The sequence below is a fragment of the Lathamus discolor genome, chromosome 10 (genome assembly GCF_037157495.1).
Source record: "Lathamus discolor isolate bLatDis1 chromosome 10, bLatDis1.hap1, whole genome shotgun sequence".
Taxonomy (NCBI): Eukaryota; Metazoa; Chordata; class Aves; order Psittaciformes; family Psittacidae; genus Lathamus; species Lathamus discolor.
Genome location: NC_088893.1, coordinates 507,135 through 626,508, shown reverse-complemented (window position 1 = coordinate 626,508; position 119,374 = coordinate 507,135). Strand labels below are relative to the sequence as shown.

The following is a 119,374-nucleotide window of genomic DNA, read 5'->3' as shown; positions in this document are numbered from 1 at the left end:
GGGAAGTAATCAAATGGGCATATTCTCTTTACACAGTTTTGAGATTAATGTTCTTGGTTTCCCAAACAAAAAGTTTAGTGATGCTGAGAGTCACATTTGCAATGTAAATAAAAAAGGGGGGGGTGTGTCTGTGAGTGAGAGAGAGCAAGAATGAGATGGGGTTTACAGGAAACAATATATGGTCAAGACGTTTGTTTCCTTTGTGCATTTGCCACGGGGGATGTTTCCTGATCCCCTTTGGCTCTCTTGCCTGAAAAGCCTTTGAATGGGAAACTCTTCACCAGCACTGGGAGTGTCCATCACCCCCTTTGTGAGCATGTGAGGGCTGTGGAAGATCAAACCTTGCTGACACTGGATGACGAAACTTCTGGTGAAGTTCTATTTGACATGAGGCAGTGAGTGTTAATATATAAGGTGCTTAAGGTATAAGGCTTACAGAAAAAGGGTTGTCTACTACTTTGAGTTGCAGGCAGAAACTTCTTGGAGTCTCCAAGAATTGTTAGCTGTATTTTAAGCTACCTGCATGAGGCTGGGGTACTTAACCGTCAGATTTAAAATCAACTTAACTGATGTAGAGGTTTAGAGCTCTCCAAAAACTTCCTGGAACTTTTAATGTGTGAAGGATTCCTATAGAAACACTGCTTTCATCTGCAACAGCTCATTTGGCTGGACTGGGCTTTGACCTCTGCTGCTGTGGCTCAGAATTCAGTGTGAGCCTACATTTTAAAACAAGCTTTGATAAATATCCTTTAACTGCTTGGCAATTAGTTCTAGCATTAAAATCTGGATTTGTCACAGGGACACTTCACCCTTTCCTTCAAATCTTTCTTCTCTAAATCTTGTCTATTGAAAAGGATTATAATTCATAAATAATATTACAAGAGCTCTTGAGACTTGCCTTATCTGGGTAGGACTTGGGAATCCCTGATATATAAGGGTGGAAAAAGGAAAAGTTACTTTAAAGGTAAGCTCAGGCTGGACCTTGTGTTTGGCTGCGCTCGTGTTCTGTCGGACAAGACCCACAGGCTGGGCCTGCAGCTGCAGCAGCTCTCCATGTTCTTGCTTGCAGTGGTTAGTGCAGTTTGTAGGTGGCTCTCAAGTGCCAACACATCCTCACCTTGTCCAGTGTCCCCCTGCTCTGTGTGAAGAGCAGCTTTGGATAGTGGGAGCTGCTTTTTCTTTCCAGTTACAAGGTGAGCCACAGTTTTGCTTCCTTTGCTGATACTTGCGTTGCGAAAGCAGGCACAGTTTAGAACCATAGAATCATAAAATAATTAGAATTTCTTCCTTATAATTAGAATTTCTTCCTTATATCCAATTTAAACTTCCCCTGTTTATGTTTTAACCCATTACCCCTTGTCCTGTCACTACAGTCCCTGACAAAGAGTCCCTCCCCAGCATCCCTGTAGGCCCCCTTCAGGTACTGGAAGGCTGCTATTAGGTCTCCGCACAGCCTTCTCTTCTCCAGGCTGAACAGCCCCAACTTCCTCAGCCTGTCTTCATACGGGAGGTGCTCCAGTCCCCTGATCGTCCTCGTGGCCCTCCTCTGGACTTGTTCCAGCAGTTCCATGTCCTTTTTATGTTGAGGACACCAGAACTGCACACAATACTCCAGGTGAGGTCTCACAAGAGCAGAGTAGAGGGGCAAGATCACCTCCTTCGACCTGCTGGTCACGCTCCTTTTGATGCAGCCCAGGATACGGTTGGCTTTCTGGGCTGCGAGCGCACACTGCCGGCTCATGTTCATTTTCTCATTGACCAGCACCCCCAAGTCCTTCTCTGCAGGGCCGCTCTGAATCTCTTCTTTGCCCAGTCTGTAGCTGTGCCTGGGATTGCTCCGACCCAGGAATAAGACCTTGCACTTGTCGTGGTTGAACTTCATAAGGTTGGCATCAGCCCACCTCACAAGCGTGTCAAGGTCCCTCTGGATGGCATCCCTTCCCTCCAGCGTATCAACCGGACCACACAGCTTGGTGTCATCGGCAAACTTGCTGAGGGCACACTCAATCCCACTGTCCATGTCAGCAACGAAGATGTTAAACAAGACCGGCCCCAACACTGATCCCTGAGGGACACCACTCGTTACCGGTCTCTAGCCGGACATTGAGCCATTGACCACAACTCTGTGTGTGGCCCTCCAGCCAGTTCTTTATCCACCGAGTAGTCCATCCATCAAATTGATATCTCTCCAATTTAGAGAGAAGGATGTCGTGTGGGACAGTGTCAAACGCTTTGCACAAGTCCAGGTAGATGACGTCAACTGCTTTACCCTTATCCATCAATTCTGTAGCCCCATCATAGAAGGCCACCAAATTGGTCAGGCAGGATTTGCCCTTAGTGAAGCCATGCTGGCTGTCACCAAGCACCTTGTTGTTTTTCATGTGCCTTAGCATGCCTTCCAAGAGAATGTGCTCCAAGATTTTACCAGACACAGAGGTGAGACTGACTGGTCTGTAATTCCCCGGGTCTTCCATTTTCCCCTTCTTGAAAATGAGGGTTATATTTCCCTTTTCCAGTCGTCGGGAACTTCACCTGACTGCCATGATTTTTCAAATATGATGGCCAGTGGCTTAGCAACTTCATTCGCCAGCTCCTTCAGGACCCATGGATGGATTTCATCAGGTCCCATGGACTTGTGCGCGTTCAGATTTTGAAGATGGTGTCGAACCAGATCCTGGCTAGGTTTAATTCTAACTGGGCCTTAGCCTTCCTAACCTGGTCCCTAGCTTCCCGGACAACATCCCTGTACTCTACCCAGGCCACCTGTCCTTGCTTCCATTTTTTGTAAGCCTCTTTTTACCTTTGAATTTTCCTCAGCAGCTCCTTATCCATCCAAGGAGGTCTCCTGGCCCTCCTGCTGCACTTCCTTCTAGTTGGGATGCAGCACTCCTGATCTTGTAGCAGGTGATCCTTGAATATTAACCAACAGTCTTGGGCCCCCCTGCCCTCCAGGGCTATATCCCATGGAACCTTACTAAGCAGGCTCCTGAAGAGGCCAAAGTCTGCTCCTTTGAAGTCCAGGGCAGTGAGCTTGCTACATGCTCTTCTCACTCTCCTGGGGATCGCTGCATCCAAGGCTGCCCTGGAGTACCACATTCTCAACAAGCTCTTCCCTGTTGGTGAGCACAAGGTCAAGCATGGCACCTCTCCTTGTCGGCTCCTCTATTACTTGCAAAAGGAAGTTGTCTTCCACACAATCGAGGAACCTCCTGGATTGCTTGTGCCGTGCAGTGCCATCGTTCCAACAGATGTCAGGGTGTTTGAAATCCCCCATGAGAAAAAGGGCCTGCGAGCGTGAGGCTTTTCCTATCTGTCTGTAGAGTGCTTCATCCACAGATTCTCCTTGATCAGGCGGCCTGTAACAGATTCCCACAGTAATGTCTCCCACAGCTGTTTTCTCTTTAACCCTGACCCACAAACTCTCTGTAAACTGCTCACCTGCCCTCAGACAGAGTTCCATACTCTCCAGCCTATCCTTAACATAAAGGGCAACTCCCCCTCCCCGCCTGCCAGCCTGTCCTTTCTAAAGAGCCTAATTCCCCTAAAGAGCAGTATTCCCCTGTCCTTGTTCATGTGTCAGAGGTGCTCTTCTGACATCCCTCTCTTGCTGTTGGGTTGCAGAGGCTTGGCATGAGATGGGGATTGCATTTTGGTAGGTGCCGTGGATATGCAGATGAGATGCAATCTTTCCAAGAAGCTTTCTCAACAGAAGAGAGTGGCACTAAGAGAACAGAAGTAGCATTCTCTCAGCTCTACAGGAGGTGGATGCTATAACACGGCATTGAACTGTTTCTGTGTTGCATGGAGTACTAACGTGTTCCAAACCATTTGGGTTTTTTCAATGTAATTGTGAAAAACATTTTCTTGTAATAATGCAGTGAAGCTTTTGCACAATGAAATGCTGTTCCTCTTTGCCACTGTCAGAGCCTTTGCCAGTGTCTGGTGGCAGCTTGCGGCTGGATCTGTGCTCCCTGTGTAGGGGTCAGTCCGACCCATCTCAGTTGGGCTGGTCCCAGTGACCCATCAGCAGTGCCCAAACAAGGATGGGTTGGTAGGTTTTAAAGGAAGAGGAGTGTTATGTATCATCTGCTGTGAACAAACATGCAGGAGAAGCCTAGGTGTGAAGCACAAGGCTTTGCTGGTAAAGCAGCTGGTGTGGTTGTGTGCATGGAACTGGGCTGTGTCCCCTGAATTACTCCAGACTTTCTGACCTGTGATTTTGGCAAGTGGGGCTTTGGTTCGCTGCTTAAATCACATTTACCTGAATTTTAGTTCTGGTTACTGTAGCACAGAAGAAGGGAGTAAAAGTGTGACTGTACGGCCCAATTTTCTACTCTAAAGGGGTGACTTTTGGCTGGAGACAGGCACATTGTTAGTTTTCTTTTGTTTCCTTTGGGACTCAATCTTTATTAATTTAAGAAAGTTTCCCAAATCAAACAATCGTTGGCAGAACTGTGCAGCAGATGGAGTTGTGGTTTAATGAGCTGCTGTAAAGTTTTCCCTCCAGCACAGCAGGGATGTTATAGCTCAGGGAAGCAACCTTCAAGCCCTCTGGAGCCCTGCGGATGTATTTTTAGAGTTGTGATCTGGGAATTATTTTATCTATGAGGATTCTGGCTGATGTTGAACTACACGAAAATGGGATGTTGGTAGGATCATTTAGCCACTTGTATTTCACAGATGTGCAGTACCCTCGCAGACTGAGGTGGCTGGATAGCAGCAGAAGTCTTCCCTTATTACGTGTCTGCATGCATTTGGGTTTTCAGATGCTGTTATATATGTCCAAATCCCTCCGCATTGAATTTTCAAAGGATAGAAAGTGCAAGATTCGCCCTGTGGAGGCTGAGCTGCAGGTCTGCTTGAAGAGCATCCTTCCTTTGGCTGGCAGCTAGTACCTGCTGCCTCAGCATAACGCGAGGGACCTTCTGTTACTCTGCCACGCGGGGAGATACGTGTGCATGGAGACTTCCTTCCATCTGATTATGGCATAGTCACAAAGGTTTCTGTACCAGGAATAAAAGTATCACTTCCGAGAGAGCTTCTCTGGGGCCTTCCCCATTTCAGGGCCGCTTCCTGAAAATACACGCCATGAGATTTGCTCTTGATCAGGACACTTCCTCTGGCAGTCCCGGGGGGGATTGCCAAGATCCCCATCTCTCAGCTGTCGTGCTTCAACCGTTGTCTGCTTTTTGCTTCAGGCTTTTGTGCTTAACTGGAGTGGGTATGGAGCGTGTGTTCTGTTGACTCTAGCAGTTACTTCTAACGAGGTTTTCTTGCTGTTGGGGTGTTTGCTTGTTCACAGATTACTCAGTCGAAGGTTCCAGTATTCATCTTTGTGCTCACTTGCAAATGCTCAAAGCTGTTCTCGCTGTGGCTGAGGGAGTACTCTTACTGTGGAGTAAGTACTCTTGCTTAGTGAAGCTATGCTGGCTTGTCATCAAGCACCCTGTTGTTTTTCATGTGCCTTAGTGTGCTTTCCAGGAGAATCTTCTCCAAGATTTTGCCAGCCACACAGGGGAGACTGACTGGTCTGTAATGCCCTGAGTCATTCATTTTCCCATTCTTGAAAATGGGGGTTATATTACCCTTTTTCCAGTTGTCTGGAACTTCACTTGACTGCCATGATTTTTCAAACAACTCCTTCCTTTATTTTGTTTTGGTCAGGAACAATGTATAAGAATGGAAAACCTGGATTTGAATATTCATGTTCAGCTCTTAATATTGGACTTTTTTCATCAAGGAGTACCCTCAAGGTACCCCTTACATTCAAAAGGTAAAACAGAGTTCCTCATGTCTTGAAGCTGGTCTAAAGAAACAATACCAGAGTTAGGGAAAGGGTCTTATCCCTTAATTAAGCATTCGGGACATACTGGTTTGTTTCTTCTGTGCATTGCTTGTTGTAGACCTCTTTGGTAGCTCAGATGTTATATGATAATTTTTCAAGATGAAATAATTTGTTCAGAAGGTCACAGGAAGTAGAAGGAGAAAGGGGGACTGTGAGTTTACTGGAAAGACAAACCTTGTCTTCCCTTGTGTGTGTTATATATGGGATCAAAGATTCCTGACTAATATTCACCTAACCTGGTTCTTAAAGAGGTTTTAAGATATATTTTCTGCTAATATATTTGGCAAATTATTCCAAAGTTTGGCTGTATTTACTGCTACATCTCACCTTAATTGTTAAACTAAGGGCTGTGGTAGATTTGCCTCAGCAGAAAAATCAAATAGATGAAGCTGTTAAAATGCTGAATTGTTTGTCTCTTCCTCTGTCTGTCAATGCAGGGATGCGTGATACCACAAGTAATCAACCTCTGTCTTACCACAGCATTCAGTCCACTATATTAAGGTAAATGGAAATTAGATGTCTGATTTTAATCTTCTGCCATGCACCTGTCAGACTTCTAAATACCATTTGCTGCAAAGCAAATAAGACTGTTTCTTCTTCTGTTGGTGTCCTCAACATAAAAAGGACATGGAACTGCTGGAACAAGTCCAGAGGAGGGCCACGAGGACGATCGGGGACTGGAGCACCTCCCGTATGAAGACAGGTTGAGGAAGTTGGGGCTGTTCAGCCTGGAGAAGAGAAGGCTGTGCGGAGACCTCATAGCAGCCTTCCAGTATCTGAAGGGGGCCTACAGGGATGCTGGGGAGGGTCTCTTCATCAGGGACTGTAGTGACAGGACAAGGGGTAATGGGTTCAAACTTAAACAGGGGAAGTTTAGACTGGATATAAGGAGGAAATTCTTTCCTGTGAGGGTGGTGAGACACTGGAATCTGTTGCCTGATTGGAAGGTTGTGAGTGCTCCATCCCTGGCAGTGTTCAAGTACAGGCTGGATGAAGCCTTGTGTGGGATGGTTTAGTGTGATGTGTCCCTGCCCATGGCAGGGGGGTTGGAACTAGATGGTCTCAAGGTCCTTTCCAACCCTAACTATTCTATTCTATTCTATTTGTGGAGTCCACTGAGAGGCAGACGCGACAGGTAGCTGACACTTTTTTTGTGTGTGTGTAAAAATGTGTCTTTGGGTTAGACAATTTTAGCATAGATGGTGGATTTTTCCTCACACGATTATCATGAGCCCCTTTAACACAACACCAGATTGTATGATTTGTCTTAGTGATACAACGCTTTTTGAATGAGTCATCTTAGTGCCAGATTTGAAGATATCTTGGTGCTTTTATTATGTCTGACTAGGACACAAGAGAGGCTGGAATATTTACCTAAGGCACAAAGGAGTGCAGTGAGCAAAGCTAGAAATAGAAAAACCTGAGAATAAGGGAAGCTGCAATGCTTGTTTAGCTGTCCTTCCTTAAAAAGTAAAACTACTGAGGAAGAAAGAAAATGATGACAATATATCAGAAACAGAGCTAAATTAGTAAAGGGAAATCAGAGTGGATGTCCATGCCATTTACCTGCTGCACAGCAGTAGGAGGCCATACCAAAGATCTGAGAGAATCTCTCACAATTAAGCATAGCATTTGTCACCTCATAAGTTTGATTTCTCTGAGTTGGCTTTTTCTCACTGTTAATCAGAATGTACTGTTCACTTGGCTATCTCTGTTTTCTAGATTGTTAAGGAAAAGTTTGTTTCAAGAACGTATGTGTTACTGAAAGGCATTCACCATGGATATCAGCCTAAGAAGTGTTGTTTAACTATAATTCACAGGAGGACTATGCAAGCAGAAGCAATGAGTGGGCAGTGTTTGGGGATTTATTAATTCAGAAAAATATAACCTCTTCTGGTAACTGCTATGATATCAGTCATAAATACATATGTTTTGCCTTTTCAGGTACTGCTGTAAATTAGGGATAGAACTAAACCAAGTGTATTTCACAAGTGCATATTGTTTTGTTTGCTGTGCAGCCAGATAGGATGTGGAAGACATTGCGGTCTATGTATGCCTGCAGAGACTAGAAATGGGAAATGGACTAGACCAGAACAGCTCACATCAGTTGCTGTGGGCATATTGTTATGGCTGCTGAGGAGGCCCTAGCTCAGGGTAAGTGGTTGAGCAGAAGGTGGAAATCTGCTGAACAAGACACCAGAAACTTCTGAACGTAACAAGTAGCTGCGTGGGAAGCCAGCAAAAGTTACAGTTGTGAGGGTTGGCTGAATCTCACAGGTGGTTAAGCAGGAGGTGTTTGAGAAAACATCATACTCCACAGATAATTGGAGGGGAGTATTGTGAACCTCTGGGGGAGTAGAATATTGTAAGGCAAACACCACCAGGTAACCATCAGTAATACCATATAATGGCAAAATTGCTTAGGTAACAGGATCAGAAATCACATATTTGGGAATGGGTGAAGCAAAACTAGGAGCAGGTGGGAAAAAAAGTTATGGTTTGAGTTGTTTACATGGGGGGAAATTGGGAGGAGAAAGGTTGATGCCAATGAAGCTTGCAGAATACCCCAATCCACCTTAAATGAGGCACTGAGGATGGAGTTATTGTGCCAAAATGTAGATATTTAGCGTCATTTTAAATGTTAGATGGAGGGGAAACCAGCAGCCTCTAAGGAAACTGCTTTTCCTTAGGGTTCAGGTCTGTGACAGATCACACCTTCTGCTCCCAGACACTTATCCCTGATGTGCTTGCATGCTTCAGATGTTACTAGACAATTCTGAAGCAGCCAATTCCCACTCTTAGTGCCTGGTAAACTCATTTGCGAATGACCTGTAATGGCTAATGATCACTGACTACATTGGGAGCTTAGGAAACCAGTTAACATGTATTATATACAAAAAGACCCTTAAAATATGATGTTTTAGTTTTGAACTGCAACCCAAAGGAAAACCAGATTGGTCCAAAACTGGAATTCAGTTTGTATAAATTCCTTCATTTCGTCTCAGGAACCAAAGCAATCTTCTCCTTTAGCACCTGTGAAAGAGCAGAAAAGTTAAAAAATTGGTATGACTTTTTTGGTTTGGAGCTTACTAATTCCTCTCTAGGCTTATTTTTGCTCACGTAATCTACTCAGAAGTCCTCATTAAGTGATGAAGGATGGAAGACCAGAAAGACTAAAAACAGCAAGCATCTACTACCAACATAAAAAACATCCCAGTGAAAAATCTGACTATGAAGAAGAAAATAGAATTACATTAGGCTGAAGATTTCTTTCCAACACAGGTTTTTATTGTGGTTTACTGAACAGATGAAGCTAAGAGAATTACAGCAGTCATCTGATTTTACTGCTGTCTTGCTCGCCATTAGTCTATTATCATACCTCTTATGCAGGCATAGAAAACCACATTTTTTTGGTCAGGGCTTGACTTGACCGTTATTTTATTTGATTAACTTTGGTAAGCTACAGAGTCCATAAATTCATTTTTAAGATGGCATTTTTTAAATGGGATCACAAATTGCATACTTGTTTTTGTTAGTATACCCCAAAAGACACTTTCAGACAGCTCAGTATTAAATCAGAGTTAGAAAAAAAAAGAAAGATGAGTGGGAAAACATGAGTGTTTGGAGAGGATGAGGAAGAAAAAGACATGTTTCACTGAAGATTTCAGTGTAATGTACTCCAGCTTTTACAGCTTTTCTAGTATTATTGCAGTGTAACAAGTTCCAGAGCCTTCAAAACTTCACTCAGATGGCTAATTTCTGCACAAAGTGTGATATGAAATGGAGTGAATGGCTGTTGTGTTTATTGGGTAATTGCAAAAGGAGAAAAATAGGGGGTTTTTCTTAATAATTAATGCATAAAAATGCATTTTATATTCTTTTTTGCTCGAGAAAGTCACACAGTAATGTTTAATGAGGGCCTGTTTCTTCTCACAACTAAGGAAACCTATTGATTTTCATGCTCAGCAGCAACAGAAACAGACTCATTTGTCTAGGTTCTTCTTCCCCAGAGGAATAACAGATGTGTAGAGACATTAAAAAAAAACAGTTTTTCTGCTAAAGAGAAACTTTTGATTCTTTATTCACAAATATGCACACACTCATCCACGCTCCCAGGAAACTGAGTTTATAATTTACTTATCAATGTCGGGATATGGGAATTTAAATCTTTATCAGAAAAGTCTCATGTAGTAGTTCTGGGCTTTTTTCTTTCCTTAAAAAATTCATTTGCATCTTTTACAACAGCAAAAGGCATAGGAAAATCCTCTTGTCTAAATCAGCAAGTGAACAGAAGCAAGGTTCTGTTCTGACTGGCAGGGTTCAGCCCCAGAGGTGGGGAAGTGATTTGATCTCAGTAGCACCTGAGCAAGCAGGTGCTTGCAAGGGCAGCTACAAGAAAAGATAACTCCTTGTGGTGTTCGATGGTTTTTCTTGGCTGCTCATGTTCACACCTGCCTGCCAGAGCTGTTGTGTTTTGGTTTGGCTTTTTTTTTTTCTCTTCTCTGTTTAAGTCATCTGGCTCACTATATCTCAGTGAGAAGAAAGTAATAGTGCTGTGTTTTAGGCAAATGTAAATTGATCTTAATTGGCATGTGCAGCACAACATTTTTACCTTGTATTTCTAGGTGAAGTTAAGCAGGGCTAGTGTTCAATAGGCTTATAAAGAGATTTAGATACCATATGTTTGAAAGTGTTTGTATACTGAAACCTGGGCATGCAATTACATTGTACCTTAAAAAGAAAAACCCAAGGTGAAGTGAATGTTCCTTTTCTTTTTCTTTTTTTCACTGTACTTTCCCAGTGTAAGTGTTGATTTTCATATGGAAGGGCCAGCTCAGGGAAATAAAAGGTTAGCTAGGGAACCAATCTTGAGACACTGAAGTATTCAGAAAGCAAGAGGTTAAACAGGGGCAGGTTGGTTTAGGCAGCTGGCTCTTCATCTCATTCCTTCTGGTGTATGGTGTTAGAGGATGTGTAGATATGGATTCGAATAGTGCTGAGAAAAAGGGGATTTTATCTAACACAGAGACAGGAACTTTTACAGAACACTAAACCAGCCCTGCTGCAGCTTGATCTGCAGTTCGAACGTGTTATAAAAACTTGCCACAGACGTGAATTTGTCTGATTAATTTTATTTACCATTGATTAGTATTGAGAGGCAATAAGCAAGCAGCGCTGGGTGCGCCGGGGTGTCTCCGCTCCACCTACGACGCACACCTATTCCCAAAGATTCTGTCTTTTTATACTCTTTTGTATCTGGTATACGTGTCCTTTCACATATTGTAAAGTGTCCTTTTATGGTATGATCCGAGTCTGCGCCAGTCTGCTGCTAGAGGTCTTTATCTTCCTTCCTTGAAGATTGCTGAATCGAAGGTCTCAAATCTTCCTGTTTTGTGACTTCTACACAATAGGTGTCAAGCCTTGTTTACATTACCGGATATCTGCAGTTAGCATCAGGCTTAGCATCAGCATATCTATACGTCCGTGCCTGAGGTTACAACCTTGCATAAGCATGTGTTTAAAGTTTATCTTGGTTAATACAGTTAAATGCAAAAATAAATTCAATAGTTTTCTAAGTTACTGACACGAATCACACCCACATTCCTCACAAACGCAGCTAGCAGTCATGCTGGGGAAGGCTTCTTCATTTGCTTAGCCAGATGGGGCATGTCATTCATAAAGTAGTGTGCTTGCACATATTTTAAGGCTACTTACTTGCAAATGATTAACCAACTATAATTCAGAGTCTGATAGCTAGATAGTCTTGATGAATGCCCTTTATTTGTAGCAGAACATGTTAAATGGTTTTGTTATTTACCAAATTCATGGACCATAATATTATATAACATTCTTTATTCCTAGTAACAGTGCAGATTCTCACTTCCCCATGCATTAATAATGCTCATCTCTTTGTTTAGGATTGTTAGCAGTATGTACCAGATTTTTACAGAAATATGAGTACTGGATGGATGTTAGCTATTCAATGCCACTTCCACTGGCATTAGTACGAGCATTTGTTGACAGTCTTGGATTTGCTTATTGCTTTTATTTTTGTAGCAAAATTACAACTTTTAGAAATTATAGCTTTGGAAATTGCACATACACACATTGACACAGAGAAACATCTACATAAAAGATAATAATGAATGGAGGAGGATATGGTATTTTCTAGCAGTCAGGTTTTCAGATGAGGAATGAGTAAAAGTTTGTCCTGACAATAACCAACATTTAGTTGTGTGACTCAGGTTGCCTGAGCCACGTGTCTAGTCAGCAACATGTCAAGTAGCCTATCACGAGATCCCTAACTATAGGTTTACCAGGTATTATGTGCAGTACTGCTGGCAATAACCATGCGGGTAAGAGTTATCATGTCAAAAAACATGGGTTTTAACTAATTTTGCTTTCAGACTTCCATGTGCACGCTTCATCATTAGATGCCTCCTCAGAGTTTTTCCAGCACAAAAATATTGTGCAACAAATCTAAGTAAATAATATTCCAAATAATGGTAGCAAATTCCCTTGGTGATTTTACAGTATGCCGCAACTGGATGTTGTTGCCACTGCTTGCTGGGCAATATTTTGGATTACATTCTGATGATGTGGTGTATCACGGGTCTTGGAGCCTCTACAAGTTTCATTGGTGTGTTCTCATTACTATGACAAATATTAAATGATATGAATATTTTTTTGTATACATGGAAAATACAATCATTAACAGGGGTTCAATGAGTATTTAAAGATTCATCCTGTTTGTTAAAATTCCAGATATGAATTTACCTAATTTTCAGAAATAACTTCCTCTTGCATTGCACGCATTTCTGAACTTCTATCTAACGTCAAGGCTATTCTACTAATTATTTTGAAGACATTACTAATTTCAGGACCAACTCATTGGCTTGAACTCCTAGTAAGAAAAGTAGAAGTGAAGGATGTGTAAAATTGAAATACTCAGAGAAAAAAAATATGGTGACAGGCATAAATATTTTGGTTTAGGCTAGACAGATGACTGATAAATGTAGTATTGTAAGAATATTAACCTGAGTTACAGATTTCTGAATTCAGGATCTGTATTTGACAATTGCTTTTTAGATTCCTGTGACCAGGCTATTTTGAAGTAGATAAATTGAATCTTTGTAATATCATATGTGTGTCAATTGCTTATTCCCAGTCTCTGATAACATAACCTTAAATTTGACAAATTAGCTATGGAGGCATTGTAAAGGGCTACAATAAATAACAGTTAGGAAGAAGAGACCTTGTTCATTAAACAGGCTATTAGCAGTAATGAACAATGAAAGTGATCATAAGAAAACACAGTGTCCTCTGGAAGAGGTCACAGCTATGTCATTTCAATGAGTCATGGGTCATAAATTCAAAGAGGTAAACTTACAGGTCATCTTACATGAGAAAAATATGTCCATTTTATTCTATCTTGCTAGCCAACACAGAAATAACCTCTTATTGCAATAAATAATACTAATAAAAAAGTTAAGCATGACTAGTAAACGCTTTACTTTTAAAACACAGGAAACTGAACAATTTACTATGCTATGCAGCTGAAATACAAACTTTGTATGGAGTCTGGAAACCGTGCATATACAAGTTATATAAAAAAATAATGAGGAAACTTGTACTTTCACTTCATCTAGAACTGAAAATCAAGTATACACAAGAGAGGGGAGGAGAAATATTAGTTTATTTAACCTCTCTAGTATAAGTATTTATTTTGACATACACAGTTCTTTCCTAAACAAAAGGCCAAACTTCAGTTTAAGTTGTCAGCAAAGTGCAACATTATGAAAGAAAAGTCCTTAAAACTCTTAAGAAAAATGTCTAATAAAAAACATGTAAAATATAAAGCATTAATGCAGTCAATTGAGATTTTGCTGTATGAATGAAAAAATATCTTTAGACGCGGGCTAACATTATTTTATGAGGAAATACCTTGAAAGTAAGCTTGATGGACAAGATTTGAAGATGACATCAAAAAAATACTGAAATCTCACTCAAAATGTGCAGAGACACCAGTAAATTCCATTTAATAGTCAAACCCAAGCAGATACCTATTAGTCATGTCAGCATGTTGCATATAACATGATTTATTATGCTTCATCTATGCAGTTACGTTTTTCACTTTATTCAACTTGTTAGGGCATTCCGAGATTTTATAGGAAAGCCTAGGTCAACACAGTATAGATAAAATTGTTATTTACTCTGTTGCATCACATTTGAACTCTACTCCCACATCCAAAGAGCCAGAAGTAAAAGATGTTGCTGGGCATGTTCACCACACAGTGAGCTTTCCAAGGGTGACACGCGCATTGCTGTCACTTCTCACTTTCCAAACTCAAAGCGCTTTTGAATCCAACATCTCCGGTGCCTGGTGCCAGCTGAGTACAGTACAGTAAAGCACGAACATTTGAACTCTGCTCCCACAGGAAAAGAGCTAGGAGTGAATCATTCTGCTGGGCATTTTCAGCACACAGAGAGCTTTCCAAGGCTGACACACACTTTGCTGTCTCTCCTCGCCTAAGAGAGGGTGCGTTTTCCGCTCTCGCGGCAAGGGCAGGAGCCAGGAGAAGCCTCTGCAGCCGTGCCAGGGCTGAGTCACCCTGGCTGGGAGGAGAGGAGTGTGCATGTGTGTGGAATTAAACAGTCAATCATGCTTTCAGGAAGCCTGACATCATGGCTGATATTTTTATTTCCGGATTCCCAGCTTCGACTCTTGTGGCACGCTTGTTCCTGACATCCTGACCGCAGTGACGCCACGCTGGTGCCAGCTCCATCCCACCTCCATCCGAGAGCCCCAGCTCATCCCTGCCCAACATGCGAGGGGGACATTTTGGCAGTTGATTTGCTTTGCAGCCCCTCGATCACCCAGGGGCAGGTGGGTGCCTTGTCCCCTTGGCTGCTGGGTTCCCCTCGTCATCCGTGCACAGGCCCAGTGGCTGCAGTACTGCAGAGGTTCCCAGGAGCAACCTGCCATGGCAGGGAATTGTGTGCAGATAAGAACTGTTGTGTGGGAAAACTCAGGAATGGAGGGAGCCTGCTGGAATGGAGTGACTACATGAGCCTCTGTCCTTGGGCAAGAGAGAAAACGAGAGCAAAGTCGAGCTGCACCTTTATAAAAATGATATGAAAAGAAATAAAAGGAAGCAGATGGCCCATGGTTTGGGAAGGATGAGAAGTGGTGTTTCCCCTTGGTGAACCCTCAGTGGCTTAGCATGAGGTTTGGGGTCAGCGGGGGGGCTGGGCCACTGCCAGCAGAAGTGTCCCCAGCGGTGGTGGCCCTGGCTGGGGACCCAGGAAGGACCCACACAAACATGACTGGGATGTGGCTCGCATTGTGGGAAGCTGGAGAGTCCCCCCTGAGCTCTCCCAGGGTTATCCCAGCTGGGTTCCAGGCACTGAGGGAAAAAGACCATTGCTCAAGATGTTAGTGTACACATCAGGAATGTGTTTGCTCCTGAAGCCCCAGCCCCTGGAGCCACGGGAAGAGGAGAATTGCAAAGGCATGTGGGGGGAGGGGGTGGGGGGTGTGTGCTGTTTGTTTTAGTTTTGCCTCCTTAGCCCCTGGTTTCTGGATCCAAGCCCAGTGACAATGTAACACCTACTAAAGCCACTTGAGAAACCTGGTCTAGTGGAAGGTGTGCCTGCCCATGGCAGGGGCATTCACCAGGGTTTCTGGCTCAGCATCCAAACCGAAAGGAACTGAGCAATTGCACGCGTTCCTCCTTGGTGGAGCCAAGAGCTGTTCCTGTCATGCTTTGTATTTGCTCTCTGATTAATGTAGGATAGATTCTCTTTTCAGGGAAGAGACTCGGAGAAACCAACAGCAGCGGGTGAAGTATTTGGCAAACAATTCCTTCGATGTGGCGCGTAGGTAGCGCTTGATGTATTTGCGAGTTATGCATAGCTAAATACATATATCTCACTCCACGTAATGTTTCCACTCCTTTGCAGGCTACCTGCAAAACACAGACACTAGCAGAAGCTGTAAATACAGTGATGACACCACTGAATGAGCCTATTCTCTAAAGCTTTTTGATGCAAAACATTTTTGTGTTTTCCAGGGAAAGACAATGAGATTTCGGTCCTGGCTGGCCCATCCTGCGGGCAGGGATGTGGTCCACATGGTTTGGGGTATTGATACACCCAGAAGAATAAGGTGTCCTGGCACTGTAGGTGTGTGTTGGTAATTGATGGCAAAGTTTTAGATCTTTGAGGGGGTTTTTGGTGCTGGCATCAAATTGGGAGTTGTGGCTTGGCTGCTTCTTTCAAGACAACAAGATAGAGTGATTCTGGGAAAGAAAGCTACAACAAACAAAACTTTTTGTCATTTTGAGTTCCTCTCTTTCTTAAATGGAACTAAATCCGTCTTTCTTGAAATGGGGATATTCCCTTTTTTCTTGTTTAGGAAGTGTTGGAACAAGAGCCTGGGACTTTTGGAAAGAAAAATCCTGCTGCTTTTTCTGTTCCCCTGTCCCTTCCAGCTTGACTCCCCTGTCAGACCAGTCCCTTTTGTCCTTGGTTGCATTTCTCTTGCTAGAAAAGCCTCAGCAGGGTCACTGCTGTATCCTCCCACTTCACAGAGACATTCCCAACCCAATCCATCCATCCCAACACTGCACAGAAATGTGCTGGGTTCTTCTTCTTTTTTTTTCTCCTGGGCCTCCCTGCCTCAGAGTGGAGGTTTGTGGAGGTTTCTCTAGTTTTCCTTTGCTCAGCGCTCAGGAGAGAGAAAGAGGAAGGAAACCTGCCACTCCTCGGCTCAATGCTCAGTTAAAAATAGCCGGGCCGGCGTTCCCATTCTCACTTCCCCCAGCCCCGATACTCCAAATACGTCACCAACTATCCCTTTTTGGCACATTTCTGTTTGGCCCCTCCCCGTGTTTGGGTGCTCTGGAGCCACCTGGGGAGTCCAGAGCGGATGGGGATCCTCCCCACATCCAAATTGTTTTCCATCTGAGGCCCATCCCCACCCGTTTGGGGTTTACCAGCTCCCAGGAGCTGCGGTGCTGTCTCTCCTGGGGCCATTCAGTGGGAGAGGGGCAGAGGCTGCCAGAGCCAGGGGTCACACACACAGAATCACACACACAGAATCCCAAGGATTGGAAGGGACCTCAAAAGATCATCTAGTCCAACCCCCCTGCAAGAGCAGGGTAACCTACAGTACATCACACAGGAACTTGTCCAGGCGGGCCTTGAATATCTCCAGTGTAGGAGACTCCACAACCCCCTGGGCAACCTGTTCCAGTTCTCTGTCACTCTTACAGTAAAGAAGTTCTTCCTGATGTTAACGTGGAACTTCCTATGCTCCAGTTTACACCCATTGCCCCTTGTCCTATCACTGGATATCACTGAAAAAAGCCTAGCTCCATCATCCTGACACCCACCCTTTACATATTTGTAAACATTGATGAGGTCACCCCCCAGTCTCCTCTTCTCCAAGCTAAAGAGACCCAGCTCCCTCAGCCTCTCCTCATAAGGGAGATGTTCCACTCCCTTAATCGTCTTTGTGGCTCTGCGCTGGACTCCTTCAAGCAATTCCCTGTCCTTCTTGAACAGAGGGGCCCAGAACTGGACGCAGTATTCCAGATGCGGCCTCACCAAGGCTGAGTAGAGGGAGAGGAGAACCTCTCTTGACCTACTAACCACACCCTTTCTAATGCACCCTAAGATGCCATTTGCCTTCTTGGCCGCAAGAGCACATTGCTGGCTCACGGTCATCCTCCTATCTACCAGGACCCCCAGGTCCCTTTCCCCTTCGCTACTTTCCAGCAGGTCACCCCCCAACCTGTACTGGTACATGGGGTTGTTCTTCCCCAGATGCAAGACTCTACACTTGCCCTTGTTAAATTTCATCAAGTTTCTCCCCGCCTAACTCTCCAGCCTGTCCAGGTCTCGCTGAATGGCAGCACAGCCTTCTGGTGTGTCAGCCACTCCTCCCAGTTTTGTGTCATCAGCGAACTTGCTGAGGGTGCACTCAGTTCCCTCATCCAGGTCATTGATGAAAATATGAAACAGCACCGGTCCCAGCACCGACCCCTGAGGGACTCCACTAGTCACAGACCTCCAGCTAGATTCTGCGCCATTGACCACAACTCTCTGCCTTCTTCCTTTCAACCAGTTCTCGATCCACATCACTACTTGATCGTCGAGCCCACACTTCCTTAGCTTATCTATGAGGGTGCTGTGGGAGACAGTATCAAATGCCTTACTGAAATCAAGAAGAAATACATCTACCGCTCTACCATCATCCCTCCACCTAGTCACTTCCTCATAGAAGGCTATAAGGTTGGTCATACATGACTTCCCCCTCATAAAACCATGTTGGCTGTTCTTAATGACCCCCTCATCCTTGATATGCCTAGTGATGGAGTCAAGAATAACTTGTTCCATCACCTTTCCAGGGATGGAGGTAAGGCTGACCGGTCTATAATTACCCGGGTCCTCCTTCTTGCCTTTCTTATAGATTGGTGTGACCTTTGCCATCCGCCAATCCTCAGGCACCTCGCCCGTTTCCCATGACTTACCAAAGATGATGGAGAGTGGCCTAGCAATGACCTCCGCCAGCTCCCTCAGCACCCGTGGGTGCATTCCATCCGGACCCATCGATCTACAGATGTCCAGATTGCATAGCTGATCCCTAACCCAATCCTCATCTACCAAAGCAAACTCCTTTGTCCTGACTCCTTCTGGGGCTATAGAAATCCGGGGCCCTCGGGGAGAGTCTGCAGGAGTAAAGACAGAGGCAAAGAAGGCATTCAGCCCCTCTGCCTTCTTTATATCCTCTGTCTCCAGGGCACCCACTTCGTTCACCAGTGGGCCTATATTGCCTCTTGTGTTAGTTTTAGTTGCTATGTATTTGAAGAAGCCCTTTCTATTGTCTTTAACCCGACTAGCAAGATTGAGTTCCAAGGAGGCCTTAGCTGTCCTAATTGCCTCCCTACATCCTCTAACCACTGTCCTATATTCCTCCCAAGTGGCCAGCCCCTCCTTACATAATCCATAGATTCTCCTTTTCCACTTGAGTTTGCCCAGCAGCTCCTTGTTTAACCACGCCGGTCTCCTAGATCCCTTACTTGATTTCCTACTCATTGGGACGCTCCGATCCTGAGCTTGGAAGAAGCGGTCCTTGAATGCTAACCAACTATCTTGAGCCCCTTTACCGCCTAGTACACTTTCCCATGAGACTTCCCTTAGCAGTTGACTGAAGAGGCCAAAGTTGGCCCTTCGGAAATCCAGAACTGTGGCTTTGCTAGGTATTCTATTCCTCCCACACAGGATCCTAAACTCCACCATCTCATGGTCACTGCAGCCAAGGCTGCCATTGACCGTCACCGCTTCGACCAAACCCTCTTTGTTGGCGAGTACTAAATCTAGCAGCGCTGCTCTCCTAGTTGGTGCGTCCACCATTTGCATTAAGAAATTATCATCAGTGCACTCGAGGAACCTCCTAGACTGTGAATGACTGGCTGTGTGAGTCTTCCAGCAAATATCGAGGTAGTTAAAATCCCCCACGACGACTAAGGCATGTAGTCGCGAGGCTACTTCCAGTTGCCTGTAGAAAGCCTCATCAACTCCTTCGTCCTGATCAGGAGGTCTGTAATAGACCCCCACAACTGTATCACCCGTGCCAGTCTGTCCCTTAATTCGTACCCACAGACATTCCACTTGCTCCTCATCCGACCCCGGACAGAACTCAATACATTCTGGTTGCTCTCTCACGTAAAGCGCAACTCCACCACCTCGCTTCGCTGACCTATCTTTCCTAAAAAGGACATAGACATCCATGACTACATTCCAGTCATGTGAACTGTCCCACCATGTCTCTGTAATTGCCACTAGATCATAACCTTTAGCCCGCACACAGACTTCTAACTCCTCCTGTTTATTCCCCATGCTGCGTGTATTGGTGTACAGGCGTTTCAGGGAGCCAGTCCTAGTAACCTTTTTCCCCTGCGGGACAGGGTCTAAAAAGCTATCCTTTCCCACAAATGGAACAAGAGATTGATAGTCCTCCTTAGCCCGCCATCCTTCAATCCCTAGCATGCTCCTCTTGGGCTTGTCCCCAACAGGCCCAGTTAAATCCCCTCCCCCCTTCATAACTAGTTTAAAGCCCTGTCAATAAGCCCTGCTAACTCCTGCCCCAAAACCCTTTATCTTCTCTGGGACTCTTGTATCCCGCCTGTCACCAGCAAACCAGGTGTCCGATACAGCAGCCCGTGACTGAAAAACCACGAATGTTTGAACTCTGCTCCCTCAGCCAAAGAGCCAGGAGTGAATAATTCTGCTGGGCCTCTTCAGCACCCAGCTTTGAAGGGTGACACACACATTGCTGTCTCTCCTCACTTTCCTACCTCAAAGTGCATTGAATCCAACATCTTTGGTGCCTCCTCTTGGCTGAGCACAGCAGAGTAAAGCACGAACGTTTGAACTCTAATCCCACAGCCAAAGAGCCTGGAGTGAAAGATCTCTCTCGTCATCTTCAGCACACAGTAAGCTTTGCAAGGGTGACACACACTTTGCTGTCTCTCCTCACTTTCCTACCTCAAAGTGCATTTGATTCCAACATCGCCGCCGCCTGCTCTCAGCTGAGCACAGCAGAGTAAAGCACTAATGTTTGAACTCTGCTCCCTCAGGAAAAGAGCCAGGTTTGAAAGTTGTTGCTGGGCATCTTCAGCACACAGTGAGCTTTGAAAGGTGACATGCACATTGCTGTCTCTCCTCACTTTCCTACCTCAAAGTGCATTTGAATCCAACTTCTCCGGTGCCTGCTCTAGGCTGAGCACAGCAGAGTAAAGCACGAACAAAGCTACATATGACACGGACTTCTGGAGTCACCTCTTAAATTCTAGCCCTGCTGCATGCATTCCAGTGGCCTTATCCGAAAAGTGAAGGTTTCCCAGGGATATACACTGGTTTCAGTGCCTGCTTTTACTTTTGCATCTGAAACACGCATCTCAGGCCCCAAGTGTCTCCTTGTAAAGCTGAGATTTGTCTTGGTACCTACTGATTCTAACTAGTAGTGTTTATCAGTGAAGGTGCTTGTGCCTGCCAACTCTAGTATCTCAGTGTAGAAGCTTATTTACCTTGGGTTTGGCTTGAGGAAAGGGTTGTTCAGGGAAGTGTGAGCGAGTTGATGTCTTTCTGTATTTACGTACGGCTGGAAGTTGTTTCCAGTGGTTCCGCCTGCTCAGGGAATGGTTAATTGGGTAATTTGAGTAAATACAAACAGTATGGTTGTGAAGCTGTGGGAGAGTGGGGAGCATTCCCTGTGGCAGCTTCATTTGAGGCTTCAGCACAGTGGTAAATCTAAGGCATTCAGGTGAATCTGCTGTTAAATTTAGTGTGGTCCCAGGCACTGGGATGTAAGGGAGGTCACAACCATCATGTTTGTGAAACACTGTTTTTTCAGCACAAGTTAATTAAAAGTGTTTTTCTTCCAAGAGGTCCAAATGAGGCTTCTATGTCCCATTAGGTCAAGACCTGCCCTCTTCAGCATCTTAAACCTGCAGTGACTATCTGCAAATACATGAAGGTGCCCCGCTATAAACTATGGGCACATTGGAGCAGAGGAAGGCTCTGATTCAGTACTTTGCTTTTTTAATGATGAATGTGGTTTCTTGCAACCAGAAGTGACTTGTGTTGGATATCAGCTGGGGAAACCAGCAGCACAAGCAGCCTACCCCGTTTCCAGGGGACAAACAACAGCCACAGCGATGGGAGCCTATGAAAAGAATGACCTGGACTTTAGGCAAAGCTACTAGAGTGTTGGAAAACAAATTAGTATATGTAAAAGGGGACACTTTTCAATACTTCAGGAGATCAGGCTGGATAATAACTATGAATGTGCATTGGTAAAATGGCCTGGAAAAACAGGAACTGTGCTGAGCTTTGTATGGGAAACAGCAATCTGGCCCACCTCTGAATTTCAAAGAAGTCAATTCTGATTCAAGTGAATAAGAGAGAAACCCACTATGAATAGGGAAGGAATTAAGTAAGAGGTAAAGGAAGTAAGATTAAAGCTCATTCTTTCCGTGATGGTTAGGTCTAATTGAATCGGGTCTATTCTGCAGTAATCGTGCCTGATTTTTACCTCATAAATAATAATCATAAAAAATCATAAAAAGTTGATGCGCAGCTGCAACAGTGTGGTGGGGCTCATAAATGAGTATGCAGTCTAAGGAAGAAGAAACCCCTAAACCCCCCCCCCCCCGAAAAAAAACCCTTATTTCCTCCAAGTGGAAACATCAACAAGCATTGCTGATAAACAGACGGAAATCTCAGGTTTGGAGAGGTCCTTAGCATTTAGAGAGTCATTCTTTTTACATTCAAGGGCCGAGAATGCTTGTTTAGATTTAGGGAAGAGGGGAGAATTGGAGAAAGGAAAACAGGACTGTCTTGGAGACAGAGATCTTTCCACCTAAGTGTTACAGAGTTTGCTGTGGAGTTTCTCCTTACAAATGCTTTCCTGACAATTTTAATTGGTTTTATTCTCTTTTTTTAAAGCTGGTTTCTTGCTTCCATTCCCCACTTCACTGCCTGACTTCCCATAAATATTACTGCATTTTTGTTGTTGTTAACATTTGCAGTGCAAATAACAAATATTTAAGCTTGTCTTGCAGGGAAAAAGTCAATTTTTTAAAACCAAATGAATATCAAATTAAAGTGCTTGCAAATACTTCTCAGCGATACCTTCTCTCAGGCTTATTTCCAAAGCACTTTGTTAGCATCTCTTAGCACCTGTAGCATCAAACATGCTTACTCCAAGCCACTTTGAGACCTGCATTTGCACGTGGGTGACTGCTAGATGAGATGCTTCATTTTGTAGGCACGGTGTGGACCACGTCCGGCAGTGAGTGTCCCTCTCTTCACCATCACTGCTGGGGCTGGGGAGTGTTCTCCATATCTGGAGATAACTGCTCCAGCTACCAGCAGGCTGCTCCGGGCAGCACTTGGCCGGGTCGCGGTGTCCCAGGGACCGGCTGCTTCCCCTGGGGCCGCCGGCGCTGTGGCAGCCACAGAGGCGTTTGCTTGCTGCCATCTCTGAAGCGGGGTTTGCTTTTAGAGGGGAGCAGGGAGCAGGATGGAGCGGTCCCAGCACCCTGTCCAGGTGAATCTTAACAATATCCAGTGCTGGGGAATCCACCATTTCCCTGGGGAGATTATTCCAAAGGCTGACTGTTCTCATTGTGAAAAATTTCCCTCCTGTGTCCAATTGGAACGTCCCCAGGAGTAACTTGTACCCAGCGTGGAGCCTATTTTCCCTAAAGGGCTCTTGCACATAAGCTTTTCCTGGAGGGGAAAAAAAGGTAACAGTAATTGGAGTAAAAAAATAAATTAATTGGAGTCATAAACCAGGGGGTGCCCTTGGGGATGAGCCTCAGTTAACCTCAGCACACCCCTGACTGCAGCTCTGTATGGCTGGGGTTTTTAATGTAGTGCAGGTAAGACAGAGCAATGGTTTGGCTCAGGGCAGCCTGGCTGTGCCTGGGGTCAGGTCCATGGTGAGCTGGGAGAGAGGGACCTTACTCATGCAGTCACTAGCAGCTCGTTTAGGGCTTTTATTTCTTTATTGGTGATTAGTGGTAGTGTTTTTTTTTTTTTCTAATGGAAGGAAATAGGGAGGAAATGGTTCCTTGCCTTCATTTATCAGGGATTTGTTTAAAGGGGTGCTCACGTTCCCTGGAAATAGGTCAGGGTTCTGTATTTTCAGGGACGAGAACCTGGCTGGGCTGGATGTCAGATGTTTGGAGCACTCGCAGACTTCCCTGTGCGAGGCCATTCCTCATCCCCATCCTCTCGGCCCGGTTCCGGGGCTGCCCTGTGTCCTGTTGCTGGTGCCTGGAACGGGATGGTGTCAGGTCCCAGACAAAGCAGCCTCTGGCTGCTCTTCCCAGGCTGTGCATGGGATCGGTGGTCAATGAAGTGGAAATGAATGTTCCTGGCACGTTCCAGGCAGCGTGGGGTTGCGCGAGGAGGGCACGTTCAAGGCCAGGTTGGACGGGGCTTGGAGCAAGCTGCTCTAGTGGAAGGTGTCCCTGGCCGTGGCAGGGGGTTGGAACTGGATGAGCTCTAAGGTTCTTTCTAAGCCATTCCATGATTCTATGATCACCTCTCAGAGATGTGTGCCTCCCACCAAACAGTTTTGGAGCTGGTAGTCATTGGGCACAGAGCTTTTAAGAAAGAAATGCCAGTTTCCAGTGGGGTGATAGTGCTGCCCGCAACAACAAATGAGGACTGGAATGAGGCTGGTTCAGGCTCCCAAAAGCCACAGACCTCCTGTGGATCCTGTGCAGGTGCTATACCTCTTGTACTACTGCAAGCCTGGGGCAGGCAGGGCAACGCAGGAAGCTGCTGGAGCATTTGCCTTGTGCCATGTCTCCTGTGTTGGCATTGCGGTGGGATGAGACGTGAGGGGGTCTAAGGGAGCTTCGCTGCTCGTTGCTGCAGTTGTGTCCAGTGTGGCACTGAAGGAGTGTTTCAGGGGTAAATAGGGATGTCGGGTGTCTGATATATAACAATTTCTGGTGGTTTTGTGCATCGAGGTTGAGATGTTTCTGTGAGTTCAGAGCTCGGGGTGGCTCTTGTCACCATCCCCCAAATTCACAGCAGGCACAGGCTCTGATGTTCTTGAAGCCCAAAGGAGCAAGAAACATTGCTGATACCTGAAATCTGATTCAAAAAATGCCTTTGTGCACTGAAAGGACTCAGCCTCTAGGAAAGTTACTCATCTTCCTCTTCAGCTGAGATAACACCATTCCTCGCGGCTGTCCTTCCCCAGCCCTGTCACACACTCTCAGCTTGGCCAGGCAGCCGGAGCCCGAAAATCCTAGCAACAATGACATTGTTTTCTCTACTTGCACCTCTTCAGGCTGAGCAGAACCGATGACACACCGTGGAGTCGGCAGCAGAACTGGTATTGATGCCATCTGCAGAGCCGCCTCCTCACCGTCTTCAAATGAAATCTACTGAACTGATTGGTTGGTTCTTCTCGGGGTGCAGGGTGCTCGTGGTGGGCACCATGGTGCCCAGGCAGGAGCCCAGGGTCCCCCCAGCCTGGGGGATGCTCTTTGTGTCTCACACCAAGTGTGGGTGAGGAGATAGCACATCTTGTCCCTTTCCTTGGCACATGCTGTGTGCCACAGGCTCCTTCCAGACATCGCGTCCTCCCCATGAGCAGTTTCCAGCAGCAAATGTTCTTGTGACTTCCCTTTTTTTCCACTCTTTTTATCACAGGCTGCTTCTGATGTGGGAGACAAAGGCTCAGCTCTGCTCTGTCTTCAGAGAGATGCAGGCTGGGTGTCTTGCAAACCCTCTTAGGCTTTATGCTCCTTGGGATGCTTGTTTCAAAAGTCAGTTTGGCTCTTTGTATTTAGCTTAAAGTGCTTCTTGGGATTTATGTTCTTGCGTGCCCAGGTTGACCCTGGCGGGGGAGAGAACTTCTGGCCTCATAGGGAAGTTAGAAGATAGGCCAGTGTCATTTTACAGCATGGAAAAAGCAAAGGGAAACACCACAGCTTTTGCTTTCCAGTTTTGGGGGGGTGTTGTTGTGCAGAGCCACAGGGCTTTGGATGCCTGTGGTGAGCAGGGTGGTCTGGTCAGGGGTGATGAAGGAAGCCAAGTCCTACAGCCACATCCCACCGGTAACAGGAAATGCCCTGTGTGGTTCTCCCTCCAGAGCCCTGAGTTTGGGCCTGAGAGCAGTGAATTTGGGCTTTTAAAGTAAATGATGGATTCTAAATGTATAAATTCTGGGGTTTGCATTTGGAAGAGGACTCGCTGCATGTCTACAGCTAGAAACTTGGGGAGTAAAACTAGTGTAAAAGCCAAGATTGGCGTGAGAGACTTCCAGAAGAGGTAGGCAGGCAGGCAGTCACGCAGCACACCAACTCCCATGAAACCACTCGTCCCACACACAGGGGACACAGCACAGCCCCAGAACGCTGTTGGGGTTGTAGCACACTGGTGGGCATCCTGCACTGCCAGCCACAGCACAGGAGGACATGCACAAGGTGACACACGTGGGAAGCATGGTGCCTCTGGCCTCCTCCTGCAGAAACAGCCTTGCAAAATTACAGCTGGGAGGTGGAAATGAAACAGGGGAGGGATGAGTCTGGGGGCAGCTCGGTTTAAGCACAGTGCTGTGCTCAGCAGCCTCGAAGCCAATGACAAAAGGTGAACTTTAGAATCACTGAGTGCTTCTGCTGCTGGGAAGGGAAACTGGGCCAGTTGAAGGGTTATGTTCCCAGCTGTAGTGGGCTACTTTTGCTTAGTAAATGATTAAGACCTGCAAATACTAAAACCAGTTAAAATAAACCAAAAGCAACCCGGCCCAAATGGCCCCATGAGCAGGCAGCTCTGCTTCAAGCCAGCCCCAGAGGAGCCCATTTTCTTCTGAGAGTATTTTTCTAATTCCCTCGTGTGGGATTGATGCTTTCAAATTGTTGGCTCAATTTTCGCATTTGCAGCTTTGCACTTGACTAAAAGAAATGGCTCTAGGAGATGGGTTATCCCAAGGAGCTTATCTTCTTCCCTCAAGCTATGGATTTATTTTCCTCTGCATGCATGGTCCTGCCAAGCACTAAGGCCAGTGCAGGCATGGGCTGATGGGAAGCATGCCCCATGGCCATGGAAGCAGAAGCCATCGCACAGCAGCAGTGCTCTGGCTTGGTAGCATTTTAAGCATCACAGCTTTGGCTTTCCCACCCCAGGAGGTCCCTTGCCTCGTATGCCCAGCATCCTCATCCCTTGGGCTGGTGGTTTGGGGTTCAGCAGCATGCCAGGGCAATGGAGAGTGGTTTCTCAGCAGCGGGTGCCTCTGCTGCCCCGGCTGAGTGTGGGAGAGTGCTTCCAGCTCTGTTTGAGCTGGCAGCAGTCAACCAGCCCTGTGAGTGCTGGCCATGATTATTGCTGCCGCCGCTTAAGAGAGGGTGCGTTTTCCGCTCTCGCGGCAAGGGCAGGAGCCAGGAGAAGCCTCTGCAGCCGTGCCAGGGCTGAGTCACCCTGGCTGGGAGGAGAGGAGTGTGCATGTGTGTGGAATTAAACAGTCAATCATGCTTTCAGGAAGCCTGACATCATGGCTGATATTTTTATTTCCGGATTCCCAGCTTCGACTCTTGTGGCACGCTTGTTCCTGACATCCTGACCGCAGTGACGCCACGCTGGTGCCAGCTCCATCCCACCTCCATCCGAGAGCCCCAGCTCATCCCTGCCCAACATGCGAGGGGGACATTTTGGCAGTTGATTTGCTTTGCAGCCCCTCGATCACCCAGGGGCAGGTGGGTGCCTTGTCCCCTTGGCTGCTGGGTTCCCCTCGTCATCCGTGCACAGGCCCAGTGGCTGCAGTACTGCAGAGGTTCCCAGGAGCAACCTGCCATGGCAGGGAATTGTGTGCAGATAAGAACTGTTGTGTGGGAAAACTCAGGAATGGAGGGAGCCTGCTGGAATGGAGTGACTACATGAGCCTCTGTCCTTGGGCAAGAGAGAAAACGAGAGCAAAGTCGAGCTGCACCTTTATAAAAATGATATGAAAAGAAGTAAAAGGAAGCAGATGGCCCATGGTTTGGGAAGGATGAGAAGTGGTGTTTCCCCTTGGTGAACCCTCAGTGGCTTAGCATGAGGTTTGGGGTCAGCCGGGGGGCTGGGCCACTGCCAGCAGAAGTGTCCCCAGCGGTGGTAGCCCTGGCTGGGGACCCAGGAGGGACCCACACAAACATGACTGGGATGTGGCTCGCATTGTGGGAAGCTGGAGAGTCCCCCCTGAGCTCTCCCAGGGTTATCCCAGCTGGGTTCCAGGCACTGAGGGAAAAAGACCATTGCTCAAGATGTTAGTGTACACATCAGGAATGTGTTTGCTCCTGAAGCCCCAGCCCCTGGAGCCACGGGAAGAGGAGAATTGCAAAGGCATGTGGGGGGAGGGGGTGGGGGGTGTGTGCTGTTTGTTTTAGTTTTGCCTCCTTAGCCCCTGGTTTCTGGATCCAAGCCCAGTGACAATGTAACACCTACTAAAGCCACTTGAGAAACCTGGTCTAGTGGAAGGTGTGCCTGCCCATGGCAGGGGCATTCACCAGGGTTTCTGGCTCAGCATCCAAACCGAAAGGAACTGAGCAATTGCACGCGTTCCTCCTTGGTGGAGCCAAGAGCTGTTCCTGTCATGCTTTGTATTTGCTCTCTGATTAATGTAGGATAGATTCTCTTTTCAGGGAAGAGACTCGGAGAAACCAACAGCAGCGGGTGAAGTATTTGGCAAACAATTCCTTCGATGTGGCGCGTAGGTAGCGCTTGATGTATTTGCGAGTTATGCATAGCTAAATACATATATCTCACTCCACGTAATGTTTCCACTCCTTTGCAGGCTACCTGCAAAACACAGACACTAGCAGAAGCTGTAAATACAGTGATGACACCACTGAATGAGCCTATTCTCTAAAGCTTTTTGATGCAAAACATTTTTGTGTTTTCCAGGGAAAGACAATGAGATTTCGGTCCTGGCTGGCCCATCCTGCGGGCAGGGATGTGGTCCACATGGTTTGGGGTATTGATACACCCAGAAGAATAAGGTGTCCTGGCACTGTAGGTGTGTGTTGGTAATTGATGGCAAAGTTTTAGATCTTTGAGGGGGTTTTTGGTGCTGGCATCAAATTGGGAGTTGTGGCTTGGCTGCTTCTTTCAAGACAACAAGATAGAGTGATTCTGGGAAAGAAAGCTACAACAAACAAAACTTTTTGTCATTTTGAGTTCCTCTCTTTCTTAAATGGAACTAAATCCGTCTTTCTTGAAATGGGGATATTCCCTTTTTTCTTGTTTAGGAAGTGTTGGAACAAGAGCCTGGGACTTTTGGAAAGAAAAATCCTGCTGCTTTTTCTGTTCCCCTGTCCCTTCCAGCTTGACTCCCCTGTCAGACCAGTCCCTTTTGTCCTTGGTTGCATTTCTCTTGCTAGAAAAGCCTCAGCAGGGTCACTGCTGTATCCTCCCACTTCACAGAGACATTCCCAACCCAATCCATCCATCCCAACACTGCACAGAAATGTGCTGGGTTCTTCTTCTTTTTTTTTCTCCTGGGCCTCCCTGCCTCAGAGTGGAGGTTTGTGGAGGTTTCTCTAGTTTTCCTTTGCTCAGCGCTCAGGAGAGAGAAAGAGGAAGGAAACCTGCCACTGCTCGGCTCAATGCTCAGTTAAAAATAGCCGGGCCGGCGTTCCCATCCTCACTTCCCCCAGCCCCGATACTCCAAATACGTCACCAACTATCCCTTTTTGGCACATTTCTGTTTGGCCCCTCCCCGTGTTTGGGTGCTCTGGAGCCACCTGGGGAGTCCAGAGCGGATGGGGATCCTCCCCATATCCAAATTGTTTTCCATCTGAGGCCCATCCCCACCCGTTTGGGGTTTACCAGCTCCCAGGAGCTGCGGTGCTGTCTCTCCTGGGGCCATTCAGTGGGAGAGGGGCAGAGGCTGCCAGAGCCAGGGGTCACACACACAGAATCACACACACAGAATCCCAAGGATTGGAAGGGACCTCAAAAGATCATCTAGTCCAACCCCCCTGCAAGAGCAGGGTAACCTACAGTACATCACACAGGAACTTGTCCAGGCGGGCCTTGAATATCTCCAGTGTAGGAGACTCCACAACCCCCTGGGCAACCTGTTCCAGTTCTCTGTCACTCTTACAGTAAAGAAGTTCTTCCTGATGTTAACGTGGAACTTCCTATGCTCCAGTTTACACCCATTGCCCCTTATCCTATCACTGGATATCACTGAAAAAAAGCCTAGCTCCATCATCCTGACACCCACCCTTTACATATTTGTAAACATTGATGAGGTCACCCCCCAGTCTCCTCTTCTCCAAGCTAAAGAGACCCAGCTCCCTCAGCCTCTCCTCATAAGGGAGATGTTCCACTCCCTTAATCGTCTTTGTGGCTCTGCGCTGGACTCCTTCAAGCAATTCCCTGTCCTTCTTGAACAGAGGGGCCCAGAACTGGACGCAGTATTCCAGATGCGGCCTCACCAAGGCTGAGTAGAGGGAGAGGAGAACCTCTCTTGACCTACTAACCACACCCTTTCTAATGCACCCTAAGATGCCATTTGCCTTCTTGGCCGCAAGAGCACATTGCTGGCTCACGGTCATCCTCCTATCCACCAGGACCCCCAGGTCCCTTTCCCCTTCGCTACTTTCCAGCAGGTCACCCCCCAACCTGTACTGGTACATGGGGTTGTTCTTCCCCAGATGCAAGACTCTACACTTGCCCTTGTTAAATTTCATCAAGTTTCTCCCCGCCTAACTCTCCAGCCTGTCCAGGTCTTGCTGAATGGCAGCACAGCCTTCTGGTGTGTCAGCCACTCCTCCCAGTTTTGTGTCATCAGCGAACTTGCTGAGGGTGCACTCAGTTCCCTCATCCAGGTCATTGATGAAAATATGAAACAGCACCGGTCCCAGCACCGACCCCTGAGGGACTCCACTAGTCACAGACCTCCAGCTAGATTCTGCGCCATTGACCACAACTCTCTGCCTTCTTCCTTTCAACCAGTTCTCGATCCACATCACTACTTGATCGTCGAGCCCACACTTCCTTAGCTTATCTATGAGGGTGCTGTGGGAGACAGTATCAAATGCCTTACTGAAATCAAGAAGAAATACATCTACCGCTCTACCATCATCCCTCCACCTAGTCACTTCCTCATAGAAGGCTATAAGGTTGGTCATACATGACTTCCCCCTCATAAAACCATGTTGGCTGTTCTTAATGACCCCCTCATCCTTGATATGCCTAGTGATGGAGTCAAGAATAACTTGTTCCATCACCTTTCCAGGGATGGAGGTAAGGCTGACCGGTCTATAATTACCCGGGTCCTCCTTCTTGCCTTTCTTATAGACTGGTGTGACCTTTGCCATCCGCCAATCCTCAGGCACCTCGCCCGTTTCCCATGACTTACCAAAGATGATGGAGAGTGGCCTAGCAATGACCTCCGCCAGCTCCCTCAGCACCCGTGGGTGCATTCCATCCGGACCCATCGATCTACAGATGTCCAGATTGCATAGCTGATCCCTAACCCAATCCTCATCTACCAAAGCAAACTCCTTTGTCCTGACTCCTTCTGGGGCTATAGAAATCCGGGGCCCTCGGGGAGAGTCTGCAGGAGTAAAGACAGAGGCAAAGAAGGCATTCAGCACCTCTGCCTTCTTTATATCCTCTGTCTCCAGGGCACCCACTTCGTTCACCAGTGGGCCTATATTGCCTCTTGTGTTAGTTTTAGTTGCTATGTATTTGAAGAAGCCCTTTCTATTGCCTTTAACCCGACTAGCAAGATTGAGTTCCAAGGAGGCCTTAGCTGTCCTAATTGCCTCCCTACATCCTCTAACCACTGTCCTATATTCCTCCCAAGCGGCCAGCCCCTCCTTACATAATCCATAGATTCTCCTTTTCCACTTGAGTTTGCCCAGCAGCTCCTTGTTTAACCACGCCGGTCTCCTAGATCCCTTACTTGATTTCCTACTCATTGGGACGCTCCGATCCTGAGCTTGGAAGAAGCGGTCCTTGAATGCTAACCAACTATCTTGAGCCCCTTTACCGCCTAGTACACTTTCCCATGAGACTTCCCTTAGCAGTTGACTGAAGAGGCCAAAGTTGGCCCTTCGGAAATCCAGAACTGTGGCTTTGCTAGGTATTCTATTCCTCCCACACAGGATCCTAAACTCCACCATCTCATGGTCACTGCAGCCAAGGCTGCCATTGACCGTCACCGCTTCGACCAAACCCTCTTTGTTGGCGAGTACTAAATCTAGCAGCGCTGCTCTCCTAGTTGGTGCGTCCACCATTTGCATTAAGAAATTATCATCAATGCATTCGAAGAACCTCCTAGACTGTGAATGACTGGCTGTGTGAGTCTTCCAGCAAATATCGGGGTAGTTAAAATCCCCCACGACGACTAAGGCATGTAGTCGCGAGGTTACTTCCAGTTGCCTGTAGAAAGCCTCATCAACTCCTTTATCCTGATCAGGAGGTCTGTAATAGACCCCCACAACTGTATCACCCGTGCCAGTCTGTCCCTTAATTCGTACCCACAGACATTCCACTTGCTCCTCATCCGACCCCGGACAGAACTCAATACATTCTGGTTGCTCTCTCACGTAAAGAGCAACTCCACCACCTCGCTTCGCTGACCTATCTTTCCTAAAAAGGACATAGCCATCCATGACCACATTCCAGTCATGTGAACTGTCCCACCATGTCTCTGTAATTGCCACTAGATCATAACCTTTAGCCCGCACACAGACTTCTAACTCCTCCTGTTTATTCCCCATGCTGCGTGCATTGGTGTACAGGCGTTTCAGGGAGCCAGTCCTAGTACCCTTTTTCCCCTGCGGGACAGGGTCTAAAAAGCTATCCTTTCCCACAAATGGAACAAGAGATTGATAGTCCTCCTTAGCCCGCCATCCTTCAATCCCTAGCATGCTCCTCTTGGGCTTGTCCCCAACAGGCCCAGTTAAATCCCCTCCCCCCTTCATAACTAGTTTAAAGCCCTGTCAATAAGCCCTGCTAACTCCTGCCCCAAAACCCTTTATCTTCTCTGGGACTCTTGTATCCCGCCTGTCACCAGCAAACCAGGTGTCCGATACAGCAGCCCGTGACTGAAAAACCACGAATGTTTGAACTCTGCTCCCTCAGCCAAAGAGCCAGGAGTGAATAATTCTGCTGGGCCTCTTCAGCACCCAGCTTTGAAGGGTGACACACACATTGCTGTCTCTCCTCACTTTCCTACCTCAAAGTGCATTGAATCCAACATCTTTGGTGCCTCCTCTTGGCTGAGCACAGCAGAGTAAAGCACGAACGTTTGAACTCTAATCCCACAGCCAAAGAGCCTGGAGTGAAAGATCTCTCTCGTCATCTTCAGCACACAGTAAGCTTTGCAAGGGTGACACACACTTTGCTGTCTCTCCTCACTTTCCTACCTCAAAGTGCATTTGATTCCAACATCGCCGCCGCCTGCTCTCAGCTGAGCACAGCAGAGTAAAGCACTAATGTTTGAACTCTGCTCCCTCAGGAAAAGAGCCAGGTTTGAAAGTTGTTGCTGGGCATCTTCAGCACACAGTGAGCTTTGAAAGGTGACATGCACATTGCTGTCTCTCCTCACTTTCCTACCTCAAAGTGCATTTGAATCCAACTTCTCCGGTGCCTGCTCTAGGCTGAGCACAGCAGAGTAAAGCACGAACAAAGCTACATATGACACGGACTTCTGGAGTCACCTCTTAAATTCTAGCCCTGCTGCATGCATTCCAGTGGCCTTATCCGAAAAGTGAAGGTTTCCCAGGGATATACACTGGTTTCAGTGCCTGCTTTTACTTTTGCATCTGAAACACGCATCTCAGGCCCCAAGTGTCTCCTTGTAAAGCTGAGATTTGTCTTGGTACCTACTGATTCTAACTAGTAGTGTTTATCAGTGAAGGTGCTTGTGCCTGCCAACTCTAGTATCTCAGTGTAGAAGCTTATTTACCTTGGGTTTGGCTTGAGGAAAGGGTTGTTCAGGGAAGTGTGAGCGAGTTGATGTCTTTCTGTATTTACGTACGGCTGGAAGTTGTTTCCAGTGGTTCCGCCTGCTCAGGGAATGGTTAATTGGGTAATTTGAGTAAATACAAACAGTATGGTTGTGAAGCTGTGGGAGAGTGGGGAGCATTCCCTGTGGCAGCTTCATTTGAGGCTTCAGCACAGTGGTAAATCTAAGGCATTCAGGTGAATCTGCTGTTAAATTTAGTGTGGTCCCAGGCACTGGGATGTAAGGGAGGTCACAACCATCATGTTTGTGAAACACTGTTTTTTCAGCACAAGTTAATTAAAAGTGTTTTTCTTCCAAGAGGTCCAAATGAGGCTTCTATGTCCCATTAGGTCAAGACCTGCCCTCTTCAGCATCTTAAACCTGCAGTGACTATCTGCAAATACATGAAGGTGCCCCGCTATAAACTATGGGCACATTGGAGCAGAGGAAGGCTCTGATTCAGTACTTTGCTTTTTTAATGATGAATGTGGTTTCTTGCAACCAGAAGTGACTTGTGTTGGATATCAGCTGGGGAAACCAGCAGCACAAGCAGCCTACCCCGTTTCCAGGGGACAAACAACAGCCACAGCGATGGGAGCCTATGAAAAGAATGACCTGGACTTTAGGCAAAGCTACTAGAGTGTTGGAAAACAAATTAGTATATGTAAAAGGGGACACTTTTCAATACTTCAGGAGATCAGGCTGGATAATAACTATGAATGTGCATTGGTAAAATGGCCTGGAAAAACAGGAACTGTGCTGAGCTTTGTATGGGAAACAGCAATCTGGCCCACCTCTGAATTTCAAAGAAGTCAATTCTGATTCAAGTGAATAAGAGAGAAACCCACTATGAATAGGGAAGGAATTAAGTAAGAGGTAAAGGAAGTAAGATTAAAGCTCATTCTTTCCGTGATGGTTAGGTCTAATTGAATCGGGTCTATTCTGCAGTAATCGTGCCTGATTTTTACCTCATAAATAATAATCATAAAAAATCATAAAAAGTTGATGCGCAGCTGCAACAGTGTGGTGGGGCTCATAAATGAGTATGCAGTCTAAGGAAGAAGAAACCCCTAAACCCCCCCCCCCCCGAAAAAAAACCCTTATTTCCTCCAAGTGGAAACATCAACAAGCATTGCTGATAAACAGACGGAAATCTCAGGTTTGGAGAGGTCCTTAGCATTTAGAGAGTCATTCTTTTTACATTCAAGGGCCGAGAATGCTTGTTTAGATTTAGGGAAGAGGGGAGAATTGGAGAAAGGAAAACAGGACTGTCTTGGAGACAGAGATCTTTCCACCTAAGTGTTACAGAGTTTGCTGTGGAGTTTCTCCTTACAAATGCTTTCCTGACAATTTTAATTGGTTTTATTCTCTTTTTTTAAAGCTGGTTTCTTGCTTCCATTCCCCACTTCACTGCCTGACTTCCCATAAATATTACTGCATTTTTGTTGTTGTTAACATTTGCAGTGCAAATAACAAATATTTAAGCTTGTCTTGCAGGGAAAAAGTCAATTTTTTAAAACCAAATGAATATCAAATTAAAGTGCTTGCAAATACTTCTCAGCGATACCTTCTCTCAGGCTTATTTCCAAAGCACTTTGTTAGCATCTCTTAGCACCTGTAGCATCAAACATGCTTACTCCAAGCCACTTTGAGACCTGCATTTGCACGTGGGTGACTGCTAGATGAGATGCTTCATTTTGTAGGCACGGTGTGGACCACGTCCGGCAGTGAGTGTCCCTCTCTTCACCATCACTGCTGGGGCTGGGGAGTGTTCTCCATATCTGGAGATAACTGCTCCAGCTACCAGCAGGCTGCTCCGGGCAGCACTTGGCCGGGTCGCGGTGTCCCAGGGACCGGCTGCTTCCCCTGGGGCCGCCGGCGCTGTGGCAGCCACAGAGGCGTTTGCTTGCTGCCATCTCTGAAGCGGGGTTTGCTTTTAGAGGGGAGCAGGGAGCAGGATGGAGCGGTCCCAGCACCCTGTCCAGGTGAATCTTAACAATATCCAGTGCTGGGGAATCCACCATTTCCCTGGGGAGATTATTCCAAAGGCTGACTGTTCTCATTGTGAAAAATTTCCCTCCTGTGTCCAATTGGAACGTCCCCAGGAGTAACTTGTACCCAGCGTGGAGCCTATTTTCCCTAAAGGGCTCTTGCACATAAGCTTTTCCTGGAGGGGAAAAAAAGGTAACAGTAATTGGAGTAAAAAAATAAATTAATTGGAGTCATAAACCAGGGGGTGCCCTTGGGGATGAGCCTCAGTTAACCTCAGCACACCCCTGACTGCAGCTCTGTATGGCTGGGGTTTTTAATGTAGTGCAGGTAAGACAGAGCAATGGTTTGGCTCAGGGCAGCCTGGCTGTGCCTGGGGTCAGGTCCATGGTGAGCTGGGAGAGAGGGACCTTACTCATGCAGTCACTAGCAGCTCGTTTAGGGCTTTTATTTCTTTATTGGTGATTAGTGGTAGTGTTTTTTTTTTTTTCTAATGGAAGGAAATAGGGAGGAAATGGTTCCTTGCCTTCATTTATCAGGGATTTGTTTAAAGGGGTGCTCACGTTCCCTGGAAATAGGTCAGGGTTCTGTATTTTCAGGGACGAGAACCTGGCTGGGCTGGATGTCAGATGTTTGGAGCACTCGCAGACTTCCCTGTGCGAGGCCATTCCTCATCCCCATCCTCTCGGCCCGGTTCCGGGGCTGCCCTGTGTCCTGTTGCTGGTGCCTGGAACGGGATGGTGTCAGGTCCCAGACAAAGCAGCCTCTGGCTGCTCTTCCCAGGCTGTGCATGGGATCGGTGGTCAATGAAGTGGAAATGAATGTTCCTGGCACGTTCCAGGCAGCGTGGGGTTGCGCGAGGAGGGCACGTTCAAGGCCAGGTTGGACGGGGCTTGGAGCAAGCTGCTCTAGTGGAAGGTGTCCCTGGCCGTGGCAGGGGGTTGGAACTGGATGAGCTCTAAGGTTCTTTCTAAGCCATTCCATGATTCTATGATCACCTCTCAGAGATGTGTGCCTCCCACCAAACAGTTTTGGAGCTGGTAGTCATTGGGCACAGAGCTTTTAAGAAAGAAATGCCAGTTTCCAGTGGGGTGATAGTGCTGCCCGCAACAACAAATGAGGACTGGAATGAGGCTGGTTCAGGCTCCCAAAAGCCACAGACCTCCTGTGGATCCTGTGCAGGTGCTATACCTCTTGTACTACTGCAAGCCTGGGGCAGGCAGGGCAACGCAGGAAGCTGCTGGAGCATTTGCCTTGTGCCATGTCTCCTGTGTTGGCATTGCGGTGGGATGAGACGTGAGGGGGTCTAAGGGAGCTTCGCTGCTCGTTGCTGCAGTTGTGTCCAGTGTGGCACTGAAGGAGTGTTTCAGGGGTAAATAGGGATGTCGGGTGTCTGATATATAACAATTTCTGGTGGTTTTGTGCATCGAGGTTGAGATGTTTCTGTGAGTTCAGAGCTCGGGGTGGCTCTTGTCACCATCCCCCAAATTCACAGCAGGCACAGGCTCTGATGTTCTTGAAGCCCAAAGGAGCAAGAAACATTGCTGATACCTGAAATCTGATTCAAAAAATGCCTTTGTGCACTGAAAGGACTCAGCCTCTAGGAAAGTTACTCATCTTCCTCTTCAGCTGAGATAACACCATTCCTCGCGGCTGTCCTTCCCCAGCCCTGTCACACACTCTCAGCTTGGCCAGGCAGCCGGAGCCCGAAAATCCTAGCAACAATGACATTGTTTTCTCTACTTGCACCTCTTCAGGCTGAGCAGAACCGATGACACACCGTGGAGTCGGCAGCAGAACTGGTATTGATGCCATCTGCAGAGCCGCCTCCTCACCGTCTTCAAATGAAATCTACTGAACTGATTGGTTGGTTCTTCTCGGGGTGCAGGGTGCTCGTGGTGGGCACCATGGTGCCCAGGCAGGAGCCCAGGGTCCCCCCAGCCTGGGGGATGCTCTTTGTGTCTCACACCAAGTGTGGGTGAGGAGATAGCACATCTTGTCCCTTTCCTTGGCACATGCTGTGTGCCACAGGCTCCTTCCAGACATCGCGTCCTCCCCATGAGCAGTTTCCAGCAGCAAATGTTCTTGTGACTTCCCTTTTTTTCCACTCTTTTTATCACAGGCTGCTTCTGATGTGGGAGACAAAGGCTCAGCTCTGCTCTGTCTTCAGAGAGATGCAGGCTGGGTGTCTTGCAAACCCTCTTAGGCTTTATGCTCCTTGGGATGCTTGTTTCAAAAGTCAGTTTGGCTCTTTGTATTTAGCTTAAAGTGCTTCTTGGGATTTATGTTCTTGCGTGCCCAGGTTGACCCTGGCGGGGGAGAGAACTTCTGGCCTCATAGGGAAGTTAGAAGATAGGCCAGTGTCATTTTACAGCATGGAAAAAGCAAAGGGAAACACCACAGCTTTTGCTTTCCAGTTTTGGGGGGGTGTTGTTGTGCAGAGCCACAGGGCTTTGGATGCCTGTGGTGAGCAGGGTGGTCTGGTCAGGGGTGATGAAGGAAGCCAAGTCCTACAGCCACATCCCACCGGTAACAGGAAATGCCCTGTGTGGTTCTCCCTCCAGAGCCCTGAGTTTGGGCCTGAGAGCAGTGAATTTGGGCTTTTAAAGTAAATGATGGATTCTAAATGTATAAATTCTGGGGTTTGCATTTGGAAGAGGACTCGCTGCATGTCTACAGCTAGAAACTTGGGGAGTAAAACTAGTGTAAAAGCCAAGATTGGCGTGAGAGACTTCCAGAAGAGGTAGGCAGGCAGGCAGTCACGCAGCACACCAACTCCCATGAAACCACTCGTCCCACACACAGGGGACACAGCACAGCCCCAGAACGCTGTTGGGGTTGTAGCACACTGGTGGGCATCCTGCACTGCCAGCCACAGCACAGGAGGACATGCACAAGGTGACACACGTGGGAAGCATGGTGCCTCTGGCCTCCTCCTGCAGAAACAGCCTTGCAAAATTACAGCTGGGAGGTGGAAATGAAACAGGGGAGGGATGAGTCTGGGGGCAGCTCGGTTTAAGCACAGTGCTGTGCTCAGCAGCCTCGAAGCCAATGACAAAAGGTGAACTTTAGAATCACTGAGTGCTTCTGCTGCTGGGAAGGGAAACTGGGCCAGTTGAAGGGTTATGTTCCCAGCTGTAGTGGGCTACTTTTGCTTAGTAAATGATTAAGACCTGCAAATACTAAAACCAGTTAAAATAAACCAAAAGCAACCCGGCCCAAATGGCCCCATGAGCAGGCAGCTCTGCTTCAAGCCAGCCCCAGAGGAGCCCATTTTCTTCTGAGAGTATTTTTCTAATTCCCTCGTGTGGGATTGATGCTTTCAAATTGTTGGCTCAATTTTCGCATTTGCAGCTTTGCACTTGACTAAAAGAAATGGCTCTAGGAGATGGGTTATCCCAAGGAGCTTATCTTCTTCCCTCAAGCTATGGATTTATTTTCCTCTGCATGCATGGTCCTGCCAAGCACTAAGGCCAGTGCAGGCATGGGCTGATGGGAAGCATGCCCCATGGCCATGGAAGCAGAAGCCATCGCACAGCAGCAGTGCTCTGGCTTGGTAGCATTTTAAGCATCACAGCTTTGGCTTTCCCACCCCAGGAGGTCCCTTGCCTCGTATGCCCAGCATCCTCATCCCTTGGGCTGGTGGTTTGGGGTTCAGCAGCATGCCAGGGCAATGGAGAGTGGTTTCTCAGCAGCGGGTGCCTCTGCTGCCCCGGCTGAGTGTGGGAGAGTGCTTCCAGCTCTGTTTGAGCTGGCAGCAGTCAACCAGCCCTGTGAGTGCTGGCCATGATTATTGCTGCCGCCGCTTAAGAGAGGGTGCGTTTTCCGCTCTCGCGGCAAGGGCAGGAGCCAGGAGAAGCCTCTGCAGCCGTGCCAGGGCTGAGTCACCCTGGCTGGGAGGAGAGGAGTGTGCATGTGTGTGGAATTAAACAGTCAATCATGCTTTCAGGAAGCCTGACATCATGGCTGATATTTTTATTTCCGGATTCCCAGCTTCGACTCTTGTGGCACGCTTGTTCCTGACATCCTGACCGCAGTGACGCCACGCTGGTGCCAGCTCCATCCCACCTCCATCCGAGAGCCCCAGCTCATCCCTGCCCAACATGCGAGGGGGACATTTTGGCAGTTGATTTGCTTTGCAGCCCCTCGATCACCCAGGGGCAGGTGGGTGCCTTGTCCCCTTGGCTGCTGGGTTCCCCTCGTCATCCGTGCACAGGCCCAGTGGCTGCAGTACTGCAGAGGTTCCCAGGAGCAACCTGCCATGGCAGGGAATTGTGTGCAGATAAGAACTGTTGTGTGGGAAAACTCAGGAATGGAGGGAGCCTGCTGGAATGGAGTGACTACATGAGCCTCTGTCCTTGGGCAAGAGAGAAAACGAGAGCAAAGTCGAGCTGCACCTTTATAAAAATGATATGAAAAGAAGTAAAAGGAAGCAGATGGCCCATGGTTTGGGAAGGATGAGAAGTGGTGTTTCCCCTTGGTGAACCCTCAGTGGCTTAGCATGAGGTTTGGGGTCAGCCGGGGGGCTGGGCCACTGCCAGCAGAAGTGTCCCCAGCGGTGGTAGCCCTGGCTGGGGACCCAGGAGGGACCCACACAAACATGACTGGGATGTGGCTCGCATTGTGGGAAGCTGGAGAGTCCCCCCTGAGCTCTCCCAGGGTTATCCCAGCTGGGTTCCAGGCACTGAGGGAAAAAGACCATTGCTCAAGATGTTAGTGTACACATCAGGAATGTGTTTGCTCCTGAAGCCCCAGCCCCTGGAGCCACGGGAAGAGGAGAATTGCAAAGGCATGTGGGGGGAGGGGGTGGGGGGTGTGTGCTGTTTGTTTTAGTTTTGCCTCCTTAGCCCCTGGTTTCTGGATCCAAGCCCAGTGACAATGTAACACCTACTAAAGCCACTTGAGAAACCTGGTCTAGTGGAAGGTGTGCCTGCCCATGGCAGGGGCATTCACCAGGGTTTCTGGCTCAGCATCCAAACCGAAAGGAACTGAGCAATTGCACGCGTTCCTCCTTGGTGGAGCCAAGAGCTGTTCCTGTCATGCTTTGTATTTGCTCTCTGATTAATGTAGGATAGATTCTCTTTTCAGGGAAGAGACTCGGAGAAACCAACAGCAGCGGGTGAAGTATTTGGCAAACAATTCCTTCGATGTGGCGCGTAGGTAGCGCTTGATGTATTTGCGAGTTATGCATAGCTAAATACATATATCTCACTCCACGTAATGTTTCCACTCCTTTGCAGGCTACCTGCAAAACACAGACACTAGCAGAAGCTGTAAATACAGTGATGACACCACTGAATGAGCCTATTCTCTAAAGCTTTTTGATGCAAAACATTTTTGTGTTTTCCAGGGAAAGACAATGAGATTTCGGTCCTGGCTGGCCCATCCTGCGGGCAGGGATGTGGTCCACATGGTTTGGGGTATTGATACACCCAGAAGAATAAGGTGTCCTGGCACTGTAGGTGTGTGTTGGTAATTGATGGCAAAGTTTTAGATCTTTGAGGGGGTTTTTGGTGCTGGCATCAAATTGGGAGTTGTGGCTTGGCTGCTTCTTTCAAGACAACAAGATAGAGTGATTCTGGGAAAGAAAGCTACAACAAACAAAACTTTTTGTCATTTTGAGTTCCTCTCTTTCTTAAATGGAACTAAATCCGTCTTTCTTGAAATGGGGATATTCCCTTTTTTCTTGTTTAGGAAGTGTTGGAACAAGAGCCTGGGACTTTTGGAAAGAAAAATCCTGCTGCTTTTTCTGTTCCCCTGTCCCTTCCAGCTTGACTCCCCTGTCAGACCAGTCCCTTTTGTCCTTGGTTGCATTTCTCTTGCTAGAAAAGCCTCAGCAGGGTCACTGCTGTATCCTCCCACTTCACAGAGACATTCCCAACCCAATCCATCCATCCCAACACTGCACAGAAATGTGCTGGGTTCTTCTTCTTTTTTTTTCTCCTGGGCCTCCCTGCCTCAGAGTGGAGGTTTGTGGAGGTTTCTCTAGTTTTCCTTTGCTCAGCGCTCAGGAGAGAGAAAGAGGAAGGAAACCTGCCACTGCTCGGCTCAATGCTCAGTTAAAAATAGCCGGGCCGGCGTTCCCATCCTCACTTCCCCCAGCCCCGATACTCCAAATACGTCACCAACTATCCCTTTTTGGCACATTTCTGTTTGGCCCCTCCCCGTGTTTGGGTGCTCTGGAGCCACCTGGGGAGTCCAGAGCGGATGGGGATCCTCCCCATATCCAAATTGTTTTCCATCTGAGGCCCATCCCCACCCGTTTGGGGTTTACCAGCTCCCAGGAGCTGCGGTGCTGTCTCTCCTGGGGCCATTCAGTGGGAGAGGGGCAGAGGCTGCCAGAGCCAGGGGTCACACACACAGAATCACACACACAGAATCCCAAGGATTGGAAGGGACCTCAAAAGATCATCTAGTCCAACCCCCCTGCAAGAGCAGGGTAACCTACAGTACATCACACAGGAACTTGTCCAGGCGGGCCTTGAATATCTCCAGTGTAGGAGACTCCACAACCCCCTGGGCAACCTGTTCCAGTTCTCTGTCACTCTTACAGTAAAGAAGTTCTTCCTGATGTTAACGTGGAACTTCCTATGCTCCAGTTTACACCCATTGCCCCTTATCCTATCACTGGATATCACTGAAAAAAAGCCTAGCTCCATCATCCTGACACCCACCCTTTACATATTTGTAAACATTGATGAGGTCACCCCCCAGTCTCCTCTTCTCCAAGCTAAAGAGACCCAGCTCCCTCAGCCTCTCCTCATAAGGGAGATGTTCCACTCCCTTAATCGTCTTTGTGGCTCTGCGCTGGACTCCTTCAAGCAATTCCCTGTCCTTCTTGAACAGAGGGGCCCAGAACTGGACGCAGTATTCCAGATGCGGCCTCACCAAGGCTGAGTAGAGGGAGAGGAGAACCTCTCTTGACCTACTAACCACACCCTTTCTAATGCACCCTAAGATGCCATTTGCCTTCTTGGCCGCAAGAGCACATTGCTGGCTCATGGTCATCCTCCTATCCACCAGGACCCCCAGGTCCCTTTCCCCTTCGCTACTTTCCAGCAGGTCACCCCCCAACCTGTACTGGTACATGGGGTTGTTCTTCCCCAGATGCAAGACTCTACACTTGCCCTTGTTAAATTTCATCAAGTTTCTCCCCGCCTAACTCTCCAGCCTGTCCAGGTCTTGCTGAATGGCAGCACAGCCTTCTGGTGTGTCAGCCACTCCTCCCAGTTTTGTGTCATCAGCGAACTTGCTGAGGGTGCACTCAGTTCCCTCATCCAGGTCATTGATGAAAATATGAAACAGCACCGGTCCCAGCACCGACCCCTGAGGGACTCCACTAGTCACAGACCTCCAGCTAGATTCTGCGCCATTGACCACAACTCTCTGCCTTCTTCCTTTCAACCAGTTCTCGATCCACATCACTACTTGATCGTCGAGCCCACACTTCCTTAGCTTATCTATGAGGGTGCTGTGGGAGACAGTATCAAATGCCTTACTGAAATCAAGAAGAAATACATCTACCGCTCTACCATCATCCCTCCACCTAGTCACTTCCTCATAGAAGGCTATAAGGTTGGTCATACATGACTTCCCCCTCATAAAACCATGTTGGCTGTTCTTAATGACCCCCTCATCCTTGATATGCCTAGTGATGGAGTCAAGAATAACTTGTTCCATCACCTTTCCAGGGATGGAGGTAAGGCTGACCGGTCTATAATTACCCGGGTCCTCCTTCTTGCCTTTCTTATAGACTGGTGTGACCTTTGCCATCCGCCAATCCTCAGGCACCTCGCCCGTTTCCCATGACTTACCAAAGATGATGGAGAGTGGCCTAGCAATGACCTCCGCCAGCTCCCTCAGCACCCGTGGGTGCATTCCATCCGGACCCATCGATCTACAGATGTCCAGATTGCATAGCTGATCCCTAACCCAATCCTCATCTACCAAAGCAAACTCCTTTGTCCTGACTCCTTCTGGGGCTATAGAAATCCGGGGCCCTCGGGGAGAGTCTGCAGGAGTAAAGACAGAGGCAAAGAAGGCATTCAGCACCTCTGCCTTCTTTATATCCTCTGTCTCCAGGGCACCCACTTCGTTCACCAGTGGGCCTATATTGCCTCTTGTGTTAGTTTTAGTTGCTATGTATTTGAAGAAGCCCTTTCTATTGCCTTTAACCCGACTAGCAAGATTGAGTTCCAAGGAGGCCTTAGCTGTCCTAATTGCCTCCCTACATCCTCTAACCACTGTCCTATATTCCTCCCAAGCGGCCAGCCCCTCCTTACATAATCCATAGATTCTCCTTTTCCACTTGAGTTTGCCCAGCAGCTCCTTGTTTAACCACGCCGGTCTCCTAGATCCCTTACTTGATTTCCTACTCATTGGGACGCTCCGATCCTGAGCTTGGAAGAAGCGGTCCTTGAATGCTAACCAACTATCTTGAGCCCCTTTACCGCCTAGTACACTTTCCCATGAGACTTCCCTTAGCAGTTGACTGAAGAGGCCAAAGTTGGCCCTTCGGAAATCCAGAACTGTGGCTTTGCTAGGTATTCTATTCCTCCCACACAGGATCCTAAACTCCACCATCTCATGGTCACTGCAGCCAAGGCTGCCATTGACCGTCACCGCTTCGACCAAACCCTCTTTGTTGGTGAGTACTAAATCTAGCAGCGCTGCTCTCCTAGTTGGTGCGTCCACCATTTGCATTAAGAAATTATCATCAATGCATTCGAAGAACCTCCTAGACTGTGAATGACTGGCTGTGTGAGTCTTCCAGCAAATATCGGGGTAGTTAAAATCCCCCACGACGACTAAGGCATGTAGTCGCGAGGTTACTTCCAGTTGCCTGTAGAAAGCCTCATCAACTCCTTTATCCTGATCAGGAGGTCTGTAATAGACCCCCACAACTGTATCACCCGTGCCAGTCTGTCCCTTAATTCGTACCCACAGACATTCCACTTGCTCCTCATCCGACCCCGGACAGAACTCAATACATTCTGGTTGCTCTCTCACGTAAAGAGCAACTCCACCACCTCGCTTCGCTGACCTATCTTTCCTAAAAAGGACATAGCCATCCATGACCACATTCCAGTCATGTGAACTGTCCCACCATGTCTCTGTAATTGCCACTAGATCATAACCTTTAGCCCGCACACAGACTTCTAACTCCTCCTGTTTATTCCCCATGCTGCGTGCATTGGTGTACAGGCGTTTCAGGGAGCCAGTCCTAGTACCCTTTTTCCCCTGCGGGACAGGGTCTAAAAAGCTATCCTTTCCCACAAATGGAACAAGAGATTGATAGTCCTCCTTAGCCCGCCATCCTTCAATCCCTAGCATGCTCCTCTTGGGCTTGTCCCCAACAGGCCCAGTTAAATCCCCTCCCCCCTTCATAACTAGTTTAAAGCCCTGTCAATAAGCCCTGCTAACTCCTGCCCCAAAACCCTTTATCTTCTCTGGGACTCTTGTATCCCGCCTGTCACCAGCAAACCAGGTGTCCGATACAGCAGCCCGTGACTGAAAAACCACGAATGTTTGAACTCTGCTCCCTCAGCCAAAGAGCCAGGAGTGAATAATTCTGCTGGGCCTCTTCAGCACCCAGCTTTGAAGGGTGACACACACATTGCTGTCTCTCCTCACTTTCCTACCTCAAAGTGCATTGAATCCAACATCTTTGGTGCCTCCTCTTGGCTGAGCACAGCAGAGTAAAGCACGAACGTTTGAACTCTAATCCCACAGCCAAAGAGCCTGGAGTGAAAGATCTCTCTCGTCATCTTCAGCACACAGTAAGCTTTGCAAGGGTGACACACACTTTGCTGTCTCTCCTCACTTTCCTACCTCAAAGTGCATTTGATTCCAACATCGCCGCCGCCTGCTCTCAGCTGAGCACAGCAGAGTAAAGCACTAATGTTTGAACTCTGCTCCCTCAGGAAAAGAGCCAGGTTTGAAAGTTGTTGCTGGGCATCTTCAGCACACAGTGAGCTTTGAAAGGTGACATGCACATTGCTGTCTCTCCTCACTTTCCTACCTCAAAGTGCATTTGAATCCAACTTCTCCGGTGCCTGCTCTAGGCTGAGCACAGCAGAGTAAAGCACGAACAAAGCTACATATGACACGGACTTCTGGAGTCACCTCTTAAATTCTAGCCCTGCTGCATGCATTCCAGTGGCCTTATCCGAAAAGTGAAGGTTTCCCATGGATATACACTGGTTTCAGTGCCTGCTTTTACTTTTGCATCTGAAACACGCATCTCAGGCCCCAAGTGTCTCCTTGTAAAGCTGAGATTTGTCTTGGTACCTACTGATTCTAACTAGTAGTGTTTATCAGTGAAGGTGCTTGTGCCTGCCAACTCTAGTATCTCAGTGTAGAAGCTTATTTACCTTGGGTTTGGCTTGAGGAAAGGGTTGTTCAGGGAAGTGTGAGCGAGTTGATGTCTTTCTGTATTTACGTACGGCTGGAAGTTGTTTCCAGTGGTTCCGCCTGCTCAGGGAATGGTTAATTGGGTAATTTGAGTAAATACAAACAGTATGGTTGTGAAGCTGTGGGAGAGTGGGGAGCATTCCCTGTGGCAGCTTCATTTGAGGCTTCAGCACAGTGGTAAATCTAAGGCATTCAGGTGAATCTGCTGTTAAATTTAGTGTGGTCCCAGGCACTGGGATGTAAGGGAGGTCACAACCATCATGTTTGTGAAACACTGTTTTTTCAGCACAAGTTAATTAAAAGTGTTTTTCTTCCAAGAGGTCCAAATGAGGCTTCTATGTCCCATTAGGTCAAGACCTGCCCTCTTCAGCATCTTAAACCTGCAGTGACTATCTGCAAATACATGAAGGTGCCCCGCTATAAACTATGGGCACATTGGAGCAGAGGAAGGCTCTGATTCAGTACTTTGCTTTTTTAATGATGAATGTGGTTTCTTGCAACCAGAAGTGACTTGTGTTGGATATCAGCTGGGGAAACCAGCAGCACAAGCAGCCTACCCCGTTTCCAGGGGACAAACAACAGCCACAGCGATGGGAGCCTATGAAAAGAATGACCTGGACTTTAGGCAAAGCTACTAGAGTGTTGGAAAACAAATTAGTATATGTAAAAGGGGACACTTTTCAATACTTCAGGAGATCAGGCTGGATAATAACTATGAATGTGCATTGGTAAAATGGCCTGGAAAAACAGGAACTGTGCTGAGCTTTGTATGGGAAACAGCAATCTGGCCCACCTCTGAATTTCAAAGAAGTCAATTCTGATTCAAGTGAATAAGAGAGAAACCCACTATGAATAGGGAAGGAATTAAGTAAGAGGTAAAGGAAGTAAGATTAAAGCTCATTCTTTCCGTGATGGTTAGGTCTAACTGAATCGGGTCTATTCTGCAGTAATCGTGCCTGATTTTTACCTCATAAATAATAATCATAAAAAATCATAAAAAGTTGATGCGCAGCTGCAACAGTGTGGTGGGGCTCATAAATGAGTATGCAGTCTAAGGAAGAAGAAACCCCTAAACCCCCCCCCCCCCCGAAAAAAAACCCTTATTTCCTCCAAGTGGAAACATCAACAAGCATTGCTGATAAACAGACGGAAATCTCAGGTTTGGAGTGGTCCTTAGCATTTAGAGAGCCATTCTTTTTACATTCAAGGGCCGAGAATGCTTGTTTAGATTTAGGGAAGAGGGGAGAATTGGAGAAAGGAAAACAGGACTGTCTTGGAGACAGAGATCTTTCCACCTAAGTGTTACAGAGTTTGCTGTGGAGTTTCTCCTTACAAATGCTTTCCTGACAATTTTAATTGGTTTTATTCTCTTTTTTTAAAGCTGGTTTCTTGCTTCCAATCCCCACTTCACTGCCTGACTTCCCATAAATATTACTGCATTTTTGTTGTTGTTAACATTTGCAGTGCAAATAACAAATATTTAAGCTTGTCTTGCAGGGAAAAAGTCAATTTTTTAAAACCAAATGAATATCAAATTAAAGTGCTTGCAAATACTTCTCAGCGATACCTTCTCTCAGGCTTATTTCCAAAGCACTTTGTTAGCATCTCTTAGCACCTGTAGCATCAAACAGGCTTACTCCAAGCCACTTTGAGACCTGCATTTGCACGTGGGTGACTGCTAGATGAGATGCTTCATTTTGTAGGCACGGTGTGGACCACGTCCGGCAGTGAGTGTCCCTCTCTTCACCATCACTGTTGGGGCTGGGGAGTGTTCTCCATATCTGGAGATAACTGCTCCAGCTACCAGCAGGCTGCTCCGGGCAGCACTTGGCCGGGTCGCGGTGTCCCAGGGACCGGCTGCTTCCCCTGGGGCCGCCGGCGCTGTGGCAGCCACAGAGGCGTTTGCTTGCTGCCATCTCAGAAGCGGGGTTTGCTTTTAGAGGGGAGCAGGGAGCAGGATGGAGCGGTCCCAGCACCCTGTCCAGGCGAATCTTAACAATATCCAGTGCTGGGGAATCCACCATTTCCCTGGGGAGATTATTCCAAAGGCTGACTGTTCTCATTGTGAAAAATTTCCCTCCTGTGTCCAATTGGAACGTCCCCAGGAGTAACTTGTACCCAGCGTGGAGCCTATTTTCCCTAAAGGGCTCTTGCACATAAGCTTTTCCTGGAGGGGAAAAAAAGGTAACAGTAATTGGAGTAAAAAAATAAATTAATTGGAGTCATAAACCAGGGGGTGCCCTTGGGGATGAGCCTCAGTTAACCTCAGCACACCCCTGACTGCAGCTCTGTATGGCTGGGGTTTTTAATGTAGTGCAGGTAAGACAGAGCAATGGTTTGGCTCAGGGCAGCCTGGCTGTGCCTGGGGTCAGGTCCATGGTGAGCTGGGAGAGAGGGACCTTACTCATGCAGTCACTAGGTTTCTGAGTAAGGACCACCAAAGCTATTCACTGCTCTTCATAGGAATATAGCCAAAAGGATTCAGTCACATCCAGACACAGAGCTGCAGTTCTCATTAGCTTTGTCTTTTAAATTTCTAAAGCCCTCCTCTGCTGAAACAGTCCATTCCAAAGAGAGAGGGGTTTCTTTTAACAGTTCACATAGGGGTCTTACCAGAACACTAGAATCATGCATCCAAAGCCTGCATCGTCCAGTCATTACCAGGAACGTCCGGAGCAACTTGGTGGTCGATGGTCGTGGAGTTTGACAAATGGCTTCTTTTCGAGCAGTTCCAAGTTCTCTCTGTTCTCCTGTTATTTCATATCCTAGGTAGGAAACTCAGGTTTGGATTAGTTGGGCCTTTTGTCTGGATACCCAATAACCACTCAGTCCCAGAAAACTCAATAATCCCACCATTCACTGGACACGTTCTTCCTTTGTTTCTATGGCAATTAATAGGTCATCCACATCTTGTAACAGAGTCCCCGTCTGAGTGGGTGGTTTCCATGATTCTAGTGCCAGTGCTGATTTTGAAAACTCGCTGGACTGTTTTTAAACCTTTGAGGTAATACTGTCCAAGTTAATCGGGTTTTCCTTACTGTGTCAGGATTTTCCCATTCAAAAGCAAATAAATTCTGGTTTTCTTTGGCCAATGGTAAACAAAGAGTCCTTTAAATCCAAGACGGCAAACCATTTCTGATTATTATTCAATTTAGTCAATAAGGTATACGGATTAGCTATTACTGAATTAATATCCTCTACAAATTTGTCGATTGCTCTGAGATCTTGAACCAATCTGCAACTTTATTTCTTTACCGGCAAGACAGGAGTATTATATTCCAATTCACATTCAATTAATAATTTATATTTTAAAATTTATCAATGATTTTTAATTCCCTTTCCCTGCAATTTTAGGGGGATATTGTTTTATTCTAATTGGGCAGCCCCCACCACCCTTTTTATTCCTACTTCAACAGGCAAAGCATTTTTCGCCTTACCTGGAACTTCACACGCCCATACTCCCAGATATACCTGATTAAGGATTTCTTCTATTTCAGGGAGGTCCTCCTGTTTGCTTTTCTGTTGAATTAAAGAGAAACTCAAAACTGCATTTAATTGATCATTTTTAACTCTTAATTCCATTTTGCCTTCTTTAAATGTTGCGTCTCATCCTAAACATTTCGGAGAATTTAGCATGCATAAAATTTATGCTTTCCCATTTGTTTTCCCAATTTGTAGTTTAAGGGTTTCAGAAAGAACGCCTCCTTTTTTTTTTTTTTCCTCTTTTTCTTGGTGACCAGTAGCTCCCAAATCTGTAACAAATTCTTTTCCCTCTGATTTAATGCCGCATAAGTTGCTCCTGTATCCACTAAAATTCCACTTTATTTCCTCTAGTCCCTAGTTTTAATTTAACAGGTGGATCTGCTAGGGTAGATTCCCCAGGTCCCCATCAGTCTAGTTCCAATTCAGCCACCGGAGCCACCCCATGGCACTCCCCCCAGGGCAATCTCTCTTCCAACGTCCAAACTCCCCACAGCACACACAGATCTGGTCTCATAGGAGACGAACCCACTCCCCCACCTCCGCCCGACATCCCTCCACCTCTGCCTCCCCAGCACTCATCCCACGCTCAAACACAGGAACTGCCCGAGCTCCCCTCCTTGCCCTCTTGGTTTTCCTTAGCATCTTTCCCCAGTATCACAATCTGAACAACATCTCTCCAGCTTAGCTTTCAGTTTTTCCCTGCCCTTTTCCAAAGCCAAAATTAAGGGATCTGGCAGAGGTATATTAATTTCACATTCCGTCTGTCACTTGGGGTCGTTTCTTAAAGTGAAAAACATATCTGCATACATTACTTATCCCATTTTCCTTGCCACCTCAAAACAACATTAATTGCAACAATGTATCATAATTCCAAGTTCCATTTTTAGGATATTTTTCCTGATCTTCCAAACTATACAAAGGCCACCATCCGTCACAATATTTTTATCAACCTTTTCTCATTTACCGAGCCCCCAGGAAACCCTCCCAGTTCTTTCAAACGTGCCAAAATGCACCCTAAAGGACTCTTTTTCAAGATCTCTCCCCTCTGCTGATTTCCCATTATCAATCTCACGTTCTCACACACACACACACACACGGGATCCCACAGACACACTCCACACAGTTACAACACTTGAGTCAGAGACTAAAATTGTATCAAACTAACAACAGTTATAACAACCTGCCACCGATACCAAAATCACAAGACCAAAATCATCACTATAATGAGCCACAAAATAGACACTCCACAGTTACAACACTTGAAACAGAGATAACAATTAATAATACATTTATAACAGTCTGTCACCAATACCAAAATCACAAGACCAAAATCATAACTATAACAAGCCACAACGTAAGTCAAATACCAGTAAAATCCAAAACCTTTTCTACAAGACGCCCACCTCGTCTTGCAGGACCTCAACCACAAGATGCCCTCTGCTTCTTGCGATTGTGTCCTGGGTTTACCAGGAGCCGTTTTGCTCCTTCTTAGTAACTGGTTCAAGCTCTGTGTTTTGACTTCCAGCCTGGGCAGACAGCTGATAACACCGATTGGTTTTAACTGTTGTTAAGTAATGTTTATTCTGGCCAAGGACTTTGTGAGTCTCATGCTGTGCTGGGGACGAGGGGAGGCCGGGAGGAAGCAGAGACAGGACACCTGACCCAAACTAGCCAAAGAGGTATTCCGTACCACAGCACGTCATGCCCAGGGAGGTAACTGGGAGTTACCCGGAAGGGCACTCTCTCTCTTCGGGGGGGTCGAACTCGTTCGGCGGTGGTATCGTATTCTCTTGTTATTTTCTCTTATCAATATTATCATTGGTGGTAGCAGTAGTGATTTGTGTTGTACCTTGGTTGCTGGGCTGTTCTTATCTCAACCCGTGGGAGTTACATTCTCCTGATTCTCCTCCCTATCCCACCGGGAGTGGGGAGGGTCGGGGGGGGAGGGGCGAGTGGATGAGCTGTGTGGATCGGTTTAAACCACGACAGATTGTATATGGGTAAAACCAAAATCTTTCTTGCAGGACCCCAACCACGAGATGCCCTCTGCTTCTTGTGCGTATACACCGATAAAATGCAAAACCTTTTGTACAAGACGCCCACTGCGTCCTGCAGTGATACAGGGTTAATAAATGTACATGGGAACAATACAGGGGATTGTATAAGAGAGTTAGAAGAATTCCTTGCTTAAACAAAAGTATTGTCTGTTGTAAACACCTATCATGCTTACTAAACAGAACAAGGCACAAACTACTGATAAGGGGAGGAGACAGAGGCCTGATTCTACTGATAAGCAACTATTGACAAGGAAATGCGAATGTCTGGGTCTATTGATAAGGGGGAGAAGCTGATGATTTATGGATGAGGTACCGACTAAACCCTAAAGCCATGCGCGAAGATTAAAAGGTGAAAAGTTTAAGAAGAGGAAGACTCGTTTACTTCATCTTGAGGATCCCTGCCCACAGGAGGAAGACTCATTTACTTCATCTTGAGACCCCTGCCCATGACCAGAGGGGGCACTGCGCAGGCGCAAAGGACCTTCTAGCTCATTATAATACGAAGCGGGGACACATACTAAATACGTATAGGCGTATCAGTAATCTAATGCATATGTATGCCTTAAGGGAATAAATGTAAAGGAAAAACGACCCTGGGTGTGCATGCTTTGGAGGAACGATCCCCATGCACCTCAGCGCTGAATAAAGCATACCTACTTTACAACTTTAACGAGTTGTGGAGTCAATCCGCGTATCAACCCAAGTACCAACATCTAACTGGCCTCAGCAGACAGACGCCAGACCAGACCAAAGAGGTCCTGGGGAAACCATTTCAGAAGAACACAGGTAACTGAAATCACTTCCAGGGACCAGGGTCAGGACTGGCTGGGAGCAGGGACACAGGAGCCAGCACATACCGAGCTGGCCGCGGTGTAACTGCCAGGCACACTTGAGGGACTCCGGCACCGTGTGGTGGCAGCGAGTGGCAGCAGCGAGGACGGGCCTGGTGTCACCGGGCAGCCACAGCAAGGCCGGGCTGGAGCTGCCACACAGCCGGAGCACCACAGCCTGAGCTGCTGGGAGAGACGGGACAGAACTGGTGACACTGGTGACACACACACAGGGACACACACGCAGGAGTTGCTGCTGCTGCCCAGCCCCACATCCCCATGCCAGGCACTGGCAGCACTCTGGGAAAGCTGGACGCATCCCCACAGTCATCACTGATGGACACAAGAGGTGAGAGAGAGCTCATGCACTGAGGAGGGGAGAAGTGGGTGGGATCAAAGGAAAGGCCGAAGAGGGCTGGGAGGCCCATTTTCAGCCTCTTCTCTCTTGTTGGCCTCCCCCCGTTTCTGGGATAAGGGCAGGAGAGGACCGGGAGGGAGGCTGGAGCTGCACGTGAGCCCTGCCTGCCCCCAGCTCCTGCCCATCACTCACGGACAGCAAGGAACCGTCAGGGGCTCAGGGAGATTTCTAACCAACCTCAGCCCATCCAATGCAGCAGCTGCAGCAGCAGCAGACACAGGGCGTCTCCTGCTTTGTGACTCCCAGCAGAAAACAGTCCTGGGAAACCAATGAGCACCCAGGATTTATCAGGCAAAGCAATTCCAGAAGGGACCACAACAAAGCAATTCCAGAAAGGACCACAACGTGCTGCCAAAGCCTCATCTGCTGCAGGTTTCGGCCTCTCTCTGGCCTCCCCACTTTGAATACCCCATTCCTGGGCAGAACTACAGAGCTATGGGACAGAGAGAAAAGTGACCCTGGGTAGAGGCACAGGGAGTGGAGGAATCCAGGCATTAGGTCAGTTCTAGAAGAGCATCAAAACACTGAGGAGGAGGATGAGGGGGATCTCTGCTGCTTCTGAAGGACACCACCAGCACGGAAGAGAATCCAGCCAGGGTTAAATCTTAGCCTGGAGATCATGGGACCATTTCTCAGAGGGAGATCTGTAACAGCTCCTCAATGCAAGGGCAAAACCTTCCAAGCATTAAGATGTGAAGCCACACAGAGCACCCTGTCCTGGTTATCCATTCCTGGAGGGCAGCTCTCAACCCAGCAGGATTTAACAGCACTTTGGTCTCAAATGCACAGAAATGTGGCACCACTGGGGAGACACAGACTCGGCGAGCTTTGCTTATCGAAGACTTGTGATTTTCCGCCATGCTCTTTCAACACTGCAGCTATGGCTGCCCAACCTGCTTCTCCACTCCAGGGCTGAAGATTGCAGAGCTCTCGAAGTTGGCACTAATGTTAGCATAAGAATAAATACATAACCACCGGAATGGTTATATGAGGTGCTTTATTGCAGCGCTGGGAAACCAGGGGCACTCGCCCAAATCTGGCTTCGACCTCGTCACATCGTGTTCGCAATTTATACACTAAAAATTTGGTCACTAATACACATGCAACACGGATTACATCATTAACTAATACATGTGCAGCACCTTTCTGCTCTTTGCATATACACCAACCATTGTGTGGACGCCAGCATTCTCTTATTCTCACTTGACTACCCTTGGTGTGTCCATAATTTCTGCTTCGACAGACTTTCACAATACTTTCTTAAATCCACCCATATACCCTTCACCATATATGGTTATGTTGGCTCTTGCCACCAAGCCTACCATTGTTAACATTGGCTACTGAATAACTATGGTACGAAACTACAAACAATACTGCAAAATTACAGTATTTCCAAAGCCACACTATTGATTTATAAATTGTTCAAATATAATCATTTCTACTATTTATATAGTTATCGTAAAAAATTCGCCCCTTTTTCTAACACTAACAATAAAATCAGCTATTCCATGCTCTCAGACAACAACTCGCCGGGCAGGAACAAACTAAACCAGAGGCAGCTCTGGGGGAAAAGCCTGGAAACAGTTTCCTAACAGAACACGGTCTGAGGTGGGGACGTGCCCCTTCAGCAAAGGCTCACGAGGTTCCTGGCCTCAAGTCACCAGCAGCTTCAGCACTGCACAAAGATTCCAACTTGGAAGTGCCAGATCTGCAGCCACCAAAATGCAACCCCGGCTCCTGGCAGCTGCAGGAATCAGCCACCACGTCACAGACATGGACCTTTGAGATCATCGAGTCCAACATTAACCCGGCGCTGCCGAGGCCACCGCTAAACCCCGTCCCCAAGCGCCACGTCTACACATCTGTTCAACCCCTGCAGGGATGGTGACTCCACCACTGCCCTGGGCAGCCTGTTCCACGCTTGACAACCCCTTCAGTGAACAAACTGCTCCTCATCTCCAGTCTAAACCTGCCCTGGTGCAAACTGAAGCTGTTTCCTCATGTCCTGTCACTTGTTCCTTTGTGAGAAGAGACCAAACACTGCTGTGAAGCCCACGAAACTCCTTAGAGATGCTGACTGAGCTGCAACACCCTGAAAGACTCCCGGATTCTCGCTACAGACTGAGGAACTGGGGCACCAGAGAGCTGACACAGCCCAAGCCAGAGTTACCAGGCACCTGAAGATACACCACAGCACTTGTTCGTCCCTTTGGTGGTCTCCAGCCAGGCAGAAGATGAGGTTTTGTAGAACAGCCAACGCTCAGTCCTGGAAGAACACTTTCCAGCGCACACACACTGAAAATTCAGTACAGGAAAAGGAACTCTCCACTTCTGATGTGCAAGCTCAAGCAAATGAAGAAAAGCCACAGCTAGGGAAAAGCAGGACTTGGCTAAGTTCCAAAGCCAATACGCATCATAAAGAAAGGACTTAAGTCCTTGAACCAAGCACTACGACTCACAAAGCATCAGCCTGTTCTTTAGGATGCACAGGAGAGGAGGCTCTGCCCAGGTTTTGCTATCAAGAAACCCCAACAGGGAAAGGAAAAGAGCAGCCACCTTGTTTGCCCACGCCTGGTGTCCTCAACACAGGACCCGGAGCTCACCTCCAAATCCCTTTCGCAAGTGGCCTCTGCCCGGGGCAGCTCAGCCCTGCTTCCATCTTTCTGCACATGTTCCTTTCATCTCATCTTCTGCCAGTATCAAAACTCACCAGAGAACACACAGAGGCAATGGTGAGTGACCCAGATACTGAACCTCATCACTGAGACCTCCTGCTCCTCTGCTGTCGTTGCTGGAAACAGACACCACCGACAGCACACAGAGAAGCCTCGAATGAAAGCTTCCCAAGAGATCCTAAACCTGAGAGGAGCTGCAGCAACCCCAGAGGCTTTACATTCTGGCTCTGGTTGACCATGAAGGCAACAGCTCTCCCACCAGGAATCAGGTCTGGGAACAGCCAGCTCTTCCCCTTACCTTTATGCTTTTATCACCTTTATCCTGCCCCAGAGCCCACCAGGCAGTGGATGAAAGCCAGGAGCAGGCTCAGATCCCCCACGAGCAGGAGGAAACACTCCAATGTGTTGTGAGCTGAGGAATTCCCTTGAGAGGGAGGCCAAGAGACAGGCTGCGAGGGGAAGAGTGTAATAAGCACATCAACGTATTGGCTTTCACAAATCATAGCCGTTGCTATGTGGCTATAACCGCTGTGAGTTCCCAAAGGTCGCTAAAGACACAAGATTAGACAAGAAGCTGAAAATGGCCAGAACTCTTGAGCAAAAGGGAGTCACATAGAAAAACAATTTATAAAGGTAAAAGAAAAGGGGGGGGGGGAGCTTGGTATAAGAAAAGCCAGTGCCTGAAAAACATAGGGTTAACGTACTTTTAGCCTAACTTAGGTCGAAAATAAAGAACAATGTTTGTGTTGTAAGTCTGTGGAATTTAGTGGCCCCACTGAACATGAATGAATGATTTCACACCATCCTTCTACTTATCAGTTAGTTTAGAGACAGTGCCTCCCAAACATCTGCTAGCTTGGGATACTCCTTATCTGCCCATCCTGCAATAAATTTTGCAGGAAGGTCACACTCTCCCAAATCTTTTCCAGCTATCAGAAGAATTACAGATATGGCTGCTTTCAGCTAGTTTTGTGATTACTGGGGCATCCAACCGTGCCAAAGGTGAAAAGTACACCGCGAGGAAGACTGCTTAGTCCATCCTCAAGACCCCTGCCCACAGTCACTGGAGAGCAGTGCATAGACGCCAAGAGGTGGAGACTAATAAGTTCCTGCAGCTAGTTATAACATTCCCCGCCTATACGCCTCCTGCTCGGAGCTTCTCCGCTGCCTCCAGCGAAGTCTTCGTGCGCACAACCGAAGGCGAGCAACCTCCGCGTCGTTCCGTGTCCCGCTAGGAGCCGGCTCTCGGGGCACCTCCCCCGGACACCTCCCGCAGCTCGCTCCTGCTCGCGGCCACTGCCCCCGCCCGGCCCGGCCCGGCCCGGCCCTGCCCCGCAGGGGTTGTCTTTGCTGCGGGCGGGAGCGCCCGGGCTCTGCCGGAACTGCCGCGGCCGAAAGCTCCGGTCCCTCCCCGGCAGGGGCTGAAGCCTCGACCCCCGCGTGCGCCCGGGGCATGGCCGTTACCTGCGCTGCGGCGGGGAGAGGTGGAGTGAGGCCGCGGCGGGGCCCGGGCGGCTGCAGCGGTCCCAGGGGCGCTCCGCGGCTCCTCCCGGACTCGGTCCCGGCGCCACTGGAGCGGACACGGGGCTCAGGAGCGTCTGCGCAGCGTCCGCGGGACGCCGGAGCCTGCGGAGCGGGTCCCGCCGGTCTCGAGCGGCGCAAAGCGCGGGACGAGCTACTACGACGCCGGGCCCCGAGCTCCGGCCCCCGCGGCGGCTGCGAGCCCGGCTATAGCACCTCTGGTACCATAAAGACGCAGGCCTGTGGCCAGAGCACCGCACATGTACCATGGAAAGGCAGCTAGAGCGCCCCTTCTACCACAGAGAGGAACGCCTGCGGCCAGAGCGTCGCACGTGTACCACAGAGAGCCGACCGCGGTGTCTCCGCTCGGGGCCGCTCTGGCACGCGTCGCCACTGCCCAGGGGGTGTTTCCATCTCGAGGCGCGCGGCTCCGTGCTCACCTGCGGGCGGCGCACGTGCACTGCGCCGGGCACGGGCCGGGCCGGGCCACGGTTCCGCGCTGCCGGCGCCCAGCTCGGGCGGAGCCGCAAGCCCCGCCCCGCCCCGCCCCGCCCCGCCCCGCCTCTTTGCTGTTCCTCCGCCTCGGCTGCGGTCTGCGCGCGGGGATGCCCGGAGCGGCCGTTGGGCCGTAACCGCTGGGTTCCTCCGGAGGCACCGGACCCGTTCGTGCCGCGGGGCTGAGGCGCGGCGCTCCCTGCCCCGGCCGGAACCCGCGGCGGTTCCCCTTCTGCTCCAGCAGCCTCGGGGCCCGTTGTCTTCGGGAGCGGGAGCGGTGGTGCTGGCCCGAGCTCGGCGCTGCCACCCCTTGGGGTGTGGAGCACGGTCTTAGAACGCCGGAGTGGTTCGGGTAGAAGGGACCTTAAATCTCCTCCAGCTCCAACCCCTGTCACGGGCAGGGACACCTTCCACTAGAGCAGGTCGTTCCAAGCCCCTCTGTCCAACCTGGCCTTGAGCACTCTCAAGTGCTGGGGGCATCTGCAGACTGGACAGCTTCGTGCTGTCACCCCCGCAAGCTGGGCATCGAGTACCAAAGCCTTTAGTGGGGTGGTGCCCGGGGCTGCGCAGAGCTGGCTCTGCCCCTTCCTGGGGTGCTGTGGCTGGTTGCTCCTTCCTTTTGGGGCACTCCAAGGAGCAGCCAGCAGAGGAGTCACCAGCCAAAAAGTGGCAGTGGGGGTGGTGCTGCTTAGCTACAGCCACGTCCCGGCAGCACGTGATCACATTGGCAACTTAATACGGAGCCTTTCATCCCTGCACACACACTCCAGTGAAAGTGACGTTGAAATGGGAACCCAAAGTGCCCATGGGGGGAGCTGACCCCTCCCCATCTGCCACCTCCATTCCCAGGGAATGCGTGATGCTCAGTGCACATGAGAGGGCTCGGTGGGGGCGGGAAGGTGGTACCCAGGCAAGGGAGGATGCTCGGGTCAGGTACATTTGTTGCTGGGGGCACGGACCGGCTGGTCTGTGGGGAGCTGAGGAGGAGAACACATGTGGTGGAGCTCAGGCTGGGACCTCTGGGAAGCCCAAGGAAGACCTGGAACAGCAGTTGGTGACTGCTCCCAGGAAAGATCAGGCTGGTGGAGAAGTATCTCAGGGAGCATGCAGTATGGAAGCCAGGGAGGGAGATGGTTCTGAGCGTCTGGGGACAGAAGAGAGTGGTGGGAGCATCCCATCCCCATCGAGCTGGGGATTGGAGGTGCTGTACAGACGAAGGCTGGATGAGAAGCTTGTGTCCTGTGGACTTAGGATCAGGCCTGGCAAGAGGGACAGGTGCTGCACAGGCTTTCTGGGAGTGCTCAGGCTCCAGAGGGTGCAAACCCTTTGTTACTTGGTTCCATGGTGGGTGCTGCAGTGGGGTTTGGGTGGGGAAATACACATCCCTACCCATGGCACCCCACACAGACCTCAGGCTTTGGCTCACCAAAGGCAGCCTGCTCCTAATGGGAACGAGAAGCTTTCAGCTCTGTGCCCTCGCCTCCCAAAGGAAGGACTCCAGGCAGCTGGACGGCTGTGATGGATCCAGTGCCAGAGCTGTCTGCCTGTTCAAGGCCAGGTTGGATGGGACCCGCAGCAACCTGCTCTAGTGGAAGGTGTCCCTGCCTGTGGCGGGGGGTTGGAACTGGATGAGCTTTAAGATCCCATCAACCCAAACCAGCCTGTAGTTCTGAGAAACACGTTAATGTGAGGCCCCCAGTGCCCCATCCAGCTTTCCCTCCCTGCTTTGGCTCCCCAGGAGCTCAGGACTGAGGTCTCCGCCTCGTGTTTGGAGCCACACTTGCTGCTCGAGTCACACCTTTGCTCTGGTTCCTCTGCTGGGACATTGATGTGGGTTTGGGGAGGGCATCTTGCAGGGATAAATGTGTTTTGTCAAAGAAGAGCTGCCGTAGGAGCACGGGGAGCCTGTGGGTGCACCTCAGCTTTGCCCGGTGTCTGGTGCTCACTGTACTCAATGGGACACGGAGAATGAAGTGAAACCTGGTTTGATGTGCCCCGTCCATCGTGTTCCCATGCCGGGGCAGCAGCTCAGCCCCTATGCTGGATGCTCTCCCCCTCCTGGCTCGCGTGGGGGCCAGAGCCATCTGCACCAATGAGTCAGCAGGACCCACTTAACACTTCTCCAGCAGGATCTCCTCCTCCTGACAGAATGGGCAGCTTCTGGCAAGCTCCATCAGCGTGTTACAATCTCAGCTCATTAAAGGGATGCATCCTGAGCTCTTTACTGATGTTTTATGCTGCCTGGCTCCATCTTCAGAGAAACAACTCACATTGCAGTCAATGACTACACCTCCGTGGTGCTGCAGGCTGAGTGAGGAGGTCAGGATTCGGCTCAGGGCTGGGCTCAGCTCCCGTTGCTGAAAGGCTGCACGGCTGCAAACTGTGGTGTTCTACACCAAAGCAGCCAAGAGACCCCAGGGCTGGGATCCCCTTTCCAGGCAAGGTTCAAAAAGAAAACACAAGGAAGGGGTGGCTTTCTTTTTTTCCTCCGTGCTTGCTTATCCCTCTTTCCTGGGCAAAGGAATTGCCTGGCACAGAAGGGAAATGATGTTTTCTTTCCCCTAGTGCTATTGCCTGTTCAGCTGGTACCCGCTGGGGTGGATGTATCTGGCCTCCTCTGTACCTGGGATATGCTGGGATTCACACATCCCTCTACCTTGGGAGAATCACAGTCTTTATAAGCTCCCCAGTGCTTGCTGTTGCTTCTAAGAAGCTGGTGGCACTGTCTGGCTTCAGGTGGCTTTTACATAATACAGATTGTTAGGCCAGACGAGCATCATGGTCCCCTCTGGCCCTCAAATCTGTGAACCTAAAAATTAGAGGGCACCAGCACCTCACTGCTTCTGGCTGATTGAATCCAGGGAATCACATGCTCTCTTTATCCTCTCCTTTTCTCTCTCCCCTCCCTGCATCATCTTTAACTGAAGGTGAATTTTCCTTCCCCTAGTGCCCGGGGCTGGCAAATAAACATCGGAAGGAGCAGACATCTCCAGCCTCTCGCTGGGATATTCTCCTCCCCATTCGCAGCGGTTCACTGGTGGGATCAGGGCTGCTCGGGCTTGGAGATGGCTGGAAAACAGTGCTGAGCTCTCCTGGTTGCTTAAAAAAGCAACTGAAGTTCTCCAGGCTCCAGAGTGAGCTCTTTTGGGTTTGTGAATGTGTGTGTGTATCTAGAGAAACACACGCTGAGGAGGGGAAGGAAGGTGATGACTCCCCAGATGGTTTCTGCAGTGTTGGGGATGTGCAGGAGGAGAGGAAGGAGCAGGGCAGGGAGGAATTGGTGGGGATTGCCAGGGATGAGGTTTCCCCAAGGCAGAGATCTGCAACAGGCAGATGGGAGATGTGCAACGAGACCTGGGAACACCAGGATGCTCTGCCCTCTCAGTGACTGTATCTCAGTGCTATCAGCAGCCCCAGGCAGACGTGCTGACAGCCCCTGAAGTAAGGGCAGAGAGTGGGACTCCTGGGAGCTGCTATGGATGGGATGCCAGGGGTGCTTGAGGGGTTAAGAAGTGGTGGGTTCAGACGTGGAAGAGGAGTGGAACCAGTTCAAAAGGCCAGTCCAGAGGAGCTGGCTCAGGTCGAGGTGGCTGGGAAGGGTCAGAGGGCAGCCTCTGTAGGAGAAGCATCTTGGCAGAGGCGAGCAGCTCCAGAGAGGATACTTCACCCCAGAGCGTGAGGACATGGCAGAGCCCAGACTCAATAGGGCTTCGACTCCTATCCAAACTTCAGGTTCGCTACAAGCCAGTTTTATGTATCTTAAAGCAGAAACTTGTCAAGTTGCAAATTTTGTTACTCTGGCTATCTTTTATTCCTTTTCTTTCTAAAGATACTCTTTGAACAAGAACGTCTTAAATATTAAGCTATGAATCTTATCTACTACAATTCTGCCTAGCAGCTGTAACTCCTCCAATTCTGCTTCACCATTCTAGCAACTTTGACTCCTACGGTTCTGCTTCACCAAGCACAGCGAATGCTTAAGCAAGCAGGCACAATGTTAACCCTTTATTTCCCGGTATCACTCACACTTAGACTCCACCTGAGCTCTGCGGCTTCATGAGAAGTCAAGGTGGGCCTTGTGTTACTTAGCAACTTCCAGAAAAGAGAGAGAGAGAGAAAGGGGGTGTTGGGGAGGCAGAGAAATTGAGAGTTCAGTGGTCTGCCAATGCGAGTGTTTGGTGTGGAGAGAGCGCCCCAGAGGCTCACACATGTCCCTGTTTATTGGCCCCGGTTCCTGCACTTGTGGAAGCTTTTCTCGCCTGGTTCCTGGGCCGACTGACACAGCAGTCAGTCAAGAGAAGCTGCTCCAGGCCCCTCCCCATGACTTCCCTACCTGACTTCTGGGACCTCCTGTTGAGGCATTCTGTCTCTGCCTTCATGGGCACGGGCCCCGAGTGGGGAAATAGCTGGGCACATGAGGTCAAGGAGGGAAGCGAAGGCCATGCGAGGGGTTAAGCTACACTGCAGCTTCCCAGACACAGTCTTTAGAGCTGGTTTCCAGCAAGATAAAGCTGTTCTTCGCTTGCTCCAGTTGCACTGTGGAGCTTCTCATGCCAGCGGCACACAGGGTGGCAAGGAGTACGAGGTGGTTTCCCATCCCAAACACAAACCAGGAGCCGTGTGTGCCTTCCTGCACAAGTACATCTGCAGCCTCAGGGCCACCTCCCTGTCCTTCTTCTGCTGCAGTCGCGGGGACACAAGGCCACGGCTCGGGGCAGCTGCGAGACCCCCTGTGCTCGGTTGGTTGGAAGCTCTAGGATGGGGAAGTGAGGGGGTTGAGCGGGGTCACCCATCTGCTGCCCACTTACAGGTCTGCTTCTGGAAACACTGCCAGCTTCTCACCGCATCGCTCCAGTGCTTCTGTGTGCAGGAGGAGCAGGACAATCACAGTGTCTCGTCCCTTATCTCTGGCCTTAGCAGCTCCAAGCCTCGCTCTTTATTCCTCCCATCCCTTCTACACCCCTCTCATTGCAGGCGCCGGGCTGCAGCATGCACCCGGCTCCAAAAGCCAGCTGACGGGGGAGCCACTGCATCACACACTGTTTCATCCCACCAGGAGGCGCTCTTCCTCCACGGGCAGCACGCACTGCCAAGAGCCAGCAGGCGTGCGAGGTCAGCAGCTGGGAAGTGCTGCAAGGAAAGAGGTCGCTCTGCAGGCTTCTGTGCTACTGAAACAAGGGAAAAGCTGGAGAAGGCAGAGGCAAGCACTGATTGCCTTATGATTTATTGGCCTGAGAAAGTGTCCGCAGCAAACGCAGGCTGTAGCACGATGTCCTCGGCGCAGCTCCCTCGGGTCTGGAGCTGGCAGTGGGGCACTACTCCTCCACTTTCGGGCTGATGCAGGAGAAGCGGAAAGCCCTGCGCAGAGCCTTCAGCGCCCTTCTGAAGCGGGATGGTCTTCGCTGTTGGGCTGCTCCGGCGTCTGGGAGGGTGGCGATGCCTGTGGGGAAAGGAGAGCTGTAGGCACGGGGCTGGGCGGGCGCCGCACAAGCTCCTGCTGGCACCCGCCACCGAGGTTCTCCCTCGGGGGCTTTCCACAAACGGCTTTCAGCCCTCGCCCAGGGAGGGGAAGCCAGGGCACGGCCAAAATCGTGCACACGCTGGTGCCGCCCTTGTCTCGGTGCCGCTTGACTCAGAGGCATACCTGGCTCAGCCTTGGTGTCCTGAACGGCTGCAGGAGACGCTGCCGGTTCATCCTTGCGTAATGGTGGGGAGGCAACAGCTGTGCTGGCCTCTCCCTGATGCTTTCCAGGTGCTCTCCTCACTTTGTGCCTGAAGGAGACCTGCACAACTCTCTCAATAAGTGTGCGTCGCCTCTGAGCAGGTCGTACAGGAGTCTCAGTGTCCTCATCTGCTGCAGGCCTCCTTGCTTCGTTCCACACGCCCACACGGCTTTCATCAATGTCCTGCTGCTCCTGGGGCTGCCTGTCTCTTTCCTGGAGCACAGCCAAAGCCTTGTGCAGGGCATCACTCACGAGGCACCTGGCTGTTTCTTGAAGAGCCAGCTCAGCCGCTGTGGGGCTGAGCAGGGCAAAGGCATTCCTCTGTGCCTCTGTTTCTGCCTCCATTTCTGCCTCCTGCTCAACAAAGCTGGGGGAAGCTGATACCGGTGCTTCCTCCTCCTCTTGCTCCATGGCAGCGAGAGGTGCAGGGTGCTGCTCTTCCTCAACAGCCGGAGAGACGTCTACTGTCATGGCCTCTTCCTGCTCTTCCATAGACATGGGAGACACCATGTCTTCTCCAGCCTTGCTTGCTGCTGGGTTGACAGGGGCTGCGCAGGGCTCTGCCTGATGCTCTGCATCCAAAAGAAACTCCACACCTGGAACAGCTGTAGCTGCCATTGCTGCCATGGACACATCCTCATGGTTTTGGGCATTGGATGTGGCCTGGAACGCAGCCAAAGCCTTGTGCAGGACATCACTGACGACGGACCTGGCTGTTTCCTGAAGAACCAGCTCCGCCGCAGTGGGGCTGAGCAGGGCAAAGGCATTCCTCTGTGCCTCTGCTTCTGCTTCCTGCTCGACAAAGCCAGGGGAAGCTGGTAGCGGTGCTTCCACTTCCTCTTGTTCCATGGCAGCAAGAGGTGTACGGCGCTGCTCTTCCTCAGCAGCCAGGGAGATGTCTACTGTCAAGGGCTTTTCCTGCACTTCTATAGACGTGGTAGACACCATGTCTTCTCCAGCCTCGCCTGCTGCTGGGATGAGAGGGGCGGTGCTGGGCTCTGCCCGAAGTTCTGCATCCAAGGGAGGCTCCATGCCCTGAACAGTTGCAGGTGTCATTGCCGCTATGGACACATCCACATGGCTTTGGGCAACGGATGTGGCCTGAAAAGCAGCCAAAGCCTTCTGCAAGACATCACTGACGACGCACCTGGCTGTTTCCTGAAGAACCAGCTCCGCCGCAGTGGGGCTGAGCAGGGCAAAGGCATTCCTCTGTGCCTCTGCTTCTGCCTCCATTTCTGCCTCCTGCTTGACAAAGCCGGGGGAAGCTGGTACCGGTGCTTCCTCCTCCTCTTGTTCCATGGCAGCAAGAGGTGCATGGCGCTGCTCTTCCTCAGCAGCCAGGGCGACCTCTATTGTCACGGCCTCTTCCTGCTCTTCCATAGACATGGGAGGCACCATGTCTTCTCCAGCCTTGTCTGTGGCTGGGATGAGAGGGGCTGTGCTGGGTTCTGCCTGATGCTCTGCATCCAAAGGAGACTCCACACCCGGAACAGCTGTAGCTGTCATTGCTGCCATGGACACATCCACATGGCTTTGGGCAATGGATGTGGCCTGGAACGCAGCCAAAGCCTTGTGCAGGACATCACTGACGACGGACCTGGCTGTTTCCTGAAGAACCAGCTCCGCTGCAGTGGGGCTGAGCAGGGCAAAGGCATTCCTCCGTGCCTCTGCTTCTGCCTCCATTTCTGCCTCCTGCTCGACAAACGTAGGGGAAGCTGGTACCGGTGCTTCCTCCTCCTCTTGTTCCATGGCAGCAAGAGGTGGGTGGCGCTGCTCTTCCTCAGCAGCCAGGGCGACCTCTATTGTCACGGCCTCTTCCTGCTCTTCCATAGACATGGGAGGCACCATGTCTTCTCCAGCCTTGTCTGCGGCTGGGATGAGAGGGGCTGTGCTGGGTTCTGCCTGATGCTCTGCATCCAAAGGAGACTCCACACCCGGAACAGCTGTAGCTGTCATTGCTGCCATGGACACATCCACATGGCTTTGGGCAATGGATGTGGCCTGGAACGCAGCCAAAGCCTTGTGCAGGACATCACTGACGACGGACCTGGCTGTTTCCTGAAGAACCAGCTCCGCCGCAGTGGGGCTGAGCAGGGCAAAGGCATTCCTCTGTGCCTCTGCTTCTGCCTCCATTTCTGCCTCCTGCTCGACAAACGTAGGGGAAGCTGGTACCGGTGCTTCCTCCTCCACTTCTGACACGGCAGCGACAGGTGCGCGGTGCTGCTCTTCCTCAGCAGCTCCAGCCAGGGTAGCAGGTGCTGGTTCGCTGTGCATGGGAATGGCTGGGGCAGGAGACACGCTCTGCAGGTCTCCGGTTGCCTCTCCTTCTTCACCCATGCCTACGCTGCTTTGGCTGCTGGATCTAGGCTGGATATCCACTCGCGGGTCTTGGTAGAGTTCTGGGACGAGGGGGTTGACCCAGATGTTTCGTAATTTTAGGACTTTTACTTGGGACAGTATGTTCTCGATGTCCTCAACACACTGTCTCTCCTCCTCTGTGGCAGGAAGGCAGCTCCTCTTTGGCTGCTCTGAAGTCTTGATGTGGGGCAGCGTGGGCAGATGCTGGGGAAACACCTTCTGGTGCCGCCACAGCACGCTGCTGTTGAGGCTGCCCTTGCTGCCCGCTGCCCACATTGCTGGCAGGGGCTGTGCCGCTTGCCCAGTGCTCCTCAGTGTGGGCTGAGTGGCTGGGGCCTTGCTGCTGTTGGCTGCCAGGAACATGTCTCTTCTCATTTGTGTCCCTGCGGCTGTTGACTGCTGGCAGGGTCCCTGGCTCCCAGTGGTGTGCTTGCGCAGCACTGTGCTCGTGCTCCCAGAGTTCTTTGTTGTGGGAGCAGAGCCTGTGGACCTGCGTAGAGCAGGCTGACAGGTCTCCAGCCATGTATCTCTGCTGCCGTAACTGGGGACGCGGCGCAGCTGGGCAGAAGCTGTTAGAAGCTGCTGTGGGTTGCTGCTTGAAGTGGCAATGGCCGAGTCGCTCACGCTGCCGGAAGCTTCAGAGGCTGCTGGTGTTACAGGTGGCAGCCTGCAGCAGCTGCTGACTGCTCTCGCTGAGCGAGGCGGTGGCCGGGGTGCCATTGTCACCAGCGGTGGCAGACGGAGGGTCTGCTCCTGTTTCGACCCGCTGGTGCTGGGCAGCACCACTCGGCGCTCCAGGCTGCCCATCTGCAAAAGAAGCCGAGGAGAGAGGCTGTGTGACGGTGTCCGTTGTGCCCACGTCCCAGCTGGCCGAGCTCAGGCTGTTGGGCTCCCCTGCCAACCGCAGGGCTGGGCTCAGTCCCGCAGGCGGCTGCCTCCTGCTCCCAGAGCCGGCTGGGGAGAGGGCTGGCCACCCGCAGTCCATGGGCACTTCCCACAGCAACCCCGCATGCCCGGGCATCCTGCGGGGGGCACGGCACGGGGGCTCAGCTTGCTCCCTCCTGCACCTCCCGCCTGCCCGTCAGCATTTCCTGGGGTCGGGAAGACATTTGGCCCCGTCTCCCTGGGGCTGCCTACCTGCGCTTGGCGGATGTCGACAGCCTGAATCCTCTCTGGGTAGCGCAGCCGTTGGAGCGTGATCCCATGGTGGGACGACGTGTGTCTCGGGCTGCCCTGAGGCACTTCTCTGGGCTGCCTGTGGGCCACCTGCATGCAGGAGGAGGAAGAAAAGGTGTGTGATGGAGGCGGCTGCCTTGGCACAGTGGCCCATGCAGTGTGGGCAAGCCTGGCCTTGTCACTGGGGCAGCTCCGAGCAGCCCCTTCCCGCCACCGGCCTCTCCCTCCTGCCCCGGCCCTCACCTCTCGCCTTCTCTGCTCGCTTGGCCTGCCCTCAGCAGGCTGGCAATGGGCTTTCGCCTCTTTACCCGCGGGCATCTTCCACGTCCTGGGACGCTGAACTGCCGGGGGCTTCCAGGGGAATTGCTGCCTCCTGAGGGAGGCTGCTCCTCTGGACTGAGGTACTCCAGGGCTCTCGCTCCTTATGTACCCCACGGTCAATGCGGTGTCACCCCCTGTCACAATGGCCTCTGGGCACAAGGACTCCCCTCTACATCACAAAGCCCTGGCAGTTGCCGTGGAGATGCCCCCTCCCATCACTGTTCCCACCAGCTCCCAAGCAGTGATGGGCATCTCCATAGTGACCACCAAGGCTTTGTGATGTTGGCGCCACTGTGCCCTTGGCTACTGAGCACACTAGGGCTGCTCTTGGCAGTCACAGAGTCAACCAGGTTGGAAAAGACCTTTAAGATCATCAAATCCGACTGCTCCCCAGTACTGCCAATGTCACCACTAACCCATGTCACTGAGGGCTTCGTCTACACGGCGTAAAAACACTTCCAGGGACGGTGACTTCACTGCTGCCCTGGACAACCTCTTCCAGTGCCTGACTACACCTGAAGTTAGGAAATGATTCCAAATATCTGGTCTATAGCTCCCCTGGCCCAGCTTGAGGCCGTTTCCTCTTGTTCTCTCCCTTGTTCTTAAGGACAGAGGCTGGAGCCTCATGGCTCTTCTACTCTCTCTCTTACTTTTGTCAGGTAGCTGCAGAGAGCAAGAAGGTTCCCCCTAAACCTTCTCTTCTCCAGACTAAATGCCCCCAGGTCCTTCAGCCGTTCCTCATCACATTTGTGCTCCAGGCCCTTCACCAGCCCCATTGCCCTTCTCTGGCCCCACTGCGGCACCTCAATGACTCTCCTGTAGTGGGAGCCCAGGTCTGAAGACAAGATTCGAGGCGTGGCCACACCAGTGCCCAGTACAGGGGGACAATCGCTGCCCTGGTTCTGCTGGACACCCTAGTGCTGATACAGGCCAGGATGCTCTCAAGTGCAGGACCCAGCACTTTGCCTTCTTGAGCCTCATACCACTGGCCACAGCCCATTGATCCAGCCTGTCCAGATCCCTCTGCAGAGCTTCCTGCCCTACAGCAGATCAACACTCCCACCCAACTTGGTGTCATCCACAAACTTACTGAGGGTGCACTTGAGCCCCTCGTCAATGATCTGGTTCTGTGATCCTGTGATTCTTATGAACATATTAAGCAACACTGGCCCCAGTACCCGGGGGATACTGGCAGTGACCAGTCGGTGACTAGATGTGATACTGTTCACAGTTGCTCTTGGGGCTCGGCCACAAAGGCAGTATCCAACCCAGGGAAGAATACACCTCTCCTGGCCATGAGCGGGCAGCTTCTTCTGTAGGTGAAGCTCCCTGGCAGAGGAGAGCTGCTCCAGAGAGGACATTTCAGTCCCAAAGTGTGTGGACATGGCAGAGCCCAGGAGCCTCATTGCTGAATGGCCAGAACACAGTTTTGAGTTGGAGTTGGAGGAAGGAGTTTGAGTTAGGAGTTGGAGGATAGGGTTTGGAGTTGGAGTTAGGAGTTGAAGCAAGGTGTTGGAGTTAGGGTTAGGGTTAGGTTTAGGGTTAGGTTTAGTGGTTGCGGTTAGCGTTAAGGCTTAGTGTTATGGTTCAGGCCTCTGGTTAGGCTTAGGTTTAATGTTGGGTTAGGGTTAGGGTTTGGGTTTAGCGTTAAGTTTCGAGTTTAGTTTTAGGGTTGGGTTAGAGTTTGTTTTAGGGTTAGGGTTGGGTGTTCAGGTTAGGGTTAGGTTTACTCTTAGGGTTAAGGCTTAGGTTTAGGGTTATGGTTAGTGTTAGAGTTAGGGTTTAGGTTTAGGGTTCAGCGTTAGGGGTTAGGGTTAGTGCTAGGGTTGGGTTTAGGTTTAGGGTTAGGGTTCACGTTAGGTTTAGGTTTAGGTTTTAGGCTTCGGGTTAGGATTATGGTTAGGGTTAGAGTTAGTGTTAGTTTTTGTAGTTGGAGGAAGGAACTGGTGTTGGTAAAAGGAGTTGGTTTTATAATCTGGGGGTTTGCGTTTGGAGTTTGATTTATTGGTTGGAGGTAGGATTTGGTGTTAGGAGGTGAAGGTTAGGGTCAGGGTTGAACGCCTTTACGTAAGGGTAGAAATTGTTGTAACAAAGTTCACGTACAGTACTGCACTCACATTTTTATAGTTACAGTGTAAGAAAGGCCCTTCCTGTTTGTTCCAGTTAGGGTTAGAATTAAGGCTTAGGGTTAGGGTTAGGTTTAAGGGTTAGGGTTAGGGATAGGGTTAGGATTATGGTTAGGGTTATGGTTTCATTAGGGTCAGTGTAGCATTAGGTTTAGGGTTAGTGTTAGGTTTATGGCTATGGTTAGGGTTAGAGTTTGGTTTAGGGTTAGGTTTAGGGGTTGGGGTTAGGTTTAAGCGGTTGGGGTATGGTAGGTTTAGGTTTAGGTTTGAGTTTAAGGTTAGGTTTAGCGGTTGGGGTTAGGGTTAAGCGGTATGGGTATAGAGGGGTTATGGGTAGAGTTAGGGTTAACTTTTGTGTGAGGTTTATAGGTAAGTTTAGGGTTATGGTTACGTTTAGGGTTAGGTTTAGTGTAGGGTTAGCCTTAAGGCTTAGTCTTTGTCTTAGTGTTTAGGGTTAGGGTTAGCGTTGTGTTAGGCTTATGGTTAGGGTTTGGATTTGGAGGAAGGAATTGGAGTTTTAGGAAGGATGTGGGGTTGGATGAAGGAGTTCGAGTTAGGAGCTGAAAGTTTGGGTTTGGAGCTGAAATTAGGATCTGCTTGGGGCCAGCGGCTTCTTGTGGTTGGGGAGAGGTGAGAGGAGCAGGTGACCAGCAGCAGATGTGAAGCTGAGTCCAGCCTCTCCCAGCGCCCACACTCAGTTGTCCAGCAACAGAGTAGAGCACGCATTTTTGGCCTCTGCTCCAAATGCCAAAGAGCCAGGACAGAAACAGGGTGCTGGGCCTCTTCTGCTGACAGTGAGCTTTGCAGTGGTGCCACCTGCATTGCTGTCGTTCCTCGCTTTCCCACATAAAGTCCAAATGTTTGCAACTTCTCCTCTGCATTGTGTCTCTGCCTTCACGGCCAAGGACCCCGAGTACGGAAACAGCTGGGCACATGTGGTCAAGGAGGGAAGCGAAGGCCATGCGAGGGGTTACGCTACATTGCAGCTTCCCAGAGGCAGTCTTTAGAGTTGGTTTCCAGCAAGATAAAGCTGTTCTCCGCTTGCTCCAGTTGCACTGTGGAGCTTCTCATGCCAGCGGCACACAGGGTGGCAAGGAGTACGAGGTGGTTTCCCATCCCAAACACAAACCAGGAGCCGTGTGTGCGTTCCTGCACAAGTACATCTGCAGCCTCAGGGCCACCTCCCTGTCCTTCTTCTGGAAGTGTGTGTGCAGGGATGAAAGGCTCCGTATTAAGTTGCCAATGTGATCACGTGCTGCCGGGACGTGGCTGTAGCTAAGCAGCACCACCCCCACTGCCACTTTTTGGCTGGTGACTCCTCTGCTGGCTGCTCCTTGGAGTGCCCCAAAAGGAAGGAGCAACCAGCCACAGCACCCCAGGAAGGGGCAGAGCCAGCTCTGCGCAGCCCCGGGCACCACCCCACTAAAGGCTTTGGTACTCGATGCCCAGCTTGCGGGGGTGACAGCACGAAGCTGTCCAGTCTGCAGATGCCCCCAGCACTTGAGAGTGCTCAAGGCCAGGTTGGACAGAGGGGCTTGGAACGACCTGCTCTAGTGGAAGGTGTCCCTGCCCGTGACAGGGGTTGGAGCTGGAGGAGATTTAAGGTCCCTTCTACCCGAACCACTCCGGCGTTCTAAGACCGTGCTCCACACCCCAAGGGGTGGCAGCGCCGAGCTCGGGCCAGCACCACCGCTCCCGCTCCCGAAGACAACGGGCCCCGAGGCTGCTGGAGCAGAAGGGGAACCGCCGCGGGTTCCGGCCGGGGCAGGGAGCGCCGCGCCTCAGCCCCGCGGCACGAACGGGTCCGGTGCCTCCGGAGGAACCCAGCGGTTACGGCCCAACGGCCGCTCCGGGCATCCCCGCGCGCAGACCGCAGCCGAGGCGGAGGAACAGCAAAGAGGCGGGGCGGGGCGGGGCGGGGCGGGGCGGGGCTTGCGGCTCCGCCCGAGCTGGGCGCCGGCAGCGCGGAACCGTGGCCCGGCCCGGCCCGTGCCCGGCGCAGTGCACGTGCGCCGCCCGCAGGTGAGCACGGAGCCGCGCGCCTCGAGATGGAAACACCCCCTGGGCAGTGGCGACGCGTGCCAGAGCGGCCCCGAGCGGAGACACCGCGGTCGGCTCTCTGTGGTACACGTGCGACGCTCTGGCCGCAGGCGTTCCTCTCTGTGGTAGAAGGGGCGCTCTAGCTGCCTTTCCATGGTACATGTGCGGTGCTCTGGCCACAGGCCTGCGTCTTTATGGTACCAGAGGTGCTATAGCCGGGCTCGCAGCCGCCGCGGGGGCCGGAGCTCGGGGCCCGGCGTCGTAGTAGCTCGTCCCGCGCTTTGCGCCGCTCGAGACCGGCGGGACCCGCTCCGCAGGCTCCGGCGTCCCGCGGACGCTGCGCAGACGCTCCTGAGCCCCGTGTCCGCTCCAGTGGCGCCGGGACCGAGTCCGGGAGGAGCCGCGGAGCGCCCCTGGGACCGCTGCAGCCGCCCGGGCCCCGCCGCGGCCTCACTCCACCTCTCCCCGCCGCAGCGCAGGTAACGGCCATGCCCCGGGCGCACGCGGGGGTCGAGGCTTCAGCCCCTGCCGGGGAGGGACCGGAGCTTTCGGCCGCGGCAGTTCCGGCAGAGCCCGGGCGCTCCCGCCCGCAGCAAAGACAACCCCTGCGGGGCAGGGCCGGGCCGGGCCGGGCCGGGCCGGGCGGGGGCAGTGGCCGCGAGCAGGAGCGAGCTGCGGGAGGTGTCCGGGGGAGGTGCCCCGAGAGCCGGCTCCTAGCGGGACACGGAACGACGCGGAGGTTGCTCGCCTTCGGTTGTGCGCACGAAGACTTCGCTGGAGGCAGCGGAGAAGCTCCGAGCAGGAGGCGTATAGGCGGGGAATGTTATAACTAGCTGCAGGAACTTATTAGTCTCCACCTCTTGGCGTCTATGCACTGCTCTCCAGTGACTGTGGGCAGGGGTCTTGAGGATGGACTAAGCAGTCTTCCTCGCGGTGTACTTTTCACCTTTGGCACGGTTGGATGCCCCAGTAATCACAAAACTAGCTGAAAGCAGCCATATCTGTAATTCTTCTGATAGCTGGAAAAGATTTGGGAGAGTGTGACCTTCCTGCAAAATTTATTGCAGGATGGGCAGATAAGGAGTATCCCAAGCTAGCAGATGTTTGGGAGGCACTGTCTCTAAACTAACTGATAAGTAGAAGGATGGTGTGAAATCATTCATTCATGTTCAGTGGGGCCACTAAATTCCACAGACTTACAACACAAACATTGTTCTTTATTTTCGACCTAAGTTAGGCTAAAAGTACGTTAACCCTATGTTTTTCAGGCACTGGCTTTTCTTATACCAAGCTCCCCCCCCCCCCTTTTCTTTTACCTTTATAAATTGTTTTTCTATGTGACTCCCTTTTGCTCAAGAGTTCTGGCCATTTTCAGCTTCTTGTCTAATCTTGTGTCTTTAGCGACCTTTGGGAACTCACAGCGGTTATAGCCACATAGCAACGGCTATGATTTGTGAAAGCCAATACGTTGATGTGCTTATTACACTCTTCCCCTCGCAGCCTGTCTCTTGGCCTCCCTCTCAAGGGAATTCCTCAGCTCACAACACATTGGAGTGTTTCCTCCTGCTCGTGGGGGATCTGAGCCTGCTCCTGGCTTTCATCCACTGCCTGGTGGGCTCTGGGGCAGGATAAAGGTGATAAAAGCATAAAGGTAAGGGGAAGAGCTGGCTGTTCCCAGACCTGATTCCTGGTGGGAGAGCTGTTGCCTTCATGGTCAACCAGAGCCAGAATGTAAAGCCTCTGGGGTTGCTGCAGCTCCTCTCAGGTTTAGGATCTCTTGGGAAGCTTTCATTCGAGGCTTCTCTGTGTGCTGTCGGTGGTGTCTGTTTCCAGCAACGACAGCAGAGGAGCAGGAGGTCTCAGTGATGAGGTTCAGTATCTGGGTCACTCACCATTGCCTCTGTGTGTTCTCTGGTGAGTTTTGATACTGGCAGAAGATGAGATGAAAGGAACATGTGCAGAAAGATGGAAGCAGGGCTGAGCTGCCCCGGGCAGAGGCCACTTGCGAAAGGGATTTGGAGGTGAGCTCTGGGTCCTGTGTTGAGGACACCAGGCGTGGGCAAACAAGGTGGCTGCTCTTTTCCTTTCCCTGTTGGGGTTTCTTGATAGCAAAACCTGGGCAGAGCCTCCTCTCCTGTGCATCCTAAAGAACAGGCTGATGCTTTGTGAGTCGTAGTGCTTGGTTCAAGGACTTAAGTCCTTTCTTTATGATGCGTATTGGCTTTGGAACTTAGCCAAGTCCTGCTTTTCCCTAGCTGTGGCTTTTCTTCATTTGCTTGAGCTTGCACATCAGAAGTGGAGAGTTCCTTTTCCTGTACTGAATTTTCAGTGTGTGTGCGCTGGAAAGTGTTCTTCCAGGACTGAGCGTTGGCTGTTCTACAAAACCTCATCTTCTGCCTGGCTGGAGACCACCAAAGGGACGAACAAGTGCTGTGGTGTATCTTCAGGTGCCTGGTAACTCTGGCTTGGGCTGTGTCAGCTCTCTGGTGCCCCAGTTCCTCAGTCTGTAGCGAGAATCCGGGAGTCTTTCAGGGTGTTGCAGCTCAGTCAGCATCTCTAAGGAGTTTCGTGGGCTTCACAGCAGTGTTTGGTCTCTTCTCACAAAGGAACAAGTGACAGGACATGAGGAAACAGCTTCAGTTTGCACCAGGGCAGGTTTAGACTGGAGATGAGGAGCAGTTTGTTCACTGAAGGGGTTGTCAAGCGTGGAACAGGCTGCCCAGGGCAGTGGTGGAGTCACCATCCCTGCAGGGGTTGAACAGATGTGTAGACGTGGCGCTTGGGGACGGGGTTTAGCGGTGGCCTCGGCAGCGCCGGGTTAATGTTGGACTCGATGATCTCAAAGGTCCATGTCTGTGACGTGGTGGCTGATTCCTGCAGCTGCCAGGAGCCGGGGTTGCATTTTGGTGGCTGCAGATCTGGCACTTCCAAGTTGGAATCTTTGTGCAGTGCTGAAGCTGCTGGTGACTTGAGGCCAGGAACCTCGTGAGCCTTTGCTGAAGGGGCACGTCCCCACCTCAGACCGTGTTCTGTTAGGAAACTGTTTCCAGGCTTTTCCCCCAGAGCTGCCTCTGGTTTAGTTTGTTCCTGCCCGGCGAGTTGTTGTCTGAGAGCATGGAATAGCTGATTTTATTGTTAGTGTTAGAAAAAGGGGCGAATTTTTTACGATAACTATATAAATAGTAGAAATGATTATATTTGAACAATTTATAAATCAATAGTGTGGCTTTGGAAATACTGTAATTTTGCAGTATTGTTTGTAGTTTCGTACCATAGTTATTCAGTAGCCAATGTTAACAATGGTAGGCTTGGTGGCAAGAGCCAACATAACCATATATGGTGAAGGGTATATGGGTGGATTTAAGAAAGTATTGTGAAAGTCTGTCGAAGCAGAAATTATGGACACACCAAGGGTAGTCAAGTGAGAATAAGAGAATGCTGGCGTCCACACAATGGTTGGTGTATATGCAAAGAGCAGAAAGGTGCTGCACATGTATTAGTTAATGATGTAATCCGTGTTGCATGTGTATTAGTGACCAAATTTTTAGTGTATAAATTGCGAACACGATGTGACGAGGTCGAAGCCAGATTTGGGCGAGTGCCCCTGGTTTCCCAGCGCTGCAATAAAGCACCTCATATAACCATTCCGGTGGTTATGTATTTATTCTTATGCTAACATTAGTGCCAACTTCGAGAGCTCTGCAATCTTCAGCCCTGGAGTGGAGAAGCAGGTTGGGCAGCCATAGCTGCAGTGTTGAGAGAGCATGGCGGAAAATCACAAGTCTTCGATAAGCAAAGCTCGCCGAGTCTGTGTCTCCCCAGTGGTGCCACATTTCTGTGCATTTGAGACCAAAGTGCTGTTAAATCCTGCTGGGTTGAGAGCTGCCCTCCAGGAATGGATAACCAGGACAGGGTGCTCTGTGTGGCTTCACATCTTAATGCTTGGAAGGTTTTGCCCTTGCATTGAGGAGCTGTTACAGATCTCCCTCTGAGAAATGGTCCCATGATCTCCAGGCTAAGATTTAACCCTGGCTGGATTCTCTTCCGTGCTGGTGGTGTCCTTCAGAAGCAGCAGAGATCCCCCTCATCCTCCTCCTCAGTGTTTTGATGCTCTTCTAGAACTGACCTAATGCCTGGATTCCTCCACTCCCTGTGCCTCTACCCAGGGTCACTTTTCTCTCTGTCCCATAGCTCTGTAGTTCTGCCCAGGAATGGGGTATTCAAAGTGGGGAGGCCAGAGAGAGGCCGAAACCTGCAGCAGATGAGGCTTTGGCAGCACGTTGTGGTCCCTTCTGGAATTGCTTTGTTGTGGTCCCTTCTGGAATTGCTTTGCCTGATAAATCCTGGGTGCTCATTGGTTTCCCAGGACTGTTTTCTGCTGGGAGTCACAAAGCAGGAGACGCCCTGTGTCTGCTGCTGCTGCAGCTGCTGCATTGGATGGGCTGAGGTTGGTTAGAAATCTCCCCGAGCCCCTGACGGTTCCTTGCTGTCCGTGAGTGATGGGCAGGAGCTGGGGGCAGGCAGGGCTCACGTGCAGCTCCAGCCTCCCTCCCGGTCCTCTCCTGCCCTTATCCCAGAAACGGGGGGAGGCCAACAAGAGAGAAGAGGCTGAAAATGGGCCTCCCAGCCCTCTTCGGCCTTTCCTTTGATCCCACCCACTTCTCCCCTCCTCAGTGCATGAGCTCTCTCTCACCTCTTGTGTCCATCAGTGATGACTGTGGGGATGCGTCCAGCTTTCCCAGTGTGCTGCCAGTGCCTGGCATGGGGATGTGGGGCTGGGCAGCAGCAGCAACTCCTGCGTGTGTGTCCCTGTGTGTGTGTCACCAGTGTCACCAGTTCTGTCCCGTCTCTCCCAGCAGCTCAGGCTATGGTGCTCTGGCTGTGTGGCAGCTCCAGCCCGGCCTTGCTGTGGCTGCCCGGTGACACCAGGCCCGTCCTCGCTGCTGCCACTCGCTGCCACCACACGGTGCCGGAGTCCCTCAAGTGTGCCTGGCAGTTACACCGCGGCCAGCTCGGTATGTGCTGGCTCCTGTGTCCCTGCTCCCAGCCAGTCCTGACCCTGGTCCCTGGAAGTGATTTCAGTTACCTGTGTTCTTCTGAAATGGTTTCCCCAGGACCTCTTTGGTCTGGTCTGGCGTCTGTCTGCTGAGGCCAGTTAGATGTTGGTACTTGGGTTGATACGCGGATTGACTCCACAACTCGTTAAAGTTGTAAAGTAGGTATGCTTTATTCAGCGCTGAGGTGCATGGGGATCGTTCCTCCAAAGCATGCACACCCAGGGTCGTTTTTCCTTTACATTTATTCCCTTAAGGCATACATATGCATTAGATTACTGATACGCCTATACGTATTTAGTATGTGTCCCCGCTTCGTATTATAATGAGCTAGAAGGTCCTTTGCGCCTGCGCAGTGCCCCCTCTGGTCATGGGCAGGGGTCTCAAGATGAAGTAAATGAGTCTTCCTCCTGTGGGCAGGGATCCTCAAGATGAAGTAAACGAGTCTTCCTCTTCTTAAACTTTTCACCTTTTAATCTTCGCGCATGGCTTTAGGGTTTAGTCGGTACCTCATCCATAAATCATCAGCTTCTCCCCCTTATCAATAGACCCAGACATTCGCATTTCCTTGTCAATAGTTGCTTATCAGTAGAATCAGGCCTCTGTCTCCTCCCCTTATCAGTAGTTTGTGCCTTGTTCTGTTTAGTAAGCATGATAGGTGTTTACAACAGACAATACTTTTGTTTAAGCAAGGAATTCTTCTAACTCTCTTATACAATCCCCTGTATTGTTCCCATGTACATTTATTAACCCTGTATCACTGCAGGACGCAGTGGGCGTCTTGTACAAAAGGTTTTGCATTTTATCGGTGTATACGCACAAGAAGCAGAGGGCATCTCGTGGTTGGGGTCCTGCAAGAAAGATTTTGGTTTTACCCATATACAATCTGTCGTGGTTTAAACCGATCCACACAGCTCATCCACTCGCCCCTCCCCCCCCGACCCTCCCCACTCCCGGTGGGATAGGGAGGAGAATCAGGAGAATGTAACTCCCACGGGTTGAGATAAGAACAGCCCAGCAACCAAGGTACAACACAAATCACTACTGCTACCACCAATGATAATATTGATAAGAGAAAATAACAAGAGAATACGATACCACCGCCGAACGAGTTCGACCCCCCCGAAGAGAGAGAGTGCCCTTCCGGGTAACTCCCAGTTACCTCCCTGGGCATGACGTGCTGTGGTACGGAATACCTCTTTGGCTAGTTTGGGTCAGGTGTCCTGTCTCTGCTTCCTCCCGGCCTCCCCTCGTCCCCAGCACAGCATGAGACTCACAAAGTCCTTGGCCAGAATAAACATTACTTAACAACAGTTAAAACCAATCGGTGTTATCAGCTGTCTGCCCAGGCTGGAAGTCAAAACACAGAGCTTGAACCAGTTACTAAGAAGGAGCAAAACGGCTCCTGGTAAACCCAGGACACAATCGCAAGAAGCAGAGGGCATCTTGTGGTTGAGGTCCTGCAAGACGAGGTGGGCGTCTTGTAGAAAAGGTTTTGGATTTTACTGGTATTTGACTTACGTTGTGGCTTGTTATAGTTATGATTTTGGTCTTGTGATTTTGGTATTGGTGACAGACTGTTATAAATGTATTATTAATTGTTATCTCTGTTTCAAGTGTTGTAACTGTGGAGTGTCTATTTTGTGGCTCATTATAGTGATGATTTTGGTCTTGTGATTTTGGTATCGGTGGCAGGTTGTTATAACTGTTGTTAGTTTGATACAATTTTAGTCTCTGTCTCAAGTGTTGTAACTGTGTGGAGTGTGTCTGTGGGATCCCGTGTGTGTGTGTGTGTGTGTGAGAACGTGAGATTGATAATGGGAAATCAGCAGAGGGGAGAGATCTTGAAAAAGAGTCCTTTAGGGTGCATTTTGGCACGTTTGAAAGAACTGGGAGGGTTTCCTGGGGGCTCGGTAAATGAGAAAAGGTTGATAAAAATATTGTGACGGATGGTGGCCTTTGTATAGTTTGGAAGATCAGGAAAAATATCCTAAAAATGGAACTTGGAATTATGATACATTGTTGCAATTAATGTTGTTTTGAGGTGGCAAGGAAAATGGGATAAGTAATGTATGCAGATATGTTTTTCACTTTAAGAAACGACCCCAAGTGACAGACGGAATGTGAAATTAATATACCTCTGCCAGATCCCTTAATTTTGGCTTTGGAAAAGGGCAGGGAAAAACTGAAAGCTAAGCTGGAGAGATGTTGTTCAGATTGTGATACTGGGGAAAGATGCTAAGGAAAACCAAGAGGGCAAGGAGGGGAGCTCGGGCAGTTCCTGTGTTTGAGCGTGGGATGAGTGCTGGGGAGGCAGAGGTGGAGGGATGTCGGGCGGAGGTGGGGGAGTGGGTTCGTCTCCTATGAGACCAGATCTGTGTGTGCTGTGGGGAGTTTGGACGTTGGAAGAGAGATTGCCCTGGGGGGAGTGCCATGGGGTGGCTCCGGTGGCTGAATTGGAACTAGACTGATGGGGACCTGGGGAATCTACCCTAGCAGATCCACCTGTTAAATTAAAACTAGGGACTAGAGGAAATAAAGTGGAATTTTAGTGGATACAGGAGCAACTTATGCGGCATTAAATCAGAGGGAAAAGAATTTGTTACAGATTTGGGAGCTACTGGTCACCAAGAAAAAGAGGAAAAAAAAAAAAAAGGAGGCGTTCTTTCTGAAACCCTTAAACTACAAATTGGGAAAACAAATGGGAAAGCATAAATTTTATGCATGCTAAATTCTCCGAAATGTTTAGGATGAGACGCAACATTTAAAGAAGGCAAAATGGAATTAAGAGTTAAAAATGATCAATTAAATGCAGTTTTGAGTTTCTCTTTAATTCAACAGAAAAGCAAACAGGAGGACCTCCCTGAAATAGAAGAAATCCTTAATCAGGTATATCTGGGAGTATGGGCGTGTGAAGTTCCAGGTAAGGCGAAAAATGCTTTGCCTGTTGAAGTAGGAATAAAAAGGGTGGTGGGGGCTGCCCAATTAGAATAAAACAATATCCCCCTAAAATTGCAGGGAAAGGGAATTAAAAATCATTGATAAATTTTAAAATATAAATTATTAATTGAATGTGAATTGGAATATAATACTCCTGTCTTGCCGGTAAAGAAATAAAGTTGCAGATTGGTTCAAGATCTCAGAGCAATCGACAAATTTGTAGAGGATATTAATTCAGTAATAGCTAATCCGTATACCTTATTGACTAAATTGAATAATAATCAGAAATGGTTTGCCGTCTTGGATTTAAAGGACTCTTTGTTTACCATTGGCCAAAGAAAACCAGAATTTATTTGCTTTTGAATGGGAAAATCCTGACACAGTAAGGAAAACCCGATTAACTTGGACAGTATTACCTCAAAGGTTTAAAAACAGTCCAGCGAGTTTTCAAAATCAGCACTGGCACTAGAATCATGGAAACCACCCACTCAGACGGGGACTCTGTTACAAGATGTGGATGACCTATTAATTGCCATAGAAACAAAGGAAGAACGTGTCCAGTGAATGGTGGGATTATTGAGTTTTCTGGGACTGAGTGGTTATTGGGTATCCAGACAAAAGGCCCAACTAATCCAAACCTGAGTTTCCTACCTAGGATATGAAATAACAGGAGAACAGAGAGAACTTGGAACTGCTCGAAAAGAAGCCATTTGTCAAACTCCACGACCATCGACCACCAAGTTGCTCCGGACATTCCTGGTAATGACTGGACGATGCAGGCTTTGGATGCATGATTCTAGTGTTCTGGTAAGACCCCTATGTGAACTGTTAAAAGAAACCCCTCTCTCTTTGGAATGGACTGTTTCAGCAGAGGAGGGCTTTAGAAATTTAAAAGACAAAGCTAATGAGAACTGCAGCTCTGTGTCTGGATGTGACTGAATCCTTTTGGCTATATTCCTATGAAGAGCAGTGAATAGCTTTGGTGGTCCTTACTCAGAAACCCAGGACCCTATAAGAGGGCAGTGGTGTATTTTTCAAAACAGCTGGATGAAGCGAGCAAAGGATGGCCTGGATGCCTAAGGGCTGTGGCAGCAGTTGTCATGAATACTGAAGAGGCTCACAAATTTACCTTGGGACAAAAGGTTACTGTGCTAGTGTCCCATGTTGTATCAGCAGTCCTGGAACAGAAAGAAGCCCACCGGTTATCTCCGTCATGTTTTTTTAAAATACCAGGCCACCCTTGTGGAACACAATGATATAGAAATCGTGGTCACTAATGTTGTCAATCCAGCATCCTTTTGCAGGAACAACCAACAGGAACTATTAACACACAACTGCTTGGCCACTATAGAGACTGTGTATTCAAGCTGACCTGATTTGAAAGAAACCTCTGGAACATACTGAACGAGAGCCCTGGAACTGGCTAAAGACAAAAGGATAAATATTTGGACTGATTCTAAATATGCATTTGGCATGGTCCGTGCGCATGGTGCCACCTGGAAAGAACGAGGACTTTTGAACACGAAACAGATTAAACATGCTACAGAAATTCTACGACTACTGGAAGCTGTTCAGCTACCTGAGGAAGGAGCTATTATGTGTTGAGAGAAGGAGGCACAAAAGCACAATGTAATCAGTTCTAAGTAAGGTTAAGTTTGATGGCTTTGTAATGGAAAATAACTGCGGTGCTTGAAGGTAGCCGACATAGTTTCAGGACCTTAGGACCTTAGTACAAAAAGTGTATGGAAAGCAGAATAGAAAAACCTTACCTGGGGATGGGGAGTATCTGGGACTAGCAGATGCCCAGGATGGGAGCAGTTAAACTAACTGATAAGTAGGAGGACAGGCTGATTGTTATGTTTGTGGTGTTAATGAACCCATTAAGCTGGTGTAAACATCTACTGGGCAGTATCACAAGTCTAGCAGATGTCCAGGATGGGAGCAGTTAAACTAACTGATAAGTAGAAGGACGGGATGATTGCTATGTCTGTGATGTTAATTAAGCTGGTGCTTCAAAGACTGCCAGGAGTTATGAGGATTGTTGGGAGAAGTAAAGGACCCTTAAAAACCACCATCACAGTTTTTGTATGCTTGTGGGAAACTTTTCAGAAAATGATGTAATTCATGTGCAGCCTCATATATAAGGATGGCCTGTATAGCAATACGGGGACTATCCCCCGTATCTCCCGGCGCCGCAATAAAGAATACCTGCTTGTCAACTTGAAACTCTGTTGGTGAGTTTGTTCCTGGAGTTTTCTCCGAACCAAGGCAAAGGTACCATTGTTATCTTTGATTGCTGGCTGTTTCCAGGCTGAAAGTAAAAGGAAGGGACTTCACTCTTTCCAGTTTGTCCTTCCCCAAAACTGGGTGTTTTTTGAGACCTCCAGCTTTCCCTGAGCAGGGAAAATCCTATGGAGCCATAGAGGTGTCCAGGGGTTGTTCTGCCCACCCTGAGCTGCAAGTCTGCATCATGAGAGAGAAAGATAGCTGGTGCTGGCTCCCAGCTCCTTCCTGGGCCCTGCAGAGGTTTGTGACCAGCAGCTTCCACCCTTGTGACCGTGCCCTGGGCCAGGAGAAGCAGGCACTTCCCACGGGGATGGCCACTTGCTGCATCCCACTCCTCCCCAGTACGTCCCGGAGGGTCCGAGCACAGGGCTGGGGACCAAAGGGTGCTGAGAAGAGGGTGTTCAAAGAGGCCTCTCTGCAGCACCCATGCCCTGGAGCTTGGGGGCTATTCCTGGGTGCGTGAAAGGAGGCATGGGACTCCTTTGGGAGGCATGGGACTTCCTGCTGGGAAGAGTTCTCTTGTGCTGTGCGTTCATGAAAGCAAGCACCTCACTGGCTGTTTGCCTTTAGGTATTAGAGAAGTGAGTGGTTTCCCTGGGCTGGAGGAAAGATGGATTGATTTTGGCCACGCAAAGCTCTTCCCTGAGAACACGTCCCTGCTGCTGCTCACAGACAGCGTCACCTTCAGGTGCAAACCCAGACAGGACACATCACCCAGCCAAGTGCAGGCGATGTGAGTGGAGGCAGCAGTAATTGGGCTGACGGCGATGGCCCTGGCCATGCTCATGGGCGGGAAGGATGGAGTGAGAGCTGGGACGTGTTGCGTTCCCCTGTAGGTGATGGGCTCTGCTATGAAGGTTGGTGGTTCACGGTGTCATGGGCATTGCTTATAGAGTTGCATTTTACCATTTGCGCACTTTTAATCCCTGTGTTTTTACTCTTGGTGCTTTGCAAATCCTTATCACAGTTCTCTTAGGGCTTCTCAAGCCCTGCTGGAGCTGGAGGAATGCTTAAATCCTTCATCTCCTACTTCCTAATGAGCCTTGTCCTGCCTTTGCTGCCGGTGCTCAAGGTCCCCACCTCAGAGCCGGGGGGAGGCTTCCCCTGCTGATGATGGGTGATGCTGCTTTAGCAGTGCTGAGCCCTGGTGCTCTCACCTCCTGCCCTGGCATCACTCGGGGCTCTGAAATAGGCTCATAGAAGGGTCACAGACACTCCCTCTCTTCCCCAGGTCCCACCACCAGCAGTTGTAGCAGCCCGTGAGCTGAGGCAGGAAGAAAAGCTGGCCCCAAAACGAACCCCCGTGCTGCACCGGGGCCCGAGGAAGAGTTGTCGGCTTCCTCCCTGGCTGAGCTGACAGCCCTGGCACCGTTCAGAGGCGTGGTGGCCATCAGCCTGAGCTTCAGTTCCTGCCGGGAGCAGCCCAGCAGAGGGGTGATGCTGGTGGGGCTCCTTGGCTGGGTGACAGCGCCAGCTCGATGGTGACCCCAAGACTGCCATTCCCATGACATGTGCCCTTGGGGACCTGCCTTGGCTTCAGTCCTAGCAGGGTCATGGTGGCAGCGGCTGCTCCATCGGCTGGTAGATGAAGAGCAGGAGCGGGGTTTGCTTTTGCCTTTCCACTTCCTGTCAGAGCACAAGGACTGAGAGCTCCTTCGCGTGTAGGTGGCCAGAGGGGCAAACCTGGCTGTGAAATGGTGCGGTGCAGTACAGTGCCAGGGGACAGATAACACTGAGAGTGTTGAGTGGTGAGAGCTCGTCTCTCAGCCCTCTCTGGGGCACTGCCGTGGTTGACAGCCAGCTCCCTGCAAGCCCTGGAGAGGCAGACCCCTTTGCTGCCAGAGCTTGGGTCCCCTATAAAGCATTGAACCACAGGGTGATTTGTGTCGGAAGGGACCGTAAAGCCCACCCAGTTGTAACCCCTGGCACGGGCAGGGACCCCTTCTACTGGAGCAGCTTGCTCCAAGGCCCTGTGTCCTACCTGGCCTTGAGCAACAGCCACAGCTTCTCTGGGCACCCTGTGCCTGCGCCTCAGCACCCTCACAGGGAAGAGCTTCTGCCTAAGAGCTCATCTCAGTCTCCCCTCTGGCAGGTTAAAGCCATTCCCCTTGTCCTGTCCCTACAGCCCCTTGTCCAAAGCCCCTCTCCAGATTTCTTGCAGAATAATACAAGAAATTTCTTGCAGGCTTCCTACAGCAGAAGCACAGCACAATGCAATGCTGCTGCAATGATTTTCTGGAGAACTTTTAGCTCGAAGACCAGCATCAAGATGCTGCCATGTATCTAGGCTGTAAAAGTGCAATTTCATGGACTCTGAAATGCGCCCTCTAAGTGTGGCCATGACTGTTCTGCTGCAGTTCCCTTAAACCTCCAGCTGCAGAGAGGACCCTGGGGGGTTTCCACTTCAAAACAAGGCAACAAGATGTGTGTCTCCATAGCTTCCACCAGGGATGTCTTCAGACCCTTCACCCCTGAGGGTGCCTGTTTCAGGTAACAAAGTCATTTGTTCCCAGGGGAAGATTTCACTCAAACTTAGAGAAGTAGTTACAGAAATCCCCATCTTAAAGGCAAAATCTATGTCACCCCCTGGTGAAAGTGCCATAGAAGCAGCCCTGGTGTCCCGTGCTGGCAGGCAGGAAGGTGCAGACCCGCAGTGTGGCTGCCGAAGAATAACACTCTCTCTTTTCCCAGGTGCAGCTCAGCAGCAGAAGGGGAGAGTCAGTGACCAGCAGGAGGTACAGGGGGAAACGTGGCAGCTCGTGGGCACAGGCAGCTGGGACATGCCCACTGCTGGCTTGAGGAAGATGCACTAAGCTCGAAAAACTGGGTGCTGGGTATAAAAGCAGGAAGTTGATCCATTTTTGTAAGCGAAGGCTGCGAAGGCTGCAAAGTGCCTGCACTTTTCCGGCTGCACACATACTTCCCCTCCACCTCCCTCCTAGTCAGAGCCAAAGGCAGCCTGACCCTGCAGGGCTGTGCAGCCCTGGGACAGTTTGGGGCAGCAGCAGCAGCAGCAAAGAGGCTACAGAGAACCGTGCAGATAGTCACAGAATCCCAGCCTGGTTTGGGTTGGAAGGGACCTGAGAGCTCCTCCAGTTCCAGCCCCTTCCATGGGCAGGAACACCTTCCACTGGAGCAGCTTGCTCCAAGCCCCTGTGTCCAACCTGGTCTTGAACACTGCCAGGCATGGGGCAGCCACAGCTTCTCTGGGTACCCTGTGCCAGCGCCTCAGCACCCTCACAGGGAAGAACTTGTGCCTCAGAGCTCATCCCCCCCTGCTTCCTGGTCTCATGAATTCGTGTGAAGCACTCCCTCAGGGCTGGGTGTACCTGATGGGCTGAGCCAGTTTTGCATCCATGGGGTGCTGGGACCAATGTTCCCCCGCCACTATGGTGGGTAAAGCCATCTGGGCTTTACGCAGCTGCTGCCTCTGCCAGCTCTTTGTTGCGTGCAGACGGTCAGCAGCTCGGCACCCCTCCTGATCCCAAAATGACCTCTGGAGAAGTCCCACCTTTGGTGTTTTCTTTGGCCTTCTCTAGGCCTTGCATGTGGAGGAGTCTCGCGTGGAAAGCGCGGAGGTGGAGGATGTGATGAGCATTTACGTCTAAACTGGAGGCAGCATTGACCAGCCGCAGCTGAGGGTGACACCAGATGTCATGTATGCACCCATCAAGGCATCCTGATCCACCAGGACCAGGCACTGGACCTCCCACCTCCTGCCGTGACTGTGGAAGCTGCCTCGAGCAGGAGCCTTGCAGAACGTCGTTGTGCCTCCAAGCAGAGAAGATGTCTTTGTTGCTGATGCTTCATCCCCAGGGCTCCCCCTCCAGCAGCTATGCATGCTGAGCCTTGGCTGGAAAGGATTTGGAGCATCAGGAATGCATTAGTTTGCCTGGAAAGTTCCTCTTGAATTGGAAGGACGAGCTGGTTTCAGCTTCTCCTTGAGACTTCCTGTGAATACAGAGTCACCCGAAGGAAAAGAAAGATGCTGAAGGCAAATCAGTGGGAGCTTGCTGCCAGACTCCCCTCAGTTACAGGGTAACAGAGAGCATTACATGGATTTTAATCATGAGTCCCATGTTCACTACCCCAAGTCTTGTCATTAAAAGAATATATGAAGTTCCTTTGTCCTGAGAAGTTGTCTGTACGTTTGCAAGTGTGTGAGTAATTGCTGAGTAATGCAGTTTGCTTGAGCCCACAATCCCAGGGCAACAGTTCCTCTGTTCTGAAATGTCCCCACTGTAGCACAAGGGGAAGGGGCTTTCTGTGCAGTGCTGTTCCTGGCACAAAATGCCACTTGCTCAGAAGGGTGGGATGCACGTGTGGAAGGCAGCTGAGCCATGTCATTCCAGTTTAAAGGGCCGTGTCTCCCTCAGCAGCACCAGGCATCTTTAAAAATGCAGGGAGGGCACACATGGAGTTTTGTTTCCCTCTGGCTTTCAGGGAAAGCCAGGCACCCTGTACCCTGCATGCTATGGAGGGGTGAGAGCCTTGGGCATCTTCTGACCACAGCTGCTCTTGGCACATGCTGTGATGGAGAGGGGTGATGGGCACAGGTTACTCCTGGGGAGATCCCAACTGGACACAAGAAGAACATGTTTCACCATGAGAACTATCAGCCACTGAATCATCTCCCCAGGGAAGTGGTGAAATTCCCAGGGGAATTGGACCCTGTTGAGATCCTGCTGGACAGGGTGCTGGGCCAACTTGTGCTCCTGGTAGCAGAGTTGGTAGCATCATGCTCTCGGAATGCTGCACTTGGGGCTGTAGTTCAGCCTGGGGAGGAGCAGCTCTCACGCATCTGAGGCCGGGAAGCGCCCTCAGGGAGCCGCAGGGCTGCAGCCGGGCTCTCACCTCACTGTGCACGGAGCAGGGAGGAACCTGCAGGACTTAATCTGGATGGAAGAGGTGAGAGGAGCTGAGGCTGGCCCCATGTGCTCCATAGTGCTCTCTGGTCCCTCCTGCTTCCACCTTCTCTCCCTCACTTCTCTGCTCTGCCCCGCCCCCCACCCCGGGCTCCCACCACAGAAGATGTCACCTTCACCTACACTGTGCCCCCCACCTCTCTGTTTAACCCATCCTGCAGCCATACCAGCTGCCTCTGCTCTGTCACTTCCTTCTCTGAGCAGCTCCTTGCAGAGCTTGCCCCCCACCGGCCCTTCTTTGCTCTTTGGAGCTCTTAAAAGTCGGTGTGGCTTTCCCTGTGGCTGCAAATGGCTCAGTACTGCTGGGCCCTCTCTGGCTGCCCTTCAGAGCAGTCTCTCTCTCTGGATAAGTGTAGCTTTGTATCTGAGACCTCAAGTGTCACCCTGGTTCTCTTCATGGCCTTGCTGCTTGTCATTGTTTATTCCTCCACATTTTCATCCATCCCAGGTGGCTGAACATCATCCTTTGAAGCTAGTGCTGAATGGGGGGGAGACCCGGTGACAAAGGACGTGGTCAAGGCACCCAATGCCTTCACGTCGGATTTTACCAGCAAGACTGGCCTTCAGAGAGCACCCACAGCATGGAGAGCTCCCTCAGTGGGATGGGCTCAGGTCGGGATCAGCACAGGACATGCCAGTTGACCCTGAGGGGATGTGCCCCTTTGTGCTGAGGGAGCTGAGAGCACCATGAGACTGCTCCTGGAAACCTCTGAAAAGAGGTAGGAGACACTCAGGGGCTGCAGCAGTGTGGGAGGCGGAAGAGAGAAGGGCTCATGCTCCTCAGCTTCACGTCTGCTGATGGTCACCTGCTCCTCTCACCTCTCCCCAACCACAAGAAGCCGCTGGCCCCAAGCAGCAGGTGAGCAAACACTTCCTGGCAGCTGCTGTGAGCAGGATGGTGCTGCTTTATCTGTTGTTTGGGCTCTCCCGGCCCCTCAGAAGGTGCAGCACAAGAGCCAGAAAAGCTTTTAATATACTTGTGAGAGGAGTTAACCACGAGCAGGAACCTGCACTGGTCTGGCTTGTAGCTCTTCTGAGGTTAAGAGAGAACAATGGTTTTAAAGTTTCCTTCCAGCAATCTGGAAGGATTAACATGACCGGAGTGGCCTGACAGATACAACTGCTCCTTGGAGCAGTTAAAGAGGGGGACATGGGTGATGGCGACATGGTGGGTGGGCAGCACTCATCTACGCCAGCTCCTCCTGCCTGCAAGCAAGTGAACTATGAGCCTGTGTCGTGGTTTAAGTGCAGTCAGTAACTCAGACCCACACAGCCTGCTCGCTCAATGACACCTGCAACTGTTCAGGACGTGGAGGCTCCCTTGGATGCAGAGCCTGGGGCAGAGCCCAGCACAGCCCCTCTCATCCCAGCAGCAGGTGAGGCTGGAGAAGACATGGTGTCTCCCACGTCTATAGAAGAGCAGAAAGAGGCCATGACAGTAGACGTCTCTCCGGCTGCTGAGGAAGAGCAGCGCCGGTACCAGCTTCCTCTGTCTTTGTTGAGCAGGAGGCAGAAATGGAGGCAGAAGCAGAGGCAGAGAGAGGCAGGCCTTTGCCCTGCTCAGCCCCACAGCAGCGGAGCTGGTTCTTCAGGAAACAGCCAGGCGCCCACTACAGGAGAGTCATTGAGGTGCTGCAGTGGGGCCAGAGAAGGGCAATGGGGCTGGTGAAGGGTCTGGAGCACATATGTGATGAGGAATGGCTGAAGGACCTGGGGGCATTTAGTCTGGAGAAGAGAAGGTTTAGGGGGAACCTTCTTGCCCTCTGCAGCTACCTGACAGTACCTCAGTCCAGAGGAGCAGCCTCCCTCAGGAGGCAGCAATTCCCCTGGAAGCCCCCGGCAGTTCAGCCGTGGAAGATGCCCATGGGTAAAGAGGGGAAAGCCCATTGCCAGCCTGCTGAGGGCAGGCCAAGCGAGCAGAGAAGGCGAGAGGTGAGGGCCGGGGCAGGAGGGAGAGGCCAGTGGTGGGAAGGGGCTGCTCGGAGCTGCCTCGGTGACAAGGCCAGGCTTGCCCACACTGCTTGGGCCGCTGTGCCAAGGCAGCCGCCTCCATCACACACCTTATCCTCCTCCTCCTGCATGCAGGTGACCCACAGGCAGCCCAGAGAAGTGCCTCAGGGCAGCCCGAGCCAGGCGTCATCCCACCATGGGATCACGCTCCAACGGCTGCGCTACCCAGAGAGGATTCAGGCTGTCGACATCCGCCAGAGCGCAGGTAGGCAGCCCCAGGGAGACGGGGCCAAATGTCTTCCCGACCCCAGGAAATGCTGACGGGCAGGCGGGAATTGCAGGAGGGAGCAAGCTGAACCCCCGTGCCGTGCCCCCCGCAGGATGCCCGGGCATGCGGGGTTGCTGTGGGAAGTGCCCATGGACTGCGGGTGGCCAGCCCTCTCCCCAGCCGGCTCTGGGAGCAGGAGGCAGCCGCCTGCGGGACTGAGCCCAGCCCTGCGGTTGGCAGGGGAGCCCAACAGCCTGAGCTCGGCCAGCTGGGACGTGGGCACAACGGACACCGTCACACAGCCTCTCTCCTCGGCTTCTTTTGCAGATGGGCAGCCTGGAGCGCCGAGTGGTGCTGCCCAGCACCAGCGGGTCGAAACAGGAGCAGACCCTCCGTCTGCCACCGCTGGTGACAATGGCACCCCGGCCACCGCCTCGCTCAGCGAGAGCAGTCAGCAGCTGCTGCAGGCTGCCACCTGTAACACCAGCAGCCTCTGAAGCTTCCGGCAGCGTGAGCGACTCGGCCATTGCCACTTCAAGCAGCAACCCACAGCAGCTTCTAACAGCTTCTGCCCAGCTGCGCCGCGTCCCCAGTTACGGCAGCAGAGATACATGGCTGGAGACCTGTCAGCCTGCTCTACGCAGGTCCACAGGCTCTGCTCCCACAACAAAGAACTCTGGGAGCACGAGCACAGTGCTGCGCAAGCACACCACTGGGAGCCAGGGACCCTGCCAGCAGTCAACAGCCGCAGGGACACAAATGAGAAGAGACATGTTCCTGGCAGCCAACAGCAGCAAGGCCCCTGCCACTCAGCCCACACTGAGGAGCACTGGGCAAGCGGCACAGCCCCTGCCAGCAATGTGGGCAGCGGGCAGCAAGGGCAGCCTCAACAGCAGCGTGCTGTGGCGGCACCAGAAGGTGTTTCCCCAGCATCTGCCCACGCTGCCCCACATCAAGACTTCAGAGCAGCCAAAGAGGAGCTGCCTTCCTGCCGCAGAGGAGGAGAGACAGTGTGTTGAGGACATCGAGAACATACTGTCCCGAGTAAAAGTCCTAAAATTACGAAACATCTGGGTCAACCCCCTCGTCCCAGAACTCTACCAAGACCCGCGAGTGGATATCCAGCCTAGATCCAGCAGCCAAAGCAGCGTAGGCATGGGTGAAGAAGGAGAGGCAACCGGAGACCTGCAGAGCGTGTCTCCTGCCCCAGCCATTCCCATGCACAGCGAACCAGCACCTGCTACCCTGGCTGGAGCTGCTGAGGAAGAGCGGCACCGCGCACCTGTCGCTGCCGTGTCAGAAGTGGAGGAGGAAGCACCGGTACCAGCTTCCCCTACGTTTGTCGAGCAGGAGGCAGAAATGGAGGCAGAAGCAGAGGCACAGAGGAATGCCTTTGCCCTGCTCAGCCCCACTGCGGCGGAGCTGGTTCTTCAGGAAACAGCCAGGTCCGTCGTCAGTGATGTCCTGCACAAGGCTTTGGCTGCGTTCCAGGCCACATCCATTGCCCAAAGCCATGTGGATGTGTCCATGGCAGCAATGACAGCTACAGCTGTTCCGGGTGTGGAGTCTCCTTTGGATGCAGAGCATCAGGCAGAACCCAGCACAGCCCCTCTCATCCCAGCCGCAGACAAGGCTGGAGAAGACATGGTGCCTCCCATGTCTATGGAAGAGCAGGAAGAGGTCATGACAATAGAGGTCGCCCTGGCTGCTGAGGAAGAGCAGCGCCACCCACCTCTTGCTGCCATGGAACAAGAGGAGGAGGAAGCACCGGTACCAGCTTCCCCCGGCTTTGTCAAGCAGGAGGCAGAAATGGAGGCAGAAGCAGAGGCACAGAGGAATGCCTTTGCCCTGCTCAGCCCCACTGCGGCGGAGCTGGTTCTTCAGGAAACAGCCAGGTGCGTCGTCAGTGATGTCTTGCAGAAGGCTTTGGCTGCTTTTCAGGCCACATCCGTTGCCCAAAGCCATGTGGATGTGTCCATGGCGGCAATGACACCTGCAACTGTTCAGGGCATGGAGCCTCCCTTGGATGCAGAACTTCGGGCAGAGCCCAGCACCGCCCCTCTCATCCCAGCAGCAGGCGAGGCTGGAGAAGACATGGTGTCTACCACGTCTATAGAAGTGCAGGAAAAGCCCTTGACAGTAGACATCTCCCTGGCTGCTGAGGAAGAGCAGCGCCGTACACCTCTTGCTGCCACGGAACAAGAGGAAGTGGAAGCACCGCTACCAGCTTCCCCTGGCTTTGTCGAGCAGGAAGCAGAAGCAGAGGCACAGAGGAATGCCTTTGCCCTGCTCAGCCCCACTGCGGCGGAGCTGGTTTTTCAGGAAACAGCCAGGTGCCTCGTGAGTGATGCCCTGCACAAGGCTTTGGCTGTGATCCAGGAAAGAGACAGGCAGCCCCAGGAGCAGCAGGACATTGATGAAAGCCGTGTGGGTGTGTGGAACGGAGCAAGGAGGCCTGCAGTAGATGAGGACACTGAGACTCCTGTACGACCTGCTCAGAGGCGACTCACACTTATTGAGAGAGTTGTGCAGGTCTCCTTCAGGCACAAAGTGAGGAGAGCACCTGGAAAGCATCAGGGAGAGGCCAGCACAGCTGTTGCCTCCCCACCATTACACAAGGATGAACCGGCAGCGTCTCCTGCAGCCGTTCAGGACACCAAGGCTGAGCCAGGTATGCCTCTGAGTCAAGCGGCACCGAGACAAGGGCGGCACCAGCGTGTGCACGATTTCGGCTGTGCCCTGTCTTCCCCTCCCTGGGCGAGGGCTGAAAGCCGTTCGTGGAAAGCCCCCGAGGGAGAACCTCGGTGGCGGGTGCCAGCAGGAGCTTGTGCGGCGCCCGCCCAACCCCGTGCCTACAGCTCTCCTTTCCCCACAGGCATCGCCACCCTCCCAGATGCTGGAGCATCCCAACAGCGACGACCAACCCGCTTCAGAAGGGCGCTGAAAGCTCTGCGCAGGGCTTTCCGCTTCTCCTGTGTCAGCTCAAAAGTGGAGGAGTAGTGCCCCACTGCCAGCTCCAGACCCGAGGGAGCTGCGCCGAGGACATCGTGCTATAGCCTGTGTTTGCTGCGGACACTTTCTCAGGCCAATAAATCATATCCCTTTGTCCCCAGTGCTTGCCTCTGCCTTCTCCAGCTTTTCTCTTGTTTCAGTAGCACAGAAGCCTGCAGAGCGACCTCTTTCCTTGCAGAACTTCTCAGCTGCTGACCTTGCATGCCTGCTGGCTCTTGTGCAAGCACTGGAGCAATGCAGTGAGAAGCTGGCAGTGTTTCCGGAAGCAGACCTGTAAATGGGCAGCAGATTGGTGACCCCGCTCAATCCCTCACTTCCCCATCCTAGAGCTTCCAACCAACCGAGCACAGGGGGTCTCGCAGCTGCCCCGAGCCGTGGCCTTGTGTCCCCGCGATTGCAGCAGAAGAAGGACAGGGAGGTGGCCCTGAGGCTGCAGATGTACTTGTGCAGGAATGCGCGCACAGCTCTTGGTTTGTGTTTGAGGTTGGGAAACCGCCTCGTACTCCTGGCCGCCCTGTGCGCAGCTGGCATGCGAAGCTCCACAGTGCAACTGGAGCAAGCGAAGAACAGCTTTATCTTGCTGGAAACCAGCTCTAAGGACTGTGTCTGGGAAGCTGCAGTGTAGCCTAACCCCTCGCATGGCCTTCGCTTCCCTCCTTGACCTCATGTGCCCAGCTATTTCCCCACTCGGGGCCTGTGCCCATGAAGGCAGAGACAGAATGCCTCAACAGGAGGTCCCAGAAGTCAGGTAGGGAAGTCATGGGGAGGGGCCTGGAGCAGCTTCTCTTGACTGACTGCTGTGTCAGTCGGTCCAGGAACCAGGCGAGAAAAGCTTCCACAAGTGCAGGAACCGGGGCCAATAAACAGGGACATGTGTGAGCCTCTGGGGCCCTCTCTCCACACCAAACACCCGCATTGGCAGACCACTGATCTCTCAATTTCTCTGCCTCCCCGACAACCTCGCATGGCCTTCGCTTCCCTCCTTGACCTCATGTGCCCAGCTATTTCCTCACTCGGGGTCTGCGGAAGATAAACGGATAGCACGCTGAATAATGTAATCAGAATCTGATGTTTATTCACTTTAGAGCACTGCCTTTTATAGCTTCCATTCTTGGTCACGCGCTTAAGCTTTACAATGATTGGTTTCTACACATAATGCAAAAACAGCTGATTGGTTCCTTCTTCAGCATCCAGGAATTGTTTCCCTCCTGCAGAACTTCCACGTACGTGGCCATAATTTTGCCCTGAAGTAACCTGTGAACTAGGCCGTTAATCCTTACTACGAACTCTAACCAATGGCAAGAGTCCTGGATCGCTAACATGCCCATTGTTTGTTAAAAAGCTCTCAACAAATCCCCCTTCTTTATTTTGAGTGATCCAGACCCCTTTAGTCATTTGCGATACTACAGACATTAAGCAATGCCATACTATACTACTAATAATAACAAAGACTATAATGCTTAATAATATCATAATGCCTGATTTAAACACATTAGCAAACCATCCAGTAATACCTAAACTTCGGAGGCAACCACCCAAGCCATGATTGATTGTTAATTTTTTCATGTTATCTTTTAATTGGGATGTTGATGAATTGAACTAGAATGATCAGATAGATTCATACAACACATTCCTTCAAAATCTTCACAACCATGGCCCTTTGCTAAAAGCAAAAAATCAATGGCTGCATGATTTTGTAAAACTGCATGCCTAACACTGCCTAAATCTTCTAATAATTCTGATAAGACATTAGATGTGATATTAATCTGCTTTGCAGTCCAGCAAGCTAAATAAAAATGGACATAAAAACTCTTCTGACTTCACCTAACATATTAACATTATCATCACAGTTTGGTCCTAGTTGTTCTACTGATCTTCTTTTTCGTTGCTCGGTTTTACTTTTATAAAATGATATCATATCCCTCTTGCTGGGAACAAACATCATCAGCTTCCCTATATAACACGGCCCTCCATGAACATTTTTTAGTACCCCTTGCCAAGCTCTATGTCCACAGATTAAAAAAAAAAAATCCTTTAGGAAATTGTTTTGATGAATTATCATTCCAAATAGAAAGTTTACTACCTAGGGTCTCAGCACCTATTGCTCCATTGCAAAATGCATTTTTTCTATAATTTTTATAGTCATAATTACTCAACATATTGGTCCATTGTGTCCAAATATATTTCTTATAAAAATTTAGCTCTGTAGATGCCAATCCTCCAAAATAAAAACATGACCCATTGCCTGCTAAGGATCCCCAGAGATCTAACTCCTGAGCGTCCCAAGGCATTGTGGCGTTTAAGGTGTTAATGATCATTGTTCCAGCCATCCCTGTTTGATTCACTTCCCCAAAACAGCAAGCTGGTTTGTTTTCTGGAACAGTACAATCATAAATTCTATGACATGTCTGATTAATGAAAGAGCTATTTAAAACCATCCTGTTATTTATCCAATTGGTCCAGTCTGCCAGGCGCAGGTAAGGGATGCCGACTAAACAAGTAGGAAAAGGGTCCCCAGGAGTGGCCATGGAGAGACAGACGGATGACTGGTTCGTTTGGTTTGCCCAGTTGATCCACATGTTCTCTTGTGGTTCTATGGTATGTAATGCTTGACCTATAGTCATAGCCATCATCCACCAACTTATAATTGAGGCTATTCTGAGGTTCCCTCAATCGGTGATTTCCAAGGTTTTACTCATAGCGCTGGAATCCAACGAGGGCCTTCTCCTGTAATCAAACACATATAGCCACGACCAGTCATACAAACCTCAACTGGCCCCTTCCATTCTCCCATTTTGAGATCTTTGCATTGAACAAAAATCTTTTCCTTTTTTGTTAACCCTGATTTTAAGGCACTACCACGAATTCCCACGGGAGGTTCTTCCCTTTCTCCGGCCAGGCATAAATAATTTAACACATATAATGCTTTTGCCAAGCGTTCGCTAGGTCCTACACTGCTCTCCCCCATTTTTTGTTTAAGTAACAGGTTTTTAAGGGGTTGGTGAGCCCGCTCAACAATTGCTTGTCCAGCAGGTGAATTGGGGAGTCCGGTGAGATGTTTCACTCCCCAAAGTGAGCAAAAGCGGTGAAACCTAGAAGAAGTATAGGCTGGAGCATTGTCTGTTTTAAGTGATAGGGGTACACCTAAGACGGCAGAAAAGGCATGAAGGTGTTTCACGACATGGTGAGAAGTTTCTCCAGTTTGAGCGGTAGCCCGAATTGCCATGGAAAAGGTGTTGTCCGAGACATGAAGGTATTTTTGGAATCCAAATTCTGGAACATGAGTGACATCCGTTTGCCAAAGTTGTAGTGGTAAAATGCCTCGAGGATTTACTCCAATACAAAGGCCAAAGCCTGTTTGTTGACATGCAGGACAAGAGTTTACAATTCCTTCGGCATCAGTTCGAGTGAGAGAAAATTGGCGTGCCAAGACTTTAGCACTCTGGTAAAAAAAGTCATGCGAAAGACGAGCTTGTTCAAAATTATTTACCAGAGGTCCTGTCCAAGCAGGAGTTACAAGTTGATCTGCATGGTTGTTACCGATAGACAAGCCCGCTATGCCTTGATGACTGCGGATATGAGTAATAAAATATGGTTGTTGCCGCGAATTTAGGCTTTGTAAAAGGTGGATTAATAAAGTATACAATTTAGTGTTAGACACTTCCTTTATCATTGATCGTTCAATACGTTTAACAACACCTACGGCATATAGAGGGTCTGAAACTATATTAAGTGGAGTTTGACACCAGTTTTGCAGGGCCCATAGCACCACAGTCAGCTCAAGGGTTTGTAACGAATCATCCCTCGATCCTTCTAGAATTTTTTCATGCCAAACATTAGACTGTTGCCAAGTTATGGCAGCCTTTTTTGATTTTTTCCCTGCATCCGTAAAGACTGTAGGTCCTTTAACAGGAGTTTCAGAGTTATAAGGTCTAGATTCAATCTGCTGATTGTGAAAGATAGTGACTAACTTGTGTGCCAGATATTTGTTGGAAATTATGCCAGGAAATCCTGCTAGAGCTGTTTGCAGTTCTAATGAGACCTGCATCAACCATTCCAAGTGTTCTTGTACAACTGGTATAAAAATTGTGCTTGGTTCATTTCCAGAAAGCTCTACAATTCTGTTACGGCCTTTAATAATTAATTGAGAGAATAATTCCACTCTGGTTGTAATAGTTTTCCTGGGTCGAATGGACAAAAATACCCATTCCAAAATTTTTAATGGATTTTGATGATCTGTTATCCATTGTATGATTAATGCAAAAGGATGCCTTTGCTGTTGTCCTGAATTGGTAATCATAAGCATGAGTGGGTGGTGTGAAATTACTCGACTAGCATGATTATCTGTGATCTTTTGAATTATTTTACAGAGGCCGATTTCTTGTTCTTTTCCTAAGTGACGCGTGTTATCTGCCTGGGTGGATGTTCCTAAGAGCTGGATCAAAGGGGTTAAATCATCATTAGTGATTCCACAGATGGTTCTCACCCATTCAATATCCCCAACTAGTTTCTGTACGTCATTAAGGTTGTGAATTTTCATTGTTAAAGTCAATTTTTGTGGTTTGACAGTGCTACCTGTAATAATCCAACCCAGGTAGCGCCATGGGGAGTCTGTTTGAATTTTTTCTGGGGCAATTTGTAGTCCTCTAGATTCCAGTATGTTGCTTAGTTCTGTCAGAATTTTTTTCTTATCCATCTGATGTCCAGCTATTAGGATATCGCACATAGAGTGATAAATTAACAAGTTCTCATAAGGTTTTCTCAATGGTTCTAGTGCCCAGGCGACAAATATCTGACACATTGTCAGTGAATATTTCATGCCTTGTGGTAAGACCACCCAGTGGTATCTTTTTGCCGGCTCTGCTTTGTTTACAGAGGGAACTGTGAAGGCAAAACTTTCTGCATCTGTTGGATGCAAGGGAATCGTGAAAAAGCAATCCTTCAAATCAATTATTAATAGGTCCCATTGCTCTGGCAACATTACAGGGGAGGTTAACCCAGGTTGAAGGGTTCTCATATCATTCATAGCTTCATTGATAGCTCGCAAATCATGCAATAGTCGCCCTTTTCCACTTTTCTTAGGAATGGTGAAAATGGGCATATTCCATGGACTGGTAGAGGGTACTATATGGCCTGCATCCAATTGTTCCTGAACTAATTCTTGAATTGGCTGCAGCCGATCTTGTTTTAGCGGCCACTGATTGATCCAAATTAGTTTATCACTTTTCCACAAAATTTTTAACACTGGCTGCCCTGAATCACTGGCCGCTCCTAAAAAGGTTGTGTAATAATTTTGGCACTCATTTGACTAAGTACATCTCTGCCAATAAGGGCAACTGGTACGTGTTAACACGTATGGGCGGGTGACGTCCGCAACGATGCCACCAGCATTGCCCTTGCTCCTTGCTTTTCCACCTTAAATTCCCAGTCACAGAGTATCAGCCCCAGAGTCCCAGCCCCACAGTCTCAGCCCCAGAGTCTCAGCCCCTGTCTCTGCTCAGAGTATGAACCCTGGAGTATAAGCCACAGAGCCTGAGCCACAGAGTCTCAGCTACAGTGTCAGCCCCAGTGTCAGAATCCCATAGTCTTGGTCACACTCTCAGCTCCAAAGTCCGAGCCACAGACTTTCAGCCACAGTCTCAGCCACAGAGTTTCAGCCACAGCCTCAGCCATAGTATTAGCCACACAGACTGAGTCTCAGAGTCTCAGCCCGTGTGTCAGACACAGAATCTCAGCCCCAGAGTATAAATTACAGTCTCAGTCACAGAGTCTAAGCCACAGAGTCTAAGCCACAGAGTCTGAGTCTCAAAGTCTCAGCCCCAGGATCTCAGACATACAGTCTCAGCCCCAGTCTCAACCGTAGTCACAGCCCCACACTCTTAGCCCCACAGTCTCAGCCCAACAGTCTCAGTCACAGTCTCAGACTATCAGCTCCAGTGTCTGAGGCCCAGTCTCAGCCACAGAGTCTCAGCCACAGAGTCGCAGCCCCAGAATCTCAGCCATAGAGTCTCAGCTATAGAGTCTGTGTCTGAGACCCTCAGCCAGAGTAGCAACTCCAAAATTTGAGCATCAGTCTGAGCCCCAGAGTCTCAGTCCCAGAGTCTCAGCCCCAGAGTCTCAGCCCCAGAGTCCCAGCCCCACAGTCTATGTCTGAGTCTCATCCAGAGAATCAGGTCCAAAACCTGAGCACCATAGTCTCAGCCCCATTCTCAGCCCCAAAGTCTCAGCCTCACGGTCTGCGTCTGAGAGTCTCATCCAGAGAATAAGATCCAAAACCTGAGCACCAGAGTCTCAGCCCCAGTCTCAGTCCCAGAGTCTCAGCCACAGAGTCTCAGGTCCACAATCTCCGCCACAGTCTGTGTCTGAGTGTCTCACCCAGAGTATCAGCTCCAAACTCTGAGCACCAGTCTCAGCCCCAGAGTCTTAGCCCCACAGTATTAGCCCCAGTCTCAGCCCCACAGTCTCAGTTACAGAGTCTGTCCCTGAGAGTATCAGCTCCAAAGTCTGAGGCCCAGGGTCTCCGCCACTGTCAGAGCCACAGAACCTCAGTCCCACAACCTCAGCCCCACAGTCTCAGTCACAGAGTCTGAGCCTGAGAGTACCTTGTGGTTTAAACTCCATCAGCCATAGAGTCCCACTCGCTCACTCCCCCCCTCCCTTTCTTCCCTCCCACGCTCCCGGAAGGATGGGGAGGAGAATCAAAAGAATGTAACTCCCACGGTGTTGTGGTTTAAACTGATCCACACAGCTCACTCACTCCCCCATTTTTTTTCTCCCTCTTTCTTTCTAAACCCAGCCCCCACCCCCCACCAGCCCCCCTGGAGGGATGGGGAGGAGAATTGAGAGAATGTAACTCCCACGGGTTGAGGTAAGAACAGCCCAGTAACTAAGGTATAACATAAATTACTACTGCTGCCACTAATGATAATATTGATAAGAGAAAATAATAAGAGAAGAGAATACAATACCACCGCCGAACGAGTTCGACCCCCCCGAAGAGAGCCCGTGCCCTTCCGGGTAACTCCCAGTTACCTCCCTGGGCATGTCGTGCTGTGGTACGAAATACCTCTTTGACTAGCTTGGGTCAGGTGTCCTATCTCTGCTTCCTCTCAGCCTTCCCTCGTCCCTGGCAGAGCATGAGACTCACAAAGACCTTAGCCAGAATAAACATTACTTAGCAACAATTAAAAACAGCCAGTGTTATCAGCTCTGTTCCCAGGCTGGATCAAAACACAGAGCTTGCACCAGCTACTAAGGAGAAAAATGGTTACTGGTGAACCCAGGACACACAGGCTGAGATAAGAACAGTCCAGTAACTAAGGTATAACACAAACCACTACTGCTACCACCAATAATAATAATGCTAAGGGAAATAACAACGGAAGAGAAAACAATACCACCTGCTGATACCCCGCCTTACCGAGCAGTGAACTATCCCTTCTGGTTAACTGCAGTTTACATCCTGGGCATGACGTGCTGGGTTATGGAATACCTCTTTGGCTAGTTTGGGTCAGGTGTCCTGTCCCTGTTTCCTCTCAGCTTCCACTCCTACCTGGCAGAGCATGAGACTCACAAAGTCCTTGGTCAGACTAAGCATTTGAGCAGTAACTAAGAACACTGGTGTTACCAGCGCTGTTGATACGTGGATAGACTCTACAACTCATTAAAGTTGCAAAGTAAGTATGCTTTATTCAGTGCTGAGGCACATGGGGGATCATTCCTCCAAAGGCATGCCCGCCGCAACCTCATTTCTCCCCTTATTTATTCTCTAAAATTACACATATTCATTATGTTACACAACACGCCTATACATATTCATGTCCTATCCCTGCTTCGTATTATAATGAGCTAAAATGTCCTTTACGCCTGCGCAGTAACTCCTGGTGGTCGTGGGCAAGGGTCTCAAGATGAAGTAAATAAGTCTTCCTCGGCTTAAACTTTTTACCTCTAATAGTTGTGCATGTTCCCTGGTGACTTGGTCATTGTCCAAACCACAAAGCTGGTTTTAGCCGGTTTCAGGGCCCAGAAAGCAGGAGCCAGCTTACTGTTCCTTACTCTTATCTGTAGCCTTGTCTCCCATCCTGTTCTAGCATAACATAATGAGCATGAAAAAGGCTTGTTGAGTATGAGCAAGCAATAATATTGTTAAGCAAGCGGCTTAACCCTAACCCCCCCTGTACATTGGTTAATTCTTCGCATCAGTCTCCCCTTTTCTTTAAAATTAGTAAATTCTTTTACTTATCATACAAGTTCTTCTTTTGACCAACTCCTGCGAAAGGTATCTTCAGTGCTTTACCATACGTTTGATAGAGGTCAAAATCATTATGCGCTGTAACATCCTCCAATTCCAAACAAATAATCCAATAGACAACACAAAGCTAATACTAATACTAGAAGAACAACAATGGGGTGATATAATGTATTTAGAATGCCAGTTGCAGTGGGTGACCATCCAAAAAGAACGTCCCACCAGTAGTGACTTGCATCTTGTCTTATCCTTAGCAAGATTATGCTTACTTCTTCCGTGTCATGATGAACGGTAATCAAAGTTTTATTTTCATTTTCCTGGACTCCTTTTAAAATGTTAATTAGGTTTTGATGTTTTATCAGTTGCCTTAATGTAAGGTCCATCCCGATGGGTATAGGTGATAATTTGTGGTACATTTTATAATTAGAATTTATCAACTGGTGGGATACAACTTGTGCTAAATACGTGAAGTCACATCTAATAATCATAGAATCATAGAATCATAGAATAGTTAGGGTTGGAAAGGACCTCAAGATCATCGAGTTCCAACCCCACTGCCATTGGCAGGGACACCTCACACTAAACCATCCCACACAAGGCTTCATCCGACCTGGCCTTGAACACCGCCAGGGATGGAGCACTCCCAACCTCCCTGGGCAACCCATTCCAGTGTCTCACCACCCTCACAGGAAAGAATTTCCTCCTTATATCCAATCTAAACTTCCCCTGTTTAAGTTTGAACCCGTTACCCCTTGTCCTGTCACTACAGTCCCTGACAAAGTCTTGTCTCTGGGCACAGCAGGGCTTGTTTGACCTTTCAGGTACCTGGGTTGTAGCACTTGGTCACTTCCTATGTTTCTTTTTTCAGAGATTTGCCAGAGCTCTTGCTGAGGCGGTTATTTCCCTTAATGTGCCATTGGAAGTCATTAGCATGAGAGACTATGATCCAGACGATTGTTTATTAGGGGAGGTAGGTATGTTGTAAATGGGAATAATAAATCCAAGCTTTTCCGGGTGTTGTGAAGGCTGTTGTCTTGTATTTCTCTACAGTTCTCCTGGAAATCCCCAAAGCTTTGTGTTGAAATTTGCTTTCCTTCCATGGAAGCAAGTGCAGTCCATCAGTCCTTGGCAACAAATAGCTAAATGCTGAACGTGCTGAGGAAAGGCTCGTGTAAGACATATGATGCTGAGTGTGGCTTTGTAGAAGCCAGTTCTGTAACTCAGCTGTGAGTAATGGACAGTATCTGCACAAGGGCCCCTGTACTGTCTATGACAGTGTCCACCTGGGAAGGGTTCAAAACTGGAGTAAGTAGGTGGTGATCCTTCTGCAACTTTTAGACTTAAAAATTTCTTGTGAGCAGTATTTCTGCTGGGGAATCCTTGATGGGTTTTTCTTCTGTCAATATTGATAGTTGCTTTTTTAATCTATGGGAGACGTTATTGCTGCCAAGAGTCTGTTCTGGAAGGTGTTGATTTGGGGTGGGGAAGGCAGGTGTCCCATTCTGTTTTACCACTCCATTAAACAAGGGAAAGAGAGCTTGTTCTCTTTTGATTGATTTAAAATGGCTTTACAGGGAGGATGGCCATCCATCACTGTTGGGATTATCACCTGCAGCATCCCACACCAAAAACTATTCAGCCAGTCAGCAAAAATCTCATCTTTTGACTTCTTTCAGGTGCCTGCATGTTCCAACTCTCTTCCTGAAGTGTTCATTAAAATGGAGTTATCTTTTCTCTTGTGTTCTGTTTCATTTCTTAGACAACCAGCAGGAACATCTGTGTGTTCTTGGTGGCTACATACACAGATGGGCAGCCAACCGAGAGTGCAACAGAGAAGAGGCTGCGAATGAGTTTCGCTTTGGGAAAGCCTATCTGAAGGGCCTGAGATATGCTGTGTTTGGCTTGGGAAACTCTGGAATGATCAACATACACAACACAGTATCTCCTGTGCACCTTTCTTTGATTTCTGCTCCTCTGGAAGGCTGAGCTATCTTAAATGCTACATACCTGCCTGTTACTGGTAGTTTGCGTGAGAATTGGCCCAGAAAGCCAATGGCATCCTGGGCTGCATCCAAAAGAGCGTGGCCAGCAGGTTGAGGGAGGCGGGTCTCTTCCTCTACTCTGTTTTGGTGAGACCACCCACTCTGTTGCATCAAGTTTTGGGGCAACAACACGTGGGATGTGGAGCTGTTGGATCGAGCCACAGAGATGCTGCCTGGGCTGGAGCAGCTCTGCTCTGGAGCCAGGCTGGGAGAGCTGGTCTGCTTCAGCCTGGAGAAGAGAAGGCTCGGCAGAGACGTTAGACCAGCTCCCAGTACCTTATGGGTCTGATGAGAAACGTGGAGAGGGGCTTTGGATAAGGGCTGTAGCGATAGGACAAGGGGGAATGGCTTTAACCTGACAAACAGGAGACTGAGAATGGCCGTTAAGGAAAAAATTCTTCCCTGTGAGTGTGGTGAGACACTGGCACAGGTTGCCCATAGAAGTGGGCATACGGCAATATCTGAGCTTTGTAATGAGTTTTGGTCAGAAAAATCATAGAATCATAGAATAGTTAGGGTTGGAATGACTTGTCACCTGGTTGTTATGTTTAAGTGGTGCCACAGGAAATGTGTTAGGCATGTGGCCATTTTGACCAAGCATAGCATAAATGAGCTTGTTTCCAGAGCTCAGCTATTATGGGTTTGATAGCAGAGGTGTTTTCAAATCATAGAATGCTTTGGGTTGGAAGGGACCTTAAAGCTCTTCCAGTTCCAACACCCTGCCTCGGGCAGGCACAACTTCTTCTAGAGCAGTTTGCTCCAAGCCCCTGTGTCCAGCCTGGCCTTGAGCACTGCCAGGGATGGGGCAGCCACAGCTTTTCTGGGCACCCTGTGCCAGCGCCTCAGCACCCTCACAGGGAAGCATTTTTTTATAATGTCTAATTCAGGTGTGGTGGTGTTCAGACTGTGTGTGCTCTGAGCCAGCAGGCGAGGGAGAGCGCAGAAGTGCCTGTCCTGCAGTCCTCTGCAGCCCTCTTTCCAGGCTTGGTCCTTGCATTCTTAGTTGCCATCTTTGTTTAACTTGGGCTTCATTTAATTTCCCTTTAACTTCAATCTTATCCCAGGTTGGAAGAAATATTGACAGGTGGCTGTGGATGCTGAGCACCAGCCGGATCATGACTCGTGGTGACAGGGACTGTAAGGTGGCCCAGAGCAAGCATGGCACCATTGAGGCCGACTTTGAAGCCTGGAAAGCCAAGTTCCTCAGTCAGTTTCAGGCCCTCTGCGGAGGAGAAAAGAAGCCCTGCATTGGGAAGTGCAAGAAAGGGAAGTGCGAATCTCCAGGGAAGCAGAGAAAGGAGAGTTCAGATCATGAACATGGGGCATCGGAATATGAGAATATTAAGGTAAAGCCCAAATCTGTGGGACCTTATTTTTTGTTTAGTGCCCCTTGTAGCACTGTTTGACTTCTCTCTTCTGCAGCCCAGAGGGGTGCCGTTGGGAGCTTGATACTTCTTTTTTCTGGAGCAGAGGGGGAAGAGGAAAGCGATCCCATGGCAGATAGCAAGTAGAATGAGCCACCCAAAAAGGACCAAAGAATTAGCGATGGCTGATGGACCTAGGCTAGATGGCATGTGTATGATGAGGGAGCCTTCCTCTTGAGGAGGGGGAGGTATGCGTTGTGATACATGCTCCAGAGAGCCAGTCTGTGTTCTCTTCAGAGCCTTTGCTTTGTCTCATGGCCAAGTTCACTTCATGTTTAATTCTCAGGTCTCTTCTGTTTGAGTGGTTTTGAGGGTGCTGCAGGAACAAGAGGAATAAACACGCTGTTCCGCAAGTGCTCTTCTGCTGTACCTTGCCTGTGTACAGAAAGGGAGATGATGTTTCTGCTCTGTGAAGGGTTTGACTTGGAAAGCAGATCTCTTACTCCCTGCTCATCAGACACCAAGGGGCACTTGGAAGAATTGAAGGGCTTTAGGCTTCCAGATGATCACAGTACACAGCGGGAGTCTGACTTCTCTGGTTGCCTGTCGTGAAATCAACATGTCGTGTCGTGGGCGCATGAGGGAGAGGAAGTCATCTAGAGGCAAGAAAGCTGGGCTGAGATTCGGGCAGTCTGTGCTACTGGACTTTTAAATGCACACCGAAGAAAGCTCCAGGTTTAAATGCATCTGGTACACATTATACAGGTTATTGGTAGGCTGCTCCTTGTTTTTCAGTATCTTTGCTGAGTGTGAGAACTGATTTCACTGGTTAGCATAGATGAAGATCTAATGTTTAACATTCAGATACGTTTCTCACTTGGGTTTTTCTCCGATCTCTTACACAGGCAGAGGAGTTGTTTGAAAGCAGTAGTGAGGAGGAGGCTGATGCTGAGGAAGCTGGAGGGGCAAATTGTGTCCTTGATGTTGAAGATCTTGGCAATATCACGAGGCACATGAAGGAAGCAAAGGTACCACTGTTACAGTGAGTGTGGAACTATCAGGTCTTTGTCAGTGATCAGCTGAATAGATTAAAATACACTTGCTGGATTTGAATTGGTTGGATCTAGTTAAAGGGAGAGTAAAATAGGAGCTATTGGAGAACCTGTCCCCAGGCAAGACTATACTTGTATGTGTGTTGGATATACTTCCTTGCTAACTGGGACTTGTTCACTGAGCAAATACTGCAGTGGTAACCTTTTGTTGTGAGTCGGAGAGAAAATGACTTCCACTGTTCAGACCTGAATATCCATCTCTGTTGCTGTGATTCACAGTCCAGTGTCTAAACAGCAATCTTGTTACTGGATCTGCCCGTGGGAGCTTGATGTGACCTGTGCTGAGCCTGGCAAAGACAACCATAATCCTTTGTTATGCCAGGGTGTTGCTGTCTCCCTTCCTGTGTGGGTCTGTTCATGTTTCATTTTCTGTGTGCAGTCTGCCAACAGAATACATCAGACAACTTTATCTGTTTAGCACAGAGAAAGGAGTGAGAATACACATAGGTACGAGGCTAAACCTTCCTGTGTTCCCCACACTTTTTGGTGGCTGAGCAGCGGGCACTTGGGAGGGGAAGGGTGTGCCCAGGAGGGACCTGGGATGACTATGTTGCCAGCTGCTGACTATTTCCCCCTTAGCAATCTTTCTGTGGTGGGGTCTTTCTCTGTGCATCCTTGAGCTGCTCTCCACCCCTTCCTCAACAAACCTACCTCTGTCTGTAACTGCACCTTCCCTCTCTTGCATGGCTCTAGACTGTGGACTTCTCACAACTTTTTTCTGAAACTCCAGGCCTTGGATCACAGGAGGCTGCGTGCTCTGGAAGAGAGTACGAGATCTCTGTTCCTGACCTTAGGGAGGGGAAAGGAGGTAAAATCCTGCCCACTGCTTGTAATAAGCTCTGTGAGGAGAGTAGCTCCAGTGACGTGGGGCAAGGCAGGCTGCTGTGTGAGAGCTCCTGCCCCTGAGCTTGTATGGATCTGGTGCACTACAGCTTGAACGAGAGGATGAACCGATTGGAGGGAGAAGGGCTCAATTTCTCCCTGTGTGGCTGTGCTGTGGTCCTTTCTCTTCTCCTGCCTGTGTGTACTCGCCACCAGCGGTCAGTGAGAAGTGCTGCCACACAAAGACACTCATCTGCAGCGATGAGCTGTGGTTTCTGATCTGATGACAAGCGGTTGTTCTGCCGTGACGCTGCCCTCTTGCCTCTGCAAATGTGAAATCCTGAGAAGCTTTAAATGAAATAGTTCTCGTTCCTGGCCTTTCTATTCCTGTTCTGCATGGCTGATGAGTCTAGCTGTAATCTACATTGCTGGTTTCATGCTTCTGTAAGCAGAGCAGGTAGAGGTGAAAGGGCTTCCAGCGGTGACTTCATGTAAGTCCTCAGCTCTCTTGAGTGGGGTAATGGCAAGAGATAGGTCTGTACATATATCCTGAGGAGCCCGAGCTGCTGGCTGTCCTTCATTAGCTGGAGGAGTAATGACTGTGTCTGGGTGTTGAGTCTCCCAGGGAATGTGCCCGTTGACCCGCAGCAGGTTTATGCAAACACTCGAACTGTAGAACAGTCCCATAGGGGCAGTTATTTACCCTAATTAAAATAAATGCTGAAGACTTGGTATGAAAGAGCAGGATGATCTGCATTTACGAAAGTAATTTATCATGATCAGCCTCTCCTGCTCCCAGGCAAGGAGGTTTAGTTGTTTAAATCTCAGTTTAAGTCACATCCTCACTTTAGTGGCTCTGAGTTTGTGCAACAAGAAGTTTTCTTTTCCGTGTGAGATGCCTAGTCCCTTGAGCTGTTTTTCCTCTTGCAGAATGCTGAACTATTTAAAATGAGTCTGACGCTTGTTTTACACTGACATCACCTGTTGTCTTGCAGTAATTCCGCCCAGCACAGGCAATGCTTTGGGTTTTTGTAGCTGAACTACCCACACACAAGCTAACAAGTTTAAAGAGAACTGGTGCACTTCAGGGTTCTATCAGGTGCTTCTTCATACACAAAGTTACTTGGGTTTGAAATGTTCCTAAACAGTTTTGAGCACAGATTTTGTGGTAGGTGTTCTGCCTGTGCAATATGGTTAATTTGCAGCAGCTTAGGGTCCAGCTTTGATCTCTTCTGCAGGCAAGTAGTGCCTCTAGTGATAATCACTAGTGGATAAGGGAGATGTACAGTCACAGATGGTCAGAATTCTTTGTTGTTCTGCTTTTTATGGGCTGTCAGAGTGAAGCTCTGGAGTTTTATCTAATAAATGTTTCCTCACATCTCTGCAGGTGATCTTAATTTAATTTTGCATCCATCTCCTGTTGCCTGAACTGATGGAAGTCAAGGCTGAATTCTGTTCTACTGCTTTTTTCCTTATGCTTCACTGCACTTCACAGTTATCATCAAAGGGCTTGAGACAGATGCTGGGTTCTTGCAGTCATTTGGGTCAGGCAGATGACTTCAGTAGTTCAAGGTGAATGCCAGAATCTCTTTTCCTGTCAGTCATCGCTGTTCTACTTAGGAACTACTCTCAGGGAGCTACTCTGTCTCGGGAAAGAGGTGGAGTTTCAAAGAGCTTCTGAAGGTGTAGGTGCACAGTTGAAGGTGCTGGTGCCTTTTGCACACTGAGCGAGCACAAAAATTGGCAGGAGGTTGGGTGGAACAGGAAATCGTTCAAATATATAAAATGGTGGCTGATACAAAAGTAAATCCCACCCTCGGTTTACCAAATCACACATGTACTGTGTGGTGGGGACTGCTTCAGAGCTGCTAAAAGCCAGCCCTTTGTTTGCCGACTAATTCAACTTTTGGAACTTGCTGCAGGGGATATAGTTGCAGATGATGCTGGTCAGGGTCCTGAGCTGGACCCAGACTTTGATGTGAGTGCAGATAATGCCTGTGGTTTCATTAGGGGGAATAGCTGGGGGTGGAAGTTCACCAGTGGGTAATAGGACTGTGGCCTGAAATAGGTCTGGAGAGGTCTGGGGCTGCTTCTGTTGGATGCCTGGTGACCCAAGGCTGTGGTGCCAGGGAGAGATGGATGATGCAGGAGTAGGTGGGTGAAGGTCTGGGCTTTCTCTGCATTTACCCCCCTTCCAGCTGCTTATTTCTAGGCCTAGAACCTGTTCTCCAAATGGCTTTTATGCACCAGGAGAAGGCAGTGGTGGTTCTTAGTGAATTTAGTAACTAAGTGGACTTCTACAGTTGTGGCACGTTTTCCCTGTCCTCCAAAGTTACTCCCCTGAAATGTATTTATCAGATCAAATATGAAATCTAATTGGTGTGTCTTTGGCCTGCAGGACTGCTGTTAATCACAGGGATACCATTTCTTCAGGTGGATTATCTCCCACAGCTGGGAGACTGATGGACTGGAACGACAGATCAATCTAGACTTGTTCCCAGGGAATGAAATGGCTTTATTAACCTTTGTATTTCTAAACTGCAGGCATGAGTAATAGTGATGATAATACCCAAATTTTCTGTTGATGGGCTGGGAAGTAATCAAATGGGCATATTCTCTTTACACAGTTTTGAGATTAATGTTCTTGGTTTCCCAAACAAAAAGTTTAGTGATGCTGAGAGTCACATTTGCAATGTAAATAAAAAAGGGGGGGGTGTGTCTGTGAGTGAGAGAGAGCAAGAATGAGATGGGGTTTACAGGAAACAATATATGGTCAAGACGTTTGTTTCCTTTGTGCATTTGCCACGGGGGATGTTTCCTGATCCCCTTTGGCTCTCTTGCCTGAAAAGCCTTTGAATGGGAAACTCTTCACCAGCACTGGGAGTGTCCATCACCCCCTTTGTGAGCATGTGAGGGCTGTGGAAGATCAAACCTTGCTGACACTGGATGACGAAACTTCTGGTGAAGTTCTATTTGACATGAGGCAGTGAGTGTTAATATATAAGGTGCTTAAGGTATAAGGCTTACAGAAAAAGGGTTGTCTACTACTTTGAGTTGCAGGCAGAAACTTCTTGGAGTCTCCAAGAATTGTTAGCTGTATTTTAAGCTACCTGCATGAGGCTGGGGTACTTAACCGTCAGATTTAAAATCAACTTAACTGATGTAGAGGTTTAGAGCTCTCCAAAAACTTCCTGGAACTTTTAATGTGTGAAGGATTCCTATAGAAACACTGCTTTCATCTGCAACAGCTCATTTGGCTGGACTGGGCTTTGACCTCTGCTGCTGTGGCTCAGAATTCAGTGTGAGCCTACATTTTAAAACAAGCTTTGATAAATATCCTTTAACTGCTTGGCAATTAGTTCTAGCATTAAAATCTGGATTTGTCACAGGGACACTTCACCCTTTCCTTCAAATCTTTCTTCTCTAAATCTTGTCTATTGAAAAGGATTATAATTCATAAATAATATTACAAGAGCTCTTGAGACTTGCCTTATCTGGGTAGGACTTGGGAATCCCTGATATATAAGGGTGGAAAAAGGAAAAGTTACTTTAAAGGTAAGCTCAGGCTGGACCTTGTGTTTGGCTGCGCTCGTGTTCTGTCGGACAAGACCCACAGGCTGGGCCTGCAGCTGCAGCAGCTCTCCATGTTCTTGCTTGCAGTGGTTAGTGCAGTTTGTAGGTGGCTCTCAAGTGCCAACACATCCTCACCTTGTCCAGTGTCCCCCTGCTCTGTGTGAAGAGCAGCTTTGGATAGTGGGAGCTGCTTTTTCTTTCCAGTTACAAGGTGAGCCACAGTTTTGCTTCCTTTGCTGATACTTGCGTTGCGAAAGCAGGCACAGTTTAGAACCATAGAATCATAAAATAATTAGAATTTCTTCCTTATAATTAGAATTTCTTCCTTATATCCAATTTAAACTTCCCCTGTTTATGTTTTAACCCATTACCCCTTGTCCTGTCACTACAGTCCCTGACAAAGAGTCCCTCCCCAGCATCCCTGTAGGCCCCCTTCAGGTACTGGAAGGCTGCTATTAGGTCTCCGCACAGCCTTCTCTTCTCCAGGCTGAACAGCCCCAACTTCCTCAGCCTGTCTTCATACGGGAGGTGCTCCAGTCCCCTGATCGTCCTCGTGGCCCTCCTCTGGACTTGTTCCAGCAGTTCCATGTCCTTTTTATGTTGAGGACACCAGAACTGCACACAATACTCCAGGTGAGGTCTCACAAGAGCAGAGTAGAGGGGCAAGATCACCTCCTTCGACCTGCTGGTCACGCTCCTTTTGATGCAGCCCAGGATACGGTTGGCTTTCTGGGCTGCGAGCGCACACTGCCGGCTCATGTTCATTTTCTCATTGACCAGCACCCCCAAGTCCTTCTCTGCAGGGCCGCTCTGAATCTCTTCTTTGCCCAGTCTGTAGCTGTGCCTGGGATTGCTCCGACCCAGGAATAAGACCTTGCACTTGTCGTGGTTGAACTTCATAAGGTTGGCATCAGCCCACCTCACAAGCGTGTCAAGGTCCCTCTGGATGGCATCCCTTCCCTCCAGCGTATCAACCGGACCACACAGCTTGGTGTCATCGGCAAACTTGCTGAGGGCACACTCAATCCCACTGTCCATGTCAGCAACGAAGATGTTAAACAAGACCGGCCCCAACACTGATCCCTGAGGGACACCACTCGTTACCGGTCTCTAGCCGGACATTGAGCCATTGACCACAACTCTGTGTGTGGCCCTCCAGCCAGTTCTTTATCCACCGAGTGGTCCATCCATCAAATTGATATCTCTCCAATTTAGAGAGAAGGATGTCGTGTGGGACAGTGTCAAACGCTTTGCACAAGTCCAGGTAGATGACGTCAACTGCTTTACCCTTATCCATCAATTCTGTAGCCCCATCATAGAAGGCCACCAAATTGGTCAGGCAGGATTTGCCCTTAGTGAAGCCATGCTGGCTGTCACCAAGCACCTTGTTGTTTTTCATGTGCCTTAGCATGCCTTCCAAGAGAATGTGCTCCAAGATTTTACCAGACACAGAGGTGAGACTGACTGGTCTGTAATTCCCCGGGTCTTCCATTTTCCCCTTCTTGAAAATGAGGGTTATATTTCCCTTTTCCAGTCGTCGGGAACTTCACCTGACTGCCATGATTTTTCAAATATGATGGCCAGTGGCTTAGCAACTTCATTCGCCAGCTCCTTCAGGACCCGTGGATGGATTTCATCAGGTCCCATGGACTTGTGCGCGTTCAGATTTTGAAGATGGTGTCGAACCAGATCCTGGCTAGGTTTAATTCTAACTGGGCCTTAGCCTTCCTAACCTGGTCCCTAGCTTCCCGGACAACATCCCTGTACTCTACCCAGGCCACCTGTCCTTGCTTCCATTTTTTGTAAGCCTCTTTTTACCTTTGAATTTTCCTCAGCAGCTCCTTATCCATCCAAGGAGGTCTCCTGGCCCTCCTGCTGCACTTCCTTCTAGTTGGGATGCAGCACTCCTGATCTTGTAGCAGGTGATCCTTGAATATTAACCAACAGTCTTGGGCCCCCCTGCCCTCCAGGGCTATATCCCATGGAACCTTACTAAGCAGGCTCCTGAAGAGGCCAAAGTCTGCTCCTTTGAAGTCCAGGGCAGTGAGCTTGCTACATGCTCTTCTCACTCTCCTGGGGATCGCTGCATCCAAGGCTGCCCTGGAGTACCACATTCTCAACAAGCTCTTCCCTGTTGGTGAGCACAAGGTCAAGCATGGCACCTCTCCTTGTCGGCTCCTCTATTACTTGCAAAAGGAAGTTGTCTTCCACACAATCGAGGAACCTCCTGGATTGCTTGTGCCGTGCAGTGCCATCGTTCCAACAGATGTCAGGGTGTTTGAAATCCCCCATGAGAAAAAGGGCCTGCGAGCGTGAGGCTTTTCCTATCTGTCTGTAGAGTGCTTCATCCACAGATTCTCCTTGATCAGGCGGCCTGTAACAGATTCCCACAGTAATGTCTCCCACAGCTGTTTTCTCTTTAACCCTGACCCACAAACTCTCTGTAAACTGCTCACCTGCCCTCAGACAGAGTTCCATACTCTCCAGCCTATCCTTAACATAAAGGGCAACTCCCCCTCCCCGCCTGCCAGCCTGTCCTTTCTAAAGAGCCTAATTCCCCTAAAGAGCAGTATTCCCCTGTCCTTGTTCATGTGTCAGAGGTGCTCTTCTGACATCCCTCTCTTGCTGTTGGGTTGCAGAGGCTTGGCATGAGATGGGGATTGCATTTTGGTAGGTGCCGTGGATATGCAGATGAGATGCAATCTTTCCAAGAAGCTTTCTCAACAGAAGAGAGTGGCACTAAGAGAACAGAAGTAGCATTCTCTCAGCTCTACAGGAGGTGGATGCTATAACACGGCATTGAACTGTTTCTGTGTTGCATGGAGTACTAACGTGTTCCAAACCATTTGGGTTTTTTCAATGTAATTGTGAAAAACATTTTCTTGTAATAATGCAGTGAAGCTTTTGCACAATGAAATGCTGTTCCTCTTTGCCACTGTCAGAGCCTTTGCCAGTGTCTGGTGGCAGCTTGCGGCTGGATCTGTGCTCCCTGTGTAGGGGTCAGTCCGACCCATCTCAGTTGGGCTGGTCCCAGTGACCCATCAGCAGTGCCCAAACAAGGATGGGTTGGTAGGTTTTAAAGGAAGAGGAGTGTTATGTATCATCTGCTGTGAACAAACATGCAGGAGAAGCCTAGGTGTGAAGCACAAGGCTTTGCTGGTAAAGCAGCTGGTGTGGTTGTGTGCATGGAACTGGGCTGTGTCCCCTGAATTACTCCAGACTTTCTGACCTGTGATTTTGGCAAGTGGGGCTTTGGTTCGCTGCTTAAATCACATTTACCTGAATTTTAGTTCTGGTTACTGTAGCACAGAAGAAGGGAGTAAAAGTGTGACTGTACGGCCCAATTTTCTACTCTAAAGGGGTGACTTTTGGCTGGAGACAGGCACATTGTTAGTTTTCTTTTGTTTCCTTTGGGACTCAATCTTTATTAATTTAAGAAAGTTTCCCAAATCAAACAATCGTTGGCAGAACTGTGCAGCAGATGGAGTTGTGGTTTAATGAGCTGCTGTAAAGTTTTCCCTCCAGCACAGCAGGGATGTTATAGCTCAGGGAAGCAACCTTCAAGCCCTCTGGAGCCCTGCGGATGTATTTTTAGAGTTGTGATCTGGGAATTATTTTATCTATGAGGATTCTGGCTGATGTTGAACTACACGAAAATGGGATGTTGGTAGGATCATTTAGCCACTTGTATTTCACAGATGTGCAGTACCCTCGCAGACTGAGGTGGCTGGATAGCAGCAGAAGTCTTCCCTTATTACGTGTCTGCATGCATTTGGGTTTTCAGATGCTGTTATATATGTCCAAATCCCTCCGCATTGAATTTTCAAAGGATAGAAAGTGCAAGATTCGCCCTGTGGAGGCTGAGCTGCAGGTCTGCTTGAAGAGCATCCTTCCTTTGGCTGGCAGCTAGTACCTGCTGCCTCAGCATAACGCGAGGGACCTTCTGTTACTCTGCCACGCGGGGAGATACGTGTGCATGGAGACTTCCTTCCATCTGATTATGGCATAGTCACAAAGGTTTCTGTACCAGGAATAAAAGTATCACTTCCGAGAGAGCTTCTCTGGGGCCTTCCCCATTTCAGGGCCGCTTCCTGAAAATACACGCCATGAGATTTGCTCTTGATCAGGACACTTCCTCTGGCAGTCCCGGGGGGTAATGGATTGCCAAGATCCCCATCTCTCAGCTGTCGTGCTTCAACCGTTGTCTGCTTTTTGCTTCAGGCTTTTGTGCTTAACTGGAGTGGGTATGGAGCGTGTGTTCTGTTGACTCTAGCAGTTACTTCTAACGAGGTTTTCTTGCTGTTGGGGTGTTTGCTTGTTCACAGATTACTCAGTCGAAGGTTCCAGTATTCATCTTTGTGCTCACTTGCAAATGCTCAAAGCTGTTCTCGCTGTGGCTGAGGGAGTACTCTTACTGTGGAGTAAGTACTCTTGCTTAGTGAAGCTATGCTGGCTTGTCATCAAGCACCCTGTTGTTTTTCATGTGCCTTAGTGTGCTTTCCAGGAGAATCTGCTCCAAGATTTTGCCAGCCACACAGGGGAGACTGACTGGTCTGTAATGCCCTGAGTCATTCATTTTCCCATTCTTGAAAATGGGGGTTATATTACCCTTTTTCCAGTTGTCTGGAACTTCACTTGACTGCCATGATTTTTCAAACAACTCCTTCCTTTATTTTGTTTTGGTCAGGAACAATGTATAAGAATGGAAAACCTGGATTTGAATATTCATGTTCAGCTCTTAATATTGGACTTTTTTCATCAAGGAGTACCCTCAAGGTACCCCTTACATTCAAAAGGTAAAACAGAGTTCCTCATGTCTTGAAGCTGGTCTAAAGAAACAATACCAGAGTTAGGGAAAGGGTCTTATCCCTTAATTAAGCATTCGGGACATACTGGTTTGTTTCTTCTGTGCATTGCTTGTTGTAGACCTCTTTGGTAGCTCAGATGTTATATGATAATTTTTCAAGATGAAATAATTTGTTCAGAAGGTCACAGGAAGTAGAAGGAGAAAGGGGGACTGTGAGTTTACTGGAAAGACAAACCTTGTCTTCCCTTGTGTGTGTTATATATGGGATCAAAGATTCCTGACTAATATTCACCTAACCTGGTTCTTAAAGAGGTTTTAAGATATATTTTCTGCTAATATATTTGGCAAATTATTCCAAAGTTTGGCTGTATTTACTGCTACATCTCACCTTAATTGTTAAACTAAGGGCTGTGGTAGATTTGCCTCAGCAGAAAAATCAAATAGATGAAGCTGTTAAAATGCTGAATTGTTTGTCTCTTCCTCTGTCTGTCAATGCAGGGATGCGTGATACCACAAGTAATCAACCTCTGTCTTACCACAGCATTCAGTCCACTATATTAAGGTAAATGGAAATTAGATGTCTGATTTTAATCTTCTGCCATGCACCTGTCAGACTTCTAAATACCATTTGCTGCAAAGCAAATAAGACTGTTTCTTCTTCTGTTGGTGTCCTCAACATAAAAAGGACATGGAACTGCTGGAACAAGTCCAGAGGAGGGCCACGAGGACGATCGGGGACTGGAGCACCTCCCGTATGAAGACAGGTTGAGGAAGTTGGGGCTGTTCAGCCTGGAGAAGAGAAGGCTGTGCGGAGACCTCATAGCAGCCTTCCAGTATCTGAAGGGGGCCTACAGGGATGCTGGGGAGGGTCTCTTCATCAGGGACTGTAGTGACAGGACAAGGGGTAATGGGTTCAAACTTAAACAGGGGAAGTTTAGACTGGATATAAGGAGGAAATTCTTTCCTGTGAGGGTGGTGAGACACTGGAATCTGTTGCCTGATTGGAAGGTTGTGAGTGCTCCATCCCTGGCAGTGTTCAAGTACAGGCTGGATGAAGCCTTGTGTGGGATGGTTTAGTGTGATGTGTCCCTGCCCATGGCAGGGGGGTTGGAACTAGATGGTCTCAAGGTCCTTTCCAACCCTAACTATTCTATTCTATTCTATTTGTGGAGTCCACTGAGAGGCAGACGCGACAGGTAGCTGACACTTTTTTTGTGTGTGTGTAAAAATGTGTCTTTGGGTTAGACAATTTTAGCATAGATGGTGGATTTTTCCTCACACGATTATCATGAGCCCCTTTAACACAACACCAGATTGTATGATTTGTCTTAGTGATACAACGCTTTTTGAATGAGTCATCTTAGTGCCAGATTTGAAGATATCTTGGTGCTTTTATTATGTCTGACTAGGACACAAGAGAGGCTGGAATATTTACCTAAGGCACAAAGGAGTGCAGTGAGCAAAGCTAGAAATAGAAAAACCTGAGAATAAGGGAAGCTGCAATGCTTGTTTAGCTGTCCTTCCTTAAAAAGTAAAACTACTGAGGAAGAAAGAAAATGATGACAATATATCAGAAACAGAGCTAAATTAGTAAAGGGAAATCAGAGTGGATGTCCATGCCATTTACCTGCTGCACAGCAGTAGGAGGCCATACCAAAGATCTGAGAGAATCTCTCACAATTAAGCATAGCATTTGTCACCTCATAAGTTTGATTTCTCTGAGTTGGCTTTTTCTCACTGTTAATCAGAATGTACTGTTCACTTGGCTATCTCTGTTTTCTAGATTGTTAAGGAAAAGTTTGTTTCAAGAACGTATGTGTTACTGAAAGGCATTCACCATGGATATCAGCCTAAGAAGTGTTGTTTAACTATAATTCACAGGAGGACTATGCAAGCAGAAGCAATGAGTGGGCAGTGTTTGGGGATTTATTAATTCAGAAAAATATAACCTCTTCTGGTAACTGCTATGATATCAGTCATAAATACATATGTTTTGCCTTTTCAGGTACTGCTGTAAATTAGGGATAGAACTAAACCAAGTGTATTTCACAAGTGCATATTGTTTTGTTTGCTGTGCAGCCAGATAGGATGTGGAAGACATTGCGGTCTATGTATGCCTGCAGAGACTAGAAATGGGAAATGGACTAGACCAGAACAGCTCACATCAGTTGCTGTGGGCATATTGTTATGGCTGCTGAGGAGGCCCTAGCTCAGGGTAAGTGGTTGAGCAGAAGGTGGAAATCTGCTGAACAAGACACCAGAAACTTCTGAACGTAACAAGTAGCTGCGTGGGAAGCCAGCAAAAGTTACAGTTGTGAGGGTTGGCTGAATCTCACAGGTGGTTAAGCAGGAGGTGTTTGAGAAAACATCATACTCCACAGATAATTGGAGGGGAGTATTGTGAACCTCTGGGGGAGTAGAATATTGTAAGGCAAACACCACCAGGTAACCATCAGTAATACCATATAATGGCAAAATTGCTTAGGTAACAGGATCAGAAATCACATATTTGGGAATGGGTGAAGCAAAACTAGGAGCAGGTGGGAAAAAAAGTTATGGTTTGAGTTGTTTACATGGGGGGAAATTGGGAGGAGAAAGGTTGATGCCAATGAAGCTTGCAGAATACCCCAATCCACCTTAAATGAGGCACTGAGGATGGAGTTATTGTGCCAAAATGTAGATATTTAGCGTCATTTTAAATGTTAGATGGAGGGGAAACCAGCAGCCTCTAAGGAAACTGCTTTTCCTTAGGGTTCAGGTCTGTGACAGATCACACCTTCTGCTCCCAGACACTTATCCCTGATGTGCTTGCATGCTTCAGATGTTACTAGACAATTCTGAAGCAGCCAATTCCCACTCTTAGTGCCTGGTAAACTCATTTGCGAATGACCTGTAATGGCTAATGATCACTGACTACATTGGGAGCTTAGGAAACCAGTTAACATGTATTATATACAAAAAGACCCTTAAAATATGATGTTTTAGTTTTGAACTGCAACCCAAAGGAAAACCAGATTGGTCCAAAACTGGAATTCAGTTTGTATAAATTCCTTCATTTCGTCTCAGGAACCAAAGCAATCTTCTCCTTTAGCACCTGTGAAAGAGCAGAAAAGTTAAAAAATTGGTATGACTTTTTTGGTTTGGAGCTTACTAATTCCTCTCTAGGCTTATTTTTGCTCACGTAATCTACTCAGAAGTCCTCATTAAGTGATGAAGGATGGAAGACCAGAAAGACTAAAAACAGCAAGCATCTACTACCAACATAAAAAACATCCCAGTGAAAAATCTGACTATGAAGAAGAAAATAGAATTACATTAGGCTGAAGATTTCTTTCCAACACAGGTTTTTATTGTGGTTTACTGAACAGATGAAGCTAAGAGAATTACAGCAGTCATCTGATTTTACTGCTGTCTTGCTCGCCATTAGTCTATTATCATACCTCTTATGCAGGCATAGAAAACCACATTTTTTTGGTCAGGGCTTGACTTGACCGTTATTTTATTTGATTAACTTTGGTAAGCTACAGAGTCCATAAATTCATTTTTAAGATGGCATTTTTTAAATGGGATCACAAATTGCATACTTGTTTTTGTTAGTATACCCCAAAAGACACTTTCAGACAGCTCAGTATTAAATCAGAGTTAGAAAAAAAAAGAAAGATGAGTGGGAAAACATGAGTGTTTGGAGAGGATGAGGAAGAAAAAGACATGTTTCACTGAAGATTTCAGTGTAATGTACTCCAGCTTTTACAGCTTTTCTAGTATTATTGCAGTGTAACAAGTTCCAGAGCCTTCAAAACTTCACTCAGATGGCTAATTTCTGCACAAAGTGTGATATGAAATGGAGTGAATGGCTGTTGTGTTTATTGGGTAATTGCAAAAGGAGAAAAATAGGGGGTTTTTCTTAATAATTAATGCATAAAAATGCATTTTATATTCTTTTTTGCTCGAGAAAGTCACACAGTAATGTTTAATGAGGGCCTGTTTCTTCTCACAACTAAGGAAACCTATTGATTTTCATGCTCAGCAGCAACAGAAACAGACTCATTTGTCTAGGTTCTTCTTCCCCAGAGGAATAACAGATGTGTAGAGACATTAAAAAAAAACAGTTTTTCTGCTAAAGAGAAACTTTTGATTCTTTATTCACAAATATGCACACACTCATCCACGCTCCCAGGAAACTGAGTTTATAATTTACTTATCAATGTCGGGATATGGGAATTTAAATCTTTATCAGAAAAGTCTCATGTAGTAGTTCTGGGCTTTTTTCTTTCCTTAAAAAATTCATTTGCATCTTTTACAACAGCAAAAGGCATAGGAAAATCCTCTTGTCTAAATCAGCAAGTGAACAGAAGCAAGGTTCTGTTCTGACTGGCAGGGTTCAGCCCCAGAGGTGGGGAAGTGATTTGATCTCAGTAGCACCTGAGCAAGCAGGTGCTTGCAAGGGCAGCTACAAGAAAAGATAACTCCTTGTGGTGTTCGATGGTTTTTCTTGGCTGCTCATGTTCACACCTGCCTGCCAGAGCTGTTGTGTTTTGGTTTGGCTTTTTTTTTTTCTCTTCTCTGTTTAAGTCATCTGGCTCACTATATCTCAGTGAGAAGAAAGTAATAGTGCTGTGTTTTAGGCAAATGTAAATTGATCTTAATTGGCATGTGCAGCACAACATTTTTACCTTGTATTTCTAGGTGAAGTTAAGCAGGGCTAGTGTTCAATAGGCTTATAAAGAGATTTAGATACCATATGTTTGAAAGTGTTTGTATACTGAAACCTGGGCATGCAATTACATTGTACCTTAAAAAGAAAAACCCAAGGTGAAGTGAATGTTCCTTTTCTTTTTCTTTTTTTCACTGTACTTTCCCAGTGTAAGTGTTGATTTTCATATGGAAGGGCCAGCTCAGGGAAATAAAAGGTTAGCTAGGGAACCAATCTTGAGACACTGAAGTATTCAGAAAGCAAGAGGTTAAACAGGGGCAGGTTGGTTTAGGCAGCTGGCTCTTCATCTCATTCCTTCTGGTGTATGGTGTTAGAGGATGTGTAGATATGGATTCGAATAGTGCTGAGAAAAAGGGGATTTTATCTAACACAGAGACAGGAACTTTTACAGAACACTAAACCAGCCCTGCTGCAGCTTGATCTGCAGTTCGAACGTGTTATAAAAACTTGCCACAGACGTGAATTTGTCTGATTAATTTTATTTACCATTGATTAGTATTGAGAGGCAATAAGCAAGCAGCGCTGGGTGCGCCGGGGTGTCTCCGCTCCACCTACGACGCACACCTATTCCCAAAGATTCTGTCTTTTTATACTCTTTTGTATCTGGTATACGTGTCCTTTCACATATTGTAAAGTGTCCTTTTATGGTATGATCCGAGTCTGCGCCAGTCTGCTGCTAGAGGTCTTTATCTTCCTTCCTTGAAGATTGCTGAATCGAAGGTCTCAAATCTTCCTGTTTTGTGACTTCTACACAATAGGTGTCAAGCCTTGTTTACATTACCGGATATCTGCAGTTAGCATCAGGCTTAGCATCAGCATATCTATACGTCCGTGCCTGAGGTTACAACCTTGCATAAGCATGTGTTTAAAGTTTATCTTGGTTAATACAGTTAAATGCAAAAATAAATTCAATAGTTTTCTAAGTTACTGACACGAATCACACCCACATTCCTCACAAACGCAGCTAGCAGTCATGCTGGGGAAGGCTTCTTCATTTGCTTAGCCAGATGGGGCATGTCATTCATAAAGTAGTGTGCTTGCACATATTTTAAGGCTACTTACTTGCAAATGATTAACCAACTATAATTCAGAGTCTGATAGCTAGATAGTCTTGATGAATGCCCTTTATTTGTAGCAGAACATGTTAAATGGTTTTGTTATTTACCAAATTCATGGACCATAATATTATATAACATTCTTTATTCCTAGTAACAGTGCAGATTCTCACTTCCCCATGCATTAATAATGCTCA

General features: G+C 49.1%; 1 protein-coding gene and 4 long non-coding RNA genes across 5 annotated transcripts; 3 read left to right on the top strand and 2 right to left on the bottom strand.

Moving 5' to 3' along the window:
- Window positions 1–47,772: 47,772 nt before the first annotated feature.
- Window positions 47,773–57,282, bottom strand: LOC136019962 (uncharacterized). Its single transcript, XR_010615134.1, has 3 exons — window positions 57,207–57,282; window positions 48,396–49,301; window positions 47,773–47,949 (listed from the first exon to the last, which is right to left on the bottom strand). It is a non-coding gene; the product is annotated as an uncharacterized LOC136019962 (long non-coding RNA).
- LOC136019985 (uncharacterized) lies at window positions 50,984–51,986 on the top strand. Its single transcript, XR_010615144.1, has 2 exons — window positions 50,984–51,042; window positions 51,290–51,986. It is a non-coding gene; the product is annotated as an uncharacterized LOC136019985 (long non-coding RNA).
- A 13,629-nt stretch (window positions 57,283–70,911) lies between the features above and the next one.
- Window positions 70,912–81,218, top strand: LOC136019891 (uncharacterized). The gene is made up of 2 exons (XR_010615107.1): window positions 70,912–70,987; window positions 78,901–81,218. It is a non-coding gene; the product is annotated as an uncharacterized LOC136019891 (long non-coding RNA).
- Window positions 76,214–77,216, bottom strand: LOC136019964 (uncharacterized). The gene is made up of 2 exons (XR_010615136.1): window positions 77,158–77,216; window positions 76,214–76,910 (listed from the first exon to the last, which is right to left on the bottom strand). It is a non-coding gene; the product is annotated as an uncharacterized LOC136019964 (long non-coding RNA).
- A 12,706-nt stretch (window positions 81,219–93,924) lies between the features above and the next one.
- Window positions 93,925–107,246, top strand: LOC136020085 (S-adenosyl-L-methionine-dependent tRNA 4-demethylwyosine synthase TYW1-like). The gene is given in 9 exon segments (XM_065690812.1): window positions 93,925–94,038; window positions 100,557–100,658; window positions 101,448–101,517; window positions 101,520–101,626; window positions 102,795–103,076; window positions 104,000–104,122; window positions 104,900–105,014; window positions 106,951–107,006; window positions 107,241–107,246. Coding segments are annotated over 9 exon segments (975 nt in total).
- Window positions 107,247–119,374: the final 12,128 nt, after the last annotated feature.